Source organism: Microtus pennsylvanicus, chromosome 7, assembly GCF_037038515.1.
Source record: "Microtus pennsylvanicus isolate mMicPen1 chromosome 7, mMicPen1.hap1, whole genome shotgun sequence".
Taxonomy (NCBI): domain Eukaryota; kingdom Metazoa; phylum Chordata; class Mammalia; order Rodentia; family Cricetidae; genus Microtus; species Microtus pennsylvanicus.
This window is the reverse complement of record NC_134585.1, coordinates 118211951-118336938: the sequence shown is the minus strand read 5'-3', so window position 1 is coordinate 118336938 and position 124988 is coordinate 118211951. Positions and strand designations below refer to the sequence as shown.

Genomic DNA, 124988 nt, shown 5'->3' with positions numbered 1-124988 from the left:
AGGTCCTGAGTTCAATTCCCGGCAACCACATGGTGGCTCACAACCATCTGTAATGAGGTATGGCGCCCTCTTCTGGCCTGCAGATATACACACAGAATATTGTATACATAATAAATAAATATTTTTTAAAAAAGATGGGGGAAAGAAGGCAAGAAAATGATCTGGTCCCTTCTTGAATCCACCAATCTAAAACAAAAATCTAAAAGCAAGATGGCTTTGCCTTTTGGGGGAAGTTAGGGTAGGGGAGGAGTGGTCTGCTCTGTAGCCCAGGCTGGACTCGAATTTGGAGGTCACCTGCCTCTGCCTTCTGAGTGCTGGGATTAAAGGCGTGTGTTGCCACTGCCCAGCAAGTTCTCATTGCTGCAAGTTTCTTAGAGTGTGTTTTCCCTACAAACTCCTCACTTTTGGAGAGAAGATGACCTGTGGTACCCGCCAGTTCAGAGGGGACAATGGGCTATCACTGTATGGAGACAATTCTGCCGTATCTACTCGTGCGGCCCCTTGCCCGGCTCGCAAACCGTCCCACATGCAGGTGCTACACTCTGTCATCTTCTGCTGAGTTTGCTAGTAAACACTATTTAGTATATCCTTCTCTTGGGTTTCCATGGAATCTGCCTGGAGTGGGGGAGTGGGGTAGTCAGGGGCTCTGGATACTTTCCAAGTTGATCCATGGCTTCTGACTGGTGCTGCTTAGGAAGCGAAGCCAAAGTTTTCATATCATTTCTCACGAAAGAATTTCCTTCTTTTTGACTTGGTAATTTTTTTAATGCTTACAAATTGTCTTTTGTTTAGATATATATATCAGACCAGGTGCTTGCCTAGTGCCCAAGGAGGCCAGAAGAGGGCATTGGTTCTCCTGGAACTCAAGCTGGTTATGAGCCACCATGTCGGTGCAGGGAATTGAACCTGGGTCCTCTCAAGAGCAGCCAGTGCTCTTAACCTCTGAACCATCTCTTCAGTCTTTTTTTTTTTTTTTTGAGACAGGGTCTTTCTAACCCAGGTGTTATGTGATCTTTTACTCTTTTGACTTTTTGCCGGGGGCACCACCCAGCTCCCAATAAACCACATGGAAGCTTATCCCTGGCCTTAGTTTGGCTTGTTTCTTGCCAGCTTTTCTTATGTTAGCTCGTCTACCTTTTGCCTCTGGGCTTTTATCTTTCTTTATTTCTGTGCACCTTTCTTCTTTCTCTGTGGCTTGCTGTGTAGCTGGGTGGCTGCCCCTGATGTCCTCCACTCCTTGTTCTGTTGTTGCTCTTCTCTCTCCTCCCAGACTTCACCTTCTAGTTATCCTCTCTGCCTGATTGTCCCGCCCATCCCTGCTCCTGTCTCGCTATAGGCTCTATTAGGACCATCAGGTGTTTTAGACAGGCACAGTAACCCAGCTTCACACAGTTAAACAAATGCAGTGTAAACAAAAGTAACCCCTGAAAATACTATTCCCCAACCTCCAGGCTGGCCTGGAACTCACTCGCAGAGATCCACCCGATTCTGCTTCCTTTGTGCTGGTTGTAAGGTGTGTGCCACAGTGCCTAACTTGACATAGTAAATATTTAAGAAGAGCTTTTTGTGTGTTTGTTTTTCCCTTTTTTATCGAGGAATTGTTTGTTTAGCTTTGGTTCTGCACTATTAAAAAATAATTGCTAGCAGGTGGACTTGATATGGAAGTTGCTTTCTCAGCTTTAGGATACTGAGCTGATGCTACCATTTGGCCTGTGTCATGAGGCCAAAGCATCACGCTTGTCCTGTGAACCTGCTTTCATTTTGTCTTGTTTGTTCTCCTGTGGTCTGTCTCTAGGACTTGATTGCTGATGTCAGAACATGATGTGGGAGTGTCATATATCAATCTGTTGATTTCATTGGTTAAGCAATAAAGAAACTGTTTGGCCCTGTGGGTGGAGTAAACAGAACAGAATGCCGGGAGGAAGAGGAAGTGAGGTCAGACTCGACAGCTCTTCTCTCCGGAGCAGACGCTTCAGAGAGACGCCATGCTACCTGCTCCAGGGAAGACGCACGCTCTGACCCAGGATGGACTTAGGCTAGAATCTTCCCGGTAAGACCGGTGCTCACAGATTGTTAGAGATGGGCTGATTGGGATATCAGAATTAGCCAGTAAGGGCTAGAGCTAAGGGCCAAGCAGTTTATAAAAGAATACAGTTTGTGTGTAATTATTTCGGGGCATAAGCTAGCCGGGCAGGGCTGGCGGCTGGGGTGTTTGGGGACGCAGCCCCGCTGCCTCCCCATATTACAACAAATGACGCCCAGACATGTGGCTAACTAAACCCACTTAAAAAAACCTGAGAAGGCTTAAAAATAAGGGAGAGAGAGTTTAACACAGATTTTTGCTGTTTGTTGGTGGCGTGCTGTAGAGAGATTTCCTGATTCAGCAACAGCAGCAGAAAAAAAGCTGCGTTATTTTAAAGCGCGGCTTCCTGGGGCTTTGCCGCCAGTGCAAACTCTGGCTTTATGTTTGTGTTCCCGCTTGGGATCGGAAGGAGAGTGCTCTGAGACCTTGACGATGACTCAGAGCTCCCCGCCTGCACCTGGGCAGAAGGCAGAATCAGGCTTAGGCAGGCAGAAGAGCATGGCGGATTCCTGCCACCATACAGAGAAGTGTTTTCAGACTGCGCAGTGCTCTGCGTGTCAGATTTGGATGTAACTTGGATGAAAAGAATTTCTGTGCTGCATGCTCAGTCTCAGAATTAAAGTGCTGAGTGCTGCTCCTACCTGGTGGCCCCAGAGCTAGCACAAAATGGTACGTCCTCCATTTTGAAATTTTCCTGACTCAGCAGCAGGAACAAACCTGTGTTGTTTTAAAATGCCGGCTTTCTGGGCCATCCTGCCAGGGCAAACTCTGACTGTTTGAGGCAGGAGGGCCGGCTACTGAGAGAGGACTTGAGTGTTGTCTGTTGTAGCTCTCTGGCTGGCAGGGACCTTGAAATGCCAGTTGTGGCTATAAACATGGCTACAGCCAGTACCTCAGCCATGAGGCTGGAAAGCTAAGGATCCAGCCATCAAAGCCACGGCTTTAGTCCTACTGAGATTGCTTGGTAAATTAAAGACTCATGTGGTCAGAAAAACAGAGATACAGTAAAGAGAACGTCAAAGACAAAGAAAAATTTTAAATGATTTACAGTGTTAAAATATATGCAGACTAAAAGTTAAAATTCTTAAAGTAAACCTCTGTGACTTCAAGGTGTGGTAGCACACGCCTTTAATCCCAGTGCCTAAAAGGCAGAGACAAACAGATCTCTGTGAGTTCAAGGTGTAGTGGCAAACACCTTTAATCCCAATGCCTGGGAGGCAGAGACAGGCGGATCTCCTAGAGTTCAAAAACAGCCTGGTCTACAGGGTTATTCCAGGTCAAAGATAAGCGCTCAAAAAGCAAAAAGTTAACCTAGGAATGTCACAGCTTAGATTCTTAAGCGTCTAGTGATTTAAAGGCGTAAATCAAAAGTGCTCCTGGATAGTAAAAAATTGCAGATTCACAATAGGACAGATTCAGACCACTAAATGAGTCACACTGTTGGATGAATGTACGTAGGCTTGGGAGAGAGAAGAAAAAGAATATAGAGATAAAGTTAATGGTTTAAAAAGAAAAATGTAAAAGTAAAGTCTTTAAAGAGACAGAGTACAGATAGTTATAGATATAAATAAAAATAAGCCGCGTAAAGATGGAAAATTCACAGAAAGTCTGGATTATGTACATTGTGTTTTCTTTAAAATTTTTGACTGTGAAGGAGCTAAGTACAGAGAGACATTTCATTATATGGGCTGCCAAGTGGAACCAGTACGGATATCATGAGGGTATGATTTCAGAATTTGGATCTAAGGATATGATACTTTGGAAAAGAGATTTTTCTTTTGTTTTCACAGAGGATGAGACTCTATGGATTTCTTCTATTCCGATTTGGTATGATGGACCACGCCCTCCTGAAAGGTTGCTGTGAACATCTTCAGAAAATTGCTTCGCTCAACTGCCAACTGAGATGAAACTAGCACACAGGTTATACCATGAAAGACCTAATTAACGACGCCCCCATTCAGCAGGAAGCAGTTTGGAGAGAAAAAACTGCGCCCATGTTCCCAAATATGGTTTATAAACATTCTTTTACATTTAAAGGGGGAAATGATATAGGTATGAATAATTTGCATTGGTATGGATTTTAAGGTCAATTTTGTTATATGTATAAATGTTTCTGATGTAACTTTTACTTGATAACTTTTGTTATATGTAATTTTGCTATGTTAAGGTTAAAGCCTTCCTTTTTTTTTTTGTTTAAACAGAAAAAGGGGAAGTGATGTGGGAGTGTCATATATCAATCTGTTGATTTCATTGGTTAAGCAATAAAGAAACTGTTTGGCCCTGTGGGTGGAGTAAACAGAACAGAATGCCGGGAGGAAGAGGAAGTGAGGTCAGACTCGACAGCTCTTCTCTCCGGAGCAGACGCTTCAGAGAGACGCCATGCTACCTGCTCCAGGGAAGACGCACGCTCTGACCCAGGATGGACTTAGGCTAGAATCTTCCCGGTAAGACCGGTGCTCACAGATTGTTAGAGATGGGCTGATTGGGATATCAGAATTAGCCAGTAAGGGCTAGAGCTAAGGGCCAAGCAGTTTATAAAAGAATACAGTTTGTGTGTAATTATTTCGGGGCATAAGCTAGCCGGGCAGGGCTGGCGGCTGGGGTGTTTGGGGACGCAGCCCCGCTGCCTCCCCATATTACAACAAGAACACATACGTGCAGTCATGCTAACAGATGACTGCACATTAGATGTGCTCGCCGTTTTCATTCTACACACTGAATAATTTGCTTTCCTTTTAGACTTTGTGCGTTTAATCTTTACAAGTCCCTTGTGATTAACAGATCAACAATGCAGAATTTCACACACATCCCTCTGGAGGCAAACACACAGGTAGCTATCATTAACAGCATCAAATTAACAAACACGAGCAGTAGACAACAAGGTGAATAATTCATAACTCTAGCCTTTGAAGAACAAAGTCTGAACCGAGCTTTTGAGCCAGGAGAGAAACAGCGGGCAGGGAAATGGTTGAGCTGACAGCTTGTGCCCAGGAGACTGACAGGATGCCAAAGCTTCAGTTTGCTCATTTCGGGGAAGGTCTGGTTGCCTGTTTTGCACTTCGGTGTGCTGCTATCTGGAGACTTCTGTGTTAGCATCCGAGAGTCTGTTCCCGGTGTAGAGAGATTGTATGTTTGCACTGACTACAATAGTTTTGCTCCATCTGTGTTCTAGATCGGCTGTTTGTTTGTTTTTGTTTTTCAAGACAGGGTTTCTCTGTAGTTTTTTGGTTCCTGTCCCGGAACTAGTTCTTGTAGACCAGGCTGACCTCGAACCCACAGAGATCTGCCTGCCTCTGCCTCCCAAGTGCTGGGATTAAAGGCACGCGCCACCACCACCTGGCTTAAGTGGGCACTCTTGAATGGCTATATAATGTTATCTAGAATTCACGTCACAGATATGTTTAACATTTCTAACAGTCGTGTTAAAGGAAGAAACTGCTAAAATTAATTTTATATTTTATTTAATTCAACAAATCCAAGTATTATAATTTTAACATGTAAGCAATGCAAAGTATTATTATTATTTTTTTTTTTTTTGGTTTTTCGAGACAGGGTTTCTCTGTGGCTTTGGAGCCTGTCCTGGAACTAGCTCTGTAGACCAGGCTGGTCTCGAACTCACAGAGATCCGCCTGCCTCTGCCTCCCGAGTGCTGGGATTAAAGGCGTGCGCCACCACTGCCCGGCTAATGCAAAGTATTATTACTGAAATTTATTGTTCATACAAAGTCTTATAGTCTGGGAAGGGTTGAAGCTTTATGTTTCAGCTTGAATTAGCCACATTTCAAGGGCTCAATGACGAGGTCAAGATCCAGCACAGTCTATGCCTGGGAAGAGGCACCTGGGAAACAAAAGAGTGGCCTGGTGGCTCTCTAGCTGTGGCAGCTGGTCTTTTCTATTTTCTAAATTAATCTGACAAGTTTATACTTCTTTATTCTTAAGTAATCCGTTTTCCTTTATCATATACTTTTTTCAGCAGGTTTTTAAAACTTTTCAAAAAAAGTTTATTCCTTAAAATTTTTCATTTTAGGCCTGGAGAGATGGCTCAGTGGTTAAGAGCATTGCCTGCTCTTCCAAAGGTCCTGAGTTCAATTCCCGGCAACCACATGGTGGCTCACAACCATCTGTAATGAGGTCTGGTGCCCTCTTCTGGCCTGCAGACATACACACAGACAGAATATTGTATGGATAATAAATAAATATTTAAATTTTTTTTTCATTTTATGTGTGTGTGTATGTATGTATATGTATGTATGCATGTACACCCTGTGTGTGCCTGGTGCCTGAAGAGGCCAGGAGAGGGTGTGGAATCTAGACAAAGGAACCCCAAGAACAGAAAGACTATTCTGTCTTGGAAGGTTCTAGCTTTGGGCATGGTTATAAGAGCCGAGTGGCAGGGATGGGAAGGGTTAAAATGAACTGGGAGTTGTGTGGGGGAGGGGCCTTGGACCAGTCTCCATCCCTCTTATGAAGTTATCTAAATCAGCTTAGATATTGAAACTGAAAGTTCCCAGTTCAAGCCTGCTTGTGGCCATTGTCCAGTGTGTATTGAGGCCAGATTGGGACTGGGAGCCCAACAAGTGTGGCTGGTCTGGGGTCTCCCAAATGGAGCTTTTTCAGATTAGACCACAGACAGGCTAAGGGTATGTCCTTTCCCACAGACCATTTGGAACCCATGGCAGGGGCGGAACCAAGGTAAAACCGGTTCAAATCCAGTCCCAGTGTCCCTTGGGTTTTGAATTGATCCAACAGTCCTGGAAAGTGGGTAGGGCGTTTCCAGACTTACAGGCTTAGTGGGCATCGAAAGTGCCTACTGAGTGAGTGAGTCTCTCAGTGCGATGGAGGCCGGGGCCTCCCAGAGCTCTTGAGACCGAATGGTGGCCCTCCCAGTTAAGTCCCAGTTACTGTGTCCCGGTGTTTGTGGCTGTGAACTCCCATATGGATGTCGAACTGTGTCAGGAGGAAACAGAGAGGAGAGAGTGGAGAGAAGGTGGAGGCAGAGAGTGAAAGAAACAGCTGACTGGGAGAGACGGGTTGGGCGTGTGGAAGAGAACAAGGGAGGCCTGCGTGCAGGGTTTGGGCCACCAGTAAATTTCAAATGCACTCCTAGGTTTCAGCACCAAATTTTAGATTTCTGAGGCCGTGTAAAGGGACAGAGGCAGAAAGAGACCAGAGTCTGCCTTCAACAGATGGAACCATGTTATTAGTGAGCACAGTGAGGAGCAGTCTCTCTCCCTCCAGAAACCGAGGGATGCGGCCCACAGCAAGGGGCAGCCTCCCCCTTGGGAAGTTGAGAGGGTCCGCCAAGGGGAAAAGCTGGGGGTCACCCTTCATGGGACAGGTATGAGTGGCTTGGGAAATAGGAAACTGTTGCAGGGGGGCTATGTGTGTCCCCAGCAGTTCCTCCTCCCTGAAATTCTTTACCCAAGGTGGGATAGGCTCTCCCAACAGACATTCCTGTCCAAGCTGACAAACAGGCTGAGCTAAAGTCACCTTATAGGAATCCTGTAGTACAACTGAGGCACTTAGAATCCTTTGGGACTGGAGTTACAGATGGTTGTGAGCCACCATGTGGGTGTTGGGAATTGAACCTGGGTCCTCTGGAAGAGCAGCCAGTGCTCTTTATCCCTGAGACATTTTTCAGCCTGGATTTATTTATTCTTATCTTATGTATATGAGTGTTTCAGCTATGTGCATGTACACCACGGGTGCGCTTGATGCCCACAGAGGTCACGACAGGGTTGTTGGGCCTCTGAAGCAGTTTGAACTGCCATGTGGTGCCGGGAACAAAATCCAGGTCTTCTGTAAGAGCGCTGACTGCTTTAACTGCTGGCTCCTCTCCTCTCTCCAGCTCTTAATATTTTTTGTTATGTCTAATTGTATTTGATTGTAGACTAATTATTCTGCAATTTTTATAGTCTTAAATCTTTGTCAAACTTTCTTTCAGGGCATTGATATGTTGGGATAATTGTGTCTTTTTGTCTTTTTTTTTTTTTTTTTTGGTTTTTCGAGACGGGGTTTCTCTGTAGCTTTGGTGCCTGTCCCGGAACTAGCTCTTGTAGACCAGGCTGGTCTCGAACTCCCAGAGATCCGTCTGTCTCTGCCTCTCAAGTGCTGGGATTAAAGGCGTGCGCCACCACCGCCTGGCCCTTGTTTGTTTTAAGACAAAGTCCAACTGTGTAGTTCTGGTTGTCCTGGAGCTCACTCTGTAGACTAGGCTGGCTTCAAACTCACAGAGATCCTCCTGCTTTTGCCTCCTAGGTGCTGGGATTAAAGGCATGAGACACCACACCCCTTTATAGGACAGGCGTGCGTTTTTAAAAAATAAATAGCTGTGTGTTTTTGCGCATTTGTAATCCTAGCACCTGAGAAAATGAGTCGAGAAGACTGAAGGTTTGATTTGAATATAGAAAGCCCTTATCTCGGGCTGGAGAGATGGCTCTTCCAGAGGTCCAGAGTTCAATTCCCAGCAACTACATGGTGGCTCACACCATCTATAATGAGATCTGGTGTCCTCTTCTGGCCTGTAGGCATACATGCAGGAAGAACCCCGTATACATAATTAATAAATAAGTCTTAAGCAAGCACACTCTGATTAGTAATGAAATGTAACCATCAAATCAAGGGTCCTGCCGGGCTGGAGAGATGGCCCAGTGGCTGAGTGCTTCCTGCTCTGTAGACGTTCCCAGCCAGTGCTCTTTCTAGCCTCACAAATACTTTTTAAAAATTTATTTTTATTTTGTGTGTGAGAGCAGGTGCCCACAGAGGTCAAAAGATGGATTTCCAGGTGGATCCTAGGAACCAGCCCAGTGTTTGGGAAGAAAGGAAGTACTGCCGTCTCTAAGCTCCCTAAATGTATTATAGTTATTTAGATGGAAGTTCTTTGTCTAATCATAGTCTTATTTGGGTTATATGAAGGTGTAAAATATTTCTCCAGTAAACTGTCTTATTTCTGGTTTATCCAGAAAGAGCCTCCTCTTCCAGAGACGTGGGGTCAGTTAATTCTGCTTTGCCCTAGTGTCCTTGTTTTGATTTACTTTTATTAACCCATTAACCATCTGGAATTAGTTTGAGTGCATAATGTGTGGTCTGGCCTTAAACCATTTCCTTAAGTGACGTCAGTAAATGTTATCTGGCTACAGCAGGAATTCACAACAGGAAGGTCTGCAGGAAGCATGGGCCATTCTCCACCATCACGAGAGTGCTCCACGCGCCCAAGTGTACGAGAGACCTTGACAGTGCAGCTGTACCAAATGGCCTGCACGTGCGTGCATCTCTCCAGGGAACTCCAGTGGCTACAGACACCCTGGATGCCTGTCTGCTCCCTGTCAGAACCAGGGCCATCCTTTGTGTTAGGAATTTTTCCTAACGCGAGCTCTCTGCTTACACAAAAATCCCAATCAAGCCAAATCAAAAAATATCCAGGTTTAGTGGGATTACTGCCCTCTCAGGAGGCCCCGGGGTGGAACCGGGAGGCCGCTAACTTGACCACCAGGAGGAAGGAACAGAGACCACGAGGAAACTTTCCAGGAAAGCAGTTTAAATAGACTGAGGGTGTGGTCAAGATTTTGGCGGGCACAGAGATGAGGCCTCCAAAGATGGAGGCCAGAGACAGGGGCTTATACTTCAATCAATCTTCTTGTCTCTGCATAATCACAAATTCTGAGTTACCCCAACACCGTGGATTATTGAGAACCTGTCCTGTTGCCAATGATTTGTGATGTTCCTTTATTTTTTAAAAAAGCATATATTATATATTTTTATGTATTCTATTTTACAATAGTAACGTAGGGAGCAGAGGGAGCCTCACGTGAATGTGCAGAGTGGGTGAATATGTGTTGTTAGCAGGGCATGGCCATGCCAAGGACCTATGTCTCAGACCCATGAGAGTGGGAAAGCCGTCCCCAAAGGGTGAGGCTTATAGTTTCAGAGGTTTAGTATGTTACAATCATAGTGGGACATGGTGGCAGGCATGGTGCTGGACAAGGAGCTGAGCATTGACGTCTTGATCCAGGGGCAACAGGAAGTGAACTGAGACACTGAGTGTGGCTTGAGCATATATGAGCCCTCAAAGCCCGCCTCCACAGCGACACACTCAAAGAAGGCCACACCTACTCCAACAGAGGCACACCTCCTAATAGTCACTCCCAATGAGCTTATGGGGCCAATTACATTCAACTATCACATTCTACTCCCTGGCCCCCATAAACTTGTAGCAATATCATAATGCAAAATACATTTAGTCTAGCTTCCAAAGTCCCTATTGAAGTCTTTATCTAATCATTTTTTAGCAATAAAAACTTGGGAGTCAGATATCAGGTAAGAACCTGAATAATCAGAGAAGTGGCAGAGAATTGACCCCTCTTTCTCTCTCCTTGATCCAAAAGGGTTGAGAATCTTTTTAAAGCCGTCCCTACTACTATAGGGAAGGGAGAATAATGAGAAATACTTGACAAAGCAAGACTGAAAACCAGCTGGACAAACTCCAAACATTGCATCTCCATGTCTGATGTTAAAGGGCTCTTCAGATCCCCAACTCCGTTCATCTTTGTTGATTGCAATGCACTTCTTTCTCTTGGGCTGGTTTCACTTCCTGTTAACAGTTCTCTTCAGCAGATATCCCAGGACTCTGGTATCTCCAACATCTTGGAGTCTCCAAGGCAATCAAGGCTTCAACTTCACGGCTTCACACAATGGCCTCTCTGGGCTCCATTCAGGGACACCCCGACATATGCCTGGCCTCAGCAGCTTTCCTTAGTCACAGAGGCAAATTCTATAGCTTCTTTCTTCCAGCCTTGACTCCAGAACCACGCAATGGAAGCTGTCAAGTTCTGCTGTGTGCATTCAGTTATATCTTCGCCAGCTTTCTGGTTTCCATGGTTTTCTTCACTGCCTAAGCTTGGCTGTTCTGGAAGTTTCTCTGTAGACCAGGCTGGCCCATAGAGACTGTAAAGAGACTTCACCCTCTGCAGTCTGAGTGCTAACATTAAAGGCGTGTGCCACCACACCTGACTCTAAGCTTTTCTTTACTCCTTTTCACAAATTGGAAATTTAACTGGTTGGGATCTTGCCCTGAGGTCACCACTCCCTTTATTCAATTTTTTAATCTGCTTATCTTCTCGAACACAGGACTTAGTTCCAGTCCACTTCCTGGTGCCCTTTTTCTCCTCAAGTTGTGTATTTTGTATTTTCACTTGCTCAGCTTTCTCCTTTTCATTATAAATTTCTATAAACATGAGCACTAGTAACCACACGACAGTCTACACTAGGCTGTTTTGAGATTCTCTCTGCCAACACTTGGGAGGCAAATATCTAAACTGAAGGCCAGGATGGTCTTTAGGACAAGTTCTAGGACAACCAGTGCTACAAAAAGAAACCCTGTCTTGTAGTGGGAGCTGAGGGCTGCATTCCTGCCACCAGCTCCCGGCTGCCTGGCTAGCCTATGCCCCAAAATAATGACACACAAACTGTATTCATATAAACACTGGTTGGCCCATTTCTATTAATGTGTGTAGCACCACGAGGTGCGCTTACCAGGAAGAGTCTAGCCTATATCCATCCTGGGTCGGAGCTTCATCGCATCTGCCCCAGAGAGGAGAGGAAATGGCATCTGTCTGAGGCATCTTACCTCACTTCCTCTTCCTCCCAGCATTCTGTCCTGTTTACTCCACCCACCTAAGTACTGGCCTATCAAATAAGCCAAGGCAGTTTCTTTATTACCCAATGACCTTTCTCCATCACTGTCTCATGTTGTGGGATATTCTGATTGCACTCTGACACTCCTGGGAATGCCCAATAAAGTTATACCTTGAATCAGGAGGCAGAGTCAGTGGCTAGCTGATGGAAATTGTCTAAAGAGAAGCCAGCGATTTGGATAAAGAAGATGCACACGAAGGATTAGAGCTCTCTGGAAGAGACTGTCTCTTGCGGTGTCTCCAGACAAAACGCAAGCTCAGCAAGTTACCACTCAGCCTCTATGAGCTAGCAGGTCTTCACCCCAGCCTTTGACTTCTGAGTCTTACTGATAAATAAAATAATAGAGACTTAATTTAAACGTATATATTGCAGCTGCAGAACTGGAAGCCCCACCAAGTCAAGGCCCTAGTGACTGGCAGGGTGCTGACTAAGGGACCGTGGGGAGGCAGACAACTAAAATCCCAATAGATTCATGTGCAGCCACAAAGCCAACAGAAAAGCATCAGTCTTGGAAGAAAGGAAGAGGGAGAGAGAGAGATCAAATGTTTCCACAAACAAATTTTAGTACTCAACTTTTAACCATCGTAATGTAATTAATGTGTCTATTTTTTTTCTGGAAAATGGCAATACTTGTGGTATAAACATCGAAAGCTGTTACAGCCTCATAGACAGGAAGTTGAGAACAATTACAATTACACTTTATCAGAAATGTTAGATGTCACAGTCAGAGGCAGTCACTATCTGAATCTGAAGGGAAAGAACAGAAGGTTCAAAGAGAGGTCTGTTAGGAGAGAGACATTTTAGATGGCGTGCTGAGGGTCTTGAGGGGAAAGAGACAGATAGACCCTTCTGTAACAAAAAGAGAATCCATTCCCTGGCCTTACAGGTTTGAAGTGAGAGAAGTGAGACATCCTCCTGTGCCCCCAGCCTGCATGGATTCCACCTGTACCCCCAGCCTGCATGCCAGGAGTCACCAAGCAGGAGAAGGCAAAGTTTTTTTTTTTTTCGAGACAGGGTTTCTCTGTGGTTTTGGAGCCTGTCCTGGAACTAGTTCTTGTAGACCAGGCTGGTCTCGAACTCCCAGAGATCCGCCTGCCTCTGCCTCCCAAGTGCTGGTATTAAAGGCGTGCGCCACCACCGCCTGGCTGGAGAAGGCAAAGTTTAACTCAAGGTTGTCTTGGGCCTGGGTATCAGGAGGCTGGGCTTTCAGCTGCAGGGTTAGGGGTGGAGAGACTGCAAGACCCCAGCACACTCTGTCTACCCACTGTGTCCTGAGAGGGACTGCAGGGAGTGTGGCCTGAAGCCTGGGAGAGATTTCAGGGCTACACAGTGAGAGCCTGTCTCAAGAAGAAGAAAGAAAGAGAAGAGAGAACGAACGTGAGGCTGGGGTTCAAGTACTTGGGAAGCTAAGGCTAGAAGACCGTGAATTCCAATCCACCTGAACTACATCGTGAGACTCAGAGAGAGAGAGAGAGAAAGAGAGAGAGAGAGAGAGAGAGAGAGAGAGAGAGAGAGAGAGAGAGAGAGAGAGAGAACAGAGAAGAAAGGAGAGGGAGGGGAGGGGAAGGAAAACAAAGAATCCTTTAGCTTTAAGTTTTACTAACAGGCACTTCCAGGAATGCACGCTACGCTCCTTCCCATCGCTTTCCCCCAGACAGATTGTACTTCCAAGTGTATTCCATTTTTAGTACAAATAACCGCTCCCACTGACTTCCTAGGAATTGGGAGGAAGCCAACCGAGGGGAGTGACATGTAAAAGGAGTTCCCACCATATTCTTCTACAGTTTCATTTGCATAGATGACAGTTTGGTCTTTCTCAGAGAACAGAAGATTCCAGACTCTGAAAACGCAGCATTGCTTAGTAATGACTACCGGTATTAGAAATAGGATTTAAAACTCAGAAATTAGAATAGTAGTTTGAGCTGGCAGTGGTGGCGCACCCCTTTACTCCCAGCACTTGAAAGGCAGAGGCAGGTGGATCTCTGTGAGTTCGAGGCCAGCCTGGTCTGCAGAGCTAGTTCCAGGACAGTTAGGGCTGTTACACAGAGACATCCTGTCTCAGAAAAACAAAAGAAGAAAAAAAAAAGAATAGGATTGCTATGATCATGGTGTCTTTTCATAGCAATAGAAACTTTAACTAAGACAGAAGTTGGATTGGGGACGGGGAATTGCCAACAGACCTGACCTTGCTTTCATTTGAAAGAACACAGCCCCTGGGACTGTGGGGTAGAAAAGCAATTGGATGCTTTAAGTGCTGCTTAAAGGGCCATTGTAGGAGCTCACACTTGAGCACAGAAGACAGTGGTGCTGAGCGTGCGCTGATGAGCTGTGGGGAGCCTGGCTCAGGGTCCGAGAGGACAAGTATATTAGTGTGTGGCCGAGAGGCCATTCTTGAGCTATTTGGTGAAGAACGTGGCTGCTTTTTGTCCTTGCCCAAAAAGTCTGCTTGAGGCTGAAGTGAAGAGATGTGGATTAATATATACATCTCCCTGGTGCTCAGAGGGAGGAACTGTGTCCCCTGGAACTGAGTTATGGATGGCAGATGGCCTGTGAGCCACCATGTGGGTGGTGGGGACCAAACTCAGGTCCTCTAGCAGAGCGACGCCTTAACTAATTTTAAGAAACGGTGAAGAGGCATTATGACCAAGGCAGTGTATGATAGAAAGAATTTAATTTGGGCGCTCACAGTTCCAGAGGGTGAGGGTTCGTGACCATCATGGTGGGGAGCATGGCAGCAGGCAGGGGCGTGTGGGGCTGCAGTTGTAGCCGAGACCTTATGAGCATGAAGTGTGCGCGCGCGCGCGCGCACACACACACACACACACACACACACACACACACACACACACACACACAGACAGAGAGAGAGAGAATGCTAATTGGCAGTGGTATGGGCTTTAGAAACCTCAAAGTCTGACCTCCTCTGTGACACACTTGCTCTGAGAAGGCCACACCTCCTCATCCTTCCTGCTGGTCTACCAGCTGGAGACCAAGCGTTGGGATACACGAACCTACGGGTGCCATTCTCTTTCAACCAAGCACCAGCAGCAAGGGCTCTTGTGCTTATCTGTCTTAATTGTCTTAATTAAGACACCGCTCTGCTCTGCTAGAGGACCTGAGTTCAGTCCCCACCACGCACACGGAGGCTCACAGCCACCTGCCACCATAACTCAGCTCCAGGGGACACAGTTCCCTGTGATCTCTTAACTGCTGAGCCACGTCCCCAACCCTGATTCTCTTCTCTACGCTCAGACATATACTGCATTAGTTACTTTGACATCCCTGTGACCTCATGTTTCAGGGGCTCCAGGCCATCATGGGTGGGAAGGCAGGTGGCTGAAGTGTCTTGCCGTGGTGAGGAGGGAGGGGCTTATACGTGACTCTGCTTGTTCACATCAGGCAGTCAAGTGCTTGAGCTGGAACTAGGAGTGGGGTCAACTTCAAGGCCTACCCTGGAGACCTGCTAGCTAGCTAAGCCATAGTCCCCAAAGTCCCATACTCTTTCCAGAAAGGTGCCAACCGCTGAGAGCCAAGGATTTAAAAGTGTGCAGGGCATTTCATATTCATAAATTTAACACAACCTGCATTTAGATACCTTTTTAATTTGGTGGGGGGGTGTTTTGAGATAGGGTCTCTCTGTAGACCTTTCTATGGTGACCAGGAAGGACTTGAACTCACAGAGTGCCACCCGCCTATGCTTCCCAAATGGTGGGATTGAAGGTGTGAGCCACCACACCCAACCCATTAGGTACCTTTGACCACAGGGGAAAATATCTACTGTTCATGACAAGAAGAGGAATGTCATGATTGGGGAAGGGGGTGAAATAGATTTTATTTACTTTTACAAAGGGACTCACGATGTATGCCTGGCTCTCTGTGAACTCACTGTGTAGACCAAGCTGGCCACAAATAGTAGATTTGGTTTTAAAGACAGGGTGTCATATAGCTTAGGCTGGCCTTGAACTTCCTAGGTAGTTGAGGATGATCGGATCCTTGTGCCCCTGCCCCTCAAGTGCTGAGATTACAGCCACAATTGGCATGGGTAGCACAGGCCTTCAAAAAGGCCAACAAGATGGGCTTCACCTGCTCCTTGCAAAGCACGGGCAGCTGTCTGGAAGTGAAGGTATGCTCTCAAGTCCTGAACAGTTTCTCCCTCGAGTTCCTGAGGAGACGTTTGTGACTCAGTTCTGTGCATTCTGAGGCAGGTGGAGTGCCCCGCCAGTGCCTCGCCCGTTAACAGTGAGTTTCCTTCTCCCTCCAACAGAGGGCGCACACTTGTTCTGCTTTCATAGACGGCGCTTCTTTGCAGCTTTGGGGAAGCTGGGGCAGCACTGGGTTGAACAGAAGTGGGCAAACCAATTCTGCATAATAGTCAGACTCTTTAAAAAAAAATGGTGAGAGCCGGGCAGTGGTGGCGCACACCTTTAATCCCAGCACTCGGGAGGCAGAGGCCGGCGGATCTCTGTGAGTTCGAGCCAGCCTGGTCTACAGAGTGAGTTCCAGGACAGCCAGGACTGTTAACCTGGATCTGTTCTCTTCTTCTCTGTGTGGGTTTTGGGCTAGAACGATGGTTCTGCAGGCTGTACAGCCAGTTCCTTTACTGGAGGCTCCATTTTGCCAGCCCTACAGTTACACTCTTGGTATCTCTTACTCCTTTGTAGTTATAAATAGTTGATAACTTTGTGGTTATTTTTGTTGTTGTTGTTGTTACTTAAAAAGATGCCCCCACAATCTTAAAATTATCTGTTGAAAAACAATAATCCAGGCATAATGGTACATGCCTATAATTCTGTGTGTTCAATGTCGCCTTCAGCTACTTGTGATGTCTGGCTGGGGCTGTGTGCGACCCAGTCTCAAACACAACTAATAAACTGGATGCTAAAAATGAATCTTTCTTAATTATGGCTTCATATTTCTCTGTCTGTGAATATATATGTATTAGGAATATTTCCTAAGACGAGCCGCTCCGCCGGCGCAAAGAAACCCAATTAGACCAGATTAAAACACATCAAATGCCCGTGTTTAATAGACAGCGGTCCTGGGGGCATGGCAGGGAAAAGACAGGGAGAGCACACACATGCGAACCCAAACCATGTGTTCTTCTTCCCCGCCCCCCAGCAAAAATAGCCTGGGGGAGTGGTCCTGACCCTCCCCGGGGAGGGGTCAGCGCTTGGCAGGCTGGGAGTTGGAGTCCAAGCCAGGTCAACTGCCAGGCCAGGGACTTCCAATCAGTATGTGTGTGTGTTTGTGAATGTGTACGTGTCCGTGTGTAATACATATGAGTGCATATGGAGGTCAGGGGTCAGCCGTGGGCGTGGTTTCTCAGGAGCCATCCACACTGTTGTTTTGAGACAGGGTCTCTCGTGGGAACCTGGGGCCTGCTGATCAGCCTAGGCTGGCAAAGATTTCTGCCGAGGACCTGCCTTGACAAAAATACTTCTTACCAGGGTAGGGGCGTGGGGATTAAAGAAATATAACTAAAGAATATGCAGACACGTAAGAATAATAAGACAGAAAACACAGCAAGTATTGGGAGGGCATTTCAGGGATTACTCAGACCCTGAAATCACCTGTGTTTATTTTTCCACAGCTTTTATACTCAGTGTAAACTGGGGGAGAAGGTAACAAGAGACTTTATTCTTTTATTTTTTAAATATTGATTTATTTATTATGTATGCAACATTCTGCCTCCATGTATGCCTGCACACCAGAAGAGGACGCTAGATCTCACTACAGATGGTTGTGAGCCACCATGTGGTGGCTGGGAATTGAACTCAGGTCCTCTGGAAGAACAGTCAATGCTCTTAACCACTGAGTTATCTCTCTAGCCCCAACAAGAGACTTTATTAACATGATACAAAAGGTTACCTCACACAGTCAACTCTGAGACGTCCAATCACTGGCATTCTGTTGTCTAGGTAGTGAGACGCCCTTCCCCAGGTGACCTCACAGTTACAACAGGAGGAGCAGAAGCACACCTGCATATCCTGACCCCCCCCCCCCCCCCGTTAGGATGGCTCGTAGCTCTCTTAACTTCACAAGAGCCAGGCGACCACCTCCTGAGTTAGGATGGCACGTAGCTCTCTTAACTTCACAAGAGCCAGGCGACCACCTCCTGAGTTAGGAGGTGCAGTTGTGTCTGTAGACTCCAAACTCTCTGACCAGCAGACAAGGTGGAAATGGGCCTGCATTTTCAGTCTCCACAGATTTCCGAGGGGTCCCCTGTTTTTCTCTGCCTTCTCAGTGCTGGGATTCAAGTATGTACCATCACCCATGACTTTTTACATGGATTCTGGGTATCAAACACAGGTTCTCATGTTTGTGTGATATAAGCAGTTTACAACTGAGCTGTCTCCACAGACTAAACTTCAAGTCTTATATCAAAAACAAGCAAGTGATTGTTATAATATATTGAAAGAATAATAGATCATAGTGAGAAGTACTTCCTGCAGATATCTGAGGATGATTCAATAACAAAAATAATAAAAATAAAAAAATAAGAAATCTAATATGAATTCTGAATATCAAAAAACACAAGAAACCCACCTTCCTCTGTCTCTCGAGTGCTGGGATTAAAGGTGTGCACTACCTGTTATGGATTTGCAGCGAGTCCCCAGCAGCTTGCTGTGGGGTCCCAGTGACGGCAGGTCCACAAACCAAGGTGGCTGGTCCCCAGCGAGCCCAGCAAGCAGTGTGAGCAGGTGGCGGGTGGGAGGCACATAGACAGTCACATTGTACAGGATAAAATTGGATATTTATTAGTTGGGCTATGGAGGGGAAGGAAAAAGGGGAGAGGAAGAGAGAGAGAGAGAGAGACAGAGAGAGACAGAGAGAGACAGAGAGAGAGCCAAGATGGCGAGGGAGGGAGAGAGGTTGCAGGGAGTGGGCATGGCTTTCTCTTAAAGAGACAGAATTACACTACCACTGCCCAGCTGGAACTGGAATTAGAGATGGTTGTGAGCTGCCATGTGGGTGCTGGGAATCAAACCTTGATCCTTTGGAAGAGCAGCTAGTTCTCTTAACCACTGAAGCATCTCTCCAGCTCCCTTAATAAATGTTCTTTCTTTCTTTCTTTCTTTCTTTTTTTCTTTTTTTCTTTTTTTCTTTCTTTCTTTCTTTCTTGATAGGGTTTCTCTGTGTAGCCCTTGGGATGTCCTGGAACTGGCTGGCCTCAAACTCAGAGATCCACATGCCTCTGCCTCCCTGGGATTTAAACTAAGTATTGTTATTTTTTAAAAATTTTTATTTATCTATTTATTTATTTTTATTTGCATTGGTGTTTTTCCTGCATGTATATCTGTGTGAGACTATCAGATCTTGGAGTTACAGAAAGCTGTTAGCTGCCACGTGGGTGCTGGGAATTGAACCTGGGTCCTCTGGAAGAACAGTCAACACTCTTAACTGCTAGTCCATTTCTCCAGTTCCCTGTAATGACATTCTTAAAGAGGAAGAATTAAACAAATGTTCCTATTCCTATTCTTGAGCTTTCATTTTAGAAAGATTTGAAACAAACGAGAAAAAAATAAGAAGCTTATTAATGAATATACTGTTACAGGGCCCCAGACTGTGGCACAACTGACTCCATGACGGAAGTACCATTCAGGCTATAAAACTCAACACACAGATAGCACCACCAGCCAAAACTAAAACTAAGGCCTAATCCATCAACGTCCATAGTTCTGGGAACCTCTCTAATGTACTGACCTTTCTTTCTGGCTTCTGTAGTTCTGCTTCTGGCTAACTGTTCCTCTTAACTGAAGGATGTCAGCCCTTGGTTTTTCTATTTCAAAGCTCACCCTGAGAAAAGCTCCTGAACACCCAATGTAGCCGCCCGCTGGCTAATAAAGAGTTCTATTGGTTTATACCCACGTCTAAGGAATCTTCTCTGGTGAATCCTCCACAACATACACCTAGTGCATATTTAACATACGGTTAGTTAGGGGGATCCAGGGAAATCAGCAAATCTCCCAACAGACTGAAACATTACAGGTGTGTGTCACTGTATCCAGGTTATGCTGGGGGTGGAATATGAACTTTTTCCGGGAAGACAGGGACAAATGCCCACTGTAGCAGGGAGGGGCACCAGAGACAGCTGAGCCACCCCAGCATGGGTGACAACGTCTCCACAGCTGGATGGATGGAATCAGCTCCGCTCCTCCGTTAGCCTTCTGTGATGGCGGTATTCCCGCAGCGTCTGAGCACAGCAGCCCAGAAGGAGCCAAGGCAGAAGCGAGTGGCTAGAATCTCAGAATTACCAGAATTATCCCTCCTTCTATGAGGGTAGGTTGACAGGCCCATAAAGAGGGAGTGGCCTCTGCCATCAAACAGGTGCCAATCAATAAGGTACAATACAGAATGAAGCCGCTGCCACCGTGGATCCACAGTGCCCATTCCGCCACCGCTGCTCATTCCACAAGGGTTGAGAACCAAGCTGCCGGCCACGCGTTCCAGCGGCTCACTGCTAGCTCACCTACATCCAAGAGAGGGTTCTTCGCCACGCTGTGGGAGGCTTAGCAGCAGCTCTGGTGTCTGGTCTCTGACCCAGTGTAGCGCCACTAGGGTCAGGCGTGACAATCAAAATATCTAAAGACATCATCACTGACGGTCCCCAGGGAGCAAGTCGCCCTGGCTGACTGAGACAAGCGGTTAGAAAACAAAGCCCGTTCTTCTGGCCAAATACGGGGACTGGGCTGGGCTGGGGGGTGACTTTGTATAGTACAAAGACCACTGCTTCTTTCGTTTTTAACATTTATTTATTGATTGATTTATTTATTGTTTTTTCGAGACAGGGTTTCTCTGTAGCTTTGGAGCCTGTCCTGGAACTAGCTCTTGTAGACCAGGCTGACCTCGAACTCACAGAAATCTGCCTGCCTCTGCCTCCCGAGTGCTGGGATTAAAGGCGTGCACCACCACTGCCCAGCTACTTTTATTTTTTATGTATATGGATGCCTGCCTGCCCTGCATCTGTGCCACTTCCATGCAGTGTCCTCAGAGGCCAGAAGGTGGCGTTGGATCCTCTGGAAATGAAGTTACAGATGGTTGTGAGCAGCCATGTGGGTCCTCTAGAAGGGCAGCCAAAGATGTCTCAATTACTGAGACGTCTCTCCAGCAACAACAATCTCCCCCTCGCTTCTTTTTTTTTTTTAAATCAGGGTCTCATGTAGCCCAGACTGGCCTCAAACTCACTATGTAGCCAAGGCTGCCCGTAAACTCCTGCTCATAGCTTCCTCTAGTCTTCCTTCCCAAATGTACACTTAATCAGCAATGGTCCTGTACTTGAAAATATTCTGTATATTTTCATTACTTACTCATCAAGGTCCTCTACTCCAATCCTGCGAGAGAGGGTCATTTGTAGCTCAGGCTAGCCTTGAATTTGCTATGAAATTGTCTTAGTCAGTGTTCTGTTGCTATGAAAAGGGCACCATGGCTATGGTAACTCTTATTAAACAAAGCATTTAGTTGAGGCTGGCTTACAGTTTCCTCCCGGCAGGGAGCATGGTGGTGTGCAGGCAGATGAGGCTGAGCGTTCTACATCCGGACCAGACGTGACCCAAGGCGGCAGGAAGAGAGAGAGACTGGACCTGGCGAGGGTTTCTGAAACCTCAAAGCCTACCCGTGGTGACACACTTCCTCCAAGAAGCTCACACCTACCCTAACCATTGCCAGCCAAGCTCCAACGCCTTAACTCCTAATCCTTTCAAATAGGGCCACTCCCTAAGCATTCAAATAAGGAGCCTATGGAGGACGTTCTTATTTGAACCTTTATAGTTCTTTCTCTTCTTGCTGCCTGTTGGACTCTCAGCTCCTTCTCCAGAATCCTGTCTGCCGCCACGCTTCCCCTCATGATGATAACGGACTAAACCTCTGCACTGTAAGCCAGCACCAATTAAATGTTTTCCTTTATAAGAATTGCTGTGGTCATGGTGTCTCTTCACAGCAGCAGAAACCCTAAGACAATGACCTTGAACTCCTAATGTTCCTAGTCCACCTCCCAGGTGTTGGAGGTGCTACTGCACCTGGCTTGTGTTGGTCCCTGTCCCACATGTTATTCCTATTCGTTCCCTAAATGTAATCTATTCTCTAGTTTCACCCAACTTCTCATTGCTGTATGTTGTAGAGGGAATTGTGTCTCCCAAAGAGACATGGTCAAGTCCTAACCCCACTCATGGATGTGGCCTTCTTTGGAAATAAAGTCTTAAATTATGACGTCATATTGTATTGGGACTGGTGTCCTTGTAGGCAAGAGGAGACACACAGACACAGGCATGGAGGAACAGGAAGGGAGACAAAAAACACTCCTTGCTTCATGGAGACAGAGACTGAGGCAATGTGTCTACAAGCCACGAAATGCCAACACAGGCAAGCAAACTCTTAGATGGCTACCGGAGAAAGCTTGTCCTTCGACCATCTTGATTTCAGACGTCAAGCCTTCAGCATGGTGAGAGAGGAAGTTCTGGGTAGTTTAAGTTTGCAGTATTTTGTTGTAGCTGTCCAGGAAAAGGACACACCATTTCTTCGTGTTCGTGTTTTCCTTCTGTCTAGGTGGATTCATCACTACTGTCAAGACTCCAGGCAAGCTATTTTGAGACCCCCCCCCCTCCGCATACAGTCTTCATTCCTCTGTGTGTCTGTGGGTTGTTTGTCTTCTTGCTGTGCAGGGAACACTCCTACAGCAAAGGAATTCTCATTTTTTTCATAAGTACATTGGGGAGGTAAGTAACAAGCTTTGGTTTAGAGTTTTCTTCATGAAATTTTGAAAGACCCCTCTAGCCAGAAGAATAGAGCCAAAATTCTAGCAGGAAAAAATAGAGCCAAAAAATCTAGGTTAGCCGGTTCAGTGACTTTGTTCCAGGAACTAGCTGACCATAAAGTTAGATTATAATCTTAAAAATAATCTTGAGGGCTGGAGAGATGGCTCAGTGGTTAAGAGCATTGCCTGCTCTTCCAAAGGTCCTGAGTTCAATTCCCAGCAACCACATGGTGGCTCACAACCATCTGTAATGAGGTCTGGTGCCCTCTTCTGGCCTGCAGGCATGCAGACAGAACATTGTATACAAAATAAATAAATTAATTAATATTAAAAAAATAATCTTGAGAAATGGGGAGTTACCCCCTGTGATTATCACTGGTATTTTTGGAATTTTCCAGTGACGCCCTCCCTACCCCCTTTGGATGGTTTCTTTCCCTAAATACCTCTTCTGCCAGCTACTCATAGTCAAACTCCTCTACCCCTGCATGGGAAATGAGTCTCGGCTCCAGCACGCTGGTTCCTGTCAATAAACCTCGTGTGATTGCAGCAAGGACGGTCTCTCGTGAGTTCCTGGGGGCTCGTGTTATCTCAAGACTTGAGTGAGAGTCTCCCGACTCTGCATGCAGAATAATGAACAGTATGGCTGGATGGGGAGGCATGCTACCCTTTTGGATATTCGAGGGACAGCTTGGGAGTGTGTGAGTCAGACTGCTTGTGATCACAGGAATTTGGGGGGCTGCTGGCCTCTTGGGCACTGTGCAGTGACCCTGCATTGCAGCAGCTCCCACACAGGTGACATGGTGATGAAAGACGGGGACATACCATATGCCAGGTATTTGTCCATGGTAAGGAGTGAGCTGTGACAACAGTTGTTTCTAACCACCCTGAAGAAGGTTCGCTCTCTGCTGCAGGGTTGCACCAAGAGGCCCTGTTCACCCCGCCCCTCTGTCTTCTGAAGTTAGATTCTGCTTTCAGAATTCAACTTTAGCCTGCTCAAAGCCAGAATGGTTGGGTCCTGTCTTAGTGCTTCTATTGCTGTGATGAAACACCATGCCTGAAAAAGCAAAAAGAAGAAAAGAAAGAAAAAAAAAGCTTACATTTTCACACCACAGTTCAGTTCATCACCAAAGGAAGTCAGGACAGGAGGAACTCAAGCTGGGCAGGAACCTGGAGGCAGGAGCTAATGCAGTGGCCAGGGAGGGGTTCTCCCTACAGTCTTGCTCCTCATGGTTTGCTCAGCCTGCTTTCTGATAGAACCCAGGACCTCCAGCCAAGGGATGGCCCCACCCACAATGGGCTGGGCTCCCCCATCAATCACTAATTAAGACAATGCCTTACAACCTGATTTATGGGTGTACGTTGGCCTCTGGCTTACAATTTTGGGATATATTATTTACTTAAAGGAATAGTAAGCATATTTTAGGAGCAACATGACAGTAATTAGTACTCAGAAAAAGAGCACATGGAGTTGTTTTTTTTTAATGTGTATAGGTGTCTTATCTGCATGTTTGTGTATCAAATGCATATGTGGTGCCCAAGGAGGCCAGAAGAGGACGGCATATCTCCTGGGACTGTGAGCTGCCTCGTGGGTGCAGGGAACTGAACCCTGGTCCTCCAGGAGAGCAGAAAGTGCCCCTACAGCACACTCCACACATGGAGTCTCATAACACAAAAATCCGACGAGATGTGATTATTCAAATGCAGAAATTCTCACAGGATAAGGTACTAACAACTTAACAGCTATCCCTGTAGCCATTTTCTATTGCTTCCAGAACAGATACCCACCCCGAACATCGCTTACAACACCAGAAAACAATTTTAAAGTTTTGGAGTCAAGGCCGTTTTGAGCCGGAGTCATCTGCAGGGCTGTGTCGCTTCTGGAGGATCTAGGGGTGAACCTTCCCCTTGCTTCTTACTTCTAGACCAGATCACAACCCCTGGCTCCTGAGTTCTTCCTCTTTTGAAGCAGCCATCATCTTCCCCCAACCTTGGGTTTCTTCATCCTGTTTCCTTCTCGGGGCTCCCCGTGCCCCTCTTTCACTCAGGAGGACTCCTGTGATCGCACTGGCCGGGACTGGGGGAACTCTTTAACCCCACCTGCAATCGTTTTAGACCTATACAGTAACATCACAGGGCCTGGGAGTGAGGGCACGGACTTCCGGTAGACAGGAGCAAAGGCAGTGCTGGGAAATTAGCAGCGGATTATAGTTCCGATTTCTAGGGTTATTTGCTTAAGACAACTTCTAGATGTTTTAAAATAACATTTAGGAAAAACTTGAACGTTTTAAAGGTTTATTTATTTATTATGTGTACATACATAATAAATGTGTGCCTACACGCCAGAAGAGGGCATCAAATCTCATTACAGATGGTTGTGAGCCACCCTGTGGTTGCTAGGAATTGAACTCAGGCCCTTTGGGAGAGCAGCCAGTGATCTTAACCTCTGAGTCATCTCTCCAGCCCATAACTTGAATTTTTAATATAGCTGGGGAAAGGTCCCCTGATGTCTGATGACACACAGAGCTTTCTCCAGTCAGAACACAGCTTTCTGAATTTCATTTCCATTTAGTTGTAGCTTTTTTTTGTTTAAATGTATTTGGGTGTTTTGCCTTCAAGTATGTCTGTGTACTGCTTGTGTGCCTGGTGCCCACAGAGGCCAGAAGAGGACATCAGATCCCCCTGGGACTAGAGGCAGATGGTTGTGAGCCACTATGTGGGTGCTTGGAATAAACTCAGGTTCTTTGTAAGAGCAGCCAATCTAATCTAGCCAAGTCACACACATTTCTAGGTTATAGTTTTAAATGTACCTCCTAAATCAGTCCTTTAAAATACAAAAGTCCGAAGACTCTGAATTCTTACAATGTGTCCAGAAGACTGTCTGATTGCAGTCAACTAGAGAGAGATGGGGGAAGCCAGGAGAAACATCAGTAGAGCAACAGCTTCTGAAGCGGAGGCAGGGAGGTGATCACAACTGCTGGTAGCTAACGGACCTCGGTTTCAGATTCTTCAAACAGGAGCTTGACAATTGTACAAAGACATTACTATGTATCATATTATAAAGTGGCATAAATGTACACGTGCCGCTAAAAAGTGACCACCGTCAGAGTGGCTCATTTCCTGTAGTCCCAGCACTCCGAAAGCAAAGATAGGAAGAGGGAGTTACAGGCAACCTTGGCTACATAGTGAGTTTGAGGCCAGCCTGGGCTACATGAGGCCCCATTAAAAGAAGGGGGGGGGAGAAAGGGGGGAAGGGATGTTGCTGGAGAGACATCTTAGTGGTTGCCAGCTCTGCTGCTCTTCCAGAGGACCCACATGGCTGCTCACAACCATCTGCAACTCCATTTCCAGACGATCCAACGCCACCTTCTGGCCTCCGAGGACACTGCACGGAAGTGGCACACAGAATGCAGGGCAGGCATTATGTATCCATATACATAAAAAAATAAATGTTAAAAACAAAAGAAGCAGTGGTCTTTGTACTATACAAAGTCACCCCCCCCCAGCCCAGCCCAGCCCAGTCCCCGTATTTGGCCAGAAGAACGGGCTTTGTTTTCTAACCGCTTGTCTCAGTCAGCCAGGGCGACTTGCTCCCTGGGGACCGTCAGTGATGATGTCTTTAGATATTTTGGTTGTCACGCCTGACCCTAGTGGCACTGCACGGGGTCGGTAGATACCAGAGTTGCTGCTAAGCCTCCCACAGCGAACAAGACCGCTTGTGGCAGCATCAAGTCCTAAATGTCAGCACTGTGAAGCTGAAAAAAAAAAAAGTGGGTTAGTAAGATGTGATTTGATTTTTGGCAGACTTTGCTTTGATATTTGATAAGAGGGGCAGCGTTTAGGTTATTATTTAAGTACAGGCGCTAGAGGGCACTGCCTGCTCAAAAGTTGCAGTTTCGGTGGCGGTGGGGTCTTTGCCGAAAGTAAAGTGACCTAAGGACCAGGAGATGGCTAAAGAACTGTTGGGGACTAGTTGTTTATACAAAGCATCTGAAGCCGGGAAGGGCAGAGAGCGCAGGCTTCTTGCTTTCTTTCTATAATGATGTCTTGGGAACTTTTACCATTCGAAAGGGGGAGATCTCGCTGGATTTCGCGCACGAACACCCACGTCATTGGCACCTCCTCTGAGCAGGTAATGAGAGGCGCGATTCCGGGCTCTGCGGATCACTGCAGCGCTGTGAAGTCGCATCTGAAGCAGGGAGTCAAGCGGGCAGGCGGGGCAAGGCTGATGAATGGTAACCGGCTTGTGGCTTGTCGCTCTTTCAGGGGATCCAAGTTCGGTTTCCAGCACGTACATGCTGGCCCACAACCGCCTGGAACTGCAGTTCCAGGGCATCCCATGCAATTCCAGGGCATCCCATGAGGTCGTCTGACCTCGAAGGGACAAGTACACTCGTGGTGCACAGACACACACGCAGGCGAAACACTCAAACACATTAAAAAAAAATAAGAAAATCAATGTAAAAAAGAACCAGTTTGTTGCTTGAAGCCCTTCAATGTGCAAGGTGCCACAGCCGTTCCCTCCCAAGGTTCCGCCTGACTTTAAAAAAAATGAAACAATTGCTTTTCTTTTTTTAGAATCAGGTCCATAACTGAATTTGTATGTTTGGGTTTTTAAGATAAAAATTTGTCTCTTGGGTTGGCAGGATGCTTCATTCAGCATTGCTGCCAAGCCTGGCCACCTGATTCAATCCCTGGGATTCCACGGTGGAAGGTGAGGACTGAGAGTCCCTGTCTTTCTTTAAAGACCACTTTTTAAACTGGGTATGGCAGCGCATGTCTGTAGCCAGCATTGTGAGGAAGAGGAAGAACTGAGACCTCAAGGGCCGCCTCTCTGTCCCCCGAGCGCTGGACTAGCCAGGGCCGCCTCTCTGTATGCTGAACTCCGGGCTAGCCAGGGCCACCTTTCTGTACGCAGAGCTCCGGGCTAGCCAGGGCTACATGGTAAGATCTTTTTCTCAAAAAGCCAAAGAATAACAGCCAAGAGCGAAGACGCTACCTACATCTTGCGCGCTCCCAGAACATGTCATCTCGAGGACGGAACTGTGTCTGCTGTTCATACTGTGCCATCTCTGGGATGCAATGGAGGCTCAGGACGTAGCAGTTGAATGATCTAGTAGGAAGAGCAATTCTTTAGGGTGGAAGTTTGAAATTCGCTGAGCTATTGGGTAACAGCAAGCGACACTGTGTGTCTGTGGTTCTAGAGGGGCAGGAGTTTGAGCCAGCTTGGGTTGTGTAAGACTGTCTCAAAAACCAAACCAATAGAAAACCCCAAATCAAACAAAACCCAGCATTGATGTGCTTTTAAAATAGCATCCCTTTATAAACCTATTTTCAACATTCAAGTCCAACTTTTAAAATACGTTATTTGTAGAAAATATTGAGTTTCAGTTCTTCTTAGGCACTCTGCCGTCTTTCCGGGGCTGTTAGTGCTCACCTAGGGCAAGGTGTTCTTACTCAGCCATTAAATAAAGCATGGAGATAAAAAAAAAACCACAAGTTTTTGGGAAACTGCTTTTAGAGCTATCTGTCAGTCTGGATCATTTTGGTTAATAATGCCAACAGACTTGGTTAGATATGAAAAGACTTAAAAAATTAAGTTGTTGAGGTGAAATTCAGCCCCCCCCCCCAGATTGCTATATTTAAAATTTGAGAAAGCCGTTGTTTGTTTGGAAAGGGTGGGTGGACCACGGGTGTTTATTATTTGGTCATTATTTAGATTATTATTATTATTAGGTTCATTACTTAGTTTTTGGTGTTCTGGGACCCGAGGGACTGGCTTAGCTTTGTCTCTCTCCCTCCTAATTAGTGCTGGTTCCTCTGAGAGGCAAGGCTTTCTCTCGCAGTCTTTTAACTTTTTTCTTTCCTCCCCGGTTGAAAGGGGCCCCTGGCCGCTGCCACCGCCTCGTCTGTCACTGCGTGCACCCAAGCGCCGAAGGAAAATGCGAAGCGAGACAGCTGTACGCGAGGCTTTGCCTTTTAAAGAAGTTGACAGACAAATGGCACAGGGGTCCCTGCTCTTGCCAGCTGAGGGCTTAGCTTCCAGAAAGCGCCCCTCTAGGGGAACAAGCGAGGCAGTGTGGAGCGGCTGAAAGGCCTCATTGAGGCCGCAGCCCGAGGCTCTTGTAGCGCATTGTCTGGTATGCGGCGCCCTTCCGAAACCGCTCTCCACAATCCTGCCCCCAAAACTCAGGAATAAGCCGCCCCCCCCCCCCGCCACGTTACACTTGGTGTTTCAAGCGAAATTCTCAAAAGGTATTTGCTTTTGTTTGTTTTTGTTTATCTCGCGCCTCTGGGGGTCAGACATGATTCCCACGCTCACTGGGCTCAACACGTGGAAACTCGTGTCCCCGAGGCTGCGCTGGTGGGAACCGAAGTCTGGGCTGTGGCAGAGAGGGAAGCGCAGGAGTGGAGGGGGATCCCAGGCTTTAAATCATTTCCGCTGCTTCCTTAGCTTTCATGAAGATTCGAAAGATTGAAATTTACACTAGAGAACAGTCTCCCGAAGATTTCCGAAGTTACTAAACTGCCATCAGTGAAGCTGCAGCACCATCCAGAGACGGTGAGAGCTCGCTTCCCAGGAAGACACAGTTACCCGATGTGCCAGACTTCAGGAACCGCGTGGCCTGAGCCTCCGTGCTCTGAGGAGTTCAGAGCCATGGAGCACATGGCCCGCTATGGTCAGCACTCTCCTTATTCTCCACAGAGTGCGCCATGGTCCATATCCCCGCCCCCCTTACACTACAGGAAGCTCCAAGTCCTGCAAGGCTGTTCAGGTTACATGGAGTTAGACTCCTGTTGAGGTTGCCTTGCGGCCTTTAGAGGGCAATTCAAGCAAATTTATAACGTGTTATGACCTGAATCAGCAGGTCATTCTCCAGCCACAGGGTCCCGAGAGAGAGGACCAGAAGAAAGGGAGATAAGAGGAATAGAAGGCGGAGAAGATGAAGTTTGGGATCCGGAGGTCTTTATACAAGCAAGCTATGCCTTACACCGACCATGTTCTTGGAGTTAGAGAAGCAGCCAAGGGTCCTCTCCATAACTCAGGGAGGGCCCCAGGGAATGCCTGGGTCTGCCAGCCCCGCCAGCAGCAGTGTTGAATGAATAGTCGGTAGCCACTGCGCACGGTGAGAGCGGCTGCTGGAAGATCGGAAAGCCTGGCAGGTTTTCAAGAGCATGTGGTCTGGACCTTGCAAGATAACTTGATTCCTGGACTTTATTGTTTGGGGTGATACGCAAAAAAACAAAGCCCACAAAGCACATCCTTCAACTTGTGTATGAAGAAGGCTAAAAATACACCCTGGGGCAGAGCATGTGTCTGGCAAGCGTCACTGTCAAGCAGGCTAGGCTGGAGTGAGGGACATTATCACGCTGAAAACCACTCTCTGCCTGATTACAGTGAAAGCCTCCAGTCCTGGGGACTTAGGATGGGGTTCAAGTGTGCCATGGTTTCTCATTTTGTGGTGCATGTGTGTATGCGTGTGTACCTGTGTGTGTGCGTGTATGTGTGTGTATCTGTGTGTGTGTGTATGTGTGTGTATCTGTGTGCGTGTATGTGTGTGTATCTGTGTGCGTGTGTGTATGTGTGTGTATCTGTGTGCGTGTGTGTATCTGTGTGTATCTGTGTGTGTATCATGTGTGTGTCGTGTGTGTGTGTGAGAGAGAAGAGAGTATGTGTGTCTGTGTGTATCTTTGTGTGTGTGTGTGTGCTGGTGCCCATGGAGGCTAGGAGGGGGCGTTGGGTTACAGTTTGTGAACAGGTCAGTGTGGGTGCTGGGATCTGAAGTCTGCTCCTCTGATAAAGCAGAGAGTATTCTACACAGTGAGCCATCTCATCTCCAAGCCTTGAGCGGACTGAACAAGCTCTTTAGGCCACTGTGCTGTAAAGAATGCAAGTTACTTCTCCTAACTCTGCTGGTCTTAACGCCTGGTCCCTTCTCACCCCTGTGGCCTTCAGTTTCCTTCTCTTACAGGATTTCTGAGAGCAAAATGACGCTTAACAATGAGGAAATGTATTCCTTTAACCAAGGAGGCTGTGCTTCAGACGGGAAAACTGGGGGAAGGGGGTGGTAGAAGGTGGTGTGAGGGGTGGGGGGGTAAGATATGGGGGATCTGTTGTGTGATATTTTGTTTGTGTTCTAACAAATAAATCTTGCCTAGAGATCAGAGGGCAGGGCAGCAGCCACTAGACTTCTTACCTGTATGAAATCTCAGATGGAATGGAGGCGATCTGTCTCTATGAATCCTCAGGCTGAATGGGGGGTGCTGTAGCCAGAGGCTTTTCCGCGTCCCTTCTGGTCCCACAGTCACTTATAAAATAATCACTTAGAGCTTAATATTAACTGTAATTCTTTGGTGGATGGCTCAGGCTTATTACTAGCTAGCCCTTACATATAAACTAACCCATTTCAATTAATCTGTGTATCCCCACATGGCCCGTGGCTAACTGGTAACGTTCTGGCATCTACTCCTCCAGCAGCTGCTGGCGTCTCTCTGACTCCACCTTCTTTCTCCCTGTATTCAGTTTGGCTTTTCCACTTACCTGTATTCTGCCCTGCCATAGGCCAAAGCAGCTTTATTCATCAACCAATAAAAGCAACATAAATTTACAGCATACAGAAGGATATCCCACACGTCTCTATGAATCCTCAGACTGAATGGGGCTAGCTCCTGTCTCCACCCACCTTATATTTCTCTTTTTACCTCCCTGGTGCTGGAATTAAAGGCGTAAGCCTCCCACGTGCTGGAATCAAAGGCATGAGATCCCAAGTGTTAGAATCAAAGGTGTGCGCCACCCCTGCCTGGTCTCTATGGTTAACTAGTGGCTAGCTCCGTCCTCTGAGCTCCAGGAAAGCTTTATTTAACGAGACAGAAACAGAATGTTATACATTTATCTCTGGCTCCCTCCCTGTGCATTTATTTTGGTAACTGCTCTCAGGCAGGCTGACGGGTGAAGATGATGATGATGACGATAGTACCCCTCCCCCACAGCAGGTCCCATGAGAGACAGTGGAGGTGGGGGGGCTCCAGGGAGCTGTAAATCCTCTGAAGGCAGGTGGGTTTTAACTCATGGGCTGTGGGGAATATGGGAAATGGATTTAAAAATGGTGACCAACCTCATCGCTCTGTGGAAATGGATTGTGGAAGAGGAGAAAGAGAAACCATAGAATAGGGGTCAAAGCGGAAGATGCCTGTGGTGGCTGAGGAAAGATGGGCGTAGCTTGAACTAGAAGCCCTAGTGACTTTGGCAGTTAAGAAGAGGAACTCAAAATCTTCAAACAATTGTCTAAGTCAAGACTTGTGGATGAGTGTGACTGGAAGACCATCTTTTGTTAGCATCAAACCCAAGCTCCCGAGAATAAGAAACCTCTGGAACAAGAAAAACAAAAAAAGTTATTGAGCTGTTACAAATGGAGCCAGAAATGGCCATCCTGGGGCAGGATCCCACAGCAAGGCTAAGGGGCAGTTGGAAGCCACAGAATTGTCCCATGGAAAGTTTAAGAGAAAGAAATGTACATTGAATATACATACATTGCTTACATCCAATTTTCTTCCTTCTTTTCCGGTCGTCAAGATTGAACTCAGGCCTTGGGCATCCTGAGACAGCACAATTTTTGTGGTCAGAATCTTTTGTTTTGAGACAGGGTTTCTCTGTGTAACAGCCTGGCTGTCATGGAGATCACTCTGTAGACTACGTTGGTCTCGAACTCACAGAGATCCGCCTGCCTCTGTCTCCCTGAGTACCAGGATTAAAGGTGTGCGCCACCATCTCCCGGTTTATTTTGTTTTTTTTTAGTGACTCTCCAGTGGTACACTGTAGGAACGGGACTTATTTACTTATTCATGACCGTGTGTATGTACGAGGAATCTGATGGCCCACGGCTTCCTCCACACTAGATAAGCACTCTGCACTGAGCCACGTGCTCAGCCCCTTGTTAGTGATTTTGGTTTGAGACATGGACTCATTGTGTTGCCTAGACTGGTCCTGAACCTGCAATCTTCCTGCCTCAGTTCCCCAAGTAGTTTGGATTGCAGGCCTATCCTTCCAGGTCTGGCTATCATAGTTCATTTAATTTGGTCTCCAAACTGATGGACAATGGGGCTGTTTCTAATTTTCAGCATTTGAAAATATTTTAAAGAGAGAAAAGACACCAACTCAGGAAGGGAGAAATCAAGACGGTGAGAAATATTTACACATTATGCCAAGAGCCCTAGCATTTCTACGCTGAGGAGCCTCTCCCCACCTGCTCAAGCTACAGAGGGCACGCGGGGGTGCTCATGCTCACCCTTGAGGCCTGTGTAGACCTGAGAGGTGATGGAGGAGCTGGGCACTTCTCCCAGGGACAGATTGAAGCTGGCCATGCCGGCCACTCCATCAACTGAAGACCCCTTAGGAGAGTCTCTCAGACCAGAGCACCACCTACACAATCCTCAGCAGGGTTCCTTCCCACCCATGGGTGTCACTGTGTTGGACCCATGTTGGCCTGTTGTTGGTGTTTCTGTGGAAACATGTAATATTTAAAAAGCACACACATACCCACAAAATAGTCTTATTGGCCTAAATGGACAGTTGCACTGGGGACAGAGAGAAAACAGTCATTTGTTTAAGGCCGTCTCCCACTAGCTCCTCCCTTTAATGTATGTCCATTGTGTCTCCTCCGGGCTGATGACAGAACTGGTTTTGGATGCTGCCATTCAGTGGTTGTGTGATCTTGTGCACAGTCTCCAGTGCAGTTCCCAGCTGGCTCAAGTCAATGACCCAACGGATGGGGAAGGACCTGTGTTTTATCTTACTTTTCGGAAAGCCTTGCCAGAATGGAGTTTAGGAAACCAAGTGTTATCGAAACAGACAGTAGATGCACACATATCCCAGTCTTTCCCAGAATGCTCCTGTGTCAACATCTTATTGACCATCCCTAAAAATCTATTCGTTAGGGAATTCTTACCATTATTTCTTTTTGAAAAAACGGTGTGTGTGTGTGTGTATGTGTGTGAGTGTATGTGAGTGTGTCTTCATACACTTTCATACATTCCGAGGCCAGAAGTCAACCTCGTCATACCAGAATGGCACTGTTTTTCAGTGACTGCCCACCTTGCCACACGAGACAGGGAGTTTCACTGGCCTTCCGTCAGAGTAGGCTAGGTTAGGCCGGTCAGTGAGCCCTGGATATCCACCTGTTTCTGCCTCCCTGGTATGGCAAGCATTTAACAACCAAACTGTCTCCTTTGCTCCGGATTTCTGTGTATGTGACAGCTCTTCATGGTTGGCAAAGGGACCTTAGCAGGAGTCCTTTCTATCTGGACCTCCTGGCAAACCTTCCGGAAGGCCGGCTTTGTTCTCATGTAACATGGTATAACTGAGGCGCAGAGAGATGAAGATGAGGGGCCAAGCTGGGGAAGGTAAACATGTCTAACAAGTAGCAGAGACCTTAGACCACTTCCAGATGCTAGATGCCCCCAGGGGTGCGTTCATGTTTTCAGTAGCTGGAAATACAGTTACAGTCTGAGAACACCTTGAGTCCCCAGAATCCCCACCTTCTATTTCTGCTCACAGTGAGCCTGTGTCACAGGACTGACTGGGTCTGTGGCACTGTCCAGCACATGCAGTGCACAGTCAGCCCTGGAGAAGACCAGATTTCAAAAGCTGCTCTGCTGCACGCATACTGCTTTTGCCCATTTATAAAACTGAAAAAGCGTGAAGCCTGGCGGCTGTGCCTCAAGACCGCTGCACTTCCAGGCCGTCAAGGTGAGACAGCCTCCCTGCTCCTGGCCTGCTCAGGCGTGGGATTCCCAATCTGGTCCCCAGTCATCCTTTAAGATGCATGCCATTTCTGAAAAACTCACTTGAGCTTGCCTCTCGGCACTTGGAGGACCAGGTGAGCGGGTCACTTTAGTTCAGGAGCTGGAGACCAGCGTTGGGGTGGGAGGGCAGTCGGTATACAGCATTTACAAGATGGTAGTTGCGTGAGGCAGGAAAAGAGAGTATGAGTAATTCCATTTTTTTTTGGAAGAGAAAATAGATTTAGGAATTGAGAATTACCCAGTGTCAAACAAGCACTCAGAAGGAGAGCCCAGAGGGAACACAGCTGTCCAGACAGTGGCTTTCGCTTCTGCTAATATGCATCATTATTTTATAGTGCTGTGTGATTCTTTTTTCTTTTTTTTTAAGTCAAACTGGCTAAACTCTGTATTCACTTAGGCGCTCACTGCTCTCGGGCTCGTCGGGGAAAAGGATAATGAACAACGCTAACATGCAAAGGCAGGCATATCTTTCCATTTGGAGGCACTCTTTGCCCATCTGTGTATGTGGTCCTGGAGATGGAGCCAGGGCCTTGGGCGTGCTAGCCAGGCACTCTACCACCGGGCTGTACCCCTCATGCTGCTTAAGTTGATCTTGAGACAGAGTGTCACTATGTTGTCCAGGGTGGACTCAAACTTGCGGTCTTCCGGCCTTGCTCAGCTTTCTAACTAGCTGGGATCACAACCAAGTACACCACTGGGCTTGACTTGTTTTCCTTTTTCCTTTTCTTTATTTTTATTTTCTGTGCATTGGTGTTTTGCCTGCACGTATGTCTGGGTGAGGTGAGGGTGTTGGATCCCCTAGAACTGTAGTTACAGTTGGGAGCCACCATATGGGTGCTGGGAATTGAACCCAGGTCCTCTGGAAGAGTAGTCAGTGCTCTTAATCGCTGAGCCGTCTCTCCAGCCCCTCTTTTTCTTTTTTCTTTCCTTTGGAGTGATATTTTGTTTGTAGTCTAACAAATAAAGCTTGTCTGAAGATCAGAGTACAGAGTTAAACCACTAGTTTGCCATAGAGGCCAGGTGGTGGTGGCGCACACCTTTAATTCCAGCACCTCTGTGAGTTCAAGACCACCCTAGGACAGATGAGATTGAGTTTTTCTAAAAGAGAAACAGCCCACACAAAGGTGATCCCAGCACTTGGGATCCCATGCTTTAATCCCAGAACTAGGGAGGTGGAGACAGGAGCGATATGGCTGGGCGGAGAGAGGAATATAAGGCGGGAGGAAACATGGGCAGATACAGTCTGAGGATCTGTTTTTTTTTTTTGTTGTTTTTTTTCAAGACAGGGTTTCTCTGTAGCTTTGGAGCCTGTCCTGGAACTAGCTCTTGTAGACCAGGCTGGCCTCAAACTCCCAGAGATCCGCCTGCCTCTGCCTCCCGAGTGCTGGGAGTAAAGGCTTGCGCCACCACTGCCCGGCTCAGTCTGAGGATCTGAAGAGACAGGATTGGCCCTTTCGGTCTGAGGTAAGAACTGTGATCTTCAGCTCTCATCCCTGATATCTGACTCCAGGTTTTTATTATAAAGAACAATTAGAATTCATGCTGCATTCTTTTTTTCTTTATTTTTCATTTTTGTTTTTTTAAGGCAAGGTCTTTCCATATAACATCCCTGGCTGCTCTGGAACGTGCTTTTATAGACCAGGCTGGCCTTAAACTCCCAGAGATCCACCTGCCTCTGCCTCCCCAGTACTGGGATTAAAGATATGCACTACCATGCCCAGCTGGATTTGGCTTTTAATAAATTTAAACAAAAAATCACACCTATCTACCTACCTATCTTCCTACCTACCTACCTACCTACCTACCTACCTACCTACCTATCTATTGTGTGTGTGTGTGTGTGTGTGTGTGTGTGTGTGTGTGTATGTGTGTATGGTGTGGCGTGGTGGTTATGTGGAGGTCAGAGACAGCCTTTGAAAGTTGGCTCGCCCCCTCTACCATTTTGGTAGTGAGAACCTTTATCAGCTGAGCCACCTTATAAAATGCTTTGGTGATAGCATGCTGATAATGTTTACTCCAATGTTACTGACCACACAACTTCTACAAAAAGTGGGAGAAAGGGGCCACACACATCTGTATCCACACACATCTGTATCCACACACATCCGTATCCACACACATCCGTATCCACACACACTAGTGTGTAAGCGGCCCCCGCCCAGTGGAGAGCTTCCGAATTCTACCTTTCAACAGCTAGCTGGCATTTTCTTGGCGTGTTAACCCGCAGGAAATTACAGGCTGTCACGTTGTAGCTCCTCCTCAGAGAATGCCACGCAGATTACAGTGGTGAGCCACACGGCTGTCCCTGCCCGGCATCGCTCTGGCTTTCTCCTTACCGATACATTCACTGCATCTTAACTCAGCGTCGTGTGGGGAATAAAGAATTCACAATACTTTCCTTAAATAGCTCTTCTCCACCCTCAGGATTGGACCCAGGGCCCTGCGCATGCTAGGCAAATGCTCTTCTATCGAGCTATAGTTTCAGCCTAACAGTAAATTAAAATTTACAGTATATTAAAAAAACCACATTATTTTGCTGAGGTCTTAGTGTGGTCTTGAACTCACCATGTAGACCAGGCTGGCATCTGCCTGCCCCTGGGTTCAGGACACTCTCGTTTGTTCTGAAAGGCATTGTGGTCACAGCTCTTTTCTAGCTGCTGCTTGGTCCGTTCATCTCCGTCCTTCTGCAGAGCAGACTCTGCAAGAGGAATGGGGCAAAGAGATCAAAGATTAAACAGGGCAGTGGGTGAAGGACTTTAGGTTTAGAATTCTAGAACAACAGTAAGATGCCCCTTCATAGTGAGAAATTAATTTTACCGATTGAGAAGTCTGGCCCTGACCCCTATCAACTGGGAGCTGGCCCAGGTGAGGCCGACCCTGACATGAGAACTTGCCTAGCAGGTGCAAGATTCTGGATTTGATCTTCAGTGCTGAAAAGAGTATTTATTAATATTGTTATTATTATTGTTGTTGTTATTATTAATATTTGGCTTTTCAAGACAAGGTTTTTCTATGTAGTTTCGTTTGTCCTGGAACTCACTCTGTAGACCAGGCTGGCCTCGAACTCACAGAAATCCACCTGCCTCTGCCTCCCGAGTGCTGGGATTAAAGGCGTGAGATACCACCACCTATTGTATATTTTATTTTTAATTGAGGCAAGAAATAACAGAACTTAGCATCTTAACTTTACGTAGTTCTGCGGTATTCCATATTCACAACTTGGTGCAGTAGAACCCCAGGCCTTGTTCACATTGCAATAGTGAAATTAAACCCACTAATAACCAACTCCATATTTTCCTCTACACAAAGTCCCAGTGACTGCTGTTCTATTTCTGTCCTCTGGATTGGGTTCCTCTGACGCCTCATGGAAGTGGACCGATGGATGAGTGTGTGCCTTTTGTGGAGGTGTATTTCACGCAGTGATGGTCCGCCCGCGTTGTCGTGCACCAGGGTTTCCTCCCCTCCAAAGACAGCATACAGTTTCACCATGTCATATCACGTTGTGTGCGTGTGCACCCGTGTGGGTGGAGGGGGCCAGAGGGACTGTGTATTCCTTCATGATGGGATCCCTCAGCTAGGCTGGCTGGCTGGCATGCCCAGATCGCCCAGTGTCTGCCTTCTTGCAGCTGAGATTACAAGTGTAAGACACAAGCCCCCTTTTTATGTGGGTTCTGGGGACTGAACCCAGGTCCCTCTGCTTCCACAGCAAGCACCTTACCAAATGAGCCACCTCCCAGCCCCACCATACAGTGTTCTGCACATCTACTCATCCTGGCCCCTGGGGTTGCTTTTCTTCTTGGTCTCTGTGAACCAGGGTGCACAGATATCTCTTCCAGGTCCTATGTTTCATTCCCCAGAAGCTGCTGGATCACAAGGTGATTCTTTCTCTTTAAAAAATTATTTGAGTAGGTGCCTTGTGCTGTGGGATGATGCTCTTGTATCCTGTAAAGATTGTATCATTTGTATTAGCTTAATAAACGCTGATTGGCCAGGAGCCAGGCAGGAAGTATAGGTGGTGTGACCAGACTAGGAGAATTCTGGGAGGAGGAAAGGCTCAGTCTGCAGTCACCAGCTAGATGCAAAGGAAGCAGGATGAGAATGCCTCACTGAGAAAGGTACCAAACCATGATGTTAAAATAGATAAGAATTATGGGTTAATTTAAGTTGTAAGAGCTAGTTAATAATAAGCTTGGGCTAATAGGTCAGACAGTTTCTAATTTATGAAAGCCTCTGTGTTTCTTTGGGACTGAATGGCTGCAGGACCAGGCAGGACAGAATCTTACATTTACTAAGCCTTTTCTCTGTGTGTGTATCTGTAGCTCGTGCATGCCTGGTGCTCTCCAAATCCAGAAGGTCACCTGGAACTGGAGTTACAGATGGTGTGAGCTGCCATGTGGGTGCTGGGAACTGAACCTTGGTCCTCTGGGAGAGCAGCCAGTGCTCTTAACTGCTGAGCCATCTCTCTGGCTTGGTAGTGGAGCTGGAGTGTGAAGTCAATAGTTCCTATGAACAATGCCACCATTATCTCCGTCTCTGGCCTGCAGATGCCACCACGAGTTTAGTGACGATGGCCATCTTCACCAGGACAGTTCTTAAAGCTGTGCTGTGGAGTGAACGGTGTGTCTCCTGTGACTCAGAATCCATGGCTAAAAGAGTCTCATGGATCCAGGCTAGTCATAAATTTCAGAAGTAGCTGAGGACGACCCTGAACTTTTGACCCTCCCCCTCCACCTTTCGGCTGCTAGGATTACAGGCTGTACCACCATGCTGATTTTATGTGACGCTGGATATGGACTGGAAGCCCTCGTGCATGCTAGGCAAGCACTCTACCAACCAAGGGGTCATAGGAAACTGGAAGTCAAAAATCTTAAGGTGCCCATTTTGGTGGCACATACCTGTAATTCTGGCTACTCAGGGGGTGAAGAAGGAAGATCAGATCTGGGGAATCCACTGAGACATTGTCTTAAAATGGGGGAATTAGTTCCCTGTTAGACATAGACTCAACGGTCACCAAAGACAACGTAGGTGGCTTTTCTTATTCAGTTACAGGAAGGATCCCCAGACCTGCCCCATTGTGTCCCCTGGCTGACAGAGTGACAACTAAGGCTTAGTCAGCATGGCTCAGCAGGAAGGCAAGGGACTAGCTAATGCACAGCATGTACTGACAGGAGTCAGGACTAGTTAACATACAGCATCTACCAATAGGAGTCAGGACTAGTTAACACACAGCATGTATCAACAGGAGTCAGGACTAGTTAACACACAGCGTGTACCGACAGGAGTCAGGACTAGCTAATGCACAGCGTGTACCAACAGGAGTCAGGACTAGTTAACATACAGCGTGTACCGACAGGAGTCAGGACTAGCTAACACACAGTGTGTACCAAGAGGAGTCAAGACTTAGCTAACACACAGTGTGTATCAACAGGAGTCAGGACTAGTTAACATACAGTGTGTACCGACAGGAGTCAGGACTAGTTAACACACAGCGTGTACCAACAGGAGTCAGGACTAGTTAACACACAGCGTGTACCGACAGGAGTCAGGACTAGCTAACACATAGCGTGTACCGACAGGAGTCAGGACTAGCTAACACACAGTGTGTACCGACAGGAGTCAGGACTAGCTAACACACAGCGTGTACCAACAGGAGTCAGGACTAGCTAACACACAGCGTGTACCGACAGGAGTCAGGACTAGCTAACACACAGCGTGTACCGACAGGAGTCAGGACTAGCTAACACACAGCGTGTACTGACAGGAGTCAGGACTAGCTAACACACAGTGTGTACCGACAGGAGTCAGGACTAGCTAACACACAGTGTGTACCGACAGGAGTCAGGACTAGCTAACACACAGTGTGTACCGACAGGAGTCAGGACTAGCTAACACACAGTGTGTACCGACAGGAGTCAGGACTAGCTAACACACAGTGTGTACCGACAGGAGTCAGGACTAGCTAACACACAGTGTGTACCGACAGGAGTCAGGACTAGCTAACACACAGTGTGTACCGACAGGAGTCAGGACTAGCTAACACACAGTGTGTACCGACAGGAGTCAGGACTAGCTAACACACAGTGTGTACCGACAGGAGTCAGGACTAGCTAACACATAGCGTGTACCGACAGGAGTCAGGACTAGTTAACACACAGTGTGTACCGACAGGAGTCAGGACTAGCTAACACATAGCATGTACCGACAGGAGTCAGGACTAGCTAACACACAGTGTGTACCGACAGGAGTCAGGACTAGCTAACACACAGTGTGTACCGACAGGAGTCAGGACTAGCTAACACACAGCGTGTACCGACAGGAGTCAGGACTAGCTAACACATAGCGTGTACCGACAGGAGTCAGGACTAGTTAACACACAGTGTGTACCGACAGGAGTCAGGACTAGCTAACACATAGCATGTACCGACAGGAGTCAGGACTAGTTAACACACAGTGTGTACCGACAGGAGTCAGGACTAGCTAACACACAGTGTGTACTGACAGGAGTCAGGACTAGCTAACACACAGTGTGTACTGACAGGAGTCAGGAAGGTCTCTAAGGATGTAGACTTTCATGATATTGGCATAGAGACCGGGGAAGAGGCCGCTGCACTGGGATTCCGGATCACGAATCAGCAAGGACAGCAGGAGATGGTTTATTCTGATGGAAGCGTTATGGAGCATCTAGAATCCTGGAAAAGTGATGGCTCACTCTAGCAAAGTTGAAATGTTTGACCAGCAGTGGAGGAAGGGAGGATTTAAAGGCTTAGAGCGGTAAGGGCTGGGTGTAGCTTACAGATGGAGAAGCTTGCCTAGGAAGGGTGAGGCCCTGGGCTTGATCCTCAGGGCTACAAACTAATGAAACAAAGCAAAATTCAGGGGCTCCAACCAACGGAAGTACCACATGTCCCCATTTTCCTGTGGGGTTCCAGGAGAAGCCTTGGCCAGTCTCCCTCGGTTTGAACTCCACCTCCTCCCTCAAGGACAGGTCAGTGCTCCTGAGCTGACTCTCATCTTTTCTCCATGACTTCAGGAGCGAGGGGCCCTCTGTAAGCCCCTACGGAGGCCATGGCCTCTGCACATACATTCTCTTGTTCGTTAGCTGTTTTCCTATTCCTCTCAGGAACCAAGGCAGGTCTGGACCAACCAGCTGACGCCATTGTCCTTGTGGGCACTGGTCCTGTCCCGGTGGTCTTCTCCAACAGGTTAATCTCAACTACCATGAGGGAGTGTGTTTTTCCTCCCAAGACCTTCCAGCTTTGCGTATAAACCTGAATGTTCCCTTTCTTATTCTCCTTTGTGATCTCTTCCCAGCATGCAGCAAGCAAGGCTACTGGCATTTGCAGTATCCCACCCAGAAACCTTCAAGTTTAGTAGGGACATTATTGGCGTGTGCCAAATTACCACAGGCAACAGTTTTATCAACCGTTCTACCACGACGTACCATGGGAACCTCTCTCCAGTCTCCAGTATTAGTTTCCTCCCTGCCATCCTGACCTTGTGAACAGTGTGCTTGTAGCTCTTCTCACTCCTGCCTGCTGCTGCTCACGATGCTAACACCTCCTGCTTCAGGTTTTAATGATGGCGACCTTCTACTTCCCCAAACCAGTTTCCTATTTTACTGCGCCTTGCAGGGTAACAAAACACTTTCAAATCTCGGCACTTGAGATAACAAGGCTTGTTAGTTCCTCAGATCTCTTGGGCCTCGCTGGGTTGTGGGTCTTTGGTTTGGCCCAGTGTTCTGCATTCAGCTGTCTCAGATTTGGAGGCAGCTGTGGGGTTTCCGGGCCTCTCTTATCGCGTGGTCTCTCACTCAGGACGCTAGCGGCAGCTTTCTACGTGCAGCTGAATGTTAAGAGTCAGAGTAGAAACGGCAAGATCCCTTACGGCCCGAGGTCTGGAACTTCCCTGGTGGCACGCTCCACTGCCCACAGTGAGTCACAAGGTCAGCCAAGATTGAGCAGCAGCTGAGAAACAGCCCTGCCTCACAAGGGGGGGAGAGCATCCAACCCACCTTGTAAGGGAGCCCGGAGGAGGTCGACAGAGAACCTTATGTAATGACCTTTTGATAAACGGAATGATCACCCAGGTAGAGGTGCCAGAAAGACACTTGGTTAGGACGGAGAGTGGGTCCCGATACAGAAACGGGGATGGCACTGCAGACTGCTACCCTCCGGCCACTCAGCTGGAAGAAGCTGGCGAGCTGGCGAAGGTGCAAACCCACTTAACACATGGATTCTTCCAGTCCTTTCTGCCTGCTTCCCACCTCCACAAACACTCAACCTAGTACAGGACAGGACGCCCTACCACTGCCTTGTCTGCCACCTAACGGAAGGGACTCTGGGAGGAAAGGACTTTTGAGACTATGTTTAACCGTGTGCACTGGTGTCCTGTGCATGTGTGTACACATGTGTGCAGGTGCCGATGGAGGCTGGAAGAGACTGTCAGGTCCCGGAGCGGTTGTGAGCTGCCTGGATGTGGGTCCTGGGAACTGAACTCAGGACCTCTGCAAAAGTAGCATGTACGTGCTCTTCACGGAGCCATCTCTACAAACCTGGGGGAGGGGCTGTTTGTTCTCCTAGTTTTCGTATCTTGCAGAATGAAAAGTAAGAATGAGATTGAGTATAGGGATTCTGAAAGGAGAGATTTTTGAGTTCTTCCGAAGCAGCAGGGAGGGTGGGAACTGAGGAGGAGGGACCAGGAGTTACCACTAGGCCATGCTCCTGCCCAGCTTGTGGGGCACTCCTCTAAGTTGCTCTCCTTCAGAAAGCTGCCATTGTGTCTGAAGCCGCACCATCTTCTGTGCTGATAGGCTAGAGGAAGCTGGGAAGCTATAATTCTCCCGTCCAGGTATGGCTTGAATGTGCCATCCTCCTGCCTCAGCCTTCTAACGCATCACCATCCCTGACTAGGGATCTAAATTCTCCCCAACCTAACGCTCTTCTCACACTGGTTAACTTTCCGAGACCCCATTTTGAACCGGGTCCTACTGATTTTTGCATTCTCCTCATCCTTGCTCCAACCAGAGGGTCATGGTGGGGCTGGGCTGCGGCGCGTGCCCAACTCTCGGACTCCATCCCTCGTTTCCCAAGCGGAACTGGACTGCACTAATTGACCTGGAGGGTCTCAGCTGTGCTAAGTTGGGTGTTTGTTAGATGCGATAGGCTGGTAATTAGTGCGGGGAGTGAATCTGGGTCAGAGGCAACCAGTTGGAGTGATGGTCTCCTGGGGCAGGAATAAAGGTGGGAAAGAACAAACACAGCCCTGGGTTGTTTTTTTTTTTGTATGGGTGGGGTGAACCAGGGACAGGGGACAGTGGGACTTGTGGTATAGGCAGAGAGACACAGGGTCACGTGCAGAAAAGCGCTCAAATTCTCTCTCTCTCTCTCTCTCATGTGTGTGATCGCTTGCTCCTGCTTTTACTCGGGTTTCCTTCCAACCTCTCCATATATGGTGTGGCTCTAGAGCAGGCTGGGGATTGGCTGTTGTTGTTGGGAGACTGGGAGGTGGGAGAAAAGCAGAAAAAGAAACCCAGCATGGGGAGGGAGGAGAGAGCATGGTACCAGGCTTCAAGGGTTGCAGAAGGACTGCTTGCCTCGGAGGTTGAGATGGATTCTTTGGGATGTGTTTCTAGGGAGAAGGGGGCACAGTTACTGTTGGTAGAGCGCTTGGGGGCACTGGCTGGGGAAGGGGACGAGGCTTGGCCCTAGGTTCAGGGCTCTAGGCTTAGGAGCGGTTTGTGAGGGCTGGAGTGGGGAGATGGGGGTTGAGAAACCTGGGCTCCGCTCCACCCCTTTCTTTTCACCCCAGACAACTTACAGCTATGCTGTGGAAATCATATGCAAATGAACTCATTAGCTTTCCAGACCAACCCCAGACATCCTTCCTAACGGTGGAAGCCATAGACTGTACCTTTACCAGCCCTCTCCAACCCTCCTGAAAAACTCACGGAGAAGCAGGAAAAGCTGAGGGGAATATCACTGAAGTATGACGTAAACATCTGGTTCCCCAATTTACCTGTCTACTCATCACCTTGGTTCACCTGTGTCCTGGATTCCCCCTCTCCCCATCCCAGGCCTCCCAGAGGAGTTTCCCTCTCCATTCACTTGGGTAAGACAGAGATAGGCTGTTGGGAAGGGGCTGAATATAAACATCCTGAGATGTCTTTCAGCAGCTTCGCGGGAGAAGGCGACCCTGTGCAACCAGAGCGGCTCTTCCCTTCTCCTCCACACGTGGGGACTGGAGGAAGGAAGAGAGATAATGTAGGAAGACGGGGTGGAGAGGGGCAGGGAGGGAGGTTAGGACAGCATCCTGACATGGTGGCTAGGTTCAAAACATTTCCACATGAGCAGAGTGCTTGCTGGCAGCCGCCCACAAGCGTAGAATTTAGGTTGCTTCTCTAGTGTGAAACATGGCTTTGTGTTAAGCTCTGGAACGGCTGCGGACAGGAATCGCACCCTTCCCTCTTTACAGCTGTCTTCAGCACAGAGCCGGAGGTACCTCGCATGCCCTCCTCCGAAGGGAGGGGTGGGCACGGCCTGCGGCCCAGGGAAGGCTGTGAAGTAGAGAGGCCCTGATTGGCTCTGTGTCCGTTGCCTCACTCAAGCTGTGCTCTGGCCACCTGAATTTGCTGCTCACTCCTCACTGAGCCAAACTAGTACAGCAGCCCCCGACGGACGACGGTGGGACAAGCAGCGGCCACTGGCTGTTCTTTCCCATTCAACACCTCTGCCGTCTGCAGAGGAAACAGACACTCATCAGGCCTGCTTTGCCCAGGGCAGATTAACCAGAAGTCAGAACTTGAATCCAGACCCCTGTGGTTTCATTTTAGCACTGTAGAGCCTGGATGCTGGAGCACTTGCTGGGGAGCTGGGAGCCGCTGACTTTGGGGTGTGTGTTTTCCTCCCCTGGGTACCACAGATTGGCATGTTGGGACGCACATGTCATTCTTGTTTTGTCTTTGTCTTCATTAGGTGGGGGCGGCAAGAAAGAGATGGGAAGGCACAAAGCGTGTGATTTTAACCCAACTTTCAGGATCTGTGGCAATGGGTGGGCTGAAGACTGGGGCTAGAGTTGTGGGGAGGGAAGTCTCTGAGGGCATAGGAAGCCTGGTTCTCCCACTTTGTCCCCCAGGCGGGGTGTCCAGTAATTCGGTACTTGGTGTACCTCATTTCTAGATAACTACAGGCTAGATACGGAGAACACTTTGATGACACTGAGAAGCAGGGTACCTGACTTCCGGCAGGCTGGGAGATGGCGCAGTGGTGAGAGCATTTGCTATGCGAGGACCTGAGTTCGAATCTCCAGGAATCACAACTGGAGGGATTCCCACAACTTGTTTACAGGGTGGTAATGTCCCAGAAGAACAGAGGTCAGAAGGTTTCCCCAAAGACCTTATTCTCTCCTGTCTCGTTAAACAGAGCAGCCCCCCTTAGCCTGACCTTTCTTCTCTCACTGCCTGTGAAGCTCTGGGACCAGCTGCAGGGGGTGAGACCTCAGGAACAGCAAGGACACAGCACTGTGGTTTAACCCATGTGTGACAGAGACGAGAGGCTCTATGTCCTTATCACAAATCATCCCCATCTTGCCTTCCCTGTGCCAGGTCTTACCACTACAATTAACAAACTTAATCTCGGAGAACAAGTCATGGGGGACCTGTCACAGCCGAGCCTGAGGAAGTCAGGCAGGAGGCGGTGTGGGGAGAGTTGTTCTGAGCTCTGCTGCGTGGAGGGTGGCGGACAGAGGAAGAACCCTTGCTTGGCAGAAAGAGGAAGCTGGGGCAGGTCTGGCTTCCCCTCCTTCCCACACAGCCGCCATCTCAAGGCAGTTTCACTCTTAGGTCAGCTCTTCCCCAGGGTCAGCTGCTCCCCACTCCTGTGCTGCTCTGCCCCAGGCAGAGGACCAGGCCACTTCCATCTATTCAAGCTTTAATCTTGACTCCTTAGTGGAAGGTAAAGGAAGACCCTCGGATAAGAAACCGAGGCAGCTTAGTCTTGTTTCCGCAGTGCTGGCAAGGGCAGAGGGCCTCGCACATGCACACGCTAATATACCACTGACCCACAGCCTCAGCCTCAGCCGGCCAGCCCCCCACCCCCCACCATGGTGAGAGGCCAGGGTTAATTCCACAGATCCTCCTCAGGGCTGGGGTAAATTTCACTTCTCTTATGGCATGGACAGGTGGCACTGGCCCCTGCGTCCCTAGAACTCAAGTTGCACAGCTGAAATTTCACCCTCAGAGTAAGAACCTGGAATGGGACATCTGAGGAAAGGCTGCCCCGCCCACTCTAACCCAGCCAGGCTGTGTGTCAGCAGCGTCAGTTCTGGCCTGGGAGCAGGTGACTTGTGCACAGGAGCAAGAGCTCCTGACTTGGGCCTCAGGGCTCACCTTCTCCCATCTGACCTGGGAGTTGTCTAGGGGAGTCGGCAGGAAAGGCCTTAGTGGGTCAGGCATCAGCAAGAGCAGTGAGTTGGATTTTTTTTTTTTTGATTGAGGTAAATAAAAAAAGCTCTATCCTGCAACATTTGGAGATATAGAGTCTGTGCCCCCCAAATTCCAGACCTGACCCCCCCTTCACATCAGGCTCTTCCGGTATTGACTGTTCTGGGAGGCCTGTCTGAGGTGGGAGTCGGGGGTCTGCAGGTCCATCTGTCTGTACAGGTCTCTCAGCTCCCTGACTTCCTGCAGCACCCTCTTTGCCTGGCTCCAGTTGGACGAAGCCTCTCCCAGCAGCCTCTCTGTCTCCAGCAGCAGCTGCTCTGACTCCGAATCGGGTGGAGACTGTGGGGGGTCCTTGGCCTTTCGCTTGCCATCACCCAGTCCCTGAACCTCTGCCAGCAGCTCCTGAGTCTTCTCCAGTTTCCTCGCTACCAGGTCCTGGATCCGGGACAGCTGCCCCGGCTGGGAGGGAACGGGGGCTGGGGATTCCTCGGCTGGACGGTGGAGGGGGCGGGCTGGGGCAGTGTCCCTCTGAGACAGGATCTCCTCCAGGGAGGCACAGCGGCCCTTGTCTGTAGAGGGCAACTTCTTCGGGGCTTGTGGGGTATAGGTGGCTCCCTTGTCTGGCTTCTCCCAAGGCCGAGAGAGGCTGCTGGCCCGGTGTGAAGAGGGCTGGATTCGGTCGGAGTCGGCTCTCCGTCGACTGCCGGCTAGCTGGGCCACAGACTTGTCCAGATCCACCCGAAAGTTCTCCGCACAAGAGGCTGGCTCCTCAGGGGAAGGGTCTTCTTCTTGGATCAGGTCTAAAGTCAGCATCCCATCTGAGGTAGAGGTGGAAGCCTGGGAAGGCAGAGTGAAAGAAGGGGGACCCGCATCAGCCCCCCATGATGAGTGCCATCTGGGGCCCCTTCCCTCCACTCCCGGCTGAGCCCCTCGACTGTGCTATTTCGGAGTCCTTCGAGGATGATTTGAAGTTCTTTCTTTTGTTTTTCTGTTCCTTACCTTCTCCTGCATACTGTCTGGGCTCTCTGCTCTGCTACAAGCTTCCTGGGAAGTGTCTACTTCCATACTGGGGACTCTAAACATCACCTGGGATGGCCCACGATCACAGTAAGGTGCACAGACAGAAGAGGAGAATGCTCTACCCACGGCCTCTTGGCCACACACCTTAGCCTGCTCTGATAGCTGAGCTCCGAATCCTTGCTAGTCACAGACCTTCTTATTTCTAAATTCTGCAATTTAGCAGCCGTAAAGGGAAGTCAGACGTGTGCTCCTGACAGAGGCTTTACAGCTGGGCAGCTCTGGAGACCACGGGTCTGATAATCCAAGGCCTATGTTCTTCCTCCTGCAGGGACAGCCCCTCCCTAGGCTCTGAGCACGGCTGCCTGAGAGAACCCACTCCTTCATTCAGGAGAGGCTTTGCTGCGGGGACACAGCACTGGCCCTCACCACCTGGCCACCACACAGTGGCATGTAGCACTCCGCCGTACTCAGCTCTTCTGTTTGTCCCCTTCTGAGCGGCATTTCTCACTTCCTCAGACGTTACTGAGAACAAAGATGCTGACTCAGGGTAGGTGCTGAGTGAGTCATTTTGGTTTGGGAAATCAGGCAGGGCGGTAGGGTGGACAGGCCTCCTGAGCCTCTGATCCTCAGATGAGGAGGACTCCCACAAATGTCCCTGCTTGTTCACAGCTAAGATGGACGAACACAGAATGGCCCTGGGCGGCAATGTTTACTTTCTTGCAGCGTTACATACCACAGCCATGAGGTGTCCCCGAGTTGGAGGGCGGCGGGAGTGTTGGATTTTCGCTCTGTCTCGAGTAGGGTGGGCAAGGTAGCTGTCCTCTTCAACGGTGACCTGAGGAGATGGTCCATGAGTCACAGGCTCCCTTTAGGACTCTGTCCCAACTGGATGCCCCTAACGTGCCCGGCCTGGGAAATATCCACCCCACCAACTATTTCTGAGCAGGGCCCCAGGCAGGATTTATGGACGCAGCTGACCCAAGGCCGGCTCAAGCATCAGGAAGCTGGAAAGGGGATGAGCAGAGAAGACTTCAGAGAGAACACGGGGGACAACAGGGCCTTTAAGGAAGCAGAGAAAGTAGAGTTGGGGTGAACTAAAGGGGCCCCGCAAACACCCCTCCTCTGTGAGTCACGGCCTGTGTTCTGCCACAGTGCCCCTTTCCCACAACAGCCCCTGACCTCATCCAAGATGCGGTTCTTGGCTCTGGTGATAGCAGAGCTCAGGGCGTTGATCCATGACTCCTTCTCCTCAGGACTCAGCGCCAGGAAGATCAGGTTGGGTGCCTGGAAGGAGATGTTCTTGCTTTAGCTAGTTACACACAAATTATAATCCCCCAAGGAAAAGATATTACAATCTCATTTCCGCACACCCAACTCCTGGAAAGAGAGGTTCCGTGTCTGGAATCATGAATGATGGAAAGAAACCCAGAGTCTGTCCCTGCAGAATGGGCAGGCTGTTTTAGGAACGATCGAGGAAGAGCTAAGAGTGTCACTGCATCTGACCACTGGGGAGGTGTGACAAAGCTGAGGTATTAAAGGTCTTTAGGTGTCGGACGACACAGAATGTGACAAGCATGGATTCCCTGGCTTCCCTTGAACTTCAACCACCCATCAGGGCACAGGGGCCAATAAACAACTCTTCTTCCAAGAGAATACATGTGTATGCACAGTAGGCGTGTGTGTGTGTGTGTGCGTGTGTGTGTGTAAAGGGAAAGGAAAAGGGAGGGGGCAGAAAGAGAAATATCTTTACGGATGAACAAGTTCACAGAGCGGGCCTGCCTGGAAGAAAGCGAATGAACAGAATATTCTCCAGTTAAATAATAAAAGCCAACCTGGGAGGCAGAGGCAGGCGGATCTCTGTGAGTTTGAGGCCAGCCTGGTCTACAAGAGCTAGTTCCAGGTCAGGCCCCAAAGCTACACAGAAACCCTGTCTCAAAAAACCAAGTAAATAAAATGCAAAATAAATAAATAAATAAATAGCCAGAGGGAGAACAATTCTGGGGGCTGTTCTGGGCCTCACAGCCCTGCCCAGCCCGCCAGGCCGCAGACCTACCATGGTGCCTGGCTGCTTGCATCGGGCCAGAGTGAACTTGCTGTGGTTTTTCTTGCTTCTGCTCTTGGATTTCCGGAGTTCTTCGCACTTCTCATAGTCGGTCAGGTCAAACACCTCTTGGATATTTTTCTCATCCTTTACCTAGGGGAGGTTTGGGGTGCGACAGGATAAAATTACTCTGCTTCTCCTGCTGAGGGAAAGGGAGGATGATGGTGAGCCCCCAGCTGTAGAAGTGGGATAGGACTAAGAGTCCTTGTGTGGGCTCCTGTTTAACCCCTTGCTTTCCAAGCCACCATTCCAGGGTCTCCCTCTACCTATGACCATCCCTCAGTTTCTGAAGGACACACACAGCCTTACAAGCCCTAAAGGGTCATGGTGAGCAGGCTGACCTGATCGTCCCGAGAGTTCATTAACCGTGCAGGGGAAGGTGAAAAGGGCAGGCGGCATCTGCCTCTGGCCTGAGGGAATATTATGGTTCCCAAGAGCGTCCCTTCCCACCTGCTCTTTCTTCTAAAGTAGGACATTATAGATTTTTCCTGGACCCTCTTCTGCTTAGCTGGGAATAGGCCAGGAACGAGTCGGTCATGTTTCCCAGGAAAAAGTGGAAATTGAGCAAATGTGTCTAAGCGGCCCCAGGGTTCCCTTGGCACCCTCTACCAGCCTGTAGTTGATCGCCCATCATCTGTGCTGTGGGGCAGCGAAGGGTACATTCATCTGGCTCCATTGGTCTGGCAAGGCTTGGCTCTCTAGGATTCTCCGTTTTAGGGTCCCTGGGCTTTTGGCTGGGAAGTGACCAAGAGGCCTTAAACATCATGGTGGGCATGGGACAAGGTGCCACAGGAATGTTCGAGAACAATTCACAGGAACCCACGCTGGGCTGTGGGACCTCCTCTCTGGCTCCTTCCCCAGAGAGACTATCAGTGGAATCCAGAAAGCCTGGAGAGGAAAGAGCTGGGTGTGTGCAGCAAGGAAAAGGACTCACTTCTGTCTTCCTGAGGGAAGGGAGGGAGCACTTCTGGCTTGGACGTGGCCGATAAGGCACTGTGGGAGCAGGAGGTGTTGACAGAGGTTAGGAGGGGTACAGGGAGGAGCCGGGGTGAGGCAGGCAGTAGAGTAAGTAAAATGGCAGTGCCCAGGGAAAGACAGACCCCCTGGCAGGGTTCCTGTGAATTGCTCTGGGCCCTATTCAGTGTCTTCATCATGGCAAACTCCTAACATCTCGTTTACAACTACATCTTCCAAATGAACCCTTCCTTCTCGGGGCCCACATGGACTGAGTATCCTAAGTATCGCTTTCAACCTAACTTCCCCACCATGAAGTCACCCCAAGGTGCGGCTGTGTTCCTACATCGGCGGTTGATCAGAAGACACCTCAGCTGCCTTACAGAGTGCCCTTGGATAGTGGGGAATGATCCACAACCCAAGGGCTTCTCTAGTGGAAGAAGTTGGGGAGACCTTGCTTTCCCAAGAAACACCAACAGAAACCATGGAATGGTTACGGGCGTTTTTCTTTTTTGCATCAGCATGTAAACTGCAAATATATTTTGCTTTGGGTTTTTACATCTTCAATCTATTGCTTCATTTACAATCTACTGTTTTGTTTAGAGGCAGAATAAACGGTGTCTTCTGGCAGCTTCACCCTTAGCTCAGGCCCACTGGAACATGGACTTGGTTCTGAAGAAGGGTCGGGTCGAGAGTAGGTGCAGTTCCCCCTCTTCTCCAATGCCCTCCCCAGCAGGGGGCACCTGGCCCCAGGACTAGTCAGATGCTCCTGACTCAGAGGACAGCAGACACTCTGAGGTCACCCTATGGTCTCTCTGCCCCGTATCCCCCTTCAAACACACACAGGCTTATTAACCATCTAACCAGGCACTTCTGTCCCCAGGTTCTGCCTTTTGGACAAACAGAAGCCAACAAGAGAGGCCTTGTTTAGTTTCTTTAGCCTTTCACTGCCCTCCGGTTTCCCGACATGTAGGAAGCCTTTCCTGATTGCTCACTGTGCTTCCTGGCATTGTGAAGGAGATAGATACACCGTGACACTTGCTGCAGCTTGTTTAAATAAATAAAACCACAGTGGAAAGCTAGACAATTGAGGTGAGAGCTTTCCTTAGGATTTGGGACTAGGTAGCAGCGACCCTTCAAAGCAAACTCTCCTCCAAGCCTTCCCGCAGCTTGCTCCTAAGACTCTCCAACCGCTCTGTTCAGGCTCCTTCAAGAGGGGCCTGGCGGGCTCAGTGCTCTTTAGTTCTCTCTCCTGTCTCTGCAGACAGTTTTTGGATGAGTACTTCTCTTGGGCTGCAAGTGTGTCTGCTTCAACACCATAAAAGGATTTATTTACCCGAATAGAACGGCAGAATGCATGTCGAGCGCGGAAAGCAGAAGAGGTTAGAGGACTTGCCAGTCCGTTCTGGGTGAGGGAGCAGAGTCAAGAGAGGAAGGGGGCGGTCTAAAGGGGACAGTCTATAATGTAGGAAGTCAGGGGAAGCAAGTTCAGCTTCTCGGCACTCCTGGTATTGAGTCAAGAGTTATGGCTTTACAAAAGGGAAGGGGGTCTGGATTCCACGACCTGCTTTTAGAGTCTGACCCAGGATGGGCTGTGGTTCATGCTCAACTACTGAATCAAAGCCGCGCGCGCGCGCACATACACACAGGCGCTCACAGTCCTAACTCCATCCCCCCACCCCACTCCACAGATAAAGGTGGGCAGGGTATAATATGAGTTCCTTGTTTTCTTTCTTTCTTTCTTTCTTTCTTTCTTTCTTTCTTTCTTTCTTTCTTTCTTTCTTTCTTTCTTTCTTTCTTTCTTTCTTTCTTTCTTTCTTTCTTTCTTTCTTTCTTTCTTTCTCTCTTTAAGTGGAGGGGAAGGTGAGGAAGAGGCCTGGTTCAGGACACTGACTCCTACACAAATCCGGCATTCACAGTTACTGGACGTCAGATCCCAGAGACTGACTCCAGTTTGCGGTTTTCTGATTGAGGGTGACTTGCCACTCAGGAGACCTACATATGCCCCCCTGCTACAGACAGGAACGGAAAGGGTGGTGGGCTGGGTGGGGAAGGCAGGAAGGAGCGAGGGACAAGATGACCAGTGTGTTTCAACAGAAAATTAGAAAAAAAAATCCCGAATTTCATGGGGCCAGACTAGGGTAAGAGGCAGCGGACGTTCAGAACTTCTGGAAAAGGTGTCCGCAAAGGCCCATTAAATAAGTAAAGTCCTAACTCCCACTCAGGTAAAGTCACTCGGGGCTGACTTTTCTCTGCAGATACAGGACTTTTGGGACCCCTGAACTTGCAGAGAGGGAGGCGGGGCAAGCCGGAGAACTAGCCGCCGCGGGGAACCCGGTCGGGATGGGCAAGGGCGCCTACCTCCTTCTCGGAGACGTAGAGCTGGTCGCCTTTGAGCACCACATAGCGGTTTTTCCAAATCTCCCTGAAAATGCCTTTCCCGCAGAATTTTCGGACCCAGCCGACCTTCTCGGGCACCGCGGAATGATGGTTTCCATCCGGAGGCCCCTGCCGGGGCGAGACGGGGGAGCGGCGGCTCAGCCAGGTCCCCGCGGCCCCCCCCGCCCCCGCCCGGCCCCGGCCCCATTGTCCGCGCGCCGCGCACTCACCCGCTTGCCGGAGCCGCTCTTCTTCATGGCGGGATCGGGCGGCCGCGCCCGCTGCTCGGTCGCCGGCGGCTCGCGCTACCCGCAGGCCGGGCCCCCGCTGCCCCCGCCGCCCATGCCCGCCCCCGCCGCACGGGCCCCGGCCGCCGCCGCTGACGTCGCGGGCTCCGAATGAAGGGCGGACCGTGGCGCCGCCGCCGCCGCCGCCGTGCGCTCCCCGCCCCCCGCCTTTGTTTCCGACCCGGCACCCGGCGGAGGCGCGAGCGGATAACCGGGAGGCGCGGCGATGGGGGCGGGCCCGAGGCGTGGCGAGCGGGACGGAGCGGAGGCGCCGCGGGAGACCGGCCGCCTCGGACCCACCGGCTCGGGCTGGCGGGGCTCCGGGAGGCTCCAGGCGCGACCGACTCCCGGGCGGCTGTGGGCGCCCCGCGAGGCCTGCGGGAAACACGCGTGCAGCGGCGGGGAGGCCCGCGAGCTCTTCTGAGCCCCGAGTTTGTGGCGGGGCCGGGCGGGAGCCCAAGTTTGAGGACGGCTTTCCTCACCACTCCGCGGTCTCCGATCCCCTATCGGGTAAATGGAGGAGGGTGAGCTGAAAGCCCCGGGAGGACGCAAGTGTTGTCTTCCAGGGCCAATTACTACCAGACAATACCCTAATAAACCTATTACCTGGTGTATGGTAACACAACCACCACGAAAAGCGTAAAGATCCCTGGCACAGAGCAGGGGAAATTATCCTTTTCCAGAAACGCTCAAGATGAAGTGTTGGAAGTTTGTGGTTGCAGGCGTGGAGGGTGTTTGGGCTTTTTTTGGAATCAAAAAAGGATCCCAGACCCTCCCTCCTTCCCAATCCTGTAAGCGTCTCATTATCCACACCAATTGATTTCTCCTTCAGGTGGACACAAAACTTTGTCCTTTCAAAACACTCTTATTTTGACACTTAAACATGTCGAGTACCATTTTGTAAGGCATATAGAGTAAGAATATTATCCCTTGGAAAATGATCAGTTGGGCACGGCCGAACAAATGACATGCTCAAATTGACAGGCTACTGTTACATGAGTTAGAATGTAGGTTTTCTGACCTCGCTCTACCTTTTAGGCTTAGTACACACAGCGCACGTCCCAAACTCCCCTTTCCCATCTCGCCATCTCAGCTTGGTACTGTTCTCTTTAAAAGGTGAAGAAAAAAGTGAGAAAAAAGCAGGCTATATGAAGAAGCAAAATGTACCAGTGTGCGGACACCGCCGAGGAAATTAGCCCACGGGAGCTTTGGGGAACTTGGCTGGCATAGAAGAATGGTTTGGATTGAGGTTTTTATTTTTTTATTTTTATTTTTTGGACAAGGTCTTACACAGACTAGGCTACTTTCAGACAGTACAGAGCGGGAGGCTGGTCTTGATCGGCTAATCCCCACCTGATTTACATAGTTTTAAATAGGGGCTGGGGGTGTGGCCCAGTGGTAGAGCAGTTTGCCAGGCATTCAGGAGGGGCTCTGGCTCAATTGCCTGCCCTGTAAGGAGGAAACTGAACGGTAGATCCTGGCTCACGAGGCAGAAGAATCATCTCCCTCCTCCCAGGAGCTTTCACCTGGTCCACAGATTCTGGAGCATCCCCGGTGTGCAAGACCCTGGGCTCTCTGCACGGCATCAGACAGGAGCCAGGGCTCAGCGAAACATCAGGCAGAGGGGCCCCGTAAAAAATAACCAAAGCAATTTTCAGATTCTAGAGCAGATGCATGTGGGCTGCTGAGCCTTCGCTGCCTGTCTTGTGTCTTGAGATGTTACATAAGTCTCTGGCTGGTCCCCATCCCTCCCAGCTCCCTTCTCCCCAGTGACCTGAACTATTAGGAAGCCCTGTCCGGTCCTGGCCTTCTTCCCCACCTTTGCTTTCTTGGCACAGGACGTTCCCATATGCCTGCTTCTCTCCTGGATTGCTCTGAAGCGGACTTCTCCCACCAGGTGAACCACATGGCACCTGAATTTGGATCTAAGTGAGACTGTTCCCAGAGAATAGTGCTTAAGTGAGAAATTAGAATAAGCACTTCTGGGTTCCTTTACACATTGTTATAGCACTCAGTGACTTCACACACACACACACACACACACACACACACACACACACACACACACATTGTTATAGCACTCAGTGACTTCACACACACACACACATTGTTATAGCACTCAGTGACTTCACACACACACACACACACACCACACACACATTGTTATAGCACTCAGTGACTTCACACACACACACACACACACACCACACACACATTGTTATAGCACTCAGTGACTTCACACACACACACACACACACACCACACACACATTGTTATAGCACTCAGTGACTTCACACACACACACACACACACACCACACACACATTGTTATAGCACTCAGTGACTTCACACACACACACACACACACACCACACACACATTGTTATAGCACTCAGTGACTTCACACACACACACCACACACACACATTGTTATAGCACTCAGTGACTTCACACACACACACACATTGTTATAGCACTCAGTGACTTCACACACACACACACCACATACACATTGTTATAGCACTCAGTGACTTCACACACACACACACACACACACACCACATACACATTGTTATAGCACTCAGTGACTTCACACACACACACACCACATACACATTGTTATAGCACTCAGTGACTTCACACACACATTGTTATAGCACTCAGTGACTTCACACACACACACACACCACATACACATTGTTATAGCACTCAGTGACTTCACACACACACACACACACATTGTTATAGCACTCAGTGACTTCACACACACACACACACACACACACCACACACATACACATTGTTATAGCACTCAGTGACTTCACACACACACACACACACACACCACATACACATTGTTATAGCACTCAGTGACTTCACACACACACACACACACACACACACACACACACACACACACACACACACCACATACACATTGTTATAGCACTCAGTGCTATAGCACACACACACCACACACACGCACACACACACACACACCAAGCACAAAAATAACTTGAGCCAATTTCTTTAGTGAGATGAGGTCCTGGGGGGACTCCCGAACGTCTGCCTAGAAGACAGTGCCACCACAGCTGCCCCCTGCAGCGGAGGGGGGCAAAGACAGAAACTATCAGAGCAAACTCTTGTGAGCAGCTGCTTGCAGGACTACTGGGCAGAAATATCTGAGTTGTCATTTCAAAAACAAATATCCTTGACTTAAAAATCTTACTTTTAAAATAGGATTGATGCTTTAACCAGGGCATTTTATCTATGGGTGAGAGAGTTATTAAAGCATATGTCCTTCATTAAAATGTTGTTAATAAGGAAAAAGGAAGAGTAATAATAGAATTAGCTCTGTAAATACCAAACTATATTATATCTCTATGTTTAATCTTTATCATCACATGAGGAAGGCACTAATTATTTTCACTTTATGGATGAAGAAACTGAGCCTGCCACAAAAGACCAATACTCCCATTATTGTTCATATAAATTTGAATGATGCCAGAGAATACTTATCAACATATACATTAAGGGGCTGGAGGGCTGGGTCAGCAGTCAAAATTGCTTGCTGCTCTTGCAGAGGACCTGAGTTTGGTTCCCATCACGCACACTGGGCAGGCTGTAACTCCAGCTCCAGGAGATTGATTGACCTATTCTACAGAGAACCAGGGACTGTGCTGTGGTGTTTTTGCTTCAGTTATGTGAGGACCTTAATTTCCTACCATTATTGATATCACTTTTTACTACTTTCAGGAGAGGAAAAACTGAGACCTGAGTTTTCATCTGCTCTGGCATAGCTAGCCATGCCCGGGGACCGGCTGGGCCTTCGTTGTATGGTATAACACCATCTCAAGTCTCACCTTGTGAATTCCCATGAATGAGCCTCAAATCAAACAAAATCACTCATATCTCTGCAGACTGAATTCCTACTGCAACCCTACACGGGTTCCCAATGCCACAGCAAATGGCTCTCCAAAGAAATGAGCGTGCCAGACTGAGGTGAACAGGAGACGAGGGGCTGTGTCCTGCACCCCTTCCTGGGCCAGTAAGGGCGTGAAGAAAGAACAGACACAAACACAAGTCCAGAAAAGCTGGGTGGGTTGTATGCACTCTGCCTCAGCAACCTGGAACCTCAGGGCACTTAGGTTCTCCTCCCCCAGAGGCTAGCTAGTCTCAGGTGGTGGTGTCTGTAGGGGGGCAGTCTCAGCGGGAGGAGGAAGCTGTCCTTGCTAGTCTTTTAGAACACTCCCACTTGGGTGGAGGAAGGACTTGCCTCTCTGAATGTGATCTGAGGGAAAGGCTTTGCCAGTTGCCCATAGTTCTAATCCCATGGTCCTTCACATGGCTGACTCACGTCACACGGAACTTCTCTTGCTCAGGACATAAGGGACGGTACCGTGTATCGCACACGGCTTTCTGAATCCCTCATATCTCTGACAATCCATTTCTCAAGAACAATCTTGACCAAGCCCATCAAACTCTAAAGCAACCGCTGTCAAATACACAAAGGACACATTTATTAGATACAGAACACGAGGGGGTTGGATGGGCTCGTCGCGCCAGTCCTGGTGTCTGTCAGCAGTGCCCTCCGGAGGCCCCCGGGAGGCAGGGAAGGGCTGAGGCCAGGGGTCCCCATCGCCATCTCACCTTCTGCTTGCTGACCTTGAGGTGGCCTGTGTGCTCTCCCTGCTTCGGCTGTGCAGCCCAGAAGCCAGGACTTCCTCTAGGAAACTGACACAGAGATTCCAGGTTATTTAGCAGAAAAGCAAAGGCCTCACCAAAATAGAGCATCATTTCCCGGCACTGAAGTGGATAAGAAAACATGGTTTGATGCTGTGTGCGGGGTAGAAGAATGCTGGATAAAGCATCCAGGCCCGGACTGACAACACCCATGCACACGACTGTGTCTTCTTTTTCCTTTTGTTTCTGGTTTCTCTGTATAACAGCCCTGGCTGTCCTGGAATTCAATCTGTAGACCAGGCTGGCCTCGAACTCAAGGAGATCCGCCTGCCTCTGCCTTGAGTGCTGGGATGAAAGGCGTGCGCCACCACCTTGTCTGGCTAAAATTTTCCTTGTTTTTTTTTTTTGGACAGGATATTTTGACATGGCTCTAGCTGACCTGGAACTCAGTATGTAACCTAGGCTGGCTTCACGTAAGCGTTTTCTCTCAGCCTCCTGGGTGATGAGTTAGTCACACATGCCTCACACGTGCCACAGCGTCTGTGGAGAAGTCGGAGGACAGCTGGTAGGGCTCAACTCAGGTCATCGAGTTTGTCAGCTGGGGTCCCACCCACTGCGCTTTAAAAAGAAATTACAGGCTCTGAGATCTTTTAAACCTTAGGACAATGGTTCTCAACCTGCCCAATGTGATGACCCTTTAATACAGTTCCTCGTGTAGTGCTGACCCCCAACCGTAAAATTATTATGTTACTATTTCATAACTGTAATTTTGCTACTGTTATGAGTTGTAATGGAAACATTTGCTATGTGAACCCTGTGGGGGTTGCGGTCCACAGGCTGAGAACCACTGCCTTCGGACCTATTATCTCTATCTCCCTAAAACACAGACTTTATCAGCTGGATACTCTTTCCTCTTCAACATCTTCCTATAAACTATCTGTGTGTGAAGTGTGTCATGAACGCACGCAGAGGCTGGTGAACAACCTGAGGTCTGGTCCTCACCGTTCACCTCACACAGGGTCTGCTCAGGCTGGAGTTTACTCAGCTCCTGTGGGCTTAGTGGAGCCGCCCACAACATAAGCTGAATAAACGAATTAATTAATGCATTCGTCAGTGGTGAGCGGTGCTTCTCTCTAACATGAGCGCTATTTAATGGCGCTCGTACGCATGCTCAAGACAAGACACAGTTCTACAGCAGAGATGACTGGAGGGTGCCTCAGAACTGCCTGTAGTTCAGACCTGGGAGATTCTGGGGCTTGGAAGATTTACATTCTCGACTCCATTAGAGACAAAAAAGCTCATTTATCTTCTGCTGAAACACAGGTGCCTCTGTCTGGCCTCGCCTTTCGGCCACTGGACTGGAAATTGGTACCAGAGGACACTGAGGTGGCACTGCCATCTGGAAAGGTAACGGTCTCCAGTAAAACAGAAATTGTGCTGGGTGCCCTATAGGACCTTGTCAAGTGATCTTTGCTTGTTCTCGACTCTAGTAGGAAGGGAAAGAACTTGCTAAAATTATGCAGCGGGTTCCTCCCATGCAGATCGGTGGCCTGCACATTCCTGACTGCAAAGAGAAGACACAGTATTTGCCAAACCTAATTTTGTTTCCCAGGGCTATTGTGACTTTTCAGATAGCTATTTAGGGACTTTGATGAGTCATTGCTGAGAATGCTTAAAAATTATGGGCAATGAACATATTGGTGGCTGTATCCTAAATTTAGACTGTTTAAAAACAATGAAACAAAAAGAATGCCTTTTCTTGTCTAGAATTTTTTTTTTAAATCAATCTCACCTAAAAACAAACTAAAAAACCTTCTTGTGGAGCTAGAATCCAATCCAATTCAGTTAAATTCAATTTAATAAGCGTTTCCTGAGTATGACTGTGAGCTACATGGAGCTATATGTGCACAGGGCCACAGCTCACGAGTCCTGTTGTAAGGGGCTCTCAGAGCCAGATACACAAGCACCCCTGGGCAGCGTGTGGCATAAACAGCACAGATGGAAAGAGGAGTCTGGGAAGCAAGCCTTAGAGACTTGGTCATGCGCAGAAAGGCAGGCACTGGGCTAGAGAGAAGCCCCAGTGGTGAAGAGCAAGGCTGCTCTCCTAGAAGACCGGGGTTTGGTTCCCAGCACCCACACAGCGCCTCACATCTGTCACTCCAATTCCAGGGATCTGACACCCTCATCCGGCCTTTGCATACATATAAGCAAACACTCATGAAACAAAAATAAATCCTCTTAAAATGTTTGTATCATCTTTTTAGTCTCTGGCAACAGAGCAGCAACCAATACTCAGAGTGTTAATGTTCTGCTAATCACCAGGTAATTCCTATGAATAACTGTTCTTAAACAATGCTCTGACAATACTGCACACATATGTACATGCATGTACAAATCTAAGTCAGCATCTTTCTCATAGTCACTATGGTCCAGAGGCAGACATAACGAGAGAGCGGAGCAAGAGCTGAAAGGCTGGCCCACGGGACTAACACTGCATAATGTATCCATGCACTGGAATGGCTGGGGAGATGGCTTTGTGGGTAAAAGTGCTTGATGCCAAGCTGTCTTCTAATGCCCACACATGTCATGCTATGCATAACCCTTCCATATACACACTAGTAGTGCAGTAAATGGGAAATGTAGTTTTTGTGTCTTTATGGACCATGTAAGAAGAAACAGCGTTAATCCAAGTGTGGTACACACACAGAACCCAGCACTTGGGGTTTCTGTTTTCCTGAAAACTTTTGGACTTTCCAGCCACAAGTTCATTTATTTTATTAATTTAATTCTCCTTTGTCTATCTCCCAAATTACATGAAAATTGATGCTACATAAGACATGTCACATTTATTTGTGTCCTTGCATGTCCCCAGGACTAATCATATTCTAATTTGAGAAATATAGGCTTGTTTAATTCCCTTGCTGAAGCCTGAGGTTGTTGCAGGCACATCCTGCTCACTCTCCTGTTCTCTCCTCCTCTGCCAGCTCACAGCACTCCAAGTCTCTTCTCCTGTGCCCTCAAACCATGTAATCGGAGTATGCCAACACTCCTGACTCTTGTTTCTTCTACTCCTTGAAAGCAGCAACAACAATAGCAAAATAGGTAAAAACAACAAAAAGCCTCTCAGGTTTCAATAGACAGGTGATCCAGAAGAAAACTGGCTTGTCCACGAAAGGAAATGTCACACAGCACTGAAGAATGCATGAACAAAGTCACAGCAATGATAGAGATAAATCTTGGAGGCAACACCTACAAAAGAAAAGTGTAATACTACTTTTATTGTGATTAAAACCAAGAAAAACTAAACATTATTATTAGAACTCCATCCATTCCTGACGGACAAAGATGCACAACCCTGCATCAGAGCGAGGGAAGATAAGGGCTGCAGCCGGAGAGGAGCGCATGGTGCTGGGCAATGTTCTAGTCCTGGAGCAAGGCGCATGGTGCTGGGCAATGTCCTAGTCCTGGAGCAAGGCGCATGGTGCTGGGCAATGTCCTAGTCCTGGAGCAAGGCCAGCGGTTCGTGTGTTCACTGTGGCGTGCTTTCTAACATAAATGCTATATCTTTTATAAATATCAAGTGATAAGCACAAAATTTTAGGAGGGGTTTTTTGACTGTACAATTTCTCAGATCTTTAACATGTTAATGTGAGCTGTGACTCTCCAGGAGAGTATGCAGGCCTGTGCGGCTGTCTCTGTACACTCCGATGTGAACTGTGACTCTCCAGGAGAGTGTGCGGACTTGTGCGGCTGTCTCTGTACACTCCGATGTGAACTGTGACTCTCCAGGAGAGTGTGCGGGCCTGTGCGGCTGTCTCTGTACACTCCGATGTGAACTGTGACTCTCCAGAAGAGTGTGCGGGCCTGTGCGGCTGTCTCTGTACACTCCGATGTGAACTGTGACTCTCCAGGAGAGTGTGTGGGCCTGTGCGGCTGTCTCTGTACACTCTGATGTGAACTGTGACTCTCCAGGAGAGTGTGCAGGTCTGTGTGGCTCTGTCTCATGTACATTCTTTAAAATGGATCTATCAGTACCTCCCCAAACACACTTCTGTAGAATGGACTGTGGGAAATACTGAATTAACTAGATAACATTGTCTTGATAACTACCAATCCTACTGAGGCTTCTTTTACCTCTCCATGAATGCTGCAACTGTCTGTTAAAAACAAAACTACTCCTTCCTAATTCCTATTTTTACTGAAATTCAACTAAGGAAAAAAAAAAAAGAAAGAAAGAAAAAGAACAAGGCTAGCCTGGTCTACAAGAGCTAGTTCCAGGCCAGGCTCCAAAGCTACAGAGAAATCCTGTCTCAAAAATCAAAAAAAGAAAGAAAGAAAGAAAGAAAGAAAGAAAGAAAGAAAGAAAGAAAGAAAGAGGGAGGAGGAGGAGGAAGAAGAAGAACAACAACAACAAAGCTCTTGGTCCTATTACTCCTCTCACTGAGAAGAAACCGAGACTGCAGGAACCCAGCACTGTGTGTGTGATTCACTGGAGCTCCACGTGCAGAGGAAGGAAGGAGAAAGGCCCTCGGCACCTGCAAGGGAAACGGACTCCAGGGGAAAGAACTGCTTGTGCTCTCAGTGATGCAGGTCCAAGAGGAAGTCAGCAATAAGAAGACAGACACATAGACATGCTTTCTTACCACTGCGAACACCCAAGATGTGGAGGCAGGAAGATCAGGAGTTCAAGGCCAGCCTGTGCTACACGTCTTGAAAAACCAATTAACAACAACACCCTCCCCTGGCGGGAAAGCGCATTCTGAAACCTTTCCACCCTTGCATGCGAGCACAAAGGGGAGCTCGGACACATCCCAGCTCTGCGCTCCAGACGTGATCCACGCAAGTCAGCCAGCATCTTGCTGGTTTTCATCTGGAAGCTGGGATCACAGTGACCTTACTGCTGGGATTAGGACGGTCAGATGAGTGAAGGAAGCCTTCTAGCACCGGTTCCTGCTCAGCTACTAACCACATGGACAGTGCAGAAGGACGCACAGGAAACGTTTGTGACAGTTTCTGAGTGAGAAATGACAGAGAATATCAGCCAGTGGGTATGGTAGTGCACACCTGTAACCTGAGCACCCGGGAGGACCAGAGGTTAAGGCCATCCTTGGATACATAGCACTTCGGATGTCAGGCTGAGCTACATGAGAACCTGTCTCAAAAACAATTGTTAAATAATATATCTCAAGATAGCTCCTGAATTAGTGCATAAAAATATTTATTATTGGGAGCTAGCTATAGAGATGGCTCACAGATTAAGAGCACTGGCTGCTCTTCCAGAGGACCTGGGTTCAATTCCCAGCAACCACATGGCAGCTCACAACTGTCTGTAACTCTATTTCCATGGAATCAAGCATCCTCACCCAGATCTACAAAATACCAATGCACATAAAACAAAAATAAATTTAAAAATATTTATTAATGTAGAAAAAACTGATGATTGGCTAATCAAACAACAATATGATTCCATCAATAAAACTGACAAAGGTATTTTTTGAAAACACATTGTCTTTTATTTAAAAATAGCCTTTGTGGTACCACACACCTTTAATCTTAGCATTCACGAGACAGAGGCAGGAGGACTGAGAGTTCGAGGCCAGTGTGGGCCGCAGAGGGAGAGCCAGAATCAGAAAATGAAAGGCCAGGGAAAGGTTTCTCCACGTTCACCGGCGAAGACTACAGACTACGCACGAGGTCAGTGGCAGCAATTCTTACGGTGGCAGTTTGATATTTTAGTACCTCATTTTGGTTTAATTGTGCTTATAACTAATATTCTTAATATTTTTAAAGATTTATTTATTTATGTGTATGTACAGTGCCTGCAGAAGCCAGAAGAGGGTCCTCTGGAATTGGACTTACGGATGTGAACTGTCAGGTAGGTGCTGGGAATGGAACCTATAAGAATATGTGCTCTTGGGGGCTGGAGAGATGGCTCAGTGGTTAAGAGCATTGCCTGCTTTTCCAAAGGTCCTGAGTTCAATTCCCGGCAACCACATGGTGGCTCACAACCATCTGTAATGGGGTCTGGTGCCCTCTTCTGGCCTGCAGGGATACGCACAGACAGAATATTGTATACATAATAAATAAATATTTTTTTAAAAAAAAAAAGAATATGTGCTCTTAACTGCTGAGCATCTCTCTAGCCCCTAGCTCTATTATTTTTATATAAAAATTGTATATTGTTTTTATGATGAAAAGTTGTCTTTAGTTAGTGTATACATAAATTAGGATCAGGAGACATACTTAGGTTTATGTTCTGGTTAAATTCAACTTTTCTACTTTTCGGTTAGGCTCCCTCACGGGCACAGAGCACGGCTTCCTCTCCAGCGCCTTGAAGAGATAATCACACACAAGCAGTCTAGGGAGAAGCTGGTCAGAGGCGGAACAAACCCACAGAGGAAATCCCTATAAAGGCGCTGTGGCTCCACACTTTCAGGGGAACCCGAGATGACCGAGTTGAAGAACGGTGTGGTCTGGACTCCTTTCTCTTTGAAATGCAAATTCTGTCATAGTATCCTAATTTTTCTGTAAATAATTCAGGGACTGAACCAACTGTGGTCACAGGAGAAGGGCCGAGTTTCTAGTGTTCCGTGCTAAGGAAGGATCTCTAACGCACTCGCTGACAGCAAGCGTCAGCCCCTCCTCCTTCCAAACTCTCATCAGCTGCCACTAGTCAATCCAATTAATCATTTTTATTTAAATTTTATTTGTGATGACAAACACCGTAAAATGAAATGATTCTGGTTCCTCGCTTTTATATTATTTTCTCACTGGCAGAAGGCTTCATGCTTTGCTTACAAGTGACGTTTAAAAGCAAAGGATCTGAGAAAGCACAGCCGGTCTTACTTCAGTTGAGTGTCCAGGTGAGTGGGGAGAAACTAGCTCTGTGACCTCTTTACTATCTCAGTTTCCTCACCCGAGAAGTGAGATCTCATTGGGCTGTTATGAAAATTAAACAGAGTTGAATTGGGCCCGAACATGGTGGCGCACCTTTAATCCCAGCACTTGGGAGGCAGAGGTGGGCAGATCTCTGAGTTTGAGGCCAGCCTGGTCTACAGAGCGAGTTCCAAAACATCTAAGGCTATGCGGAGAGGTCCTGTCTTAAAAAACAAACAAGGAACAAAACCAAAATTGCAAGTGTTTAAAAGTCACAAATGTGAGATGCATAGGTAATTTAAAATGCTCTGGTAGTCGTTAAAAATCACTAAGATAAAGGGAAATTTCAGTGAATAGTTATTTAACTCATATACCCCAAATTATCATTACAGCACATAATCAATTTAAAATTATTAATAAGATGATTTATTTTGTTGCATTTTTCTTTGAAATCCAAAATGTCTTTTATAGTCAGATTTTAAAATTGAGATAGAATTCACAGCTAATAAAACCCAGGTTTTCAGGGTATCATTTGCTGAGCCTGACTTAGGAGTGCAGTGGGATAATTACTGCATCTGTTGAAGGACGGTCGGCGGCTTGTTTGTCCCAGCCGCCCAGATCCGAAATCATCACACAGAAACCGTATTAATTAAATTACTGCTTGGCCCATTAGCTCTAGCTTCTTATTGACTAACTCTTAAATATTAAGTTAACCCATTTTTGTTAACTTGTGTATCGCCACAAGGCTGTGGCTTACCAGCTAAAGTTCCAGCATCTGTCTCCAGCGGCAGCTCCATCCATGGCTTCCCCTGACTCTGCCCTTCTTAAGCATTCAGCTTAGCTTTTCCTGCCTAGCTCTGTTCCCCTATAGCTCTGCTACAGGCCCAAAGCAGTTCCTTTATGAACCAGTGATATTCACAGCATACAGAGGGGAATCCCACATCACTCATCAGTCGAGAAGGACAGTCCCATGCCCTGGGCAGGGGCTTCTTACAAACCCAACAGAACTCAGCAGGAGCCATCGAGCTCGTGCCAGACGTTTTAGTACAAAATGTTAACTAAGTTGCTTTCCAGAAATGTCAAGCAAATTTACATTTCTATTCAAGCTGTACAAATGAATTGGGATAAACTTAAAAATAATCAAGCTCAGGGGCATGGATTTATTAATAATATACATGATATTTATTGTAGCATTATGTATTTTAAAATGTAAACAATCTAAATGGCCGATTACAATGATTAAAGTCATATCTTAATGAAATTAAAATTATTGTAAAGAATGTTGTGAACAACTGAAAATGTTTTCAATATAGCGAAAGTAAAAACAAATAGGGTCTGGATGTGGTGGCTCACACCTGTAGTCCAGCACTCTGGGAAACTGAAGCAAAAGACAGCTATGAGTTGAAGGCCAGCCTGGACTATGCAGCCATTTACTGCTGCAAAAATCTCCTTCATTGCCCAAAGTAAACCTGGTATGGAACGGTCTACATGATTCTATCCTAAATATGTCAAACACAAAAACGAAACCCAAAAACCTTCATGTGGGCACGTGGGCTTGTGAGATGGCTCGGTGGGTAACGGGATTACCAGAGTTCAGTTAGGGACCCCCATGCTGGAAAGAGAAGAATGACCCCTGTAGGTGACTCTGGCCAGTCCCCAGGAAGTGTTCTCCAAGTCAAGGGAGGAGAGAGCCACAGTGGACTTGGACTGGGTTTCACTTTTCTACGCATTTACTTCCTGTCTGCAGTGAGTACGGGTGAATCACTAGGTGGAAGGGGACTGCCTACTTACCTGCTGCTTATACCCCATGCCTTTGCTAGTTAGAGGAAGGGAACTGGAAAATGAAACCTTTAGTTGCTTTGTAGATTTATAGCCACTGAGGGCTTAACTGAATCCAATGTAAATTTAAGTGAAACAGAGAACCCGCCATGTGTCATGGTTAGCTCTGACTTGGGAGGGACCTGGCAGGAAAAGGGGGGCTGGTCTGGGGTCAGCTAGTAGGATGCATTCTTGTCAGACGTCTTAAGAAGGAACGAACGAACAGTTCTAGAGACTGAAGGTCAGGAGGTGCCTTCTCAGGCCAACCGGTAACACATTCATCCCCTTCCCCTCCACTTCTATCCTAAATCCCATGGAAACAGCAATTCTATTCCATTGAAGAACTGTGTCCATTCGGACTGGGTCTCAGCCTCTCGGCGCACACAGATGACCCAGCTGCTTCCAGTGAGGACTAGAACTCTTTACTGCTGACTGCTTGTGATGGATGGGGTAAGGTTAAAGCCCAAACCACGACTCTCATTTGTCTGCAAGAATCATGCTCTCCAAAAATAGAAGATGACAAAGACTCAATTTATTGCAGGTAAGTAAATACTGATTACAGTTGACTGGGCCTACGATCCTGCATTTTCATAATAAACAAATGTTCATTTGGGGATAACCCTTTAGTTAATATTAGCTTCCAAAAAGTTCTCTAAAAGATTTATTTACTTTTTATTTTATGTGTATGTGTGCACCTGAGTGAGATTATGTGTACCAATTCCTGCAAGTGCCTGTGGAGGCCAGACGAGGGAGTTACAGATAGCTGTCTGTGGTCTAGTGTGGGTGTTGGGAACCGAACCTGGGTCTTCTGCAAGAGCACAGCATTCTGAACTACTAATCAATGTCTTTAGCCTCCCCTCCCCCCCGCCACACTAGCTCTGGTAGCTCAGATGACACTCTAAGTCCAATGTGATGACTTTAGCCTACAATGCACAAAGCTCACACAGAACAATAATGTTCTAGGTAAGAGCCGAAAGAGGAAAACTACTCAGATATCAAGATAATGTGATGCGTGCATACAGTGAAGGAGTCAGTCACAAAGGAATGAAGTATGCTATCACAACATGGGTGAGCCCCAGGAGATTATGCTAGCGAGAGAAGCCACCCAAAAGAAAGCATAATTTCACTCAAACTATGTAGAGAAGAGACATCTATGTGGACAGAAAACGGCTGTGGGCTAGAGTGGGAGAGTCTTTAGGGGTGGTGCTGACACCTGCACACATTTATAAATATGCTGAAAATCAGTGCGCCCTGCACGGAGCCAACTGTGTGATATCAAAAATGACCACCCAGGCTGGAGAGAGAGGCTCAGTGGTAAAACGCACTTGCTGCTTTCCCAGAGGTCCCGAGTTCAGTCCCTAGCACCCACATTGTATGGCTCATGACTGTCTGTAATCCATCCCCAGAGGATGGATTGCCCTCTTCTGGTTGTCATGGGCCCCTCCACAAGTGGCATATACTCATCAGACACACACACATAAAAACAAACACCCCAACTGTCATGTTCTATCATGTTCTCTAACTCACAGTGAGTCTTCTGAAACCTCAAAGCCTGCTTCCAGGAGCGCACCTTCTCCAACAAGGCCACACCTCCTAACTCTTCCCAAACTGTCCCACCAGCTAGGGACCAAAATTTGAAACATGAGCCTTTGGAGGCCATTCTCATTCAGACCACCTCACTATGTTAGAAGCAAATAGCCTCCTTCTGTTTTTAGACCTAACCTTCTGGTATTTAGACCTAACCAAAGGTCATCACAGTTACACCTAATCAGAGAAGACTTTAAAGAAACACGTCCTGTGACTACAGCGGGCCTGCTCATCAGAATCCTGCTGCATTATGGCCAGGAATTCACTCTAAATATAATAGCAGACAAGCCACGCAGTGGTGGCGCACACCTGTAACCCCAGCACTCCTAAAGGAGAAACTGCTTAAGGAAGACACTTAGCCGGACATGCTGCTGCGCATCTGTGACGCCAGCCGTTGAGAGGCTGCGTGAGGCAGGGGAACTGCTGTTTGAGGTTAGCTTAGAGAAGAGAGTGAGACCCTGTCTCAAGAAGACAAAAATGAATACACAATCAAACAAAATGTTTTTGTTTAAAAAAAAAAGCATAGTGGGTCCCTGATAATTTTGCTGCGGTAATAAACCATTATTATTATTATTATTTTTCCAAGACAGGGTTTCTCTGTGAAGCCCTGGCTGTCCTGGAACTAGCTCTGTAGACCAGGCTGGTCTTGAACTCATAGAGATCCACCTGCCTCTGCTTCCCTAGTGCCAGGATGTGCCGCCACCACCCAGCATAAATCATTATTTTTAATATGGTTCCCTCTTGGTTATTTGTGTCTGAGCTGCCACGGTAGCAGCAGCTAATGACTCCTGTCTGGAAAACTTAAAAAAAAAAAAAAGAAAAACCCAGACAAAGGCCACTTAAATGATACATTTGAATGGCAACATGAATTTTACATTGAACTAACATAACTTCTGTTTAAGCCCTAAAGGAGACCGCCAGGCAGGATGGCATACATCCTGTACTGGGGAGGCATAGGTAGGAGGGTCATTCTCAAGGTACAGAGTGACCCCCAGGTTGTTTCATGAAAATGGTGGGAGGCGTGGTGACACATATATTTCCAGTTACCTTCTGGCTTAAAATGAAGAAACTTACTCAAGGCCCTGTGTTAAAAACCAAGCCAAACTAGCAACAAAACCCCAAAGACCAGAGATACACACAGGGACACACTATTTCTCAAGGATGTGCAGGGGCTGGTCTAATTCTCAGCACTGCCCATGCTCCAAAGCAGCAGAACACAAACAAAAAGATTCTAGTCACCAAAGATTATGTTAATCCCGGAAATGCCCTAGGGAGGAAGGAAAGGTTTGTTTTCTATTCTTCTTTTCCTGAGACAGGATCCCAGGCTGGGCTCAAACTCCAAGTTCTCTGCCTCTGCTTCCTGAGGGGCTGGGGTCACAGGTGTGTGCCACCATGCCTGACATTTCTATGGTTTGCCAGTGTTGTTCACACTAAGATTTAATTTCAATTTACAGAAGACAGTTATTAAATTTGCCATGAGAAGGGTAATGGAGCCTGTAATTTTTTTAAAAAGCAGATCAATCTTGACCCCTGTACATTAGGTAGCTCCCTCTAGATCCTAAACCGTGGTGATTTACGCATGCTGTAGTAAGTGGCGTTTCTAAGATTCATCTGCAGAATAAATCTGTGGTAAGCTTAGATTTTATTTAAGATGGCAAAGATAAGGGAAACCGAGTGACCTGTATCCATAGAAATTCCACAAGAATTATTTCCCAGTCTGTCTCGACATACGGCGCTCACAAGACACAGGATGTGACTTCCTGTTTACCGGGGCACTCTATTTCAGATCCTTGGGAGGCAGTCCATACCATCTCTTCCACCATTCTAAGGATAACAGGAGGGCACTCATTATGGCATATCTAAAAGTAGACTTCTTTCTAATCTCCATAGTTTCCCAGAACAATACCGTGCTGCAGAGCTCTTAGGACCACGGCTGCACATGTCATTTGGTCCTGTGGGCTTCTCTTAAGTAACCCATGCAGCTCACCGCGGATAACGACAACCCTCAGAACTGAACCCTAACAATTTACAGATTCTCCCCATACTAAAGTCTGCACTAAAGTACTAAAGTACGAACGGTACTGTCTGTACCTATAATGTTGTTTCCCTCATAAAATACTAGCATCTCTCTGAGGGAGAGTCTGGGAGTGTCCCCTCCCTATGCCCCCTGAATGCTATGCATAGGCTCTGCCCCCAGGCGGCATCCCCAGCACTCAGAGTCAATGGTTTAAGAGATGGAAAGTCAGTGGGCCATATACTCAGCTATTCTTGAGGCTGAGGCAGGAGGATTGCTTGAACCCAGGAGTTTAGGACCAATCTGAGAATACAGTGAGACCTGACTGGAAAGAAAACAACAACAAAAGGAGCAGTGGATTATTTAAGAATTTAGTGGTGCCTAGGTATTGCTCATCATGAGGATCAAGCCTTTCCATTGAAAGCTGAATTCTTTATAAAAATTCCAATTACTTAACCCTTTGTAAGAATAGCCTTTGAGAGTCCAATAATGATAATTTCTTTTTTATTATTAATGATATATTTTACTATTTACTGGTTGCAGGCTATATATCTATAAGAGCAAACTATAAAGATCTAATATTGGATAATTACAAATCATAAACACTAATATTTCCCTTCTTAGTTTGGCAGTTGTCATAGCAAGTCTCTCCTCCTAAAAGTGTCATTGGTCAGGAGCCAGTAAACAATCCTGTCCAAGATTTTTGCCCTTCTGTTTCTAAGCTCTACGTAAACGTTGAGCCTGTTATCAGTCAGACAAGGGAATAACAAAGTTAGCTGCAGTCAGGCAGGCCTAGAGGATTTTTCTCTTCTCTTACTAGTTCTTTGAGAATTTCATGCACTATATTTTAATCATACTCATCCTCCCTCTCTCTCTCTCTCTTTTTTTTTTTTTTTTTTTTTTTTGGTTTTTCGAGACAGGGTTTCTCTGTGGTTTTGGAGCCTGTCCTGGAACTAGCTCTTGTAGACCAGGCTGGTCTCAAACTCACAGAGATCCGCCTGCCTCTGCCTCCCAAGTGCTGGGATTAAAGGCGTGTGCCACCATCGCCCGGCTTCATCCTCCCTCTCCTAACTTGTCTCAGATACACCCTTTTTCCCTTCCCACACCTTCACATCAAGGCCAAATTGTGCTGCCCAAATATTCTTGGTTGGATAGCCTTCCACTGGAGTGGGGTTGACTTATCAGGGCCACACTTTTAAAAATTGACCCTTCCTCTTCTAGCAGCCAAAAATCGCCAACATGACCACTGGTGTAATAGTGGCATTGATGTTACAGGAGGAGCCAATCACTTTCTGATGAGTTTTAAGTCCTGCTCTACAAGACACCACTGGGGGCTCTTATTTCTTGATTTCACACACACAAAAGATCATTTGCTTAGTAATTGACACTATCTTATGAAAAATTTAAATTAGTTTTTCTTTTTTTGTACAGTAAAGTGAAATTTTATTCAAAGTACTATAGTCAAACATCTAAAAATATGCATTTTTATTTACATTTGGTAAGACTATTTTACTAGGATGTGCATATATAATTCTTTGTAATTTTACTTATCTTTAAGATGAGATGTAGATGTTTAACTTTACACTTCTGATATTTCAAGTTAAAGGGAAGGTGCCATTTTCTTAGGTCATGTAGCTATACAGACTCAGTAGAAATAAAACTCTCAGAAAGAACATTTAAAGTGTTTAAAGGTCGTATGTTGAACACTGAGATTAGAATATATTAAAGGCAAAAGATTATCTTAATATACTTAGAGAACTTATTTGAATCAAGAAGATAAAACACTACATGGCTGCCAGCAAGCACTAACAAAACCCTTTTTACCTAGATTTTGAAGTATTAGGAACAATACATGATCAGAGACATTTGAGAGATACTTATGAGAGAATTGCACATGGGCTCTGACTTCTAATCTCAATCTCTCGGTCTTTGTCTCTCTCTCTTGTTAATGAACTGCTCTGATGATGGTATATGCCAGGATTAATGGACATACATAAAATACTCAGTATTGTCCCTCTCATACGGGATATGTAGGATTAATGGCTATACATAAAATACTCAATATTGTCCCTAGCATACGAGATATGTAGGATTAATGGATATACATAAAATACTCAGTATTGTCCCTAGCATACGGGATATGTAGGATTAATGGATATACACAAAATACTCAGTATTGTCCCTAGCATACAGGATGTGCTCAGTAATTAAATGCATCATTGTTTTTATCAGCAGCAAAGGAAAAACCTAAACGAAATGATTGTGACAGTCACTTCTATGTCAAAAACTATTCAAGTTTACCTCATTAGCCACAGAACTAGGTATCAAACTTGTTAATCATTTTTGGATGCAAGGCTACCGTTCAAAACAATATCATCTAAAAATTTGAAAATGAAATATAATGTCATAACTATTTTATATACTCCTCAGAACCTAACTGTTAATTCGTGGACATTTCCATTCCTGCACTTAAGGCACAATATATAAAGTAAAGATTCTCTTACAACAAAACACATAGAAAGGCAAGAGAAAATTACAAGCATACTTAAGCACGTATCTAAATGCTTAAAAAGCAAGAGGAGATGGGGTGGTTACTCTTCCCTTTAGTTCCAGTACTCGGGAAGCAGAAACAGGGGGACAGGGATAATGGTGAGGTTCTGTTCCAATAAATAAATAAATAGGAGGAAACTGAAAAGTAATCAGACATCAGATGGAGAGAGTGTGAGCCAGACAGGTGATATGCCAGCATTCTGAAACAAGATCACGGCTACACATTAGTATGTATGTTTTTATAATATGTAATATTTATGTATAAATGCTACACAAGGGCATGGGCAGGAAGAAAGCTTCTGTGAGAAACGGAATTAGAATGGAGGCTTGAAAGTTCTGTGTCCACAAATGGTAACCGGGATGCTTGAACATCAGCTGGCTCTTTTCTTCCATGCACTTCAGATTACAGAAGGACTTAATTCCTAACTGCATTCTAAAATTTATCCTTGTACCCATATATGGATGTATACATATATATATACATTCATACACACACATATGTAACAACAGCAATTGAAGAAAAAGGAGGTCATTAATTTGAGAGGGTGTAGGGTGCATGGGAGGGAGGGGCTGAAGGGAAGAAGGAGAAGTCATATAAATTTTAATTTAAAAAATTACAGGACTTGAACGAAACTAAGGACTTGAAAGCATGAGAAGGAAGACATTAGCAAAAGTAAGGCGAATTTGAAAAAGAAACAAACATAACTTAAAGTATAACATACTATTCTAAATTAACATTCAAGGGAGACAGTGAACACAGAGTCCACAGAGCTACAGAGAGAGTGCCTGTGCTGGAATACTGATCTGAAAAATTCATACAGAAGAAAGCAACAGAGGTAAGAGACACTGAAAAACAGAGGCTAAGAGGCATGAGGGTCCAACACATACCTTGCGGGAGTTCCAGAAGGACAGACCACAGAGGGTGAAAGAGTGGTAACATTCGAAGAAATATGACTAGAATTTTTCCAGAAATTATGCCAAACATAAAGTTTATAAAAAGTAACATATGTAAGAATATTTACATGCAGAATATTAAAACTAGAAAACCTAAGATAAAAAAGGATAATCTTTTAAAAGACTCAGAAGAAGGTGGTTGTGGCACACTCCTTTAATTCCCTAACTCAGGAGGCAGAGCCAGGCGGATCTCTGAGTTTGAAGCCAGCCTGGTCTACAGAGTGAGTTCCAGGACAGCCAGAGGTACACATAGAGACCCTGTCTTGGTGGTGGTGGTGGGGAACAGGGAAAGAAGCAGAAGATTGTCTTCAAATGAAAAACAATTAACAATCATAGTGAGAAAAGATTTTTTTCTGTTTTTGACTCGGTCTCTCTCTATGTTGTCCTAAAACTGGCCTGAAACTGGCTCTGTAGACCAGGCTGGTCTCAAACTCACAGAAATCCACCTGCCTCTAGGATTAAAGGAATGTGCCACAGCTGGGCGATGGTGGCACACACCTTTAATCCCAGTACTTGGGAGGCAGAGGCAGGTGGATCTCTTTGAATTCAAGACCAGCCTGGTCTACAAAGGCTAGTTACAGGACAGTTAGGGCTGTTACACACAGAAACTCTGTATTGAAAAACTGGGGAAGAAAAGGAGTGTGCCAGCACGTCCAACCTGAAAGACTATTTGTTGAAAGAAAGAAGTGAAAACAGTCCCACTGACTTTTAAATGCTGGACAAAAACTATCATCCTTGGAATCCTTTTTAAATTAAGAACTCGCCCTCTCTTTATAGAAAGATTCATTCTTTGCTGTGGGATAATGCTCTTGTACACTGTAAAGATTTGTCACTTGTATTGCTTTAATAAAACACTGATTGGCCAGTAGCCAGGCAGGAAGTATAGGCTGGTCAACCAGACTAGGAGAATTCTGGGAAGAGGAAAGGCAGAGATGCAGTTGCAAGCCAGTCACAGAAGAAGCAAGATGAAAATGCCTTACTGAGAAAAGGTACCAAGCCACGTGGCTAAACATGGATAAGAATTATGGGTTAATTTCAGTTGTACGAGCTAGTTAGAAATAAGCCCGAGCAACAGGCCAACCAGTTTATAATCAATATAAGCCTCTGTGTGTTTATTTGGGACTGAATGGCTGTTGCGGGACCAGGCAGGGCAGAAACTCTGCCTACAATTCTTTTCTTTTTTTAATAATTTATTTTTTAAAGTGCATTGGTGTTTTTCCTGCATATGTATGTGTGAAGATGTCACATCCACTGGAACTGGAGTTACAGACAGTTGTGAACTCCATGTGGGTGCTGGGAATTAAATCCAGGTCCTTTGGAAGGGTAACCAGGGCTCTTAACCACTGAGCCATCTCTGGTGTCCTGTTTACAGTTCTTATTTTTATTTGTATGTTTGTTGGCCCTCAAAAGTCAGAAGAGGTTGTTGGATCTCCTGGAGCTGGAGTTATAAATAGTTATGAGTCACCTGCTGTAGGTTCTGGGATCTGAACCTGGGTCTTCTGGAAACACAGCAAGTACTGCTGAACCATCTCTCCAGTCCTCAGCCCAGAATTCTAAATTGAGCTGAAGTAACACATTTTTAGCCATATCAAGGTGACTGGCAAAAGGAAGAAGGGTGTTTCCTAGTTAAAAAAAAAACTGTATCAAAGAGAAGGCCAGAATGAAAGAAGCAAACTAGAGGAAGAAGAGGGACAAGTCTGTAGGTAAATCTATTTGGGAGGAATGTTGAGTCAAACTGATCAGTTTGGGCCTATGGGAGTGGGGCGGAGCTCTTTGGGAGCAGGGTGGAGCTCTGTGGGAGTGGGGCGGAGCTCTATGGGGGTGGGGCGGAGCTCTATGGGAGCAGGGTGGGAGCTCTATGGGAGCAGGGCGGAGCTCTATGGGGGCAGGGCGGAGCTCTATGGGGGCAGGGCGGAGCTCTATGGGAGCGGGGCGGAGCTCTATGGGGGCAGGGCGGAGCTCTATGGGGGCAGGGCGGAGCTCTATGGGAGTGGGGTGGAGCTCTATGGGAATGAGGTATGGCTCTATGAAATCAGGGTGTCGTTCTATGGGTGGGGTGCAGTTCAGTGGTAGAGTGCTTATAACACAAGACCCTAAAACGTTTAGTCTCTACATTTATTTTTTTCATTTATCTTCTTTTAAAAATTTTTATTTCGTTTTTGATACAAGGTCTCATCCTGTAGTCCTTTTGGTCTGAATCTGCAGACCAGGCTGGCCTTGAACTCACAGAGATTTGCCTGCCTCTGTTTCTCAAGTGAGGGGATTAAAAGCGTGTGCTGCCACGCCTGGATAACGAGTATATTTTATGATTAGGCAAAATCAATTTATGGCAACAGAAATTCCACAAGCAGTGATGACGTGCAGAGGGTGTGGGCAGGGGCACGAGGGGCCTTTCTGAAGACCCTGGTCACAGGGGTGTAGGTAGTGTGATATTTCGCTGTGATGACTCTTCTGTATGTAATGACATGCATGTGGCACTAGAGAAAGATGTCTTTGTCCCCATTCTTGGCACGGAGCTCCTGCAACCCTTGCATTTCCTGAGTGCTCTGTTTCATGAAGCTATTCTTACGGCCTCGGCCCGTGGTCAGAGGCTTGGAACTGGCAGTATGTGCTCCAGCCTTGGGGACACGGCGAGCGTCGCAGTCACTGACGGGCAGTAACTTAGTCACGCCCACAGAATGGAACCCCCCCAACTCCTCTAACGCCGAGGTTCAAACATCTCTCAGGTTGCTGAGTGCAGTGTACTCACGCTGCCCACTCCCCTCGCCCTGCACTTTCGTAAATGTGAGTGGAGTGGTTTCCCGAGCTCGCACACAGCTCTAACAAGCTACCACACCTAGGGGGCTGTGGCTGGCCTCTACGTGGGCAGTCCTATGAGACTGGGCCTCAGTTCGTGAGTCTAAGCTAGGTGGACAGACACCAGCAGAACTGAGGAGCTGTTCAGCATCCGGCCAGCCAGCGCCCACAGGAGCAGAACAGAGGAAAATATAAAACACTGTATATGACTGCTGTAAAAGCCCACCATGCGGTTTAAACCCAAACAAAATTCTGATAGATTACCTACTTACTTATTTATTTTTTGTTTTTTGTTCTTGAGACAGGGTTTCTCTGTATATCTTAAAATTATGAGACATTATTAAGATACAAGTTTAAACATGAGTTCTAAAAGTAATGAGAAATGTTAGCATTTATAAACTTAGTTGGGAAAGAACTTTCTAAGCATAACATCAAAGGCAAAAATCACTAGTAGCTTAATTGCATAAAAAATTAAAAGAGTAACTAACTATAAGGGAGGCTTATCCTGGAATTGGCACAGAACACACCCAGATACCAAAGTCTCAGCACAAAGGAGATTTATTACCCAGGAGGGGAAGGGATGGAGGTGGGGCAGGGAGTGTGACTGCAAAGGCAGCAGAAGCAGCAAGCACTAGCAAGCTAGCAAGAAAAAACAGGCTTGTTTTGTTTCCAGGAGTAGGTTTTTAAGGAGAAAAAGAGGGTAGCCTATTCTAGGGTAAAATGGTAAGTCCTCATTGGACACATTAGCCAAATAATGAATTTTTTAAAAATATTTATTTATTTATTTGGTATGCAATATTCTGTCTGTGTGTGTTTGCAGACCAGAAGAGGGCAGCAGAGCAGACCTCATTACAGATGGTTGTGAGCCACCATGTGGTTGCTGGGAATTGAACTCACGACCTTTGGAAGAGCAGGCAATGCTCTTAACCACTGAGCCATCTCTCCAGCCCCCAAATAATGAATTTTGATTGTTGGACTTGGTGTTTTGTCTCAGGAATGAATCAGTGGACAGATAAGGGAACGGACCTTGGTGGCTAACTCTAGGAATGTAGTCTAACATCTTAGCAAGGCAGAGAAAGGTAAAAGGCAAAACCTGTGGGCGCCATGTCTGCCAGGCTGGGGCCGTGTTTGCCATGCTCTGGCCTGCTGGTGCCCTTCCGTAACAACTACAGTGTAGTCCTGGAACTTTGTTTTTGAAGACAGGGTTTTTCTATGTAACAGCCCTGGCTGTCTTGGAACTCACTCTGTAGACCAGGCTGGCCTCGAACTCACAGAGATCTGCTTACCTCTGCCTCCCAAGTGCTGGGACTAAAGGCGTGCGACACCACCACCCGGCTTAATGTTCTTAATTATACATACAGAAAGTTTAAGAAGGTTAAGGAAAATAAAAAGAATACCTTTTGGTTAAGTGGTCAAGGACATTAACTTGCAATTTACACACACTAAAAAATGTGTGTGTCAGCATGTTCTGGACACTAACATAAAGAGTTAAGAGAAAACTACAGCTAAAACCCAGGCAGCACTGGGCGGTGGAGGTGCACAGCTTTAATCCCAGCACTCCGGAGGCAGAGGCAGGGGGTCTTTGTGAATTTGAGGCCAGCCTGGTCTATAGAGCGGAGTCCAAGAAAACCGGGGCGACACAGAGAAATGATTTTGAAAACAAAGACAACAAAAATCCAAGCAGCCCTGTCTTTCAAAAATCTGTCAATGGACAATGATGTTATAATGATAACAATAAAAACTAACAGTATTTATATCAAACTAGAACAGACAGGTTTAAAGCAGAATTGCAATGGGGCCTTTTCACACAGACTTGGAAGAAATGTCATAAGGAAATCAGATTAAGTGGTTGGGCTGTGGGGCTTTTCCTTCTCTGTATACTTTCTGAACTAAACAACAACAAAACCCAAAAAACCTTTCAGAGTATATGTACATTACTTCCATAAGAAAGGCAAAATTACGTTTAAAAATAAAAAATGATATTCAATGAAAGAACATGTAAGTATTTTTCATGACCCCAGCTACCTAAACCCAAGTCTCAGCACAGACCCTCTCAGGCCCACCGCCAAATCCAACCGTCCTGCCCTACTTCTCGAGGAGTCTTTCTCCCCTTCCCGCCAAGTTAGCTTTTCTAAAACAATATAAGTTTCCTGTAATTTTGCTAGTTAAAACTTCAATATTTCCATTTTCTTACATAAGAAAATAAAAATTCCTCAGCTCCACAGCCCAGCCCTCCACACTCATGGTAGAGAATCCAACTGTTCACTTTGCTGCACACATTCCGGATTGCAGGCCCTGAGTCTGTGCACGCTGCCTACAGCCCCTGGAGTGAGCGGTCAACAGAGCATGCTCTCCCTTCCTATACTCAGGCTTTATTTGAGGCCCTGCTTGTACGTTCTCTTCGTTATGAGACATTTGAAGAATCTATAGTTCTTTTCTCTCTTTCCAGTGTCTTACTTCCTTGCTTCTGTTCTGTATTTCCTGATAGATAGGACTTGAGATAGACTCTTAGCTTGTCTTTGTAGTCTTCTCCCTAATACACACTGAACAAAGCCAACAAAACAGACACACACAATGCCAGGTTCAGCCATTTCCAAGGTGCCTGTCTGGTTGGTTGTTAGCAGTCCAGCGTGGCTGGCGCCTCACAATCAGTTCCTCAGCTCACAGACGCCGCCTTCTCAAAGCGTTCTGGCTTACTGCGGTTGGTCACCAGTCTTCCCAAGACACAGGGACGTTGCACATAGCCCCTGGGACAAGGAGAAAGCTGTAGGACCGAGGCAGGCTTTACCTTTTGGTGTTGTGTATCGTTGTCCCTCCCAGAACGATCCTCACTCCAGGAGTGGTGCGGTTCAGGTTATAAACTGTCAGCGCCTCTTCATAGGTGGCTCCTCCAATAACAAACACGATGATATCCTGAGGCCTGTGATGATGAAGACAGAGAGAGAATATCACAGGCTAAGACATAAAAAGGAGGCAAAGATTTGTTATTATATACACAGTTTCAATTTCTAAGTCCCCTTCCCCCGTTTTTTGGTGAAGGAAGCAGAATTAAAGCAGAATAAAGGGTTTAAAAAAAAGTTTTAATTATCTCAAATTGGCAGGAAACAGAAGGAAATGCTGAATAGTGATTTGCTTTCTCCTTATGAGCGGATGTCTTATTTCTGTGCTGGGGATTTCAGAATAGCACAATGGTGTTTGCTGGAACCAAATGCAAAAATATTCTTTTATATTCAAGAGTCTACAGAGTGCTTACTGCAATGCTCTCAACAAGAGTCTACAGAGTGCTTACTGCAATGCTCTCAACAAGAGTCTACAGAGTGCTTACTGCAATGCTCTCAACAAGAGTCTACAGAGTGCTTACTGCAATGCTCTCAACAAGCAGCATTCACGCCTGCACCACAGTCTCCTTCAAACACAGCCCTGTGTCGAGCACTGAGTCACAGTGCTGTTTACTGTGGCCCCTGTCAAGGACTCTGAGCACCCTGTAAGATCACAGTTATACTGGGGTGCCCTATGCTGTGATGATTACATAAAAGAACAGGACATAAGCTGGAGAGACGGCTCAGAGATTGAGAGCGCTGGCTGCTCTTCCAGAGGTCCTGAGTCACAGCAACCACATGGTGGCTGACAACCATCGAGAATGGGATCTGATGCCCCTCTGGGATAAAGGCATATGTGCAGATAGAACATTCATATACATAACATAAATAAATAAATAAAATTAAAAATACTGGACACATAAATTAACAATGTAATCCACTTCTGTATTCTTTGGCAATAACAAGTATACAGCTGGACACTGGTTTAATCTGGATGGCACTAAGTTGTTTCAAAACGGCTTCATCATAAAAGAAAACACTTCCTATCAGCTCTTTTGGCAGGCATAACAACATATTTTCAGTTATTAAAGTTTGTCTTCTTTTTTGTGTGCCATCAAAAGAAGAGAAAATTAACCAGGCAAGCAATTGTGTTACAACACTTTATTTAAAAACTACATCAAGCAGAAGAATCCATTTTGGAAGTCAGGGCTCCAAACCAAATAGTTAGGATACACATGCTTATGTGTAGACTATGGAAAAACACGGTGTATATTTCCTCTTTGGGTTTCCTTGTATCTTTCTAAAATACCTTTAAACAAGCAATCCAAGACAGAAGTTGTTCTTATAGGACTTCATGGAAACAGAAGCCGATGTGTAGCTATTGCAATAAGTTCAGATAGTCTCTAATTACAGAAACTCTCCATTGGACAGTATGCAAGTTTGAAGATATAAAGAGGTAGTTATTTTGCAGTTAAGTAGTTGGAGGACCAATTATGACACTTTTATGGGACTTGAGACATAAAATCTTGCCTTTAAGACACTAAATTTACTAAATTTCTTTATGATTTTATTTAATTATATGCACAGATGTTTGGGCTGCATAGATGTCTGTGCCCATGGAGGCAGAAGATGTCAGATCCTCTGGAACTGGACTTACAGACAGCTGTGAGCCATCATATGGGTGCTGGGAATTGAACCCAGGTCCTCTGGAGGAGCAGCCAGTGCTCTTAACTGCTGGGCCATCTCTCCTGGCACTAAATTCACCTACTAAAATAAACTTCATTTAAAACTCCAGCCAGAGGCTGGGGCTATCCCAGCATGTACAAGCTCTGGGTTCTATTCTTAACACCATAAACACACAGAAACCACCTGGCCAAGCAATGTGTCGACCTGCAGTGCACTGCACACACTTGAAAAGGTCTTACGAGTTCTTATTTGTAAGATACATCTTTGACGTTATGTGTGGTAGTGCCTGTGGGGCATACTGGCACTTGGGAGGTATAGGAATCTGGAGAATCTAGTCTATGTAGTGATTCCAGGCCAACCAGGCTCTATAGTAAGACAGTGTTTAAAACAAATCAGAGCCAAGGAGATTGGGTCACTGGGCCAAAGTGCCTGTCACCAAGCTGGAGGCCTAGGTTCAATACCCAGAACCTAAGAAGAAGAGAAGTCTCCTGCAAGTTGTCCTCTGAACCCTGTACATGTGTGTATGTACGTACACACACACACACACACACACACACACACACACACACACACACAAATTTAAATGCCAACCAACCAAACAGTAACAGTTAAAGACATTCCGAACTGTTTTGAAGTAGATAAAGGCAAGTACACAGCAGAAACACAAACGTGCTGGAGACACTTCTCCTCACTCTGACTCTTTAGCTGTGCCATCCCGGACTCTAGTGTGTCCACTCCCCAGCATTCCTACAGAGGTGACCACTGGTGCTCATCTGTGTGTGCCCCCACGTGGCATTTTGAAGCACAAACACAAAGCATTCCATATACACTCTTCTGTGCCTGTATGTGTGTGGACAAATGCACTCCTGTACCCATGAAACATGTATGTGGCTGTCAGAGGACAACTTGCAGGAACCACTTCTCTCCTTCCACTTCTGGGATCTGGGGAATTCAACTCAGGTCATCAGGTCTGGCAGCAGATTCCTTTGCCATCTTGTAGTCCCCACATTGTACAGGTGCTGTTTTCGTGGGGGACCCAGGTTCCCAGAACCTACACAGTGGCTCACAATCATTGCAACTCCAGTTACAGAGGATCCAGCATCCTCTTCTGGCCTCACGTGGGCACCAGGCACACATGAAGTGCACGTACATACAGGCAAACACTCATACATATTAAAAACATCTAATCATTTTTAAAAATTTAGAAATTGGGCATGAAGGTGCACGCCTTTAATCCAGCACTTGGGAGGCAGAGGTGGGCAGATCTCTGTGAGTTCGAGATTAATCTGGTAAACATACCAAGTTCTATGCTAGCAAAAGCTTCACAGTAAGACACTGTCTCAAAAATGTATTATTATTTTTGTGAGAAAGCTCTCCAAGTCATTTCACATTCACATCACACCAACAATCCAGTAGAGTGCCTGCTCTCCCATGTGTCAGGACCATGCATTTCACAGCTGCTGTCCCTTTAAATGTGCAGGTGACAAAGCAGAATCTCATGCTGACTTCTGATGTGATCTGGCCATTTCATCATAAGCGAATTTCAGGGAGTAACTTCTGTTGCCGGAGTGGGACACGTTGCTAATCCACATAACCATCCTTCAGTCTCTGTCTTCACCTGAAACAGCATCTGACAAGCTGCTTGCCTGCTTTTTCTGGGTAAACGTCCAGGGTGTTATGTTCTCCTGTTTTTCCCCCTGCTCTGTTAGTGGCCATTTTTTCCTCTTCCTGGGTAGCTCTGTTTCACCTCCCTAAGTTTTCAAAGAGATACCCAGAGTCTAGCCGCTTGGCCACTTTATAGACTACACTCACTGTGGCTGTTTGAAAGAAAATGGTGCCCAAAGGGCATGGCACTACTAGGAGGCATGGCCTTGTTGGAGGAAATGTGTCACTGTGGGGGTGGGTTTGAGGTCTCCTTTGCACAAGCTTCCCACTTCAGAGTGACAGTCAGTTGACTTCCTGTTGTCTGCAAAATGTAGAACTCTCAGCTATTCCTCCAGCACCACATCTGCCTGCATGCAGCCATGCCCCTCATCATGATGGTAGTGAACTGAACCTCTGAAACTGTAAGTGAGCCTCTTCAATTAAAAGTTTTACTTTATAAGAGTTGCCATGGTAGCTTGGAGGTGGTGGCACGTGCGTTTAATCCCAGCACTCAGGAGGCAGAAACGCGAGGATCTCTGTGAGTTCAAGGCCAACCTAGTCTTCAAAGTGAGTTCTGGGACAGCCAGGACTGTTACACAGAGAAACCCTGTCTCAAAACAAAACAAAACAAAAAGAGTTGCCACGGTCATGGTGTCTCTTCACAGCAATAAAAACTCTAAGACAGGGCTGGAGAGATGGCTCAGCGGTTAAGAGTATTGCCTGCTCTTCCAAAGGTCCTGAGTTCAATTCCCGGCAACCACATGGTAGCTCACAACCACCTGTAATGAGGTCTGGTGCCCTCTTCTGGCCTTCAGGCATACACACAGACAGAATATTGTATACATAATAAGTAAATAAATAAATATTTTAAAAAAACAAAAAACAAACTCTAAGACACTCCTCCCCTCATATTCTTCAAATATGGTGATTTAAATTAATGCAATTAAATTAAAATTTCATTTCTTCAGCAGCATTAGCTGCATGCAGCAAGTGGCTCTGCCCACTATGGTTTGAGGGTGTCCCCTAAGGGTTAACACACTGAAATGTAATCCCCTTGTGAGACATTAGGAGGGCATACTCTGACTACAGCAGCTAGAGGCTGTGGACTAGCTAAGTTCAGGGTCCGCAGGACTCTGAGGGATGAAAGGAGAGACAGAGCAGAGGGTGAGATATCATTGTCTCAGAAAATGAGATTTCCTGGGCAGTGCTCCTCGTGGTGAAGGACAACCCTGAGGCCCATCAAGCAGCTGGGTTTGGATAAACAAACAGCGGTGGATTGCACAGATTATTAAGAAGGACAGCCTGCCTGTCTGCAGGGAGTACAGTGATTATCTCAGTGACTGGTGAGGGGAGTCAGATCGGAACGCTTGTGTTCTGAGCTCCTGATCTGGTAAATCAGAAAAGCTACCAAGCAGGCAAAGAAAGCGCCCTGGGGAATGGTGTTGGTACCTGTAGCTGCCCTCTATGTAGGTTATTCAAAATATAAGGGCAGCGCCTAGCTGTGGGGCCAGAGAGATGGCTCAGCAGTTACGAGTGCTTTCTACACAACCGTGAGGATCAGGGCTTGAATCTCAGGATACAATGTCTCATACAGGCATTGTGACCCCAGTTCTGAACCATGCAGAGACAGGAGGAGCACTGGGGCTTGCTGACTTCCAGCCAGGCCAAGAAAACGTGATCCCTAGATTCAAGAGAAATCTGTCTAAAACGAACAGGCAGAGAGTGCTAGAAGAGGAACCTAACGTTCCCTGCTGGCCTCTACATGTGTGCACAGATGTACCTGACCACATGTGCAATACATTCAAGACACAAGAGCATACACACACAAATCTTTAAAAGAAAACTACCAAAAATCCTAGCTAAAGAAATAAAGTCTTAGAATTTGGTCCAACTGTACACCTAACAAAGATAACTATGTCATATTTGACTATGATATAAAATTAATACAAGTTTTGAGTCTCCTGTTGTTGATTCAATGTGGCTAAGAACATTTATGAAAAACTTTAAAAACAAATTTTTATAGATTTTATTTTATGGTATATGTATAAATGTTTTGCCTGCAAGTATGTGTAACATGCACGGGCCCGGTCCTGTGGAACTCAGAAGGTTTCAGATCCCCTGGAACTTGAGTTATGGATGGCTATGAGCCACCATCTGGGTCCTCTGTAAGAGCAACAAGTGCTCTTAATCCCTGAGTCATTTCTCAAGTTCCCAAAGACCCTTTTTTAAAGTTTATTTTATGTGTATGAGTGTTTGCCTGTGTGTCTATCTGTGCGCCATGTGCACACCTGGTACTTATAGAGGTCAGAAGAAGGCATCAGATTCCCTGGAACTGGAGTTACAGACAGTTGGAAGGTGCCACGTAGGTGTGGGAATTGAACCTAGGTCATCTGTAAGAACAAGTGTTCTTAACTACCATCTCTTCAGCTCCTTAAAAACTTGTATAAAAGGCTAGAGAGAGTTGGTTCAGTGGTTAAGAGCACTTATTCTTTTTGCAGAGGACTTGGGTTTGGTTCTCAGCATCTACATCAGGTGACTTACAACTGCCTATAACTCCATTTTCAAGGTACTTGAGACACTCTGGCCTTCACCAGCACCTGCATGTCCATGGTGACATAAACCCACGCAGGCACATTCACATACACATAAAAATAAATAAATAAATCTTTTAAAAAAAAGTCTCTGAAACTGGGTGTGATGGCTCACACTTATAATCTCAGCACTTGGGAGTCTGAGGCAGGAGTATTGTTGAGCACTGGAAGCCAGCCAGAGCTACAGAGTGAGACCTTGTCTCAAATAGAAAATTAAAACAAAACTGAAGAGTCTCATAACATTTTTCTTCTTTCTCCTTTTCCCAATGAATTTTAAAAGATGTTCCATGGTGATGCACGCCTTTAATCCCAGCACTCAGGAAGCAGAGGTAGGAGGATCTCTGAGTTTAAGCCTAGCCTGGTCTACAGAGTGAGAATTTCAGCACAGCCAAGACTATACAGAGAAACCTGTCTCAGAAAAAAAAAGATGTTCCTATGAGACTAGTGGTAAAATATATAGAAAATCTTTTATACATGATGGAATACACAAGTTCAAGTCAATGTGCATCCTCCTATGCTCTGTAATTCACCATAGCAACCCAAAGCATTAATTAGGCAGTCAGAAATGTTAGAAAACAGCAGCCAGTTCATGCTATATCCAGCTACACAAGGACAAACTAAGAGCCCAATTTGTATCTTATTTTGTTAGAAAAATAAAACATCAGATATAGTATTTCTAGAAACTATTATTTCTACACATGAGCTAATCAGGAAAAGCTTTCCAAATGTAACACTTAACCTACTTTGTGGACCACTACACTTATGCCTAAAGTTTAAAATTTCAAATATACTTAAAGATAGTAAAGTTCTTTTGATATTTTTCTGCAGGGAAAATGGCTTTTATAGAAACAAAGAAGTGATTGCAACAAGAGTCTATGAAATGTGTGTCTATCAGAGATAAGCGCAACTGTGTGGAAAGATTTAGCCAGATAGGGAGGATAAATAAGTCCATCTGCAGAATGAAGATCAACCCCCTTTCACGTCCTTATTCTCAAACAGTAACCACCGATTACATAGCTAAGACTAAGAGAATGTAAGTGCTCTGGCTGTGCAAGTCTGCACTACTGCCACAGCCCTGCAACAGTGGGAAGGCCGAGACGTTCCATCATGACACCTAAGCCAGGTGAACATCTCCTCAGTGTGATGTACTAGGGCCAAGAAAGTGCCCAGAGATGATACTGGGGCTAAGCCGGAGCAGAGCCAAAGTCCAAAGCAAGTTAATGACAACCAACAACAATCTGAATTATCAACTAAATTTTTCAATGGTAAATTTGGCTTATTTAGTGCTATCTACATGGTTTAATGAATAGTTATTGAATTCTTACTCCTTGTAAAATACTGTTGGATAGTATGAAAACCTTAAAGACTAATTAACTCTTACTTCAATATATGTACAATATCTACTATCTAATACAATAGTTAACGATAAGGCTATGTATGATATAATGAACCACTGCCTCAACATACAGAGGTAATAATCAGCAGTTCTCATGTCTTTTTTCATAAACCATGCTATACACACACATTATATACATGTCATGTATATATATATGTATAGTTAAGCATATGCTTACATATACATAGTCATAGCTTACATTTTTTTCCACAAAAGAGGGAATGACACCATCTTGGATTTTCCGTGAATACATCTTAGAGAGTTTTGCATATGCTTCATGAAGAATTAGCCCATTAAAGTAAATTAAATTAATTAATTTAATTAAATTAAGAATTAGGCTTTGGTGGACCAACAGGAAGCTAACAGGAAGATATTGAGTTGAAGGCCAGCCTAGGCTGTGTAGTGATTTCCAGACCAGCCTAATAAGACCTTGTCTGGAAAGAAAGAAAAGAAAGGAGGAAGGGAGGAAGAGAGGAAGGGAGGGAGGGAGGGAGGGAGGGAAGAAGGAAGGAAGGAAGGCGAGAACTCACAGTGCTGAGCTATAACTGAGCTCCAGTCCTCTGTGGTGAGTGTTTAGCTTGTCTCTAGACTGTGCTGTGACAATTCGTGTTCCAGTGAATACCGGGTTTACATGTCTTTGTGTACTTGTGAGTGTATATTTGTTTACAGGATAAACTTTACAGAATTGGAATTGTTAAGTAGAGTGTTTTTCAAGTGTTCTTCATCCTGCTTCTGCTAGGCAGAGCTTGGAGGTGACATGGAATATCTTCTATACCCTCAACCAGTTTGGACCATTTCTCTGCCTCCTTCTTTAAAGTTTCCAAGACTTTAGATGCCTGTAAGATGCTGTGCTGCTTCTCCTGACCTTCTTTCCTGGCTGCCCTTACTCTCTAGAGACCTAGCTCTGCTCACCGTCCTCCCCTGTACTCTCTAGAGACCTAGCTCTGCTCACCGTCCTCCCCTGTACTCTCTAGAGACCTAGCTCTGCTCACCGTCCTCCCCTGTACTCTCTAGAGACCTAGCTCTGCTCACCGTCCTCCTCTGTATTCTTCTTCTCAACACTTCCAGAGACTTTAACACCAGCACGGCTTATCACCTAAATACCTAAGTTACGCCTAGTTTTTCTTCTACTCCTACACCATCCATGTTACAGCCTAAATTTTATTATTACTAACATGTGGGTCACCCATGAAATTATGAATTTAAGATCTCCTTTCTCCAATAATCATCCCTCAATTTAAAACTTACCTATATTAATAGTCATATGCAATAACACCCTGTACTTCCAATTTAAAACTTACCTATATTAATAGTCATATGCAATAACATTCTGTACTTCCAATTTAACCACCAATGCTTATGTCGCCATCCAGACCTTTCCTCCTATTTCCACTTTCTAGAATCCTGGTTGGACCCATTTGCCTTCCTCACATTTAACCTTGTATAAGTTAAAAAGTGTCACTGAAAACCAGACAACTAAGCTCACTTGGTATATTTTAAATTAATGTTCACTAATAGGCATTTGACCTTGCATGGAAGTTCTACTTAAATTTTTGTAGTAAATTATATTCAAATACATATTCCTATTTCACCTGTTATCCTATACGACTTCCTAATTTAGCATCTAAACTCACTGAAACTTGGCTTCCATATCTTGCTGACACTTGGGGACCACCACCAACCTTCTCACTAAACTGAGAGGGCTTTACTTTTAGTACTTGTTTTTTACATCTCAGAAGACTGGGCATGGCCTACCACGTGCTTGTCTTGAAGACTCCCTTGTCTCTGCTTTGTTGTCTTCTTGTTCTTCTCTTCTTCTTGTTCTTGTTTTTGTTCTTCTTGTTCTTCTTCTTCTGTTTTTGTTTTTGCTTTTTTTTTTTTTCAAGACAGGGTTCTCTGTGGTTTTGGAGCCTGTCCTGGAACTAGCTCTGTAGACCAGGCTGGTCTCGAACTCACAGAGATCCGCCTGCCTCTGCCTCCCAAGTGCTGGGATTAAAGGTGTGCGCCACCACCACCAGACCTCTGCTTTGTCTTCTTTTGTTTGGTTCTTGTGGAGTCTCCTAATGGCTCCTGGCCTGTGCTCAGCACTGCATTCTGAGCAATTTTCTTTTCTTTCTCCTTTAGAGCTCCTATCTGATCTACATGACCAATGTCTTATCAACTCCCAACTGAGGACAGATATATTTTGAAGTGAGGTCTTGCTATGGAATCTAGGCAAGCCTTCAACTTTCTGTCTTAAGCTCTTTAGTGCTGGGATTACTTGTGTGGGCCACCAAACCTAGGAATAGGTGACATTTCTGTTTTTATTATTAAATAGGCACCTCAACAAAATTCTTAATTTCGCCTCAAAACCTGAGGCTCAATCAGCGTACTTTCTTAAATAGATTGCTTCTCCTTCCTTTGTGCCAAGTCACTCTCACGTCTTCTGTGGACTTAAGAACCTCCCTCAGTTCTTCTTCGCTTTTCACTCACAATCAGTCTCTTACAAAGTTATCGTTTAAACACAATTTGGAGCTGGGAGTGACACAAACCTTTACTCCCAGCACGAGGGAGGCAGAAGCTGGCAGACATCGCTGTGAATTTGAGGCCAGTTTGGTCTACACAGCAAGTTACAAACCAGTCAGGACTACACCTATACAGTGAGACTGTCTACAAAAAAATGTAGCTGTACTTTGTCGCAGGGTTTTATCATGTCTTTCTATCTTTACAAAACAAGAAGGAAGCCAGGCGGTGGTGGCACACGCCTTTAATCCCAGCACTCGGGAGGCAGAGGCAAGCAGATCTCTGTGAGTTCGAGACCAGCCTGGTCTACAGAGCTAGTTCCAGGACAGGCTCCAAAGCCACAGTGAAACCCTGTCTCGAAAAACCAAAAAAAAAAAGAAAAGAAAAACCAAAAAAAAAAAAAAAAAGTAAAGAAAACCAAACTTTGCCAGTGGCTCCACGCTCCATGTGACCCAGTCCCTCCCCATGCACATGACATTCCACCCTGCACTTCTTTCTGGTTTAAAGGCAAACTCTCCCTTCTCTGAGACCTTTACTTGGGCATTCCCTCTGTTTTGAGTTGTGTTTTCTAATCACTATGTGATTGACTTTTATTTTGTAATTAAAATTTTGAATGTAATTAATTTTGAATGCCACCTCCTTGGCGAGGTTCTGTCTAGTCTAAACTTCCCTGGCCCACAGTTACTTTGCAGCTCGTCCTTCTGTTCTTCCTTTTGCAGCACTTTTGTTTACTCTAAAAGGTACCTTAAGGGTAAGTACGGGTCTTCCTGCTATTTCTACAGCCCTGGTGTCTACAATTCTTAACATACTGAAAGCATTCAATAAACACCTGCTGTACCAAAGAATAAAGCAGCATAATTAACTGTACACACGTTCAGATCACAGTGATAAGTGGAACAGAGGCCAACAGCTAATAAGCACTGTGGGGGAGAGCATCATGTTGAGCTTTGTTTGGCAATGACTCAACACAGGAAGGTTTGCTATGTACACTAATATACTCATCTGGTCCATGGCTTCCTTTTAGCAGGAAGTAGCTATTTTTTCATTCAGCAATTCTTTAGTTTTTTATAAGTTACATATTTTTTATCTATGTGTCTGATGAGCATATGCTATGTGTGTGTGGATGCTCAAAGAGGCCAAAGAGAGCATGGGCTCTCCTAGAGCTGGAGCTGAAAGTGGCCGAGTACTAAGAACCGGAATCCAGTTCTCTAGAAGAGTGGCTCCTACCTGCATCCAGCCATTCTCATATGAAATCTATAAGCACATTCATGGCTTATCAAATTAACTAAAAGCCTCAAGAACAAGGTTTTTCAAAAGCTTCTCAAATAGGTGAGAAATTGGGAGCAGTTTTACATTTTGTTATTAGCGGACACCTGGATCTTAATGCATTGTCCCTGGACACTGTTTTAGTGACTGGATCGTACTCCCAGCTACATCTGGTATTAACCTTGTATTTAAAAAAATTCTGGACCACATAGTTTTCTTTTTAAGGAACTAAGGAAAAAAATACAGTGTACAAGAATCATTCACCTAAAATCTCAAACATTTTCTTCTTTCTGAATTTCATTATATCTTTGAAATACTAAACTGCCAATTCAAATAACAGATGAATTATATCAATAGTAAAATTCTTACATCAAATTACCCAATGGATACCAACTGTATATGCTGGGTCCCTTTATGTTATGTGGTCCAATATATGACTATAATTCTTAACTAGTTAGAATTTGTATACATGTAAATTTTAAGTTGGCTTAAGTAAATTGGTCTGGACAAATTTTGTTTTTATTAAAATTAACTAAACACTGGATTAAAGTTCTAACTAAAGAAAGTTATCATTTTTTTCTTGGGACACATATGGCTTTGCTAATCAGGCCCCTCAGTTTGTGTGCTGGCCACATTTGGCAAAGTCCAATCCTCACCCAAACCAGTAACAACCTGTTCTGGCTGGCAATCAAGTAGCAAATCTATTTTGAGCATTAATGTTTGAAACGCCAAATGACAGATGCCGTAGAGCATAAGAGGAAACTGATATGTTGCTAAAATACAGAACATAGGGAGGGGTCTGAAGGATCTAAAACACCTGTTTCTTCATTGCAAAGCAAGTCAATGATTCAGGCTTGGCAGGGGAGCTCATATGTAATTCTGACATGCAAACTCAAAGACTCCTCAGCCCGAAACAACACAAGGGGGCAGCACACAACGTCTCAGTGTGATCAGGAACATGATCTAGGTTCCCTGCTTTCTCGGTGACTCTACAACTTATTTACTTATTTCTCTATTTACGTGTGTGTGTGTGTGAGAGAGAGAGAGAGAGAGAGAGAAAGAGAGAGAGAGAGAGAGAGAGAGAGAGAGAGAGAGAGAGAGAGAGAGAGAGCGCACACCCACACCATGGAGTGTGTCTCTAGGTCAGAGGCCAAGTTTGGGACTCAGTTCTTTCCTTCACCATGTAGGTCCTGATGAATTCAGGTTGTCAGGCTTGGTCAAGCACCCTTACCTGTTGAGCCATCTTTACTGGCTCCTCTAGTTTTGGTGTTTTTTTTTTATCTATTATTTATTGCTATGTGACAAAGGTGATACAGTAAGAAGATCACAAATTTGCATGACAGAACTAAAGAAATCTTCAGAGTTCAGAGAAAATCTTTGCTAACTCCTTTTAGAAAATACATACATTTAATTCTTAATTTAGTAAATGATTAGCTTCAGTCTCAAAAACTGGTGAAAATCAAACTCTTACATAGGTTGTTACAACATCAAAAAGTTGCTTCTGTAATGTGTGTTCTGAACAGTGAACACAGAAATACTTTATTCAGAGTAACTATGGACATTAAAATTTTTTAAATATTTTAATTTCTGAGTACTGGGAATAAATCCCCATGCATGGTAAACAAGCATACTACCACTGAGTTATGTTCTCATCTCTCTCTTCTCACTTGAAGCCACACTTTTCTTGCACATTTAAAATTTGAAACAGAGTCTACATTATCTAAGCAGGGTGGTCTTGAGCTCACTGTGAAACCTCAGCAGGCCTTGAATTTGCAATACTACTGCCTTAGCCTCCATAGAGGCCTGCAATGTCAGACCAAGCTTGAACTTTGATAAGTCAAACTGACCTAAGCTTGTGACACCTTTTTAAAAGACACATAGTTTATAGATTTATGGTCTGTGGATCAAAGTCCGTGCACAGGTTAGATCTGAGTTCTCTGCTCAGGCTTTACCCAGCTGAAACCAGCTGTCATCTTAAGCTTGAGTCCTCTCCCAGGTTCACCGGCAGTGGGCAGAATTCAGGAGTTTTTTAATTACAGGACTGAAGCACCCACTCATCCCTCCCTACATGGCAGTTCACCTCTTCAAGGCCAAGAGCTGGATGTCTTGGGCACGGCTAGTTTCTCTGGCTTTCTATGATCCCAGTTTTTATTTCTAGTCTTTGTCACCTTACCTGTCTCTGAGTGTGCTGGGGCCTAAATAAGGGTAGAGGTTTTCCTTAAGCTTTCCTTTGATGAGATGGTCCAGGGTCTCATGCAGGAAAGGCTGATGCTGTGTATACACATTTTCCACTCCCTAAAATATGGAAATGGTTCTTATGTTATTTTGGGGAAGCTAGCAATATAACATTTAATGATACATCAGAAAAGGGGATATATATTCAATAGAAACTTTAAGGGACAGAATCAAATATGAATTGGACAGGAATCAAACAGAATCAAATAGGATGTTTGTGTGTGTATGTGCAGGTGGGTAAAGGTGCATGCATGTGTGCATGGATGTCAGAGGTCAACACTGTTGTCTTCCTCAATGGTTCTCCAGCATATTTTTTGAGACGGGGTCTCTTATTGAACCTGGAGCTCACAGATTTGGCTAGACTGGCTGACCAGAGTGCTCCAGGGACTCCTCCCCCTCTTCACTGCACATACTTCGGCACTAGGGGGTACAAATGCACACTACTATATTTCCTTTTTCTGTGTTTGTTGGGGATTTAAACTCAGGTTTGAGCAGCAGACACTTGACAAAATGAACCATCTCCCTAGTCCAAAATTTAAAAATATTTAAAAATTATTTTAATTAGAAAAAAATTTTCCAGTCTTACAAAAGTACTAATTTGTTGTTGTTGTTGTTTTTCAAGACAGTGTTTTTCTATATAACAGCACTGGTTACCCTGGAACTCACTCTGTAGACCAGTTTAAAGGTGTGCACCACCACTGCCCGGCCAAAAGTACTACATTTAAAGCTAGTTATTTTCAATAAGGTTTCAGTTATTAAAAAATCTGGACTCTTTTATCTGTCTGGATCTCATTCTTTTGTGAAAATGTTAAATAATAGGCAAAGCAAACATAAAGAAAGGGCTGTGTGCAGGAGCCAATCAAGCCACGGGAGGTAGAAAAGCAGGAAACACAAGAGGAACTGCAGGTAACAACGAATTCTGAGCACTGTGGAGAGCAGGTTAGGGGAGAGGCAGCTCAGGTGATAAGATACCTGCTTTAGATCCTTCTACCAAGTAAAAGCACTGCACCTAGTGGAGCCCACGACAGCACTGTCAACCTGACAGACTCTAAATAACCTGGTAGACGGGCCTCTGGGCATGCCTGTGGGAAGCTGCCTTGACTGTGTTTATTTATGTGGGAAGACCATCTTAGTTGTGGGCAGGAATCAGCTAGTAAGTGGAGAAAGTGAGCCGGCAATGCGCAGTCTTTCGACTGTGGGCGTGAGTGACTGACTCCCTGGAGCTGCTGCAGTTTTGACTTACGGCAATGATGGCCTGCATCCAGGACCTGTGAACTAAACAAACCCTTTCTCCTTTAAGTCACTTTGTCAAAACATTTTCCTGCAGCACCAGGGAAGAAACTTAGACACGCCCACTTGTTACCCCAGCACTGGGGGCTGGGGGGGCTCCCTGGAGCTCAATGGCCAGCCAGCCTAGTGGAGCCTGAAAGCCCCAGGCCCCAGTGTCAAAAAACAAGGTGGCTGGCTTCTAAGGAATGTTACCAAAGACTGACTTTCCTGTACACACACACACACACACACACACACACACACACACACGAGAGAGAGAGAGAGAGAGAGAGAGAGAGAGAGAGAGAGAGAGAGAGAGAGATTAACAAATTTTAAATTACAAACGCAGTACAAAGAGCCGTGACTAACTGTTTACACAGTTATTTCCCACTCAGCTCCCTGACCCAGTGCAGCCCAGAAGGCAATGTTTCAAGAGTTCTCTTAGATTTCTCTGGGTGGACACAGCACTACAATCAGGAATCTACTGTCAAGATCTCATCAGCTCATACTCAGACTCGGGATCTTTAATTGTTTCAGACTTAGGAAAGCACAGGAAAGGAAGCTCTACCTTCAGTCCTTTGAGAAACTGTTTGGTAATAGCTACAGCGTCTTTGGGGCTGAAGAGGTCACTTCCTCTAACCCGTTTGCCGCCGTATTCAACAACTGCTGACACGAGCTACACAAGAAAAAAGGAAACAATCTTTATTGCTTAGGTATCAGGAAGCTCATTGTATTAAAAATAACTTAATAACTTTAATAATTAAAAATGAATTCAATAACAATGAAGACATGAGAGGACAGAACCATATGCCTTGTAAATAAACAGGATGATTTACCTGTAACAGACTTGGGCTTCATAAAATTTGGTGACAGGTACTGTGCTATGTTGTGTCTGTCCTCCCAGCCAAGCAGCTGCTATTAGGGAGCTCAGTTGCACCTCTTGCAAAAGGGCTCTTTCAGTGGGGCATGTTGACTGTGTGCCCTCGCCTGAGTAAGCGGCTGCTACTTACCACCTGCTGTATGCACTGTAGCCCCTCCCAGAGGGAGGCAGAGTTGCCTTAATAGAATATGGCATCTGGGAGGGGCTACAGTGCACAGGGGGTGGGGGGATAGGTGGGGGGGCGGATGGGGGGACAGGGACGGGAGAACTAGAGAAGAAGACACCATCTGTACAGCTATGGGGAGCCCTCATCCTTGCTAGGTAGGTTTTCCAGGTATGGCCTTTTAGGGAGGAGTACCCATACCCCTGTACATTATCCCTCACCTATTCTCTGTAAGGAAGCCCAATAAACCAATTGGTTTCCTGGAGTAAACTTTGGTAGAACTGTCTTGGCTTGTTGTTGGACCCTTAGGAAGAGGAGTAGACATCACTTAAACCAAATCTCCCCCTGGGAAGGAATTTTAGCCACACAGCACATGCCAGTAATTCTAGCAACTGGGAGGCTGATAGGAGGGTCGTAAGTGTAAGGTTTCCCCTGGGTCACACAGTGAGGCCCTCGCTCAGTTAAAATAAAACACACACAGGCACACACATCAGGTCACCTTTCGATACTTCTCAGAAACGCCCTTGCTCCTGAGGTCCACTAGGAGTCCCGGAAGGCTGTTGCTGCTGTGGCGCTCATAATGCAGAGCGTAAAGCATCACCAGGCGAGCTGCGTCGAATTCTGTGACTTTAGGGTTCTGCAGCAGTCTCTTCACATTCTGAAGACAGACAGACAAGGTTAACCCTTTCACTTGAGTGAACTCTTGTGTAATGCCCTGGATCTGAAGCTTCCTGGGCGGTAGAGACACATCTCAGCTGACATGCGTGCAGGCCATCCTGTTTTAACTATAGAACAGCAACCGCTTCTTATTCAATGGAAGAGCTAAATAGGAATAATTCCTACTGTAATAGCTTTAGGAAAAATGAATTCAGCAACTGTTGCTCTTGCCTTTCATGACAGCTTGACTCATCTCCTTGGTGAGGCAAAGAGCACAGACTTCGTCCACTGCAGCTGACAGAGTGCACAGGAGAAATGACCAGTCCGGTCAAAGACGGCTTTCTTCCTGTGCTGCTCGTCACTCTATACAAATAGTCACAAGTTGGGAGATTTACACAGGGCTGGGCTTAATCTTTAACAACATGCCTCAAAATAGTTAAGAGAAACGTGTGTCACAGCATGTAACCACTAAGTGGAGAGCGTACGATCTAAGAGGCAGGAGCTGAAAGCAAAGGGACAGAATAGTCATGTTTGGACTTTTTCATCCTCACAGTAAGGGCCTTCCTACATGACACATATTTATATTTATTATACAGTAAAAGCACATAATTTAATTTAAGCCAAAACTACATTTTAGGCCCCCAGAAGGTACCATGCCAGGCACTGCTGGGGAACACTGATGTGTTTGGACCAGTTTCTGTCCTCATTGAGTTCATAAACTCACTGAGGGATGAAACACACACACAAGCCACTCTGCCGCAAAGAATGTTGCTTCAAAGTGTGTTAGCTTAGTGACACTGAAAAATGTGGACACGAATCAGTTAATGCAGAAGATATATTGGCCCACATGTCAACTTTTCATTGTGGACAGGCTTCCTTGTTATAAAAGAGGACAAAGTGCCAATATGTCAGTAAAGAAGAGACAGAAATCCTAGACAAGGGCTCTCTGACTTTAGGAGCTGCCACACTTCCCACCAGGTTAAGGATCCGGGGAAAGCGCAAAGGCAAACAAGGATGCAAAGATATTTCATTGCAATCAAATAAAAACAAAACAAAATAAACTCCCAAATGACTGAGGAAGGCAGCCTGAGGTGGTATCTTCACTTTTGACAAAATTAATCTCTACAAAAAGTGAACAGTTTTAGGACTTTAGAGCCTAAAGAAAACATTAACCTCAAGAATAAGGCCGCGGAGATGGGCTGGGTTTTTGCTCCATGTGCAAAGGCAGATGAGCTACTGTGGCGCCATTACTTTATTTAGTATTTTGGCTTTTTGTGACAGGGTCTCACTCTGTCATCCAGGTTGACCTGGCACTTGCTATATGGACTTGTGGGGTTTCTCATGTGTATGCCTTCAAGTGCTGGGATTCCAGGTGAGCTACCACATCTGGCTATTATAATTGGAGCACTATTATTATTAGTGCTCCAATTACAAAGTTAGATAGTTTTCTATTATTTTTAAAGTTAGACTTTAAATGATCAGCTTATAGTCCTTCCCCCATAACTTTTATCCATATCTAGTACATGGTTTTGTAGAATGTGAGCTTCTTGGGAGAAATGTGTAGTGCTATAAAAGCATTTCACCACCATCAGCAAAACCCAACAGTTGGAAAATCACTGTAAGTGGGTAGGGGGTAGGGACAGAAGATGAGGAAGTGCTCTGGCTGCTGAGGAGTCAGGGAAGCCTTCATAAAAGAGGCAGCAATGGGACTGCAGTGGCTGGGCTCAGAGCCACAGTTAGTAGAGACATAAAAATCAGAGGAGGACGGGACAGAGTAGCAAGACCCCAAGAGGCACTGATTCTGGGGTCATAATAATCGCCATAGCTTAGCATGCTTTCAAGACCTTATTCCATTCTGAAGCAAGCTTGAGCCCTGAGAATATGCTCTCTTCACTACCTCTCAGCAGCCATGTCCAATATGCAAGAATTCTTCTAGACCCAGGCACAGAGACCAGAAGTACACAGGGGATGCACTCAACTAGAGAGTTCTGAGAGGGACCCCTGCTGCTTCTCCAGGATAATGTCTATCATAATCTTTAGGGGATCTAAAAGGGAGAAAACATCACTTAAACACTACACTCATAAGAATTTCCTTATTCTCTTCTTTTGTGGTAACTTTCCCACAGAATACAGCCCACTGGGGATATCTGTTAAAAAGTCCCAGTATTTCCTATCATAATGTAAAGACATTTTAGGGCAAAATTGATCAGATATGTACATATATGTAAGCCCTCCCCCGCTTCTCAACCAGCCTGGCCAATTTAAAGCAGTGTGAACTCTCATTGGGTTGCTGCTCTGGCTCCTCTTCAGTGTCTGAGCTCCCTCCCTTGACGCCATCCTCCTTTCCCGGCCAATCTACCCAGTTTCCGGCGGTGCCATCATTGTCCTTTAAGCAGATCTGAAGTGCCCATGTAACTAAACATGGACACTGCAGTGATGGCTTTGTGATCGCCTGTCCACGTCCTTTCTACTCACCTCTCCTGTGTCCTGAATCTTGTCACTATCTTCCTTAAGACTTCACACTGGCAGTAGACTTCCTGGCTGGACTCTGCTGTCCCTTTAGGAACTTGGCTCAGACCCTCCTTACGAAAAGAAATGTATAGGTACAAGCTAAGTTCTTGCTTCTCTTTCAGCTATGCAGTCCTTGGAAAAGTGGGGTATTTTTGTTTGCTTGATCCCATGTTATCCTTGGACCTCTTTTTGAATTACTGCCCTTGAGACTACCTGGCATGTCCACTTGACTAACAGGGCGAAAGTAATGTGAAGATTTCAGGATTCTAACCAAAGAAGAGGAGAAGACAGGGTCTGTACATGGTGTATTTATTTGTTGGAAACAACTGATTTTTATGATGGATGTTTGATTATTCTTTTTTAAGATTCTCTAAGTCTTGCCACTATAAACAGAAAAAAGGGCACTACCATATAACAATGGCTGGATAATGAACAAACCAGCAAATTACTGTCTACTTAAGAAGTCAGGATTAGGGAGGCAGAGGCAGGAAGATCTGCAAATTTAAGGTCAGCCTGGTCTACCTAATGAGACTCTGAAAAAACTAAAGTTAGGATTGTAGCAGTGAGATGTCTCAGTGAATAAAGATGCGTGTCTCCAGGTCTGAGGATCTGAGTCTGATCCCTTAGATTACCCTTCCACAAGGTGGAAGACAACCAACTCCCACAAATTGTTCTCTAATCGCCAACCTCCCCCCCCCCAAGTAATTAAATAAGGATGAGCTGGTAAAAAACAAAATGAAAGAAAACAAAAACTGTTTATGCTCTGGTCTTCCATAATCCAGAGACCAGTAAAGCAAAGCAAACACACTGTCTTTGGTGGTCAAGTTTCAAAAAGGAGCTAACAGGCCCTTCAAAACCTCAAGTGAAACAGCTCTTTCCTGACGTCTAGAGAATCTTCTGTTGTTGAAGGCTGACTATCACCCTACTTCTCTGCTTTCTCTTATCAGAAGCAGCATTGCAGCACATTTTTTATGACATAAAAACATCTAAATTATTGTGTAGATTACAGATGAACTCAGTGGCTATGGGAATCTCCCTCTTATCCAGTTCTAGTTCAGTCTTTAGGATCCCCTCCCCCACTGTGCGAATAACAACTAAGCAGCAGGTGAGGACAGCGAGGTGGGACAGCAGATGGCTCAGCAAGCTGCGGGAATCCAGCGACTCTCCCTAGCAGTCGCTGGGGGTCAGAGAGAGTCCTGGGAAATGGTGGGATGGACTCCCTTCTGTGGACACGCACATGCTCCAGTGATCGCACACCACATGTTATTTCTAATGAAGCTCTTCTAGATCAAACTCCTGTTAGTTTTTATGTAAGTGGTTAGAAGTGGCAGAAATTTATAGATTAATTTTTCCATGGGATGTATGAGCATTTTTTTCTTTCCATCATACACTTTCTATTCAATAAAGCAAACCCCATTTCTATTCAAAAGCCTCAATTCATTACTTCACGATGTTACTATCTAAGGTCAAGTCATCTGGGGTTGGGCCCCTGGCATCTACTCACAATCAAACAAAAGTTCCCTTTATGGACTATTTAAATCACTCTGCAAAGAAATCCTCTGCAGTCAGGAGAGCCCAACTGCTGCTGCCTGTCAACTGCTGCTGCTGCCTGTCAACTGCTGCTGCTGCCTGTCAACTGCTGCTGCCTGTCAACTGCTGCTGCTGCTGTCAACTGCTGCTGCCTGTCAACTGCTGCTGCCTGTCAACTGCTGCTGCTGCTGTCAACTGCTGCTGCTGTCAACTGCTGCTGCCTGTCAACTGCTGCTGCCTGTCAACTGCTGCTGCTGCCTGTCAACTGCTGCTGCCTGTCAACTGCTGCTGCCTGTCAACTGCTGCTGCTGCCTGTCAACTGCTGCTGCTGCCTGTCAACTGCTGCTGCTGCCTGTCAACTGCTGCTGCTGCCTGTCAACTGCTGCTGCCTGTCAACTGCTGCTGCTGCTGTCAACTGCTGCTGCTGCCTGTCAACTGCTGCTGCTGCCTGTCAACTGCTGCTGCTGCCTGTCAACTGCTGCTGCTGCTGTCAACTGCTGCTGCCTGTCAACTGCTGCTGCTGCCTGTCAACTGCTGCTGCTGCTGTCAACTGCTGCTGCCTGTCAACTGCTGCTGCTGCCTGTCAACTGCTGCTGCCTGTCAACTGCTGCTGCTGCTGTCAACTGCTGCTGCCTGTCAACTGCTGCTGCCTGTCAACTGCTGCTGCTGCTGTCAACTGCTGCTGCTGTCAACTGCTGCTGCCTGTCAACTGCTGCTGCCTGTCAACTGCTGCTGCTGCCTGTCAACTGCTGCTGCCTGTCAACTGCTGCTGCCTGTCAACTGCTGCTGCTGCCTGTCAACTGCTGCTGCTGCCTGTCAACTGCTGCTGCTGCCTGTCAACTGCTGCTGCTGCCTGTCAACTGCTGCTGCCTGTCAACTGCTGCTGCTGCTGTCAACTGCTGCTGCTGCCTGTCAACTGCTGCTGCTGCCTGTCAACTGCTGCTGCTGCCTGTCAACTGCTGCTGCTGCTGTCAACTGCTGCTGCCTGTCAACTGCTGCTGCTGCCTGTCAACTGCTGCTGCTGCTGTCAACTGCTGCTGCCTGTCAACTGCCGCTGCCTGTCAACTGCTGCTGCTGCCTGTCAACTGCTGCTGCCTGTCAACTGCTGCTGCTGCTGTCAACTGCCGCTGCCTGTCAACTGCTGCTGCTGCCTGTCAACTGCTGCTGCTGCCTGTCAACTGCCGCTGCCTGTCAACTGCCGCTGCCTGTCAACTGCTGCTGCTGCTGTCAACTGCCGCTGCCTGTCAACTGCTGCTGCTGCTGTCAACTGCTGCTGCCTGTCAACTGCTGCTGCTGCCTGTCAACTGCTGCTGCCGCCTGTCAACTGCTGCTGCCTGTCAACTGCTGCTGCCTGTCAACTGCTGCTGCCTGTCAACTGCTGCTGCTGCTGTCAACTGCTGCTGCTGCCTGTCAACTGCCGCTGCTGCTGCCTGTCAACTGCTGCTGCTGCTGTCAACTGCCGCTGCCTGTCAACTGCTGCTGCCTGTCAACTGCTGCTGCTGCCTGTCAACTGCTGCTGCTGCCTGTCAACTGCTGCTGCTGCCTGTCAACTGCTGCTGCTGCTGCCTGTCAACTGCCGCTGCCTGTCAACTGCTGCTGCCTGTCAACTGCTGCTGCTGCTGTCAACTGCTGCTGCTGCCTGTCAACTGCTGCTGCTGCCTGTCAACTGCTGCTGCTGCCTGTCAACTGCTGCTGCCGCCTGTCAACTGCTGCTGCCTGTCAACTGCTGCTGCTGCCTGTCAACTGTTGCTGCCTATATAACTCTTATTTTATTTATTTATTTGTTTTTGTGCTGAGACAGGGTTTTTCTGTATAACTGTCCTGGCTATCCTGGAACTTGCTCTGTAGACCAGGCTGGCCTTGAACTCACGGAGATCTGCCTGCCCCTGCCTCCCAAGTGCTGGATTAAAGGCCTGGCCCTGTACAACTCTAACACCCCACAAAAAACCTTAAGAATATAAGTTCCAAACAGTGATAAGATCAGAAATAGAATCATTCCTGTTTGTTTATTTTTGAGACAAGGCTCAGGCTGGCCTCAAACTCATAGCAATCCTTCTACTTCATACTCCTGAGTGCTTGGAATATACCATGAGCGATAGGCTAGAATTCATATTTTTTAAAGTATATATTATCTTTTCCTTTTAAAAAGTACAAAACGAAAGCGTCATGCAAAGGATTGTAATAACTCTTTCTAGATGATTTCCCTATGGTTGAGAAATGTGGATAAAAACACTAGACATCGACTAGTGATTAATTTTGGGTCTATCTTTATGAAGACTACTAAAGAAACATGAGGAAATTTAAATTTAGTTAGGGATAAAGTTTTTTTTTTTTTTTTTAATTTAGAAAGGGACAGAAAACTAAGTTCATTGAAATCCCCAGGAATACTTTTAATAGGGTAACAAAACAGCTATAGGGGGCTGGAGAGACGGCTCAGAGGTTAAGAGCATTGCCTGCTCTTCCAAAGGTCCTGAGTTCGATTCCCAGCAACCACATGGTGGCTCACAACCATCTGTAATGAGGTCCGGTGCCCTCTTCTGGCCTGCAAGCATACACACAGAAAGAATATTGTATAAATATATTTAAAAAAAAACAAACAAAACAGCTATAAACTATATTGGTGAGGCTATTTAAAGTAAGTTGGCTCAGTTAAATATTTTATTTTACACCTCTGTAAAAGATACCATACAGTGACTTGGAGTGAGCACCCATATGTACCGCTACCATTCAGTTCTATTGTGTGTAAAACTGCTTGGGTTAAGGACACCAATGTCCTCATTGCGACATAGAAACCTGAAGTTGCTATTCCTAGCATAGGGGGAAAAGTCATTTTCCCAAATATATTTGGTCAATATCCTATCACCAAAAGCTCGGTCAGTATGGCCCCAAAGCCTGTGCTACATCCAATACACCTGTCTGGTTTTATTTAATTCAGTACAGGAGGAGAAGGTAAGTTTTAGAATATGGGGCCCTATTACTGAGGAAATGTGATTGTTGGAAGTGGCTCAGAAATTACGACCTCTCAAAAGGCTTATTCCTAAATTATCTTTTCCAATGGCATCAAATACGGATGAGTCATTTCGTCCCATCATAATGATTTCAGCATTTCTTGGGAACCTGGAGTTACCGCTTTATTTGAATCTATCACTGACTGCTTCCTCTCTCCTCTGTGACTCCCGCTGGGCTTGCCCCTTATAACTTATTACTGCCGCTTTTCACCTCTCATGCATCCTGAGTAGACTCAGTTTTCTACAGCCCTGCTTTTGTCCTGCTGACTTTCATTTAAGGCCCACATCAGCTCTCTGCCTATCTCAGCAAGCAGACTCTTATACACTTCTAAAGTTGGTTCCTGCTTACTAAGTCAATTTTCCTCCTATTTCTCTTCCGCACCTAATAGGCCAAACTGTTTATTGCTTCCTGCATGCCAATGTAACTTTGCTTTTTTGTTATTCCTGACTGAAATCCTCCTCCCAATTCTAGTCATTCCTCACAGCCCATCTCAACATTTCTTCTCTAAGAAAAGTTTCCTAATAACCTGTCTATTTATGGTCAGAATCACAGTTTTGATTTAAGCAATATCCTGAAACATTATGTAATTTTTTCTTATGTTTCAGTTTTGTCTACTCAACCAGACTACATATTTCTTAAGGTTAGTGTCTGACTGTATAATTTTTCTTTTAAAATCCTCTGGTGACTCCCATCATTTTAAAATTGAAGCTCTGCTGGGCAGTGGTGGCGCATGCCTTTAATTCCAGCACTTGGGAAGCAGAGACAGGCGGATCTCTGTGAGTTCGAGGCCAGCCTGGTCTACAGAGTGAGTTCCAGGACAGTTTCCAAAACTATAGAAAAACGAACAAACAAACAAACGAAAAACAAAAACAAAACACACACACAAATTGAAGCACAACCTCCTTTCAATACCACAAACTGATCCTTCTCTTCTATCATTGTGTCTGTCTCTCTCTTGCGTGCGTGTATGCGCGTGTGCATGTGTGTGTTCAAAGGGATTGAACCTAGGCCCTTGAGCACGCCAGGCAAGCCCTCTACCATTGAGCTGTAGCCCTTGCCCTCAAACTATCTTTCTAGTTTATCTAAAGACCATTCTTCAGCTTGTGCTCTACGAGCTGCACAGTACGGTGCCCATGTTTTTACGGCTCCACGCCTGTTTCTTCCCACTCAGAGTGCTGCTCCTTCTTCCTCTGCGTGGTGTGACCTCTCTGTCTAGGACTAGTTTTCACATCTTCCTCAGCAAGAACCTGAAAGATCACCACTGAGGAAAACAGGTGTTCCTCCTCTGTATCTACATGTGCTGTGGTGAAGGCCTTGGTTACATACTTACTACATGAGATTACAGTTCTTTATCACTGTCATGTGTATGTATGTACTGGTTAGTGGAGTATGTACACGTGTTGAGTGTGTGTGCACACAGATGCACCTGCTTGTAGAAGCCTGAGGCTGAGGCTGGGTACCTTTCCTTGATTGTTTTCCACAGGTCTTTCACTGGACCCAAGGCCACCAACTGGTTAGACTGGCTGGTCATCAACCCCCTCCCCCATCTGCCTATCTCTCTGTCTCCTAGAGCAGGGATTAGAGGCGTACACCACCACACTGGTGATCAGAACTCAGACCCTCATGCTTGAGCGTTAAGCGCTTTACTTTCTGAGCCATCTCTGTAGCTCACAATTCTTTAAAGTTGCTTTCTTTCTTCTTATAGTGTGAGGCACTGAGGAGAAGGATGGTGTCTTATTTACCTTCATTCTTCTACATCCTCACTCATCATAGCGTTTATATGTAGCATGTTATCATGTTTGTGAAATGAAAAGCAATCTTTAGTAACTAATTCCTTTTCAGTGGTACTATGAATTGAACAAAAGGCTACATCTTCACCTTTTTTTAAAATTTGTTTTGAGGCAGGGTCTTACTAAGTTGCATGTTCAGGCCTCAAACTTGTGATCCTCCTGCCTCAGCTCCCAAGTGCTGTGATTATAGCTGGTGGCTACCAGACTTGGCTTATACCACCTTAAATGTGTTCATAACTCTGTGGTAAGCCAAGTTCCATGTTGGCGGTTGGCAAAGAAGGGTTACTCGCCTTTGCAGTCTCTCTGCCTGGCACACTGCTCACAAGCAGTAGGTGCTCACCCAGTTAGACTGACCTGGAGAGCACTAGAGTGGTCATTCTGACAGGCCAGTTCTTGTTCAACCTCGGAAACCTCCAGCAGGTTCCGCTCGCTGACCAACCGGGACAGTTCTCCGACCACTGTCACGTGCTTTGAGACAGTCCCAGACATCTTCTTGAATTGTGGATAATTCTCAACAAAGGCCTGTCATGGGAGAAACATTAATGGGAGATGCTATTACATTCCAAACAAGAATTTGTAAAGAAAAGATTGTAAAAAGCTGGGGTTCCTTTCCTGCCCAGGGTAAGGTACCCATGATTCTCAAGCACATGGCATTTATTATTCTTAAGAAGAGAAAAGCAGGTACATCTCCTTAGGGTCTTTATAGAGGCCAGACATAATGAAGAATGGAAGGAAATACATGATTATGATAGATGTGTCATCATGCTATTATTAAAGAGAAACTTGTAGAAAACGTCTCAGACTAAACAAAATGACTTGCTGGATGTGATGAGCAGTGCCCGTAATTCCAGCAAGTGGAGGTGAGACATTGAGTGCCGCCACGAGCTCCAGGCAGGTCCCCATGGCGACAGTGTGGCCTAAGGAGTAAGTGCACCTCACCAACAGAATAGAACAACACTAACAAGGAGCTGGGCTGATAGCCCACATCTGGAATCCCTCCCAAGCTTGAGGCTAGCCTGAGCTACATAGCAATGACTAGACAGTCTCAAATACCACAATCCACCCTACAAAACTTACAAGCAAACAAGAATCAAAGTAGAAATTAGACCTGGAATATTCCAAAAATGTTGCCGACATAAATAGTTCTGAAGACTCACAGGTGAACATCTGTGTGAGTGACTTACCTTCATATCTGCTATGGATTCTAGCTTTTGCTGTTCTTTTGGTTTCTTCTTCTGGAAGTCTTCCATGAGATTCTTTATATTGCTACCAATCTCTGCGAAATTCAGGTACATGTTCTGTGAAAAAGGAAGTCAGAAAAAAGTTCAAAACTAGCGGATTTTCAGACGTCATAAAAGAAGTGAAAAGAATTCTGAACACAGACTAGAAGGACAAATTCCATTTTAGTTACCAAGTCTGGCTATTAGCCAGGACACTAGTGATGAATACTATTATTGTTCTCACAAAGAGCTACCAGAAAGGAGGGAAGTCAGTAACTATGTAAGCACTCGAAAAAATACTGCCAAGGCCAGCACCCAAGTCTTGCCATCCTGAGATTCAGCCTAACTGCGAGAAGTCTGTCACCCTTTCCCACAAACCCTCATGCGCCAGTACTGACACTTTATGTAAAAACAACTGAGAGATTAAAGTCACCTACATTCGCATAAAACTCGTCATTTTCAGCAGACAGGACCACCTCTCTTAAGTCTTTGCTGATTCCTGGCACTCTGGAAAGATCAATCCGGTTGTTGTTTATGCCCAGGAGTTCATGGACCATGGCCTGGTATGTCCACTAAAGAAGTATGTCAAAAAGAATTGGCAAATAACAAAACATAACAATACCAAGTGTTTAGGAAAACAAAGAGTGATAATATTTTTAATAATTTGTTTTACACCAAGTTTCTCTATTTAGTTCATATTTTTATTAATACTTTGTTCTCTAGTAAGTATTAAGATTGTCATTTTAATTGCTTAAACACTCTAAAAAAGTCAAAATGCTTTTACTTTTATACTTTAGACAAAACGCAACAAGATTAATATTCTTGATAGAAAGAAAACAATTATAGCTATCATTAGCTTTTTGATTGTGAATTAAGAGTATATTTTTGGCTTCACAGATAGGGCTATATTGGTACTGCAGTTAAAAGCTGTACCACTTCCTGCACGCTTCTGTGGTTTTCTGCTGTCTGAGAAGTGTGTTCTTGCAGATCTGAGTGGTTCTATATTTATCCCGGGAACACTAATATTACCAGAAAAAAACCTTGCGAGTTAATCAAAACATTGGCATAATCAGACACTTGTCTCAGAATCCATTTTATCTTATGTTTTAACTAAGTATGAATTGTGAAGAAGGATTGAGTTCTAGCCTTTAATAACGTAAATCAGTTTGGTTAAAAACCAGAAAGGTAAAATGCCACAAAGCTGCCTTCTCACCATTTATGGAGAGTGGATTTTTAATAGTTAAGTATCTTTCAACAATTCACTATCTAGAATCCCCAAATGCTAGAGATGTTTATGTGTACATTTATAACTAAGTTTATTAAGAAGTAATTTAAGGAGGTTGGAGAGATGGCTCAGTGGTTAAGAACACCGGCGGTTCTTCCAAGGACATAGGTTCAATTACTAGTACCCACATGGCAGCTCACAGTTGTCTGTAACTCTAGTGCCAGGGATTCAACAACCTTTTCTGGCCTCCATGGGCATCGGGCACACTTGTATTGCACAGACATACACTCACACAAAGCACCCATACATATTTTTTTAAAAACAGAAAACATTTAAGATGTATTAAAGTCCTTTAAAATTTGTTTATTTGTATGTGTATGTGTATGGATGCCTTTGGAAGCCAAAAATGGGTATCAGATCCTACGGGCCTAGAATTGCAGGCAGCTGTGAGTGGCCCAAATGGGTATTGGGAAATGAACTTGTATTCTCTGGAAGAGCAACCTATGCTCTTTTTTTAAAATTATTAATTTTATTGAGCTCTGCATTTTTCTCTGCTCCCCTCTCTAGCAACCTGTGCTCATAAGGCCGAGCTATCTCTCTACCCCAAAAGAAGGTGTTTTATGGCCTAAAAGATTTGTCAAAGAGTAAGACGGCTCAGTGGTTAAGAGCACCAGTCACTCTTCCAGAAGACCTGGGTTAATTTCCCAGCACCCACATGGCAACTCACAACTGTCTGTAACTCCAGTTCTAGGGGAGCCAATGTCCTCTCTTGCCTCCGTGGGCAAGAGACAGACAAGTGGTGCACAGACACAAACATGGGCAAAACACCCACACACAGAGAAGAAAAGAAAAGAGAAAGAAAGCAAAGGAATTTTTTTAACCTCCAGAACAAAGTAGTTCTGGACAGATAGGTAAGGTGGAGTGCACACACCACTCAGAGGAAAAAGAGCAACCCACTGAGTGGGAAGAAACATGCATAGAGCTGTGAAAACATGGGCACCGTACTGTGCAGCTCTGCAGAGAGGCTCCCGAGAAAGCCAGTTCCCTTTGGGCCTTGACAGTGATAGAGCAAAGTGGACATTGTCGTGGTGGCTCTACCACAGAGCTCATTCTACACGTAAAATCCCTTTTCTCCTCTCTTCTTGAGATACAGGTTTGAGGACAAGAGACTGTCTTTTAACCTTACATAGAATACTTAGTTTACTACATGGCACATCACAGGTTCTCAGTGAAACTTGTTTTTCTTTGGGATAAAGAACTCATAGATAATTACTTTTCTGCTGTTTTAAAAAGAACTTACTTTTTATTTTTTCATTATGTAACTTTGAGTGTGAGTTTGGGCATGAGTACAATGCCTGTTTTAAAGACCAGGTAGGGCACTGGATTCCTTTGGAGCAGGAGTTAAACGTGGCTGTGGGCTGCCCAGTGTGTGGGCTGAGAACAGAACTCAAGTCTTCTGCAAGAGCAGTATGTGCTCTTAGCTACTGAGTCATTTCTCTCTCCCCTCCTCCTCCCCTTCCCTTTCTTCCTTTTGTGGCCAGATGTTACCTCACACTACAGAGGCGCTCCCTTCCATCGTAGACTACCCTAGCGTTGACGTTACTCTGTGCTGAGAAGAAACTGAGCTGGGGATGACTCCTCTTTCTCTGCATCCCAAATCTCCACTCACAGACTTAACTACATACAAGGAACTGCTTAAATTTGCAAAGAATAAACCTGAGCGGACACAGGCTGCCTTGGGAGTGCACTGTCTAAGACAGCGTCAAAACAACTAACGGTGCAACTTAGCAAGTGCAGCATGGGACCAGAGACAATGCTACACAGCTCGAGGGAGACAGCAAACTGCCCGGCTGAAGCAGTCTTTGAGAAGCTGCGCTCTGGCTTCTGAGAAGTTTCAAGGGAGAAGTGTTTTACAGGGAAAGTAGGGAAGAGAAGGTATCCCAACGACCCAGAGCTTAGACAAAGTCACTTTAAAAGCACAATGGCAAGAAATCATGTTGCGCCTCTATGGCAGAGAGCTGGAGGCTTTCAGCGACGGTGCCTGGGTATCAAAATCAGGAGCGTGATTTTAGCCCAGTAGGGCAATGGGGAACAACAAGGATTTTCAGGTCAGGAGCTGTAATTTAAGTTGAAAGCTGCCATTTAACAGCCTTGGTTTTGTAGGATATAGATCGAAGAGAAATAAAAAGAAGGACCTGTATAAATGCTTGTTTTACTGTTACTGCAAGAGATGGGATCACACCTACACACGGGCAGTAAGGTTGGAAAAGGAGACACTGGAAAGTTGCCTGGATGAGAGTGAGGCAGCTGCTGAAGGGACAGAGAGAAAGGAAAGAGGCAGAAACCAGCAGGAATGATGGGGACGGAAAAGCAGGACACCAAAACACCAGAAAACATAAGGCAGAAATCAAGAACAGCTGAAAACCAGGAGGTGAATAGAAAGGATGCTATTGCCATATTTTACTGAGCTGCAAACCACCCTCCTTTATGTTAACAAAGGGCTCTGCACCTGGTTGAGCAGTGGGGTGATGGCATCGTCACAGCGGTCTAGAATGAGAAGCAGCGGAGGAACCTCTGTCCGCCGGAATTCAAAGAGCTCATATTCTTTACTTATCACTTGCTGAAGAGAAAAGAGAAAAATAGCTTGGTTAACTCGGCAGCTCTAAGTAGAGCTGACAAAATAGGAAATGAATAAAAAAACAGTAGAAGGTTTTCCACCCTCACGGGCCTCCCATAAAAGGACTCAAAGGTTTCATAAGGTTTTGTAGCACACTAGTTAAAAAACCAGGACTTGAAAGCCTACTTTAAAGTGGTTTAACTGTAAACAGCTGCGAATGTTTCTTAGGTTAAATCTAAGGGTCTTAGTGCCAATTCGTTCCTTTCTTGTTGTTTTGAATTCCATAGCCGTTCTTCTTTGCCAATAAAACTAACAAAGAAGATATTCTTTGTTCACTTTCTTTCTCTTGTTTTGTCTTTCTTTTTTTTTTTTCTTTTTGAGATAGGGTCTTGCTTGGTATGGAACTTAGTGTGTAGACCAGGCTGACCTTGAACTCAGAGATCTGCCTGCCAAGGAATGCACCACCATGTCCAGCAGTTCAGATATTTCTAGGGAAACGATTAGCCTTGAGATTTTAGAACAGGAATAGGAGTACAACACCTTAACACATTCTCCAAGTCTTTTTGCAGCCTCTGATGAAAGTTGATAGCGAATCATGGGGCACTTCTTCAGAGATAAGAGGAGAGCGGTCAGTCCTTGAGTTGTTCTCGACAGCAGCGCTGGATCCCAATTTCGGCCCTTTTTGTTAAAAACATATTAAGAGAAAATACCTTAATTTTCTCTAACTCCAGTTACTTGATGAATTAATTTAACTTATTTTGAAAATCCTTGCCTTTCATACCTGACAGCAACCCAAAATATTGAGGGAAAACAAATGTGGATTCACAGCAATGTAATCACCATAAAATTCCTGCAAATAAAAAGTAAAAATCAGTTAATCCATGGACTCCAGCTGTACCCAGTTCTATGGGCCCTGGCTGTATCGAGCACTATGGACTCCGGCTGTATCAAGTTTTGTAATCAAATGGGAACATACAGGGTGAAAAGGTACAAGATGTTCAAATAATAATTGAGTAGCAGAAGGTATGGGGGAACTGAACTAACTATAAAAACCAGCAATGATAAATCTTTTAAAAAGTTAAAGTATACACAACAATGTAAATTTTTCATTAGTAAACAAAATAAAATAAAACACCGCTATAGAATACACCACATTATATGTCCAGTGTATTCTTATGTAGGAGGATATGATTTAAAATAGGTTATTCTTTTTATATGTTTTACCACTTAGAATATCTTTTTGAAAAATTCAAAACTAGTTTGTTGCCTGTGAAGACAGTACTTTTCATGTAGGTGATAAATATATTCAAATATTTATGATAGATGTATTCTATATCACTGAACTATTAAAGAAGGAAAAATACCATTATACATGCTAATGTTATATATTATGTAGCATACAAAGTAAGTGCTTAGGAGTTTCCAAGTTTTAGCCTAGTGACAAAGTCTTTTATTAGCTCCCAAAGTATGGGCCTCTCAAAGAGAATGTTAAGACATCTCACTCACAGCCTTTGATTTTATTCTCTCCTAATCAGGCACAATCTTACTGATGAAGGTTTTTAAACTAAGGTTCATAAACTATGATAAACTAACAAAGAGCATACTTGACTCTGTTCCCCAACTGTGAAACTGTCCCCCAATTCATCAGCCCACTCTGCTCCTTCCCACTGATTCCATTCATTCTATTTCTAGGTGATCTAACACTTCCTTCAAATTCTGTAAATGTTAGTCTATCTAGTATGTGCACATTTATTTTGTCACAGCACTTCCTTATTTCTAGACTGAAATAGTTTAACGGGACAATACAAGGGAGGATCCAGGACCCACACTTTACCTGAACTTCAGCCACGACTTCCTGCTCATCGGCTTCAGCTAACGACTTCACGTCACTCTTGCTGATCACGTTACTGAAATCTGAAACAGACACGCCACAGTTGGCACCAGTGAAGTTTTGCTGCAATTGGTCTCATACAGGCCCCAGGCAAAGCCTAACAAATCAGGGAAGTTCAGCACACACTGTGGCACATGTCCAAGTCACGCACCTTCAGGCTGGAATGAGGAGCACAACAATGTTTAAACCCAAAAGTGAATACTTAAAAAAAGACCATCAGGAAATGGCCCAATCCTATAGCCATACTAACGAATATCTTGCATATCACCATAGAACCTTCAGCTGGACTGGGACTGAAAATGCATGGGATAAAACCAGACTCACTGAATATGGTGGAAAAGAGAGGCGGGGAGGAGGCGGAAATTTTTAATTAAAAAAAAATTTAATTAAAAAACAAAAGACCATCAGGGCTGGTGAGATGGGTCAGCGGTTAAGAGCACTAGCTGCTCTTCCAGATGTGTCACAATTAATACAAACCCAGAGACAGATATTGGGGTTCACCCTGAAGGTCAGAAAAGCAAAACAGTTAGCCACTGACTCTTACCTCTACCTCAGTTTGAAATGGTGATTCTGCCTCCAGGAATCTCAGAATGAGATGGAGACTGAGTGCTGTCTTCTCCCATCTTATATTCCCCTAGTGCTGGGATTGAAGGTGTACATCACTACTCCCACATTCTTTGGCAACCTGGTGTGGCTATTGGGATTAAAGGTGTGTGCCACCATTGCCTTGTCTGTAAGGCTGACCAGTGTGGCTGTTTCACTCTCTGATCTTCAGGCAAGCTTTATTTATTAAAATACAAATGAAATATCACTACATTCAGAGGACCCAGGTTCAATTCCCAGCACCCACATGGCAGTTCACAACTGTCCTGTCTGTAACTCCAGTTCCGGGGATCTGACACCTTTGCACCAATGCACATAAAATAAAGTCAAATAGATTTTTAAAAAGATCATCATTGACGGTATCAGAGGATGCTGCAGCTCAGACTGTTACCTTCAGTGGCAAATACAGGGAAGGAGTAAACTTTTATCCTACTTTACATGTAAGCTGTATCAAGTAATAGATGAGGGAATTTTTTTAATAGAAACATTCCATCTAAAAACCCCATGGAATGTGAATGATAGAATAATTCCATTTTAAGAAGCCCATTCCTCTGCAGTCCTGCCCCAGCCACAGAAGAAGCAAGATGGGACTGCCCCGCTGAATAAGGTACTGAGCCACATGGCTAACACAGATAAGAATAATGGGCTAATATAAGTTATAAGAGTTAATAAGAAGCCTGAGCTAATGGGCCAATCAGTTTATAACTAAAAAAAAAAGACTTTCCTTTCAATTCCTATCAAATAACCTATAAACATTGATCTCACTAACAATATCACTAGGAGAAATGACCAGAGAAATTATACAGCACCACCTTTTAGTATTCTTTTTTTTTCAAGATGTATTTATTATGTATACATGTAATGCCTGCATGTACCCCTGCCCACGAGAAGAGGGCACCAGCTCTCATTACAGATGGTCGTGAGCCATCATGTGGTTGCTGTGAATTGAACTCAGAACCTCTTGAAGAACAGCCCGTGCTCTTAACCTCTGAGCCATCTCTCCAGCTCCACCTTTTAGTATTCTTGCCAAAACTTAATCCATATCAAGTTCTTTATCCACTTATAGATACACATGGATAGCTTGTATAACATGAACTTTAACTTGAAGGAGTACTAGAACTACCCAACAGTGATGAAATCAGGAAGCTCCAGCCTGTAGGAAACATAACTGCTTCCTCAGTAAAACAGTTACATGGAAGAAGAGGACCTAGAGAAAATCAGGAGACTCAACATACTGACCAGTAAGGTTTAATATGTGGATCTTTGATTCTGACTCAAACAAAGAAAAAAGAGAGGGAAAGAGAGAAAAGAGAAAATTTGAAATCTGAACACTGACTTGAGTTCATGAAATAGGAGTTACTTTTCATTTTTACTAGATGAATCTATCCCTATTAAAGATTCATACTGAAATATTAATGGATAAAACGTATATGACAGCATAGATTTGTTAAAAAACTATTGGTGGACATAAAAGATGGGAGCATAGTTCAGACAAGGCTGGGTGTGGCTGGGACACTGGGATTTATCTATTTTACTTAAATGCATTTGACATTTTCCACAAAGTTTTTTTTAAATAAAAGGGGTCTGTTAAATAAGACATATAGATCTAAAATTATTAAAAATGAGATGAACAGAAGGCCAGTTTAGTGTTAACTTAAATTGTGCTAAAAGTCTGTATTGAGTAAAATTACTAAATACTAATTTATTTTAGTTTACTTTAACCAAATAAAATTCCAAAATTGATTGCCATATCCTAATTTCAAGTTTATACTTTATACAATTTAGTACTAATGTAATTTTTCTTCTGCTTTATAGATTTATAGCCCAAATAAAACTATCTTCATAAGTATTAGACTTACTAGCCTTTGCTACACAGGGACACTGTGTGGAGGAAGTGAGGCTACATGACCCCATTCCATTTTTTAGCAAAGAAACTCAGAAAATGAATGCTTCTATTATGTATTGACTTAAATACAGAAGGCAGGGGCAACATATAAATTATATATACGTATCTAGAACTGAGGCTGTAGCTTGTGATTTGACTTAACTAAAATGACTATACATGGGCATGGCCACATCAGGAAGTAATGCCTCAGACCCATGGGAAATTAGCAAAGCCTTGCCTTGTGGCTCAGAGGATAGCAAAACCTTCCTCTGGTAGGAGTTAGAATGTTGGCAGTGTTCGCTGGGCAGTGGAGGCACAAGCCTTTAATCTTAGCACTCAGGAGGCAGAGACAGGCCAATCTCTGTGAGCTTGAGGCCAGCCTGGTCTACAGAGTGAGTTCCAGGACAGTCAGAGTTGTTATACAAAGAAACACCTTGCCTTTAAAAAAGAAAAGAAAACAAACAACGGACAAAAGCATGTTGTCAGTGTGTACCAAAGACTAACATCTGCAGCTCGCTCCTCCAGATGTTTACAGCCTGAGCTGTTCTCTCTACAGGAAACTATCTACACACAGGGCTGTCACTCCTCCCTGTCCATAATAAACTCACTGAGGTTCTGGGTTGCTGCATCAGCGTGTATGCGGCCCATATGACCCATCTTTTCTCTACATATGTCTTTGTGTGTGTCCTTTCTTTGTCTCCTCACCACTCTGAGGCTTCCAGGACCATGCTGCTAGGTGGAGGCAGACACCTATCTGTAGTAGGGAGGATGCTGTGTCCCGTCGCCCGGCTAGCCCTGAAATAACCGCACAGAAACTGTATTCATTTAAACACTACCTGGCCCACTATCTCTAGCCTTTTATTGGCTAACTCTCACATATTAGTTTAACCCATTTCTATTAATGTGCATCACCACTTGACTGTGGCTTACAAAGCGACTGTCTTGGGCAGGAGAACCACTGCGTCTGCCTGACTTTGCTCTTCTTCCCAGCATCCAGTTCTGTCTTTCCCGCCTACCTAAGTTTCTGCCCTATCAAAAGGCCAAGGCAGTCCCTTTATTTAACCAATGAAAGCAACACAAATACAGAAGGACCTACACCACCTATCACACTGGCTAAAGTGGGCATCAGCACCATCAACACGTTTCTGAGTAGGGGCAGACACCTATCACGCTGGCTAAAGTGGGCATGAGCACCACCAATACGCTGCTGGGTAGGGGCAGACACCTATCACGCTGGCTAACGTGGGCATCAGCACCACCAAATGACTGCAGGGATGCAGAGATGCTGAGCTGCCCTTTCATTGCTAGTGTGGATGTGAAATGGGACGGTCACTCTGAAAAATATCAACCACACCACTACCATGTGACCCAGCACGTGTGCTACTGGCTGTCATTCACACTAAATAGATGAAGGGTATGTCTGCCTGGAAACCAACAGGTTTATAACAGCCGCAATCCCAAGCAGACACACGGGAACAGCCCAGATGCCCTTTGGGGGTGAGTAGTTAATGAACAGATAGTGGAACCCTACTCAGATCTACAACCACCCGAGAAGTACGCTCAAGGAAAAGAGCCAGCCCCCAAAGTGGCGCACTGCTCTGCTTACAGAAGACTCTTAGAATAACAAAGGTTATGGAAAGAAGAGAGTAGCAGCTGCTGGGTACAAGTGGATATGGTCAACAAAAGGGCAGATAAGGGACCTCGTGGTGACGGATCAAAGCCTCTGCCGCCTGTGTCCCAGTTACTATCCCGGTTGTGACACTGTGCTACTGCCATGTTGAATGCTGCATTAGGGGAGACTGGGTAAAAGCGCTCCGGATTTCTGTGGGTTTATAACTATGCATCGCTGTAGTTTGTTTTCTGTGCCAATAGCACAATATCACTGTCATCTTGGCTCCGAGTTCTAGTTCAAGCTTTAAAGGCCGCATGTAGTGAGGACCTTCTTCCTGGCAGTGAAGTGCAGGGCATCATAGGGTAATGGACTCTCTTAGGACATTAATCCATCAATCATACGGACAGATTAATTATCTCTTAGAGTATGATCTCAATATTTCATAGGAGATTAATTACCTCTTACAGTCCCATCTCAATATTTCATAGCAGGATTAAATTTCAACATGAGTTTGTTTGTTTTGCGGGGGACAAACCATCAGACATGTGAATCTGCACTTATTTTTACATAGTTTAATTTAAAAAATAAAAGCTATGACTATTAATAAACAAAATGTAGGATGAGAAACTATTAAAAATATTTTTACCTGTTAGATGGTGTAAAGGATCAAGTGAAATAAAGCATGACACAGCTCTTTATAAAATCTAAAATATCATTTAAAGTTAATTTTTGGCATTATTATTATTTGAGACAGGGTTTCTTTGTGTAGCCGTGGTTATCCTGGAACTCACTCTGTAGACTAGGCTGTCCTTGAACTCAGAGATCTGCCTGCCTCTGCCGCCACCTCCTGAGTGTTGGGGTTAAAGGCGCATCACTACTACCCTGCTAATTTTTGGCATAATTAAATAGTAAAATATGGTAAAAGAAATTTGTATATTCTAGCTAAGATGTACTAAAATATAAATCTAAGACTTAGACAATGGTCTAAATTCCCAAAGCTTAAAAACCTCTTGTGTTCTTTCTTTTCTTTCTTCCTTCTTACTTTCTTTTCTCTCTCTCTCCCTCCCTCCCTTCCTTTCTTCTTCCTTTTATTTTATTTTATTTTTTAAACAAGGTCTGTCTATGTAGCTTTGGCTGGCCTAGACCAGGGTGGTCATGATCTGCCTGCCTCTGCTCTTGAGTGCTGGTCTTACAGGCCTTGCCTAGGCGCCCTACTTTCTAGGTGCTAAGTTTGTAGCTGGTTTTGGAGCCAGCACCAGACTTTTCTAAGTCTACAAAGAGCAATGCTGACACCTAGAGGAGACCAACTGTAACTTCCATAGCCAAACGGAAGAAAATTCCAAATAAACTTTGAGTAGGCATGAACCTCAGAGTCTCCCTATGCATAGTCTCCCTATGCACGCCCCCATGTGGACACACAAGAGGATGAGCTCATCTGGTGTACAGACACATTCTTCACATTCTTCATTATCCAATAAACCCACACACATGCTTTCCCCAAATAAATTAGTTTCTATACCTCAATTCACAGGTGAAACACGAGAGTAAGTAAACACTCTGATGGAGGAAAAGCACGAGATTTGGCTACTTACAACTCCTGGCTCATACATCAGCCTTAAATCTAAGCATTGATGAGGGGAAACTGTTATTTTGGTTTCAGAAAGAGAATGATGGCCACTACCTAATTTTAAAGGTAAATCATTTTTGTTTTGTATATATATCTGCCTGCATGTACGTCTGTCCACCATGTGTATGCAGTGTCTGTGGAGGCTAGAAGGTGTGAGATCTCCTGAAACTGGAGTAGATGGTTGTGAGCTACTCTGTGGGTGCTGGGAATTCAACCCTAGTTTTCTGGAACAGCAACCAATGTTCTTAACCACGGAGCCATTTGTCCAGTCCCTACACTATTCTTAATACTTTGAATACACCAGCTTTTAAGTGATGCATTCAGTGAGCTTTATGATACAGCTGCTAATGGCCTAGTCTAGCTGGATACACACATGACTAAAAATGTGAGCCAACATACTTACAAATAAAATAAATACTGTATTTGGGTCTTCGGAGCTCCTGGATCAGATAATCCACATTCTCCTAGAAAACAAAGAACAAATGGAGCATGAGCAGAGCTGTCTCAGTAAAAAGTAGTCAGGGCTGGCAAGATGGCTCAGTAGACAAGAGCCCTTGCTGCCAAGTCTAATCATCTGAGTTGAATCCCAGGCACCCACACAGAGGGAGGGGAGAACCGGCTCCTGCAGATTTTTCTCTGGCTTCCATAACTGTAAATTCAAAAACTAGTTAAGTATCACAATTTATTGATTGATTTACTTGGAGTCTAACAGTATGCACATCTATTGGGTAATGAAGGATGCAAATAAGACATTAAACACATAAGGATGTTAGATACAATTAAATATACATATATGCTAAATATCAACTACCTGCATTATCTTGGCTAAATTAAGGTAAAACTAAAGGACACATGAAATATAGCATAAAATTGCTAACTGCAAATCTGCCTCAAGCTGCTTATCAATAAACTATATTAATCTGATCAAGTTTCTTATTTAGAACACCAAAATGTGTGCAGTTCTTTAAAAACAAGAAAAAATATAACTTAATCATATTCACTTTGGCTTTTAATTTATTGAGGTCTAAGAGTTCATAACTACAATATTTATGAAGTATTTGTATCAGCCCATGACTCCTTCTATAACTACATTAGAAGCAAAAAATTCAGTCCTTTTAAGACTTATTTTTAAGTTTTGTGTGTGAGTGTGTGTGTGTTCGGGTGTGAACGCACACACCCTTGCTCCTGGAGGAGGAGGCATCAGACTATAGGGGTGGTTGTGAGCTGCCCGACATAGGTGCTGGGACTCAAACCTGAGTCCTCTGAGCAGTACATACTCCTAACCAATGAAACATCTCCCCTTCCAGTTCTTCTTATAAAGCCGAACATGAGAATTCGAATCACAGACTATTCTAATGAACACTTGGTCTGTTTTCAATACAGAATATATGGTTAAATTTCAAATTAAATCAGGCCTTAAAACTAAAATTTGTGGTAGCAAAGGCCCTGCTGCTTGATTGTGTCACTGTTAATATCCTTTAAACAATTAAAAATTTTAACTTGTGCCAATAGTGTTAAAAAAATAGTTCTAAGAAATGCTCACTGCAACTGGGATGGCGCTGAACACAAATCCCAGCACTCAGAAAGCATAACCAAGAGGATGTGGGTTTAAAGTCAGCCTGGACGACAGAGCCAGACCCTGCCTGAATGCAAGCAAACAACCAAACAGAAGTATACAATGCCGACTTAACAGGGAAATGGTTTTACACTGTCATTCAAGCTACAGAAAATGTTATCTTTATAACATTTCTACTGTGTTATTAGATTTATCGAGTGAGTGTGTGTGCAATGTGTCTGTGGGTGCACACATGCTGGAAGGATAGAAAAGAGTGTTGGGTATCCTCCTCTATCACTTCCTGACATTCATTTGAGGCAGGGTCTCTCTCTGAGCCTAAGGCTCCCATTTCTTGGCTTGGTTGGAAGCCAGCAAGTCCCAGTGATTTTCTGGCTGCCACTCACTGCCCTTGGACCTGGGTTAAAGGCATATGGGGATGCCTAGCTAGTTATGCGGGTGCTGGGATCTAAACCTTGGTTCTCTTGACTATGCAGCAAGTGCTTCTGATTGCTGAGCCATATCTCCAACACTTTTTGCTTTTGTTATTGTTTGAGAGAGAATCTCATGGAACCCAAGGAGACCTCAAACTTACTATGCAGCTAAGGATGACTTTGAACTTCAGATCCTCTTGCCTCTGTCTCCCAAGTGCTGGAATAACAGACATGTGCTATCATGCCAAGCTCATCCTATAATCTTAAAGACAAACTGTTTCTAACAAGCAATTTAAATCTAACATTGCTGCTTTATAGGGCCAGGTAAAAAGGTAGACAACGTGAAACCAAGAGAGTTTGAGAGTGTATATGGCTATAAAAGAGGTCTCCTCATTTTATGTCAGGAGATAACAGACCACGTCAACTCTAAGACCACTCTTAATGACCAAAACTTCATGTCTGAAAATAACAAATACGAAGAAAACCACATTAATTTAGCAACTATTTCTTAAACATCTTTTATGTAGCAGGCATCATGGGAACATAATAGGATGGACAACCAGATAAAACTTCTGCTGTCATGGAGCTTATTATGATAGGTAAGCTAGGTATTAATCATAAAACCCATGTAGCTTTGCCAAGTAAGCCTCACGTCTGTAATCCCAGAACTCAGGAGGCAGAGCATGAGTAGTTGGCGATTACTGGAAATTTCAGCCAGCCAGAACTGCATAGTGAAAACCTTGCCTGAAAACAGGCACCTTCGACCATGACTGGTTACAGACAGGGAGGCAGTGTTGCTTGTAAGAGGGATGTCTGACCTGCTCAGTAAGGTCAGGGAAGTTTGAGGCAGAGGGAGGAATGGGTATGAAGGGCACGTGGCATGATGAGACACCAGCATATAACTGGGTAGTGTAGCTAGGGTGCAGAGTGGCAGAGAGATCAAAAAGCGACAGGAAGTAGACCACGCTGGACTCTGCAGCCAACAAGGAAGGACTCTGTTTTTACCATAAAACAATGAGAAGTCACCCGGGGTTTCAAGCTGGAGGACATAATCAGGCTGCCGTTCTGGAAAGTACACAATATACAAGCGTGATAAAAGCACACTGGAGTTGACGAACATGAATATGAGACAAGAGAAAGCAAAGCCAAGGATGGTGGCAGACACGATCCTAGCACTTGGGTGGCAGAGGCAAGAAGACTGTCACAAATTTGAGGCCAGCCTGGTTTTCAGCATGAGTTCCAGGTCAGCTAGGGCTCCATGGTGAGGCCCTGTTTCAAGAAAAAAAAAGAGAGAGAGAGAGAGAGAATGTTAAAAAACAAGACATAGGAAAGTTTTGGGGGGCAGAGAGAAGAGGTGGTAAAGACATCTGCCACCAAGGCCTGATTCTGAGTCCTGGGACGTCACAGAGAAGGAGACAACTGAGTCCTGCAAGATGTTTTCTGAGCCCCACACGCAGCCTTCGGCACAGGCCACCCCACCCCATCCCCACTCTATGTTTTCATTAGAAAGAAAGGACGGAAGCCAGATTTGCAAGACGATGGACAAAAGCTGAGGAAGGGCTCAGGCATAAACATGTAGAGAATGATAAAACAGCCCACTTGGCTCGCAGGTCCAGACGTGAGCACAGGAAGCTAAGTATGTAAAGAGAGACCAAACTGGTGGGAGGAGCACCTTTTCCTGTTGGGCACTGGATTTAACTGTAGAGTAAGACTGAGCCGCGAGAGGAGTCACTGGGTAACTTTCCCTTGTTTTTATGATAAAGACACACTCGGTCCTAAGTAGAGACGGGATTAAGATGATGAAGGTTCAAGGCAGTCGGGGCTGTATGAGAGAGTGACAGTGGCATTCAGTGCCAGGTATGGATGTCAGTCCAGCGTCACGTGATCTAGCGTCCGAGAGCTAGTGGCCGTGGGGATAGCCATCAATCTAAAAAATGTCTTGAAAGAGAAACTGGCTGTCGGGGTGAAGGGAGTCATGGGAAGGAGAGGAAGAAAGGCCACAACTCTGACAAACAGGGCAATTCTGATGCCACAGATGATGATAACACAGATTTATTTTGCCTTCTTAATGCTTTCAGATCAGTATTCTGCCTTTGCCCGCGGAGACGGCAGCTCAGTTTGTGAAGTACCTTGGTAGGTCGAAGAAAACAGATGGCTTTTAGGTGTTTCATGACCTCTCGGTTTTGAGAATCAATTCGTTCAAAGAGGTATACTTCCTTCTGAAGAATCTCTGACTGTGTGTAGACCATACTCACTATACCAGTCTGTAAAGAAAAAGAATGAGCCAAGATTACACTAGTCCAGACTGAAATAGTCATGCTTCAATAGTTAAGCTTTTTTCCCATTAACACTTGCCTAGGTAATTTAAATGCTAATACACAGAAGACTATTTACTGAATGTCCAAAACAGGTAGTGATGTGTTGGAACGAAAGCCTGCTCTCTGAACACGAACAACTCAGAAACTCCAAAGAGGATTTCCTCCATCCCTTTAAAAGCACCCCCCACCCCTTTAAGTTGGGGCCAACAAATAATCTGTCATTCCAGTGAGCCCCAACAATTTACTTTTAAAAACCACGTTGACAGGGTCACCCTAAAGTCTTCCAAGTGGTCCCTGTGACCATTAACAACTTCTTGGCAGACACTCCTTCAGGTACGAGAAGTCCCTCGGCACCGGTCAGTGCCGGTTACACTGCACACCCGCTGGGAAAGCTTTAGACAACTTTCCCAGGGCCGTCCAGACAGAACTGACCGTCGACATTAAGGCAACGCTAAAACCCGCAGTGCACGGGGACCAGCAATTCTGAGGGAGGGCGGGTTCCTTCACAAACGCGGAGCAAAAGCGAACTCACCGTTTCCTTATCCATGAGAAGTACCTTCATGCCGGGCCCGCTGTCCTCTATCATTTTGGAAATATACTGCTTCACTGCAAAAACCACGTTCATAGTGGCGAATTGACAGGCGCCCCACAGCCCTTCCCGCCCCTTTCCCTGGCTGAATTAACCTCAGGCCTGTTGGCTGGGTCTCAGCTGCTTCCGGTCGGCCAAGTATTTGCTTCCGGGAGTCCGGGTAGCTCCGGTACTGGGAATTGTAGTTCCTCCGCGGAGTCGCGGACCCAGACTCGGCGGCCACGGGCCGGGGCCACTTCCGACCCGCGTCGGGCGTGGAGTGGGAGGCATTGTCTTCCCTCTGACAGCCGCTGTGCTGGCTTCAGTCTCTGCGTGGGGAGGGCTTGGCGCGTCGCGGTAGACAGCTACCATGGAGCGTGGCTGTGCTGTTTGCCGAGCACCATTTCCAGAGACGCGTGCACGCCACTGGGGAGGCCGAGGTGGCGGGGTCGCAGGTTCGAGACAAGTCCTTTCCGGTAGCAAGTTTCCGGTTAGCCCGGCTGGATTACATAGGGAGACCTGGTTTCTAAAGCATCCAGACAAACTTGAAGCCGCATCTTGGGACGGCAATTTGTACTTGCTAAGTCGTGGACGAGATTCGTCTTTCCGACTCCCGGTGGTCATTATTTAGGCAGTGACAAGTGCCCGGTGTTAGAGCTGAAAGTGAATAGGTTTTCCGAAAAGAGAAGGGAGGCTGAAACTGATCACATGGTTGTTGAATGAATGAACAAAGGGAGCACCATTTAGGGCTGTTGTCGGAGAGATCTCAGAGACCCCAGGAGGCCGGGGAGCTTCCGCCGGCCCCCACTGAGGACCGCAGGGACTGCGAATCCTCAGCGTCCAGCTCTGGACTTTGCTGGGTTGCAGGGGCGTCGGGTTTCCAGGGACCCTGAAGAGGGTTGGGGGCTGTTATTCATTGGAGCTGAAGCAACTAACCTGAGAATATTTAAAGAGAAACATTTTTTAATCTAAGAAGCAGTGAAAGACTAGCAATAAAGTGGATCCTAAAGCGTCAGCTTCCAAAGAGCTGCAGCAGATCTCAGGTCTGTCACCTTCGCCACACTTCTCAAAGGATGCTTTTGTTCCTCGCCTTTACGTTGGAGAACTGTAAAATCCGAAAGACAAATGAACTGCCAGAAATCAGTGACTGCTAGTGCTTCAAACATTTCCCTCAAAATAATGACGAGAGAGATGCGGGGGAGGGAGAAGGAGGGAGGGAAAGAGGATTGGATAGGAGATCACCACGGGGTAGTTAAGATTTTAGGAGAGGGGGAACCGAGATAGACAACCGAGTAACGAAAATGAGGCGCTGTTTAGTTGAGGAAGGGAACCAGAGCGCTGTGGGAAGGGTGGGGTGAGGAGTGGAGGAGCTGGAGGCAGGAAGGTGGGGAACGCCACAGAACTGGGTGTAACTGTAGGTGGAGCTCTGTGAGTTCAAGGCCAACCTGGTCTACAAAGCGAGTTCCAGGACAGCCAGGGCTACACAGAGAAACTGAAAACAACAACAGAACAAGGTATAACTGTAATAGGAATGAAAATGCTATTAGAAACCCATCATTTATGCTAACTAAAAAAATGAAAAGTCAACAAAAGTCAACGCTCTCGGCATCACTAAGTATCAGTTCTGTTAACATACTGTAAGAAGTACGCGGGTTAGACAGAGCAAAGAACCTTAATCGGGTCATGCAAATTATACGAAAAGTTCCAAATCCTTCGAAGGAGACCAGAAGTCACCTCTAAAATTGTGAAAATGTGTTCCTTCAGTTTTCCAACTAAGTAAATAAAGCTTCCTACTGAATATTTTACTGTTTTTGAGAATTTTTTTTCTTTCTTTAGTCTTCCTTTTTGCTTATTTAATTTTGATTTTTTGAGACAGAGTTTTCTCTGTGTAGCCCTGGCTGTCCTGAAACAACAGGACCTGTAGACCAACCCGACCTCGAACTCACAAAGATCCCCCTTCCTCTATCTCCCGAGTGCTGGGATTAAGGCATGTGCCGAAATCACCTGGCTAAAAGGATTTAATACCTTTAAATCATTAGTTTAAAATGATTTTCAGTCAGGCTGGGTTGCGCTCACCTTTGGGAGTCAGGTGCTGGGATCTCTTGAGATCAAGGTCAGCCTGGTCTACTGGCTGAGTTGCAGACCAGCCAGGGCTACCTAGTTAGACCACGCCTCAAAGAAAAAAGTATTTGCATGAAGAATTCTGTTTGCATATCACAGTTGTCTCTGTGGCTCTAGCTTTCTGGGTAGGTTGTTTGTGATATGCCTGGTGGTGGTAAACTGGAGCTGGCCTTATAGCATGACTCTTATGCAAGATCTTTTTTTAAAACTTATTAAACATTTGATTTTTAATTATTTTTATTGTGGTACATTGATAAGCATCTCTTCTTTAGATTGGGGAAATTTCCTTCTATGACTTTGTTAAAAATATTTTCTGTACTTTTGACCTGTTTCTCCTTTTTTCTGTACTTATTTTTTCCTTCTTTTTAATGAATTAAATTTATCCTTTATTTTACATTCTGACTGCAGTTTTCTCTCCCTCCTCTCATCCCAGTCCCTCCCGCCCCCCCCCATCCACTCCTCTGTTTCTGTTCAGAAAGGGGCAGGCCTCCCATGGGTGTCAACTAAACATGACATAGCAAGTTGAGGTAGGACTAAGCTCCTTCCCTCGTATTAAGGCTTGGTAAGGCAACCCAATAAGAGGAAAAG

The 124988-nt window shown here is 45.7% G+C and overlaps 2 protein-coding genes and 1 long non-coding RNA gene across 5 annotated transcripts; all 3 read right to left on the bottom strand.

Moving 5' to 3' along the window:
* Positions 1 to 24882: 24882 nt before the first annotated feature.
* On the bottom strand, positions 24883 to 27738 carry LOC142853912 (uncharacterized). Its single transcript, XR_012911287.1, has 3 exons — positions 26584 to 27738; positions 26084 to 26277; positions 24883 to 25907 (listed from the first exon to the last, which is right to left on the bottom strand). It is a non-coding gene; the product is annotated as an uncharacterized LOC142853912 (long non-coding RNA).
* A 19040-nt stretch (positions 27739 to 46778) lies between these two features.
* On the bottom strand, positions 46779 to 53570 carry Plekho1 (pleckstrin homology domain containing O1). Its single transcript, XM_075978104.1, has 6 exons — positions 53445 to 53570; positions 53197 to 53343; positions 49834 to 49974; positions 48960 to 49064; positions 48514 to 48615; positions 46779 to 47597 (listed from the first exon to the last, which is right to left on the bottom strand). Exons 1-6 carry the CDS (start codon positions 53469 to 53471, stop codon positions 46893 to 46895), a joined length of 1227 nt encoding a protein of 408 aa, XP_075834219.1. The 5' UTR covers positions 53472 to 53570; the 3' UTR covers positions 46779 to 46892.
* A 4429-nt stretch (positions 53571 to 57999) lies between these two features.
* Vps45 (vacuolar protein sorting 45 homolog) lies at positions 58000 to 122753 on the bottom strand. Of its 3 annotated transcripts, XM_075978102.1 has the most exons (15): positions 122244 to 122753; positions 121523 to 121657; positions 117811 to 117871; positions 111624 to 111703; positions 110571 to 110639; positions 110330 to 110467; positions 109682 to 109792; positions 106385 to 106519; positions 105912 to 106025; positions 105082 to 105249; positions 95730 to 95888; positions 94756 to 94863; positions 92857 to 92978; positions 79568 to 79699; positions 58000 to 58235 (listed from the first exon to the last, which is right to left on the bottom strand). In XM_075978102.1, the coding sequence occupies exons 1-15, from the start codon at positions 122334 to 122336 to the stop codon at positions 58148 to 58150; spliced, it is 1713 nt and encodes a 570-aa protein (XP_075834217.1). In that variant the 5' UTR covers positions 122337 to 122753; the 3' UTR covers positions 58000 to 58147. The 3 variants fall into 3 exon arrangements, 2 of the variants coding, with proteins under 2 accessions (XP_075834217.1, XP_075834218.1); XR_012911200.1 differs by lacking the exon at positions 92857 to 92978 and having other exon boundaries at positions 122244 to 122436; XM_075978103.1 differs by lacking the exon at positions 106385 to 106519 and having other exon boundaries at positions 122244 to 122425.
* Between the last annotated feature and the right edge of the window lie 2235 nt (positions 122754 to 124988).

Bases quoted from the DNA above. Each gene is read 5' to 3' on its own strand.
- Plekho1 (XM_075978104.1), bottom strand. From the start codon at position 53,471: ATGAAGAAGAGCGGCTCCGGCAAGCGG. The intron at 53,344-53,444 runs GTGAGTGCGCGG...TCGCCCCGGCAG, and splicing joins AGAGCGGCTCCGGCAAGCGG to GGGCCTCCGGATGGAAACCA. The intron at 48,616-48,959 runs GTCAGGGGCTGT...CCATCTCCTCAG, and splicing joins AGAACCGCATCTTGGATGAG to GTCACCGTTGAAGAGGACAG.
- Vps45 (XM_075978102.1), bottom strand. From the start codon at position 122,336: ATGAACGTGGTTTTTGCAGTGAAGCAGTATATTTCCAAAATGATAGAG. The intron at 117,872-121,522 runs GTACTTCACAAA...TTTGTTTTCTAG, and splicing joins GTTTTCTTCGACCTACCAAG to GAGAATGTGGATTATCTGAT. The intron at 105,250-105,911 runs GTAAGTCACTCA...CTCCCATGACAG, and splicing joins AATCCATAGCAGATATGAAG to GCCTTTGTTGAGAATTATCC.